At 33.8% G+C, this 144,179-nt stretch overlaps 12 protein-coding genes and 1 non-coding gene across 14 annotated transcripts in view; 8 read left to right on the top strand and 5 right to left on the bottom strand.

Annotated features, from left to right (window-relative positions):
- The window catches only part of LOC130815180 (calcium-binding protein KRP1-like), a 632-nt gene extending 131 nt beyond the window's left edge, over positions 1–501 (bottom strand). The window contains exon 1 of the mRNA XM_057681563.1: positions 1–501. This exon is cut by the window's left edge and continues 131 nt beyond it. Within this exon, the coding sequence (XP_057537546.1) occupies positions 73–438 (366 nt within the window). The 5' untranslated portion in view covers positions 439–501 and the 3' untranslated portion in view covers positions 1–72.
- A 10,566-nt stretch (positions 502–11,067) lies between these two features.
- LOC130815110 (zinc finger protein CONSTANS-like) lies at positions 11,068–11,979 on the top strand. The gene has a single exon (XM_057681467.1). It carries the CDS (start codon positions 11,260–11,262, stop codon positions 11,734–11,736), a length of 477 nt encoding a protein of 158 aa, XP_057537450.1. The 5' UTR covers positions 11,068–11,259; the 3' UTR covers positions 11,737–11,979.
- A 20,314-nt stretch (positions 11,980–32,293) lies between these two features.
- LOC130816752 (small nucleolar RNA R71) lies at positions 32,294–32,401 on the top strand. Its single transcript, XR_009043291.1, has one exon. It is a non-coding gene; the product is annotated as a small nucleolar RNA R71 (small nucleolar RNA).
- Positions 32,402–42,010: 9,609 nt separating this feature from the next.
- LOC130815426 (aldehyde oxidase GLOX-like) lies at positions 42,011–44,089 on the top strand. The gene has a single exon (XM_057681893.1). The coding sequence runs from the start codon at positions 42,188–42,190 to the stop codon at positions 43,940–43,942; it is 1,755 nt and encodes a 584-aa protein (XP_057537876.1). The 5' UTR covers positions 42,011–42,187; the 3' UTR covers positions 43,943–44,089.
- Positions 44,090–45,311: 1,222 nt separating this feature from the next.
- Positions 45,312–49,194, top strand: LOC130815315 (E3 ubiquitin-protein ligase CSU1-like). The gene is made up of 2 exons (XM_057681734.1): positions 45,312–45,756; positions 48,268–49,194. The coding sequence occupies exons 1-2, from the start codon at positions 45,518–45,520 to the stop codon at positions 48,941–48,943; spliced, it is 915 nt and encodes a 304-aa protein (XP_057537717.1). The 5' UTR covers positions 45,312–45,517; the 3' UTR covers positions 48,944–49,194.
- A 2,808-nt stretch (positions 49,195–52,002) lies between these two features.
- LOC130815061 (cell number regulator 1) lies at positions 52,003–57,520 on the top strand. The gene is made up of 5 exons (XM_057681398.1): positions 52,003–53,059; positions 53,583–53,646; positions 54,671–54,835; positions 56,244–56,309; positions 56,700–57,520. The coding sequence occupies exons 1-5, from the start codon at positions 52,782–52,784 to the stop codon at positions 56,892–56,894; spliced, it is 768 nt and encodes a 255-aa protein (XP_057537381.1). The 5' UTR covers positions 52,003–52,781; the 3' UTR covers positions 56,895–57,520.
- Positions 57,521–62,789: 5,269 nt separating this feature from the next.
- Positions 62,790–64,479, bottom strand: LOC130815465 (protein PAL OF QUIRKY-like). The gene has a single exon (XM_057681948.1). It carries the CDS (start codon positions 64,420–64,422, stop codon positions 63,100–63,102), a length of 1,323 nt encoding a protein of 440 aa, XP_057537931.1. The 5' UTR covers positions 64,423–64,479; the 3' UTR covers positions 62,790–63,099.
- Positions 64,480–87,993: 23,514 nt separating this feature from the next.
- Positions 87,994–91,400, top strand: LOC130814837 (equilibrative nucleotide transporter 3-like). Its single transcript, XM_057681066.1, has 9 exons — positions 87,994–88,235; positions 88,367–88,471; positions 89,367–89,522; positions 89,644–89,787; positions 89,894–89,999; positions 90,222–90,382; positions 90,480–90,640; positions 90,728–90,986; positions 91,076–91,400. The coding sequence occupies exons 1-9, from the start codon at positions 88,197–88,199 to the stop codon at positions 91,184–91,186; spliced, it is 1,242 nt and encodes a 413-aa protein (XP_057537049.1). The 5' UTR covers positions 87,994–88,196; the 3' UTR covers positions 91,187–91,400.
- A 135-nt stretch (positions 91,401–91,535) lies between these two features.
- LOC130814835 (UDP-glycosyltransferase 86A2-like) lies at positions 91,536–96,390 on the top strand. Its single transcript, XM_057681063.1, has 2 exons — positions 91,536–92,486; positions 95,270–96,390. Exons 1-2 carry the CDS (start codon positions 91,934–91,936, stop codon positions 96,190–96,192), a joined length of 1,476 nt encoding a protein of 491 aa, XP_057537046.1. The 5' UTR covers positions 91,536–91,933; the 3' UTR covers positions 96,193–96,390.
- Positions 96,391–98,234: 1,844 nt separating this feature from the next.
- Positions 98,235–101,636, bottom strand: LOC130814836 (uncharacterized). Its single transcript, XM_057681065.1, has 2 exons — positions 101,135–101,636; positions 98,235–99,474 (listed from the first exon to the last, which is right to left on the bottom strand). The coding sequence occupies exons 1-2, from the start codon at positions 101,525–101,527 to the stop codon at positions 98,554–98,556; spliced, it is 1,314 nt and encodes a 437-aa protein (XP_057537048.1). The 5' UTR covers positions 101,528–101,636; the 3' UTR covers positions 98,235–98,553.
- Positions 101,637–102,539: 903 nt separating this feature from the next.
- LOC130816157 (lysine-specific demethylase JMJ28-like) lies at positions 102,540–110,854 on the top strand. Of its 2 annotated transcripts, none has more exons than XM_057682814.1 (11): positions 102,540–104,271; positions 104,368–104,513; positions 106,565–106,676; positions 106,760–106,892; positions 106,981–107,044; positions 107,147–108,164; positions 108,505–109,032; positions 109,146–109,218; positions 109,306–109,391; positions 109,586–109,705; positions 109,791–110,846. In XM_057682814.1, exons 1-11 carry the CDS (start codon positions 102,751–102,753, stop codon positions 109,869–109,871), a joined length of 3,882 nt encoding a protein of 1,293 aa, XP_057538797.1. In that variant the 5' UTR covers positions 102,540–102,750; the 3' UTR covers positions 109,872–110,846. The 2 variants fall into 2 exon arrangements, with proteins under 2 accessions (XP_057538797.1, XP_057538798.1); XM_057682815.1 differs by having other exon boundaries at positions 102,551–104,271; positions 106,565–106,667; positions 109,791–110,854.
- A 582-nt stretch (positions 110,855–111,436) lies between these two features.
- Positions 111,437–118,172, bottom strand: LOC130816158 (uncharacterized). The gene is made up of 5 exons (XM_057682816.1): positions 117,833–118,172; positions 114,996–116,331; positions 114,376–114,639; positions 112,730–112,885; positions 111,437–111,938 (listed from the first exon to the last, which is right to left on the bottom strand). The coding sequence occupies exons 1-5, from the start codon at positions 117,838–117,840 to the stop codon at positions 111,819–111,821; spliced, it is 1,884 nt and encodes a 627-aa protein (XP_057538799.1). The 5' UTR covers positions 117,841–118,172; the 3' UTR covers positions 111,437–111,818.
- Positions 118,173–141,254: 23,082 nt separating this feature from the next.
- LOC130815479 (transcription factor MYB102-like) overlaps positions 141,255–144,179 on the bottom strand; it is a 2,999-nt gene continuing 74 nt past the window's right edge. The window contains exons 1-3 of the mRNA XM_057681963.1: positions 143,219–144,179; positions 142,617–142,746; positions 141,255–142,330 (exon numbers count right to left, since the gene is read on the bottom strand). The exon at positions 143,219–144,179 is cut by the window's right edge and continues 74 nt beyond it. Coding sequence (XP_057537946.1) covers positions 141,421–142,330; positions 142,617–142,746; positions 143,219–143,351 — 1,173 coding nt within the window. The 5' untranslated portion in view covers positions 143,352–144,179 and the 3' untranslated portion in view covers positions 141,255–141,420. The remainder of the gene's footprint in view (positions 142,331–142,616; positions 142,747–143,218) is intronic.

Raw genomic sequence — 144,179 nt, 5'->3', positions numbered from 1 at the left:
CTAGAATTTGATTCTTGCTAACATTCCGCTCTAAAAAAAACAAATAAATAAATACAATAAAATAAAATTTAATCAAATGACTCTATTAGCAAGAGCTTGTTGAAGCCACCTTCTAGAACTATCCATTAAACCAGGACTTAACCTAAACATTAAAACACAAAACTCCATTTGATTCAAACAACCATCTCTATCTAAATCTCCTTCTTTCAACATTTCTGCTACTTCTTCATCACTCATACCATTTAACCCTAATATTTCTAAATTTTTCTTCAAGCTCTCAAACGTGATCAACCCTTTTTGTTCATCCATTAATACTCGAAACCCATTACATAATTCCTTCATAAACCCTTCTTCGCCAAGCTTTTCCACCATTGTAGGTAAGAAATCCTCGAAAACGATGCCGTTTGTAATGTTTTTGTTGGTTCGATTTTCCGCCATGATCGAAGCTAAGAATTAATATATGAGCTAAGTTAGGTAAATTAGTTACAGGTAATTAATTGGTGTTGAATAATAATTTAATTTGTGGGTTTTGTGAGTATTTATAGGGTGTTAATAAAGAAGAAAAGGACGAAAAAGAATGGAAGTTGATTAAGTAAGATAAAGATATGTTGCTTTCCTCGAAGTTGCACTTTACTGTGTATGTTTTATAATTATATTTTTATAGGCTTTACTGCACTTTCCTTTTGAGATTTTCTTGGTGAATTTATGTTGTTTGGAAGGAATACAATGGATGAAAAACAAGGAAATTACAAAGTAAGTTACTTCCTAGCTTCGTAATCGTCTCTAAGAATTTATCATAGTTTTATCAAAATTGTTGTATAAGAGACGTGACTCATATTGACATAAATTATAGCTTATGTAGCTCATCTTATATATATTATAAGTATATGAACTACTTGTTTGATATCATCTCATCGAAAGACTGTCTCTCACAAGAATAAATTCAGATTTATATATATTGATGCATAAAAATTAACAAATTGCGAGAACATTTAAATTGTGTGAATAATATTAAATAAAGTTAAAATATGTAGAATGCGATAGCGAAAAAGAAAATTATGACAAAATAAAATAAAAAACTAAAAAATTGTAAGAATGACTTAGAAACATAAGGAATATTTCTTCGACATTTCTTTTAGTTTTACTTGTGGATTACAACCTAATGGTTATAAAATGAGAAGATTAAAATATATTTAAGTGAATTTGATTACGTTTATTTTGATTCATAATTTCATAATATATACTATTAATTTTTTATAATTTATTTACAGAACAAAAATGATTTTATTTCATGTTAAAAAAGGATCATGGATACAAAAAACCTATATATAGGAAAAGCTAAGCAAACTAGGTTGTTACAACAGCCTTGTAACCAACCCATGTAACTAATTATTAACATAAAGCATAACCACCTATATTACAATAATTTTGTATATAAATGAAGCTAGTAAATAAAACATAGTATCGCTTATACAAAAGTCTTGACCCAAGCTTGGTGTATCATCCATTTGGACAGTTGCAACACCCTTTGATGATTATCAACTTGTACTGTTTTGGCTTTACTTCTTGTATAACTATTATTGTCAATATCCTCCCTCAAACTAGGGGATGAAGGAACTTAGAGCCTTAGTTTGGACAAAAGCTTTCTAAAATGAGCAGAAGGAAGAATTTTAGTTAACACATCAACAAGCTGCTGATAAGAAGGTAAATAAGCCAATTTAAGAAGCCCTTCAAGGATTTTTTTTTTCCCTTGTATAATAGCAAGAAATCTCAATATGTTTGGTGCGATCATAAAACAACGGATTTTTAGCAATATGCATTGCAAACTAGTTGTCACAGAATAGTTACTAGTTTCAAATTTTGTAATCCTAGTTCATGAAGAAGTCTAGTTACCCAAACCACTTCAGACGCTGCATTGGACATGACTTTGTACTCAGCTTCTGCACTAGATTTAGAAATGGTGTTTTACTTCTTTGACTTCCAACTAATTGGTGATTGTCCAACCAAATGAACATATCCTGATACAGATCTCCTGGTATCAGGACAAGCTGCCCAATCAGAGTCAGTATAAGCATGAAGAGACAAATGATCAGCTTCTTTGATGACAATGCCTTAGCCATAAGTAGAGCAAACATCGTTTAGAGTTTGAGTTAAGGCTTGCTAGTGTGATGTTCTAGGTGATTGCATGAATTGACTTAGATTTTGGACATTGAAAGCTAAATCAGGCCTTCTATTTGTTAAGAAGTTTAACTTCCTAATGAGAAATCTATATGGCTTACGGTCTTCAAGTAGATTCCCTTTACTCATGGATAGTTAAAGTTCATAGGAAGTGGTCTCACAACCTTTTTGAAGGTGCTTATCCTAGATTCTTTTAACAGCTCTTTTGCAAATTTTGATTGTGTAAGGACTATACCTTCAGGGATGTAATTCACTTCTATCCCAAGGAAGTAATGTAAAATTCCTATATCCTTGATTGTAAAGATTGTATCAAGATGCTTCTTTAATCTTGTTACAAGAATATCATCTACATACACAGCTATAATAATAATGTGGTTTTGATTGCGTTTAATAAAAAGGAAATAATCATTTTTTGATTGATAAAAACCCAAAAATTTACGATTTTCTAGTAATTTTGAGTGCCATTGCATAGAGGCTTGTTTGAGTCCATACAGGAATTTTTTAAGCAAACAAACTTTGTTGTTAGGATTTGGTATCCCTTTGGGCATCAACATATACACTTCTCCAAATTTCCATATAGAAAAGCATTATTAATATCTAGTTGGTGTATATCCCATTTATTGTGGGCTGCAATGGCTAAAAGACATCTCATTGTAGTCATTTTGACTACTGGGGAAAAAGTTTCCTCATAGTCAATGCCATACTTTTGGCTGTACCCCTTAGCAACCGATCTTGCCTTGAATCTTTCTAAGGTCCCATCTGCTCTTAACTTGACTTTGTAAACCCATTTATTGCCATAGGTTTTTTTTCTTGAGGTAAATTAGTTACAATCCAAGTTTGATTATCTGATAAGGCTGTTAATTCTTTTTCCATAGCCTCAACCCATCTGGGGTCTTTGCTTGCTTCCTCATAAGAGGATGGTTCAACATATTGTGAAAGAGTTCCTGCTATTTGATTATATGCATGACTTTTTGTGATATCACACAAATGATTTTGAGCTGAATAACAGTGATAATCAATGAGATAAGATGGTGTTTTTGTTTTTTTAGTTGTCCGCTTAACCTCGTTGGAGCTATCTATACTATTAGAAGTGATGTTCGTTATTTCATTGTGCATATTATTGTTGAATGCACTATTTTAAATAGAAGGCAACAAACCTTTTTTATCCTGATCATTCTGAGTGTCATGTTCAATATGAATACTTTCTGTTGCATCTATATCATAGCATTCATCTAAGCTACTAGTTGGCAAAAAAAGTTGTTGTATCTTGCTTTGGGATCAGATTTACATTGTTATGGAAAAAAATTTTCTTGAAAAACCACATCTCTAGATATAAAACTTCCTTTGTTTTGAGATTATATAACTTGTAGCCCTGTTGCCTACTTGCATATCCTATGAAAACACAAGGATTAGCTCTACTATCAAACTTAGTTCTATTTATCTTCCTCATTGAAGCGGAGGATGAAAGAAAATCTAGGAGGGAGAAAGCACGTAAGGCAGCTCTCCATCAGACTGCGTAAATTCACCACCCATGAGGTTTATGTCATTAAATCTTTTCTTAAAGCTCTTGACTTTACAGGACTGCGAAATTAAAGCTAACGATTTTGTATGTTTTATTTTCGAAACTTCAAGTTCCATTTGAAAAACTTAGGAGGACTGCAAAATGGCTTACACGTGCTAAGTCTACAAAGAGACAAAATTTGCATCAAGAAAGCGACGAGATCTTAAATGAATTAATAAATTTGGGTGGAGAAAAAGATTGTTACAACATTCACCTTCTTATATTCGTTTGTTAATTACATGGGCATTTGAAGTTATTATGTTTTTCATGTCATTTTAGACATTTGGCTGTGTCTCATACGCGCTCTCTGGGAGAAAGTTAAGGAAATTGCGGCCAAAGGAGGACGATAAATTGTTGGTTGGGAATAGCAAGGTGTGCGCATTTGAAAATTAATTTTAAAAAATATAAATATCAATTTCAGGGAAAGAAGCAGCGATCTATGTTGTTGTTTTGACGATAAAGGTATGTTGTTTAGTGATGACAAGCATCATTATTATTCTGACCTTCGAATCGGTTCTACCAAATCATGCATTGATTAGTGAGCAGACTTGTTGCATCAGATTAGTGATCAACACACTTAGGTTCCAGGACGACAATATAAATAAGAGTGTTGGTGTCGCCTTATATGTACACAGATTAAGATAAAGCAACCTTGATGGCAGAAAACGAATGAGCCGCACCAGATTAAGATAAAGCATACAAAATGGTGGTTACCTTGACTCAATGAACAAACATCAATAGTGGAATAGAGGTTTCTTCTTGACTCAATTTAACATACTAAGCAACAAAATAGAAAATCATAAACATTCAAGCTTTATACAATATAACACCAATTTCAAAATTCATAAACTTAAAGAAAAAACTGAAACAACTTCTCCTCGCAAAAGAATCAAAGGAATAGAAAAAGAGGGGAAAGTCAAACTTACCATACAAATTCAATATTCTAACCCTAAATTCTCTAAATTCTTCAATTAACAGCAGTTTTGTGACATAATAAGAGTGAATATTTTGTCAATTCTCAAAAAGGCCCTAAATTCTCCAAAAGACCTAAACGAATTAAGCATAAATCGATCAAAGTTCATCATTAATAATCAAAAAATAAGATTACATTATGGATTCATTATTAACTAATATGATGATCTAGGCAAAAGGGTATTGAATAATTTAATTATTGTTTATCCACATGATCATTGGCGAATTCAGGGTTCAGGTTCCCATTGGACACTAACAAATGGATGAAATTTCAGAAAATTTTGTTTCATTTGTAAAATAAACAACTAAAATATTTTTCATTTATGCAAAATGATACTCCATCCTATTCATAGAGAATGAGACATTTCCTTATTGGGCCATTCACGGAAAATATCTCATTTTTATTTTTGTCATTTTAACCTTGTTAAAAAAACACAATAACACATAATTATCAATACCTTTATGGAAAAAGAGAATTTTCCACCCACTTTTAAGTGGTCCCCCACCCTTCCTTGATTCTGGTGCAAAACCCAAATGTCTCATTCTCTGTGAACTGTGAATACGAGGGAGTATATAGACGCGCAATAATCCACAGATTCATCCCCAATTGAATTTGAACAAAACAATATTAACTTTTTTAATAATTAGCAGTTATTATCTCCACTAACCTCCTCTTCAATAAATTCATCCCCGAAATGTAACTAATGTTAAAAATATAAATCCATAGAATCATCATCATAGAAAAGACTAAATGCAACAATCAAATTGAACAAAGTGAAAAGTTAAGGCTAGAAATAAAAACCAAAACCCAAACCCAGATAAAAAAAAAAAGCACAAAATCAAAAATCACTATCAACAATAATAAAGAAAAACAAGAAACCTGATGAAAAACTCAAAATCAGCAAACCCCACCGAAATAAATGAATCAAACCGAACCCAAACCGCCTTTGGACAGAATGAAAAAGAAACAAAACAACACATACAATAAATGAAAGAAAAACATGAGAATTATCACCCGTAACACTGAGAAGGCAAACTTCCATGAGATTGTCGCATTTGACAACAGACGAGGTCTTTTTCAAGTTAAGACTGGACGTGGTAATAGAGGATCCGCCAAGGGTGGTAAAATACAAAGTGTGGATATGAGAGAGAGGAAATGCACTTGTAACAAACCCTCCGTATATCACTTACCTTGTTCTCACGTTCTTGCCGTTTATATTAAAAGAAACTTATCGTATGAGCGTTTTGTGGACTTCTGCTACACTACCCAGAGCTATGTTAATACATATGAATCCATATTCATGACGTTGATTGATAAGAGGTCATGGCCTCAATACATCGGTGTTGAGGTGATACACGATCCAGATCACATTCGTGGACTAGGAAGACCTAAGTCAAGGAGGATCACCAATGAGATGGACGAAGAATCAAGGAGACGCAACGCTTGTCGACGGTGTGGTAGTGAAGGTCACAACACTAGAACTTGCACGTCAAGGTAAACAGTATCTGTATTTGAGTATATTAACATAAAGACTATGAAACAAATAAATAACATAAGTAAACAATTTGAGTATTTCTTAAGTCTTTTTACATATAATCATAACTACAACTTAGTTGTTGTTGAATTGCAGTAGAGATGGATCCAGCAGCTCCAGGCCCTCGAGACCCTAGTGTACTGACGATGCAGGGATCTTGTCAAGGGCGTGGAGAGCCTCTGTACCTTTGATATGCTTCGACATAGTCGAAGTGCATCTCCCTGAGCGCGCTGCGCCAATTTGGGATGGTACAGGGTATCCCGCCGCCTTGTGACACAGTGGCGGATCTCCATCATAGTTCACGCAAGGGTCTGGAGCCCAAGAACTGGTTGGAGATCAACTGGGGCCATATAGCTTGTTGGGATCACAGACTGGAGCTACTGAATCCTTCAACCAAGTAGAAAGGACAAGCAACAAAATCACGCCCAGGATCGAAGTCGCTCCAGTCTGTATTAATCTCAATTTCATAACCACAATCACAAAGCTCTTTAATAGAATGCTCCTGTGACATCTACGGAACACATGATATAATAACGTAAGTAAACATTCAACAATAATATTAACATTTATAAATTGAGAATAACACTAACATAATATCTTATGTTACCTTTAAAAATTGATTAACTAGAACAAGAATGATGGAGATTGGATACAATGAAGTAGGGAAATGATGGAGTTATTTATAGAACATAATAACAACGACTATTTTCAACTTCATAACGGTTATTTTTCAATTTATCAACGGCTAGTTTAATTCATACAAGAAAGTCAATAAAAAGTCAAACCAGTCAAGCTCCAAGTCGCTGTTAGTAACAGCGACTTAAGGCTTGACTCAAATTTTGACCATTTGCTTTAATTCGCTGTTAGTAAGAGCGAGTTTACACCAAGCCTAGCTTCAGAGACAAGGACGCTTATTTTGGAAATAAAGTTTTTCCGAAGCTTATTTTTTAAATTATGTTGTTAAATTATCTTATTTTTCAAAATTTCGTTGAATCAACATATATACTTAGCCTTATAAGTTAGCAATACACAATTCCGATATTTTCCCCAAATAAGTTAATCCAACTACAAACTTTGTCGGCCCATATAAACTGTACGAGTACACAAACTTGCTCAGAAAGCCCAATATCAAACGACTACTCCTTTTTTTTCATAAAAGATATTAAAAAACAAAAGCAAATCAGTAATTCTTAAATGAGACGGTCTCGTGGTGAAACTATTTTTATTGGGTTCGCCCAATACATATTTTTTGTCTTAAAGCGATCACATATAACATTAAAGTAATCACTTATAATTTTAAAATAATTATTTTTATAGTCTTAGGGTGATTACTTATAACCTTAAAACGATCATTTACGATCTTAAAGTAATCAATTAAAGAAATTGACTAATTATATAGGTCCGTCTCATGGTGAGATGGTCTCATACAAGACGAGCTGAAAACATATAGGTTTTGTTAAGTTCAAATGATAATTGAAGATTTTGTTCAAACAATTTTCACAAACTCTTGTATGAGAAAGTCTCTCTGTGAAATACTTATTACATATGGGCTAAATACCTGATTAATACGGTTATTAGCTTTTAATTCCTTATTTTTGAATAATATATTTAAAAGAAAAGGAAAGAAAAGAGAGAGGGAAGATGGTTGGTTTTTTTCTTTTTCAAATCTTTTTAATATTAAAATAATTTATTTCGTTTAAAATTTTAAATATGTATAAGTACTTCTTCATTACATTTCCTTTCTCTATTGGTATTCAAATTAATGAAATGTAATTTATTTATTTTCCTTCCTAATTTCTTTTTAATTCAATCTATTTCTTTTCTATATAAATATAGTGTTAATTTATTTGGGTTTTGCTTTAAAATAGATCACATTTTTAAATATGGTTTGCAAATTTGATTTTGGGTTTTGTGTTAATTCATGCAATATTTTTGTTTTAAACTTTCCATTTTATCTTCACTCAAAAAAAAAAACTTTTCAATTTATCTTATTTTTAGTTGCTTTTGATACCGGCCCCTTTCCCACCCCGTATCCACTTTATTCACCAACATTGAGATGAAAGGGGAGATTAGAAGAGAAGAGCAACACACAAATAAACAATTTCATGAATGATACAAATTAAAAAGGATACGAGACGATGAGGTACTAAGGGCAAAGTGGCCAAATACGAGATAGTTAAATCATCATAACAGGTTAAATCTTTTATATACAATAAAAGTTTAGTATGGACTTGGTCCACATTAATATATTAGTGTGAATCAACTACCAAGTCTTACACTCTACTTCACTCCATTCCACTCCACTTCACTCCCCTCCCCACTCTTTCACTTTATACTCTCACACTTCATCCATTTCACTCTTATACTAGAAAAAAAAATTAAAAAATTAAAACAATAAAAAAATTTTAAAATTAAAATTAAAATTTTAAAAATCAAAATTTTAAAAAAATTTAAAAATTTAAAAAAAACTAAAAACCATTAAAAATTAAAAAAAATTAAAATTTAAAATTTAAAAACAAACAAAAAAAATTAAGAGTTAAAATTAAAATTAAAATTTTAAAAATCAAAATTTTAAAAAAATTTAAAAATTTAAAAAAACTAAAAACCATTAAAAATTAAAAAAAATTAAAATTTAAAATTTAAAAAACAAACAAAAAAAATTAAGAATTAAAATTAAAATTAAAATTAAAATATTAAAAAAAATTTTAAAAAATTAAAATTATTTTTTCAAAAAGTTTTTTTTCCATAAGAAAACTACTCATTGACTCATTTTCTTATATAGTTTTCTTCCAAGTAATAGTATATACTTTTATATTTTTTTTTAGGAAATTTTTCAGAAAGTACTTAATAAAAGTCTATTACTTTTTGAATTTTCTTTAAAGTTTGTTTGTTGGTAATTAGCTATTACTTTTTTTAATTATGTGTTAAATAATGATTTTTTTTTGTTAATTTCAGTTTTTTTAATTTTATGGTGAAAGTCCCAGTGCATCTGGTGGTATCTCGTAACACACGTGCTTCAGGTGGCTTGGGCAAGTTTCGTATGCGGCGGGGTGGTGAATGTGGTAGTGGTAATAGATGATTTAGGTTGTTGTATAATTTAATAAAAACAATTTATATGTAAATTTTGTATTTTAAATCTTTTGTATTATATTTGTTACTATATGTAGTACTATATCAATATAATTAGTTTATTGTTTATATATTTTTTTATCGTATTTATTTTATTTGTTATTTTAGTTTTATGAATTTTTATGTATTTATTGTTACTTTAATTAAAATAAAACCTAAATTCTTCATCAAAAAAAACCTAAATTCTTCATCAAAAAAAACCTAAATTCTAAATTATAAACTCTAAATTCTTATTAATTAATATTAAAATACTAATAATAAATTAATTAATAATATTAAAATAATAATATAGAAAAGTAAAAGGGAGGTCAAGATATTTAAAATAATAATATAGAAAAGTAAAAGGGAGGTCAAGATATGATAGGGCAACGGTAGTAGGCATTTGACGCAAAAAATGGTGACTAATGGCTACGAAACTTCCTAATTGCGAGTTGCGACGCCATATATAGCTATGGGTTATTTCCGTTTCCATCTCATCGCCTAGAATACACGGACACTTCTCTAGACTGGCGTGTCCCGTGTCGGACACGTGTCGGACACGGACACGCGACGGACACGCGAAAATCCGTGTCCGACATGCCAAATGAAGTGTCCAATATTTTATAATATTTTTTCGGACACGCGGACACGGCATGGACACGGCAAGGGACACGACAAGCAGTCAAGGACACGCTTTTTTGAAAAAAAAAATAAAAATAAAAGTTGAAATGTTGTTCTTGATTTTTTGTATATCCTCTTTGAATATTTGTTAATTGCTATTTGTTAAGGTTAAATTGTTAATGTGTTATTTGTTAATCTTAAATTTTTAATCTTAGTGTTTATAATTTGAATTTTGAAAAGTTGAAGTGTTGTTTTTGATTTTTTTGTATATCCTCTTTGAATATTTGTTAATTGTTATTTGTTAATGTTAAATTGTTCATGTGTTTGTAATTTGAATTTTGAAAAGTTGAAATGTTGTTCATGATTTTTTTGTATATCCTCTTTGAATATTTGTTAATTGTTATTTGTTAATGTTAAATTGTTAATGTGTTATTTGTTAATCTTGATTTTTAAATCTTAAATTTACCTATTTATTTGGTTTTCTTTGATTTGGTTTGTATGACTATTTTTAAATACTCATGTTGTTTATTTGGTACTTATTTGCATTTTATGTGTGTTTTATGTTTTTAAAGTGTTTATTTACATATATCAAATGAAAGATTGTAAAATTATCTTTAATTTGATATATTTATTATATTACCATTTTCGTGTCCCCGTGTCCGCCCTTTTTAAGTTGGCGTTTTCCCGTACTCGTGTCGTGTCCGTGTCTGTTTTAGTGCAACCTAGCTCATCGCCACATGGGTGATCGTGACAGGTTGAAGATGGAATGGAGTCGTAGTCCTCTAGTGTATTTTTTTAGTGCAAATTAAGGAGAATATACATACCTATTTATTTTATTTTAGTATTCATCAAATTCATATTATGCCCACGAATATAATGCAAAACTCCTGAAATTTTATACACGTGTCATTCCGACCGAGTGAGAAAAATTGAGAACATTAAAGAAAGCCTTTTTAAGGCAAGTCACCCATTGAACCCACCTGAAGAATCATATCATATGGTTTATATAATTTACATTAAAAAAATATAAAGGAAATAATGACAAGAGCCACATCCTCTCACCTCTAATTGTCAATAGAAATATAGAATAACCAAAAAGAGAGAAAAATAAAAATATCTTCTTTCAAATCTCCAAAAACCCACCTCAAAACCAGCCTATTTTTTCACATTAACAATACTTCAACTTGCATATCTTTTTCCTTTCTTTCCACATTTTCCCCCCTATAAATTGGTTAAATTAACCAATGAAATAAACAAAATTATTCTCTTTTTTCATGATTAATAATGAGGGTTAAGAAAAAATGTGAGCTTTGTAGCAATCTTGCTACAATATATTGTGAATCAGATCAAGCAATTTTGTGTTATGAATGTGATTCAAAGGTTCATGGTGCTAATTTTCTTGTTGCTAAACATTCAAGGATTCTTCTTTGCCATGTTTGTCAATCTCCTACAATTTGGTCGGGTTCCGGGCCCAAGTTCGGGCCTACAGTCTCTGTTTGCCCTCCATGTCTTGTTTCTAAACCGGGTGTTGCAAGAAATCAGCTACATAGAGATGTAAATAATAATAGAACTACTACTACCCATCAAGAAGAAGAAGAAGAAGAAGAAGATGATGATGATGATGATGATGATGTTGATGATGATGATGGTGATGACGATGATGATGATGATGATGAAGATGGCAATAATGGTTTTCATGACGATGATGATGAAGAAAATCAAGTTGTTCCATGGTCATATTCAGCGTCACATCCACGGTGAAATGTATAGATCAGTTAGGTGAGAAAATATCAATTAGAGTGATTCTATGTATTGTTATGTATGTCTGTTTAAATTTGTTACATTTAAAGAAAAAAAAAACAAATATTGTTCTTGGTTATGTGTTCTACACTGTTAATTATAGGGTTAACGCAGTTGATTAATCTGCTTTGTGTTCTGTTTACTCTTGCTTAATTCTCTTGTTTTGAATGAGTTTTTATTTTTAATGTTAAATTTGATAAAATTATTTTATAAAACTTATTATGATGCTAATATATATGACTATATGAGTAACAATTACCAAATCAGTCTTAAACATTCATAATCAAATTTAATTATTAATTATTTTGTCCAAGACCAACAATGTCAACAATTCCTCCTATAGTTTATATAATAATGTTGATATAAAGGGATGTATGGTGGGCTCCTATGGGAAAATTATAAAGTATGAATCCTCATTATTTTATTCCATGGTAGGAGAGAATTTTGATTTGATTTTAAATGAAATGGATTATTAAGTACTTCTACTAATTGTTTTCAAAAAGAAAAAAAAAAGTACTTCTACTAATTAGCTTTGGATCTATAGTATGAACGTGTGATATTTTTGTTCAAATTTTTTTTAAGAAAAATTCATGACATTTTGGAGTCATTTGTTGCATGATTTTTGGAAGATAATAAGACTTAAAAAAACTATGTTAAAATTATGTTTGGATACATTCATAAACAAAAAATTCTCGATAAACTATAAATAACAAAATATAAATATAAGGATTCCAAGGTCTCTTAAACCTTAAAATCTAATAGTGCTCCAAACTGAACCTTAATCATATTATACTTTGAAACTCTACATTGTGAATATTTTATATAAATTTATTATTATTATTATTGTTGTTTTATGGGTCTATAAAAGTAAATTGATTTTAAAATAAACTTATAATCTTAAAACAAATCATTTGAAGACTCAATTATCCATTTCCCAAAATGATCTCAAAGTATGTGTTGCTGTTTGTATGTGTTCAAATATATTATTATTTCTTTGAGTTCGCTATAACTACTTAAATTATTGTCAAATAGTTTAATAATTATTGCAAATTTAAAAAGATGGGTGTAAAAAAAATCGATCTTATTGTCTTCGCCATCGAAAATATTAGATAAAAATCATTAATCAATTCATATTTATTGTAATTAGTTATACATTAAAATAAGCTTTAGTAAAAATCATTTAACTCTTGCATGAATGTATTTGATGAATTTTAGTTGGATATTGTAAAATAGCAATGATCTATTATCTGTAGTTAAATAACGTTTTGGGGGGTAAGATTGTAATTTTATCAAAAATAGAAGACTAATGAAGAAAATAGGGTTATTAGGGTTGAGAATTAAGAAATTAAAATTGTTATCAAATGTAAAACATAACCATATATAAACTGGTGATAAAGAAAAAATACAAAAATTAGTCCCCTCAATGTAAAATATCTCCACAATGAACAAATCAATGGCGGCCAAGGAAAAAAGTTCCAATGGATGAGCTCATTAGTAACTGGCATAGTACAAAAGTAAAAATCATTAACATTTTCTTGCTTGGAACTTTCCCATTTACGGTTCATTCTTATTTTGTATTTTATTTTTAAATTATATGTTTTGTTAAAATATAGTCAAGTGAGATTTTGATTGATGCGTCTCAATACAAGGATTATCAATATTAACTTTTTACAATTTTTAATTATGTACAATTAGAGATATTAAGAATTCAATAATTACTTTGACAAATATGTCCAAACTAAATAAGACAAAGTCACTAAAATAAATAGAGTATTTACATAACTATACTATATATATATATACATAAAAGTACTTTGGTTTGAAAATGAAACGTTATTTAAAGTTGTGTAGTGTTAAAGTAATCTATAATTACACAATTACACAATTACAATCATCTTAATCTAGTTGAGGTCGGTTGAGTTTGAGGAGCCTACTTGAGCTAATTTCAAAAAAGTATATTAATTTGTTTTCATATCTAGCAAAATACCCGCTTTTAATGCAATTTTTATTATTTTAAGTCGTTTAAATTTCAGTTTATTATTTATTTTAAATTTTGTGAAACTAAAATTTGAAGTAAATTTAAAATCGATACAATTTGTGACTAGATCAATTACAAATTTATTTATTCGACAATGAGATGACTTACAAAATACTTACTACTCATAAGCTAAAATTAGTTTTTTTCTTATTCGATTTTTTTCGATATGTAACAACCCCATTTTGCCTATAATACAAAGGAAAGAATAAGGTCATTATGTCAACCTCCTAATATTTGTTAGTTTCATCTTAATTTGGTGTTTTCCTTCGATGTTTTAAGGATATAATTTTATCCTTAATTGTGAAGTCATCGTATTGGTCCAAGCTTTGTTCGACTAGATTATAATAACAATTAAAACTTGATTAAGATCTCACTTGTACTTTTTTATTTAAAAATACGGCCTTGGTCCTTGGAAGATGGAAGATGTGTAAACGTTTCGATAAAATGTTTTAAAACTACGAAACGGTATGAAAGCACATGCAACATCACAATACCAACAATCGATGAAGGTATTATTTTAGCCTGCCTTTAGTGATTAGAAATCAAGCGGTCTAATATTCAAAACCTTAATTATAATAATTTTTAAATTGAAAAGAATTAAATAAAATTTAATTTAACTTTATTTAAATTTATAAATTAAAAATAAAATACAAATTAAGATTGATTGATAATCAGTGATTAAAAAGTAATTGTTGCAAAATATTAGAAACAAAGGGAGTATAAGCTCAATTGGATTTTTTTGGATACGAGGAAGACTGAGGGGAGAAGAGGGTAAGAGAAGGAAAGTGAGAATCAAACCCCCAAGTTCTTCATGACAAAAGTCGTCTTATGCCCTTTTTAGTAAACAATGCAACTCGCATAATGTTCATTTGAATTTGTTATTACGTATACTGAAATGAAAATTTTCAAATATAATATAGTAAATTTAAAGAGCTAGAAAAAAAAATGTATGTTGATGATAACTAATTTGAGATTGACAACTTGTTAAATAAACTAATTTTAACAACAATCAATAAACTTGAAGTCCAATTTTTAAAGGTATAAAACATAAATTATAGGTTGGCATAAAACTATTGAGTATGGGATTGTTTCTAGTTAGTAGCTCTATAACATGTTCACGTGCCGACCATATGTGATAGATAGTATGTAATTTTGGATTACCAAAGCGCAACTTCATTTTTGGTTGTTTTGCTTCTAATATGCTTATATCATCATGAACAAAAGCCCTTCCGGCTCAATAGATAGAGCATCTGCATGTTGAGTAGAAGGTTTGAAGTTCGATTTTTACTGAGCACAGGTATTAACTGGGGGATTTTTGACTGCACGCATCCTCTTTACTAGAAGAATAGGTATGACTTTTCTGCATCTTTCAGAAAAAAAATACCCCCACCCAAACCCTACCTTATGGGGATACTGAGAATACCCTTTACCTTTATCTTTATGCTTATATCATCATGGTCATTTATCTTTTATTAGTGGTTACTTACAAGTGCAAATATTTTTAATATGTTTAATCTAATTCAGCTTATGATAAAATTCCTTATATTAATTTATTCATCAAATCTTACTGTAATGTTTAAATAACGCTATGTTTAAATAATAATTTTAGAGTGAAATGGAAGAAGAGAAGAAGAGAAAGGAATGGAAAGGAAGAAAAATAGAAAGAAATCAACTCTTATTTATTTAGGAGGGAATGAAGAGATATGAGTGTTTTATCTCTAAACTTTTTCTATTTTGAAGAGATTCAGGCCTTAACAATTCATTCATCCAATCCCCTAAATTCCTTTTTTCCAAAACTCTTTCTTCCTATTTTATTATTCAAATAAAACATCTTTCATCCCTCTAAATCTCAATAATTTACATCAATTTACGTTTCCCTCAACTCTCATAAAGATCGGAGACCATATGAATTCACTTATGTAAGAGTCTGCCCAAGTTATGGCTTTGGTGATTTGGCCTGATCAGTTATTGATTAAAATTCTATTAATATTAAATTTTAAAACACATAAAACAGATTGATAAGTAGTTGATTCGGTACACATATAATGATGGCTAGATAGATATTTGATATACACAAATTCTTACTTGAGACCGTCTTTTGTAAAGGCGGCTCTCAAAAGCACAACCCAAATCTAATTATGTTAATTTAAAAAAAAAACTGACGCACACTTGTGAAGTGGAATGTGAAAAGTTGCATAATATATTTTGGTTTATGACAACATTTATTTTGGGTTATAACATAATACATTTGGTGTTATACCGGCATATATTTGGGGATTATATCATAATTTATTTGGGGTTATAACATTATATATATATATATATATATATATATATATATATATATATATATATATATATATATATATATATATATATATATACATATATATATATATATATATATATATATATATATATATATATATATATATATATATATATATATATATATATATATATATACATATATATATATATATATACATATATATATATATATATATATATACATATATATATATATATATATATATATATATATATATATATATATATATATATATATATATATATATATATATATATATATGGTTATAACAAAATATATATTTGAGGTTATAACATAATATATATGGGGTTATAAAAACATGTATTCGTGGTTATAACATAATATATTTAGAGTTGTAACAATATATATTTGAGGTTATAATATAATATATATGGATTTATAACAACGTATATTTAGAGTTATAAAATAATATATTTGGTATTATAAAAATACTATACCCTCAAACACATACTATTATATACCCAACTAAATATATTATGTTATAACCCCAAATATATTATATTATAACCACAAATATATGTTATTATAACCCCATACATATTATGATATAACCTCAAATATATATATGGTTATAACTTCAAATATATTATGTTATAAGCCCAAATAAATTATGTTGTAACCCCCAAACATATGTTGGTATAACACCAAATATATTATGTTATAATCCCAAATAAATGTTGTTATAACTCCAAATATATTATGTGACTTTTCATATTCCACTTTACACGAGCTCGTCAGTTTTTTTTAAAAATTAACATAAATTAGATTAGGGTTGTGCTTTTGAGAGTCGTCTTTAGAAAAGACAGTCTCTCAAGAAATAGCCTTTTTGATATATCTTATTATAATTATTTAAATTTGCCCCTTATGAATTATTAGAGATTTTAAAGTAAAGTCTTGATAAAAGACTTGTACTTGGGAAGGGAAGCAAAGTGAAAATTTGAATAAAATAAGATTATTTAACAACTTAATTTTAAAAATAAGTTCCGTGAAAACTTATTTCCCAAAATAAGCATCCGTACATCCAAGCCTAGCCTCGGTTTAAATCGCTATTACTAACAGCGAAAGTAAAAAAAAAAAATTAAAAGGCCAAAGTTGCTGTTACTAACAGCGGCTTAAGGAGTTGACCAGTGGTCAACTCCTTAAGTCGTTGTTAGTAACAACGACTTTAAGGTAAACTAGGAACTCCTTCACCTCGTCAGCTGGAATAAGAAAGTAACTAAGAACTGAAAACTTAAAACGCATTAAGTCGCTGTTACTAACAGCGACTTAAAAATTAAAAAAAAATTATTATTATTATTTTTTTTAAGTCGCTGTTAGTAACAACGACTTTGGGCTTTTAATTTTTATTTTTTTTTCTCTTTCGCTGTTACTAACAGCGACTCTTGCCAAGCCTAGGTTTGGATGTACAGACGCTTATTTTGGGAATTAAGTTTTCATGGAGCTTATTTTGAAAAATAAGTTGTTTAATTGTCTTATTTTTTAAATTTTCAAGCAAAGTTGGAAGGTGAGTGTTTAATTTTTAAGAGTTAATTACTTTATGACTCTCGTGGGCTTTAAGGCACTATTATCCACATCAATTTCAGTGGCCCATTACTAGCTTTGGAAGTGGCCTCAAATATCCCATGGAATGAATTTTAGAAGTGGCTACTTCATGGAAAATTATAAAAAATAAGCTTATTTTCAACAAAAAGATTGTGAAATAAACTTTAAAAATTTAAATTTTCAAATTAATTGTTTTTATTTTAAGATCATCATCATCCTACCCAATATATCCCACTCTTAGAAAGCTAAGGCCAGGGTCTGGAGAGGGAAGGACGGCGGCAATTCATACCCATAAAGGAGAGCGCGGCCAAAGGAGTCCCCCGACTCGAGGAAGATAAAGAGACACGAAAAACACAAGCAAGACAACTTAATGGTCTATAGACAGAAGGACCACTACAGAAGAATGAAGTTATGTATTTATTTGTTGTTACTATCATTGTATAAAAAAGTTGGTAAAAAAAGTCGAATCTCTTTATTCACTGATTCTAACAGCGAACAAAATAAAAAAAAAACTATGTCATATTATCACAAAGAAAAATATATATCAATGTTGGTTCATTGTTATGAACACCGAAGAACCTTAATTGTTCTTTTTGTCCTTTCAAAAACATTGAGATTGTTTTTTGTTTGTTCGCTGTTAGAAACATCGTATCAAGTCGTGGTAAATTTTTTTCTCTTGTTTGCTTTAAACAACAGCGAATAAACCCTAATTTTAGGCGGGACACAGAGGCGCTTATTTTGAGAACTAAAATTTTTCGAAGCTAATTTTATAAAATTTTTTAGTAAAAATCATTTTATTCAAATTTTCCAACTATATATGTATAAAGATAATATGAATTCTTTGTTCTAAAGTCATTTCTTAAGTAACTGTTTTTGTTTATGTTTTCATTCTTATTATCTTTGTTACTTGTTATACTTATTTGGGACGTTCTTTTGTTTATTTTCACAAATTTAATCTCTCCATACATCTCATATACTCATTCAAATATATCAAATGTTTTATCTTACTCTTCTCTAAGTCCAAACGCAACCATAACAAAAAAAAAAAAAGAAAGAAAAAAAAGATGCATTTAAATTTTCTATATATCTCATTACTAATCTTTTATGTTAATTTAAATATCTTTAGTTATTTATGTTTTCTTTTTAAATTTTAAATTCCAATTCAGAAATCAAAGCAAATATGTTTTCTAAAAGATCTTGAACAATATTTTAATATCTAAGTGAAAATTATAAGATCCAAGTCCATCCCCCATTAACCGATACCTTTGCCCCGGCTTCTCTCCAATACTAATTATGTTTCGTAAAGAAATGCAACTAACTTGTGTGCTCTCAACCATTTGAGCATTTATGGCACCTTCTTCCCCAATCACCTATACCCTTGAGATTTTGTTAGCCGTTTATTTAATGATCTATTAAAACAATAATATTTTTTATAATTAACATTAAGATTAGATAGATCTGACTTTTACAAAATCAGCCCAACTAGAATAAAAAGTTAAAAGAATTGAAGCTCAAGGATATATCATATATTTTAACACGTCTTTTCATAATAAAGCCTTTGAGTTAGAAATGTGGATCAACATAGACCGTCAGCATACCTGACGCAAAATATTTTACTTTAATGAGAAGTGATTGAAATTTGAATCTGTGATTTCTTATTACGCTAGTACCTATTGGAAAGCAGTTATCTTTTACAGTTACCTTAGTCATTACAGTTGATTTGTTCTTAGGTAGTTACATTAGAGGCACTTACCCATGTTCGTAACAGTTACTACCCATGTTTGTAGCAGTTACTACAATGCTCATGTATTTATACAATATGCTTCAATGAGAATAAAGAAATATCAGAATTTTTACACAAAAAAACACAATCAGATATTGTCAAATTATCATGGTATCAGAGCCCTAGGGTTCGAATCCGGACAGGCATCATCATCTACCTGTTCTTACCTCAAAATGGCTGATTCATCAGAAAACCAAACACACCAAACCTTAATGTCCATGGAACAAATGGAACAAATGTTCCAGATGTTCCAGAAAATTAACAATTAAACTCACCAAACAGAAACCCCAACATCAATCAAAATTTCAGAAAAACTCACATACCACAATTATACAAAATGGTGCAAATTGATGCACGTTGCCATTGGAGGCCGGGGGCGGCTCAATCACATCACTGCCAGACCCCCACCATTATCAGATCCCAATTATAACCAATGGGCACAAAAAGATGCAATGGTTATCGCATGGATAATCGAAAACATAGACGGAGATATCGTTAATCAATTTCTGGACTACACAACAGCACACAGCCTATGGCAAGGTATTGAAGGCCTCTTAGGATGTGGTAGGGATGAACTACAAATCTTTGATTTGAGTTCTAAGGCAGCAACCTTGAAACAAAACCATGATACTATTGAAGTTTACTATGGTAAGCTTAACATGTTGTGGAAAGAAATAGATCGAAGAATGCCAAATCCGATGAATTGTCCACAGGATATAACAGAGTTCAACAAATACATCCAAAGACAAAGGCTATACCAATTTCTCACCGGAATTAGTGACGATCTAGACAAAGAGAGAAGGGACATATTAAACAGTGAACCATTACCGGCGGTGGAAACGGCATATGCAACAATCAGACGAGAGGTCACACGCCGGCAAATCATGACCGGCGTCTCATCACCGGGAACGAATCCCTCAGAGATTGGCTCAGGTCTCTCCACGAGAAACAAACCCTTCCAAAGAATCCGAGAAGATGATGACCGGAGAAAACTCCGATGCACCCACTGTGGGGGTTCTAGGCATACCAAGGAGGGGTGCTTCAAACTTGTGGGATATCCTGAGTGGTGGGACGATCTACAGAGGAGGAGAGCCGCCACCAAGGCACCGGCTAACCGGACCGGCGGCAAGGCTAATCTCAGTGCCACAGATCAGCCAACATCATTTCAAAACTCAGATGACCAAGAAGAATGGCGCACAGAGGAAGGAGAAGCAAAGATAGTTTCAGAGAATAAGAATGGTGAGAAACAGGAAGAAGAGAGAGAAAGGAGAGCCGTCAGCCAAAGGGAAGGGAAAGGGAGAATCAAAAATCCCCAATCCTACCTCCCTTTTTATAGCCCCAGTCCATCCCCTTTTAAAACCCTACCCTCCTCCTCTTCCCAAACCGGCCCAGGCCCAAGTCAATTCCTCAAACCCGATTCCCATTCCAGCCCAAACACCATCACTCCTAAGTGCCTTCTTGGACATTCAAACAACTCTCAATGGATCTTTGATTGTGGGGCCACCGATACGATGACATTCGATCCCAATGATTTTATATACACCCATCCTATTAACCGAACCCACATCCAAACTGCTAATGGGGAACGTGTACCGGTTGCCAAGGCTGGAGCTGTCAACATCTCTTCCTCCCTTCATCTCAAAAATTGCCTGCTCATCCCAAATTTGTCTCATAAATTATTGTCGGTCAGTCAGTTGACGAAGGACTTAAATTGTACTGTGTTTTTAACCTCTGATCATTGTGTTGTACAGGATGCTCGGACAGGGAAGATCATTGGGCGTGGTACTGAACGAGGTGGCCTATACTATGTTGATGCGGTAATTCAAAAAGGTGGTGCAATGCTTGCTCATGGATCTCCTGCTCACCAATTGCGAACTTGGCATCGGCGTTTGGGTCACCCATCCTTAGGTTATCTACACCAACTCTTTCCTTCTCTGAAGAACATTGCATCTCTAGATTGTGAAACTTGTATCTTAGCAAAGAGTCATAAACAGTCCTATTTCCCTAGAAATACTCGTGCTCCCAAACCCTTTGATATAGTACATTCCGATGTATGGGGCCCAGCTCCACATACTGACAATCATGGTTTTTCCTATTTTGTGTTATTTATTGACGACTATTCTCGAATGTGTTGGGTTTATTTTCTAAAGCACAAATCTGAGGTTTTTAATGTATTTGTCAAATTCTATAACATGATTCTTACTCAGTTCCATGCAAAACTAAAAATTCTTCGCTCGGATAATGGGGGTGAATATATCTCATTGGCAATGAAACAATTCTTTCTAGACCATGGCCTTATCCACCAAACTTCCTGCCCCGACACCCCACAACAAAATGGGGTGGCTGAACGTAAGAACCGTACTCTCCTTGAGGTAGCACGGGGTCTAATGTTTGAGACTCATGTGCCGGTATATTTTTGGCCCGAGGCTATTGCTACTGCTACCTATCTTACCAACCGCCTCCCTACAAAAACCCTCCAATTCCAGACTCCTCTTGCTACACTTCATTCGTATACTCCTGTTCCCTCATCTCACTCCCTTCCTCCTAGAGTCTTTGGGTGTGTTGTGTATGTCCACCTTCCACCACGCACTAGAAATAAGTTTGAACCCCGGGCAGTACGATGTGTCTTTCTTGGGTATGGCACTACACAGAAGGGCTATCGATGTTATGATCCTATCCATCACAAGCTTTATACCACCATGGACTGTGATTTCCTTGAACACCACTGTTACTATCCCCAACCTCGATCTCAGGGGGAGAGTATGAGTGAGGATCTTAGTTGGTTGACTCATCCCTTGGCTGACAGTCGAGATCTCAAGGAGCAAGTCGGCACTACCATCGATACTGCTACTGACATTGCTACTGAATCACCTCCTCAGACTACTCCAGTCCCAGTCCCTGAGCATCCAGCCGAACAAGAGGTAACACCAAGTCCTACTGCTCCTTTCATTGATGTATCCACTGACTCTATTGTGCCAAATAGTATTGTTGTTCCAAGGGAATCTAGTTTGCCCCCTCGAAGTACAAGAGGAATACCCCCAAAGAGATATGATCCTGAATATGAATCCCGGAGATCCCGATATCCTACCAATAGACCAGGTGATGGACAACTATCACAAACAGCAGTTGCCTTCAATGCATCTCTCTACTCCAGTGTCATTCCGAAAAACATTGAAGAAGCCCTCCAAGAACCAAAGTGGAAGCAAGCTATGGATGAAGAGATCATGGCTCTCCAGAAAAACCGAACGTGGGAAAAGTGCAGATTACCAGGTGATAAGAAGACGGTTGACTGTAAATGGGTGTTTTCAGTCAAGTATCATGCTGATGGATCCATTAAGCGGTATAAAGCTAGGCTTGTTGCGAAAGGATATACACAAACTTATGGGGTAGACTACTCTGAAACATTCTCACCTGTAGCGAAAATTGATACCATTCGAGTTCTCTTCTCAGTAGCAGCAAACAAAGATTGGCCTTTGTTTCAATTTGATGTGAAGAACGCCTTTTTACATGGAGAAATTGAAGAAGAGGTATACATGAAGCCACCACCAGGGTATTCAAATAAGTATAGCCAAGGAGAAGGGTGTCGACTTAAGAGAGCTCTATACGGCTTAAAACAATCTCCTAGAGCATGGTTTGGGAGATTCACTGCAGCAATGAAGAAATTTGGCTACAAACAGAGCAACTCAGATCATACTCTATTTCTCAGGCGAAGTGGAAAACAGATTACATGCCTCGTGATTTATGTCGATGATATGGTTATTACCGGAAATGACTTCAAGGAAATTGATCGTCTTAGGAGGAAATTATTCCAAGAATTCGAGATGAAGGATTTAGGGCAACTAAAATACTTCCTAGGAATAGAAGTCCTGAGATCAAGGAAGGGATTATTCATCAATCAGAGGAAATACATTCTAGATCTCTTAGCAGAAGCAGGTATGTTAGATTGCAAGCCAGCAGATACTCCTATGGTAGCTAATCATGGTCTACGTATGATAGGTCGTTTTGCTACCAAAAATAATTCCTAATTCACCTAACTAGTATAGTTGGGTAAGTAGGGTCGAACCACTGTGGAAGGACAAGTAAAATCACAAGTTGAACCAAGTTCACTAACGCTAACAATCAAATGTTGGAAATTTTTGTTTATCTAATATAATGCAAAAACAAGAGATGAATGAAATTCAATAATTAAAAACCTAGGGCTAAGAAGGATTCACTATGCATCGATCATGATTCATGAACAATAATTGGGATAGGAATGAATATAGGCGAAGGAATGTGTTGCTCTCGCAAACAAATTCGACAATCAAACAATAAAAGAAGCTATCGCGATTAAAGCTTAACTGTTCAAAGAAGGAAATCTTTCACTCAAACTCGCAACTTTCGCTTATAGAATTGAGTGAATAAAACTTGCAAATTGGCCAAACATGCAATCAATACAAAACCTATCAATTGAATCACCTAGACAAACCAAGTTTAAATCCTAAAATCAAACAAAAATCATGATCTTTTGCATAGTTTCACCAAGCCCTAGCAATAAAACTACTCACTACGCATATTAAAACTAACAAGAGATTCAAGAATGAAATTCATGGGGGACATTAAATTCAAACTTAATGGAGAGATAATCATGCAAGGATAACGATGATAAACGAGAACAAGAAATTAGGATTGAAAGAAAATACCTTTAATATAATTAAAATTACAAATTCCGATTGTTGAATTACAATCTTCCAAAGCAAGAAATAATAGAAATCCCCATTGATACCAAACCCTCAGGAAAAGAAAAAAAAACAGAGAAAGTCAACCCCCCCTAAAATTCCCTTCCAATGCTATATATATCTCCTTCCAAAAAGATCGGAGGTTACCGGAAGTTATAAAAAAAAATAACCGCTGGACCCGACCGGGTATGAAGAAACCCGCCCGGGTACGAGGCAAAGCCAAATCTCAAAGACCAAAGATTTTCTAAGTTTTGGAACAGACCCGGCCGGGTATGAGGAAACCAGCCCGGGTTTGAGAGGTTCACCCGGCCGGGTCTGTGGATACCCGCCCGGGTCCGTGTGATAGCATTTCTGCCAAAAAAAACCTCTTCAAAAATCTTCTAAGTATTGGATGCTGACCCGGCCGGGTATGTGGAAACCCGCCCGGGTGCGTGTCTTTGTCAGCACAAAATTGATACTTCGAGTAGCTTACGACCTTTCAACTTGCAAATCTCGCTCCGAGGGTCGATTCCTGGCCTAATTAGAGCTTTATTCCTACAAAACAGATGGGAAACAAACACTCCAACCAAGTATAAAAACCAATGGAAAAATGAAGCATAATACGCGAGAAATGCTATGAAAATGCAATGGGGGAATGGTAAGAAATAGTATATAAAACATGCACATCAAACTCCCCCGAGCCGAACCTTTGCTTGTCCTCAAGCAAACAGGACAAGGTTCTAAGAATAAAAGTATGCTTCACCCTATAAAAGCAACATCGCAGAGCACTTGTGATCACATCCTCTCAATCAAAGCATCCAATTAATTCAATACCGATCCAAGAGTGAAATATCATATAAGCAAATTCAAGCCTTATCACTGAGGAATAACGAGGAATCAAGGGAAGAGTTCTCACGGTGGACACTCCTCTATTTGTGGCGAGTATAAAATGTACTCGATCGCTCTCCGCCCATAAATATGCAAAAGATGTGCATATGAATCATTTTTTTGTAGCCTAAAATGCTAATAAGGCACCCTCCCATCTCAACAACACTCATGTGTTTAAAGGGTAGATAATGTCACTCAGCCTATAAAGGTCGACTCGAAATGCATCACATACTCTCAGATCTTGGCAAGGTACTAAGTCGAGGAAGCACATATAACTGCACGATTATCAAGAAGGTCTTTATTGGGCTTGTAGTGAGGTTTTGGGTCAAAGGTAGGATCAAATTTGGAAATATTCGGGCTGGAAGTCTATTTTAGGGGAGCATAATCTAAAAAGTAACGTAGCCTAAAGATGAGGCTAAAACAACTCCAAACAACTTCGACTCATAACTACCGAACCAACCCAACTAATAGAAAGCACCGTCATATCATCATCAATCCGATAAGAGAATTACAACTTGCAAAGGCGAAAATGTACAATAAAATAAAAGATGTGAGACAAATTTTTCCCCTTTTTTTTTTTTATTTTTTTTTTTATTTTTTTTATTTTTTTATTTTATATATATATATATATTTTTTTTTTTTTTTTTTTATTATTTTTTTTATTTTTTATTTTTTGAAATTGAAACTATGAAGAGGATTACATGAATATGACCTATGAAAAGATGGTAACATATAACAATGAAGAATGGATGATATATGACAAACTAGATAAGCACACTCCAACAATGGGGAAATAATCAACCCAACTCAAGTACTCCGTGCGAGCAAATGTGAGCCGAATGATGGAACATATATCGCCCACTAACAAACCAACTGCTCCCCCAAGCTAGACTTGGGTTAATCAAATAGGGTCAAAAGGGTTTATAATGTGGTTAGTCATGAAAGAAAAGGTAGGCCTCAAAATAAAGGATCATATGGCAATTTATGTCTTCTGAAATAATGTGGCATGGCTTTTAACAAATGAACGCCTTCTATCATGCTCATCATGCGATTACACAGCTAACAAGACCAGTACCAAGCCAAGATGGAGATCAGCGACACACCAGAAACTAATCACTCAAGAAGAAAATAGGAAGATAGAAATCAAAGTCCAAGTCCTTACAAGGTAAACTCTCCCTTGTTCCAAACAACAGGTAATAAAGCTCAAAAATACAAGTTTCAATAATACCCAGGAATCGGAAAAGGAATCCAACAGTCTGCAATGACCGGTCTCAGTAATCACATGTGTTAAAAATTTTTCAACCATAGGGTACAGGGAAACATACTTTGTCAAGAATCCAAAGGGGTATCGAGGGAGAAAGAAATACATTACAACTAAGAAAACAATACAGTATTTTTGGTCACATGTAAACTCCCACTCCTAATGAGTGGTACAAACCATGCAACAATCCTAACAAAGCAGTAAAAACACTCAAGGATAAATTATGGAAAGAGTGGGGAAGATCTCACCACTAAACTTCCTAATGCAAGCTGAAGTACAGAAAATCATTACGTTATCCAAAGTGGGACTTGCAAAAGAACCTAATCGTTCGAGTGCTGAACGATCGATCCACTTAGATGACACAATGCGACCTTTGAGATGTTGAAATTTTTGTCGCTGATCTTTACTGCAGAAAATAACGTCGGGAAAATCCTCATCGCGCTCAATGGCTGGAACGATAGGTTGTGAGGTAGACCCCGAAGCGCGTGCCCGCTTGCTTGCCATTACACTCCCGGTTTTTTTTTTTTTTTTTTTTTTTTTTTTTTTTTTTTTTTAGAAATTGATGGGAGGATGGGGAGAATTAAGGAATGGGTAAGAAGAGAGTAGTAGGAATTTTGCTAATGGAGTTTGAGGGTGAAAAATAAAAATATAAAAAGAGAAATGTGAAAAGATGGAGATTTGAAGGAATGGAGGAATTGAAGAAGAAAAAAAATTAGTGAATGGAAAAGGCAATGAGAAGAGGAAGAGGATGGTGAAATTTTTAGGTATGTTTGATGAAGGAAAAATGGAGATTTGAAGAAAGAGATTTAGGAAAGTTGAGAGTAATGGAGGAAGAGAGAGAAATTGATGGAGGAAAAAGATGAAGTGGTGAGTGAATTGGAATGAGGGAGAGGAAAGAAAGAAAAAAAAAAATATATAAACGGTGAGGGAATGGACCGGACCCGGGCGGGTGAGTGAAGCCCCGGGCGGGTACGGGAGGAAAAACTGGTTGGTGAGAAGGAGAAACCCGGGCGGGTCCGTGTGTTGTAACTTTTTGCTTCTTTTTTTTTTTTTTTTTTTTTTTTTTTGAAATTGATGTGAACTAACAAATCGGGTTACCTCCCGACAAGTGCTGGTTTTTAAGGTCCCGCACGACCCTCTTGTTCAACCCCCTTAAGAGCAGGTAAAAGGATGAAGGTGGATAACCTCTATCATACCAACAACATGTCCTTCATAGTAAAGCTTTAAACGTTGTCCATTGACCTTGAAAGTATCACCTTTCTCATTTTGTAATTCCACGGAACCGAACTTATTCACCTTAGTAACTAAGAAAGGACCACACCATCTAGACTTGAGCTTGCCGGGGAAAAGCTTGAGTCGAGAATTGAACAATAACACCTTATCTCCCGCTGCAAACTCTCTTGGAAGGATCTTCTTATCATGCCATTTCTTAGTTTTCTCCTTGTAAATCCGAGCACTATCATAGGCGGACAACCGAAACTCATCCAGCTCATTAAGTTGAAGAAGCCTCTTCTCCCCTGCTAGCTTGTTATCCATGTTAAGCTCGCGAATTGCCCAATGAGCTTTGTACTCTAGCTCGACGGGAAGATGACAGGATTTTCCGTACACAAGCCGATATGGGGAAGTGCCAATAGGTGTTTTGAAAGCTGTTCTGTAGGCCCAAAGCGTGTCATCAAGCTTCATACTCCAATCTTTCCTAGACTTTGCAACCACCTTTTCTAGTATAGATTTGATCTCGCGGTTGGAAATCTCAACTTGACCGCTTGTTTGGGGATGGTATGCAAGTCCAGTACGATGATAAACTCCATACTTCTTGAGAAGAGAATCTAACTTTCGTTCATGAAAATGCGAACCACCATCACTAATGAGAGCTCTGGGGACCCCAAATCTCGGAAATATAACCTTGCTTAAAAGCCGGATGACCACCTTAGAATCATTGGTGGGAGATGCGATTGCTTCGACCCACTTAGAGACATAGTCGACGGCAACCAAAATGTAGCAATTTCCATTAGAAGATGGGAAAGGTCCCATATAATCGACACCCCAAACGTCAAAAATTTCGACCTCAAGAATACCGGTTTGGGGCATCTCATGCCGCCTCGAAATGTTGCCGGTCCTCTGGCAAGAATCACATGACATAACAAAAGACTGAGCATCCTTGAACATCGTGGGCCAAAAGAAACCAGACTCATTCAGCTTGCGAACGGTTTTATCTGGGCCATGATGTCCCCCATAGGGTGAGCTGTGGCAGCGCTGGAGGATCCCATGGACCTCCCACTCAGGAATGCACCTGCGATAAATTCCATCTGCACACTCACGGAAAAGAAAAGGATCATCCCAAAAATAATATCTAACATCATGCAAGAACCTTTTCTTTTGTTGGTAGGACAAATCAGGAGGCAAAATGCCGCCTACCAAATAGTTAGCATAATCCGCAAACCACGGACCCTGTGATGTGACTGCAAATAACTGATCATCAGGAAATGAATCGTCAATAGAGGAGGAGATCTTACCATCGTCATACCTGATTCTCGACAGGTGGTCTGCAACTACATTCTCTGCTCCTTTCTTATCACGAATCTCAATATCGAACTCTTGAAGTAAGAGAATCCACCTGATAAGCCTTGGTTTGGCTTCCTTCTTAGCAAGAAGGTACTTTAAAGCTGCATGGTCAGTATAAACAATAACCTTGGAACCAAGAAGATATGATCTAAATTTTTCTAAGGCATAAACAACAGCTAAGAGTTCCTTCTCTGTGGTGGCGTAGTTGACCTGAGCCTCATCCAAAGTCTTGCTAGCATAATAAATGGCATGCAAGACCTTGTCCTTCCTTTGACCGAGCACAGCTCCAACCGCAAAATCGCTAGCATCGCACATAATCTCGAACGGGAGTTCCCAGTCTGGAGGGCGAATGATGGGTGCGGTTATGAGAGCTTGCTTTATCCTGTTAAAAGACTCAACACACTCCTCAGTAAAGTCGAAAGGCGCATCTTTAAGAAGAAGTTGGGTTAGAGGTTTAGCAATTTTAGAGAAATCTTGAATAAAGCGGCGGTAAAACCCCGCATGACCAAGAAAACTCCTTACCCCTTTCACATTGACTGGTGGTGGTAATTGCTCAATCACCTGTACCTTGGCTCGATCTACCTGTATGCCCTTATCAGAAACAATGTGGCCAAGAACCACACCTTCAGTCACCATAAAGTGACACTTCTCCCAATTTAAAACCAAATTACATTCTTCACATCTTTTCAAAACTTTAGTGAGATTAGTCAAACAAGAGTCAAAAGAACTACCATACACACTAAAGTCATCCATAAAAACTTCCATGATAGACTCTATGAAATGAGAAAAAATGCTCATCATGCAACGCTGAAAAGTAGCTGGTGCATTACATAACCCAAATGGCATTCTACGATATGCAAAAGTACCATAAGGGCAAGTGAATGTTGTCTTCTCTTGGTCGTCAGGATGAATGGGAATTTGGAAGAATCCAGAATAACCATCCAAATAACAAAAATATTTATGACAAGCTAACCTTTCAAGCATTTGATCAATGAAGGGGAGAGGGAAATGATCTTTATGAGTAGCTAAATTCAGTCTCCTGTAATCAATGCACATGCGCCAACCAGTGACAGTTCTAGTGGGAATTAATTCATTTTTATCATTTTTAACAACAGTCATCCCACCCTTTTTTGGAACCACTTGCACAGGACTTACCCACTTAGATGCAGCTATAGGAAAAATAATGCCTGCGTCAAGCAGTTTCAAAACCTCACTTTTCACTACTTCTTGCATGTTGGGGTTTAAGCGCCTTTGTGGTTGAATACAAGGCTTATGACCTTCTTCTAAATGAATCCTATGCATGCAAAAGTCGGGACTAATACCTTTCAAATCATCAACACTATACCCAATGGCCTTCTTATGAGTTTTCAGAACATCCAAAAGTTGGGAAAGTTGGGCATCATTGAGTGTAGTGCTGACGATGACAGGATGGAGCTCTTTCTCATCAAGAAAAACATACCTAAGATGTGAAGGGAGAGGTTTTAGTTCAGGCTTCTTTACTTCAACTTGGCATATAGGCCGAACTAACCTCTGCACTCTCTTGCTCTCGCTGTGACTAAGCTCTTCATTACAAAGAGCTTGTTCAATAGCATCAACTTCAGTCTTCCAAATGCTAGCATCACCTGTAGAAGATTCAAGACAAAGAACGGCCTCCAAAGGATCTTTCATAAGAGTTAGGGGCAAGTTATCATAACAAATCACATCAACTACATCAATAGCATAGCATTTTTCCTCAAGCATGGGACTTTTCAAAGCATTGCTCAAATTGAAAGTTACATTGTCGTCCCCCACAGAAAGTGTAAGTCTACCATTTTTCACATCAATTACTGCTCCTGCCGTATGAAGGAAAGGTCTTCCTAAAATAATAGGAATTTGTCGATCTTCCTCCATGTCAAGAACAACAAAATCAACAGGGATATAAAACTTACCTACCCTGACAGGGACGTCCTCTAAAATACCCAAAGGATATTTAACAGAACGGTCGGCCATTTGTAAAGTAATGTTAGTAACTTTTAGATCACCCATTTTCAATTTAGAACAGACAGAAAAAGGCATCACACTGACACTAGCTCCTAAATCACATAAAGCTTTATCAATAAATAATGTTCCAATGTGACAGGAGATGGAAAAACTACCAGGATCTTTCAGTTTTGGAGGGGATTTATTTTGTAGCAAAGCACTGCATTGTTCAGTAAAAGCAACTGTTTCTACTTCACTAAAAGCTCTTTTCCTAGTCAAAATGTCTTTCATGAATTTAGCATAAGCAGGCACTTGTGTGATTAATTCAGTAAAAGGAACTGTTACCTGCAAATTCTTCACTACCTCCAAGAACTTACCGAACTGCTTGTCGAGTTTGTGCTTCACTTGGCGGTTGGGAAAAGGAAGTTTGATGGGAGGCACTTGCAATGCCTCATCTTTCGCTTTCTCCTTCTCTTGCACTGCCTCAGAAGATGCTTCATTAGTACTCGTTTCAGAAGTGCTCTCATCTTTCGAGTTTGACTCTCCCTCTTGAGGCATGGGTGGCTCATCATAACTCATCCCGCTTCTTGTAGTGATTGCATTGGCGGTCTCCTTTCCATGTGGTTGAGTGGGTTGGCCAGGTAATGCTCCAGCCTGTCTAGAGGAGCTAGATGCAGCTAATTGAGCGACTTGAGTTTCAAGCATCTTATTATGAGTACTGAGTTGCTCGAGCTGTTTGGCCATTTGAGCCATCATGGTTTTCAATTCCCCTAATTCGGATTGGGGTTGTTGGTTCTGAAATTGCTGCTGTTGATGGCCTTGAGGAGGCCTTTGGAAACCGGGTGGTCCTTGATTGGGCTGATATTGCTGATGTTGCCCATATTGTTGTTGTGGTGCTTGTGGTGGATAGTGTTGTTGTTGAGGATTTAACACATTATTGCTGCGATATGACAAGTTAGGATGATTTCGAACTCCAGGATAGTAGCTATTGTTGTTGAAAGGAGGACGAGCTTGAAAAGCATTGACTTGCTCTGGCACTCCCATAGCTCCATTGGGATTTACAGAACACTCCATTAGAGAATGACCATGTACACCGCAATAATCACAAGCAACTCCACCTTGGCTAGAGGTAGCCATAGCATTGACGGGCATAGATGTATTAGCATTCATGCGCATCCCATCGATCTTCTCATTCAAAGCTGAAATTTGTGATGATAGAAGGGAATAGGTTTCAACTTCATGTTTCCCCTTCCTTGGTGCTTGAGCTGCGCGCCTAGATGAGCTATTCCATTGATTTTCAGCAAGAGTATCCAAGAGTGAAATAGCCTCAGAAGTTTGTTTGTTCATGAAAGAGCCGCCAGCTGCACCATCTACCATCCTCTTAGTCTCATTATCAAGACCATTATAAAATGATTGCATAAGAAATTCCTTCTCAATACCGTGATGTGGGCACATATATTGGTAATCTTTGAATCTCTCCCACGCATCATGAAAAGTTTCCCCCGCATCTTGTGAGAAACTATAGAGCTTAACTCTGTAGTCGTGAGTCTTATAACCGGGATAATACTTCACTAAGAAAGCATCAGACAATTGCGCCCAAGTAGTAATGGTGTTGGGAAGAGAGTTATACCAACGTTGAGCCTTGCCCGCCAAAGAGAAACGAAAAAGGTATAAGTAGAGCTCGTCGTCAGTCATCCCAGTAATCTTTTGTAGAGAACATGCTTGAAGGAATTTCTGCAGATGATCAACGGGTTCTTCATTGTCAAGACCATAAAACTGATTTCCTGTGATCATATTCATAACATGGGATTTGATGTCAAAGTTTCCAGCATTAGTAGTCGGCATCCTAATCCCCGCGGTAACATTGCTAGCCTTGGGCTGTGTAGACTGCCTAAGAGTTCTCTCGGGAGCCTGAGCCGCCATGTCAAGAGATTGAGAGGCTTGTTTACGAGCCTCCGCTCTCCTTTTCTTTGCACTTGCGTGTGTTCTACGAGCAGTTGCCTCGACTTCAGGATCAAAAAGCAAAGGTTGCTTGTTGGTGCTCCTGGTCATGCACAAAAACACTAGAACAAACGTAAATACACTCGAAGAACAGTTGTTCCTCGAGTGGGTTAGCAAAAGCAAACGCTAAATTCAAAAAGTAAAATTGTTGCCCCTCCCCGGCAACGGCGCCAAATTTTTGATAGGTCGTTTTGCTACCAAAAATAATTCCTAATTCACCTAACTAGTATAGTTGGGTAAGTAGGGTCGAACCACTGTGGAAGGACAAGTAAAATCACAAGTTGAACCAAGTTCACTAACGCTAACAATCAAATGTTGGAAATTTTTGTTTATCTAATATAATGCAAAAACAAGAGATGAATGAAATTCAATAATTAAAAACCTAGGGCTAAGAAGGATTCACTATGCATCGATCATGATTCATGAACAATAATTGGGATAGGAATGAATATAGGCGAAGGAATGTGTTGCTCTCGCAAACAAATTCGACAATCAAACAATAAAAGAAGCTATCGCGATTAAAGCTTAACTGTTCAAAGAAGGAAATCTTTCACTCAAACTCGCAACTTTCGCTTATAGAATTGAGTGAATAAAACTTGCAAATTGGCCAAACATGCAATCAATACAAAACCTATCAATTGAATCACCTAGACAAACCAAGTTTAAATCCTAAAATCAAACAAAAATCATGATCTTTTGCATAGTTTCACCAAGCCCTAGCAATAAAACTACTCACTACGCATATTAAAACTAACAAAAGATTCAAGAATGAAATTCATGGGGGACATTAAATTCAAACTTAATGGAGAGATAATCATGCAAGGATAACGATGATAAACGAGAACAAGAAATTAGGATTGAAAGAAAATACCTTTAATATAATTAAAATTACAAATTCCGATTGTTGAATTACAATCTTCCAAAGCAAGAAATAATAGAAATCCCCATTGATACCAAACCCTCAGGAAAAGAAAAAAAAACAGAGAAAGTCAACCCCCCCTAAAATTCCCTTCCAATGCTATATATATCTCCTTCCAAAAAGATCGGAGGTTACCGGAAGTTATAAAAAAAAATAACCGCTGGACCCGACCGGGTATGAAGAAACCCGCCCGGGTACGAGGCAAAGCCAAATCTCAAAGACCAAAGATTTTCTAAGTTTTGGAACAGACCCGGCCGGGTATGAGGAAACCAGCCCGGGTTTGAGAGGTTCACCCGGCCGGGTCTGTGGATACCCGCCCGGGTCCGTGTGATAGCATTTCTGCCAAAAAAAACCTCTTCAAAAATCTTCTAAGTATTGGATGCTGACCCGGCCGGGTATGTGGAAACCCGCCCGGGTGCGTGTCTTTGTCAGCACAAAATTGATACTTCGAGTAGCTTACGACCTTTCAACTTGCAAATCTCGCTCCGAGGGTCGATTCCTGGCCTAATTAGAGCTTTATTCCTACAAAACAGATGGGAAACAAACACTCCAACCAAGTATAAAAACCAATGGAAAAATGAAGCATAATACGCGAGAAATGCTATGAAAATGCAATGGGGGAATGGTAAGAAATAGTATATAAAACATGCACATCAACGTATTGTTGAAGGTGCAGAAGCAACAGATCAAGATCGTTATAGACGGACAGTGGGAAAATTAATCTACCTATCCCACACAAGACCAGATATTGCGTACGCAGTAGGAATTGTAAGCAAGTTTATGCATCGACCTCAAGAAGAACACATGGCAGCAGTCCTGAGGATCCTGAGATACTTAAAGGGAACTAGCAACAAAGGAGTCTTCTAAGCGAAGAATGGCAACCTTGACCTTATTGGTTACACGGATGCTGATTGGGCTGGTGATCGGGATGACAGGAAGTCAACCTCGGGGTATTTTACTCTTGTAGGGGGCAATCTAGTCACCTGGAGAAGCAAGAAACAGAAGGTAGTTGCTTTGTCTAGTGCTGAAGCAGAATTCAGGGGAATAGCAAAAGGAATTACGGAGATTCTATGGATTAGAAAACTCCTAGGAGAGTTAGGCTTTGTTCAGGGACAGACAAGTCCTTTATATTGTGATAACAAGGCAGCAATAAGTATCTCCGAAAATCCAGTGCAGCATGACCGAACAAAACACGTGGAGATTGATCGACACTTTATCAAGGAGAAACTAGAAAGTAAAGTCATCAGCCTTCCATTTGTTAGATCCGCAGGCCAACTAGCCGATATTCTCACAAAAGCAGTCTCATCTCAGATCTTCAATAGCACATTAAGCAAGTTAGGCTTTGGTGATCCCACGACCTAACTTGAGGGGGAGTATTGGAAAGCAGTTATCTTTTACAGTTACCTTAGTCATTACAGTTGATTTGTTCTTAGGTAGTTACATTAGAGGCACTTACCCATGTTCGTAACAGTTACTACCCATGTTTGTAGCAGTTACTACAATGCTCATGTATTTATACAATATGCTTCAATGAGAATAAAGAAATATCAGAATTTTTACACAAAAAAACACAATCAGATATTGTCAAATTATCAGTACCATGTCAAGGAACCAACTAAAGTAATATTTAAGACCCTAAAATATATTATTATATACTCTAATATGCATGTGTGCATCTCGTATATTTCCATATCAAACATCGGTACACACATTCCCTCTTCTTCTCATTGGCACATACAACAATAAGTGTACATGGACCATCATGCATGTGCATGAAAATGTACATGAACACAGACAAGTAGTAACGGTGTACGTACTACGTAGTGTAGGTGCACATATTCATTGATAGCATTTAATTTGACGTCGGTTCAAACTTCAAAGTATGAATTTTACGGAGTAAATGTATGAATTTTACAAAATTAAACTATTAAATCACCACATAGTTTAACTATCATTATTATTAGTGTATTGTGCGTAAACACTCAATTTATTCCAGAATTATAAAATCCCTTAATCATTTAAGTAGGAAAATATTATATGAAATCATGACAATATCATCATGCATTCTACTAAAATATCATATCATCATACATTCTACTAAAACAATAAAAGAATATGACACATGTTACTTTTATACATCATGTTTTCCCTCCTAAATTTTAAGTAATTAAATATAGAAACTTTGAGTTTTAATTAAACTTTATTTCTTAATAAATAATAATAGTAAGAAGAAAGTCAATTATAAACTTTAATTTTTTAAAATACACTTTTTTAGGAAAAAAAATATTTTGGGTAACTTTGATTTTAGTAAATTAAATGACTAAACTATTAATTATACCTTATTTAAGATACAAAAATAATTAGAATATAAAATAGTTGTTAACTATAAATAACCTTATAATTAAAAACTCTTAAATTATATAACGTCAAAAAAATTTTCAACTTAATTATTCAGCTAACTTTAATATTTACAAAATAATAAATAAAATCTTAGTTAGAATGATTTTACAATGATAATTATGATAAAGAAAACTATAGAAGTATATATTTTGAGCAAGCCATCAATAAATTGCTTGTGTATGAGTATATCGTATTTTCATTTCATAGAAGGAAGTTTAATATAATGTTTGCACAATAATTTAGCCTAAGTTTAGTAAACCTTTAATTTAATATATACTCAGATTAATCGATCTATTTAGGAAAGAAAAATTATCATTAGTAAAAATTATATTTTTTTTAGTGTTTGTACATAAAATAGGCCTCCTATTTCATATGTTTTATTATTATGGCTCAGGCCTAAATATATTAGCCCACTAGGGTTAGGAAAGGCCTCCCTCATGCTCTCTCTATATATATACCCCTTGGGGTCATTTCTAGGTAAGTGATTTTTACCATATTGGCCAAAATAATAGACATACATTCTCTCCCTAAACCAAACACATTTATGCTATACTTTTATACTGACTTGGGCATTGGAGGCACCCCCTCGAGACCTTCCCGGGGGTGACGATGTTCCCTGTAGGATCTCGAAGACCACCAATGTACCACCACGGATGTGCTCACCGGAAACCCCTCACCGGCCTATATTGGAGAGCTTTAATTACAGAGACTTTGAAGACATGGACTAGATAGCAATTTCAAGCCCCACCAGCATTCCTACTACTCATGGTACCTTCTACCAAGGTACCCCTCATCATACTATTACATTGATTGTATTCGGTCAAGAATTAGAGACCCTTTAATTTTTTAATTTTTGACAGAAACAATTTGGCGCTCGAAGGAGGGCCAAAATTCTTTCTAGTTTGTCACCCTTAGAACCATAACAAACTCTACATTTCAGTTTTCAAGTATTTTCTCTCTCCTAATGAATAGAATACTCAGAAAAAATTATTCATTCTGTTTTGGTGAAAGTTATAACCATTTTCTAGAAGGCTAACAAATATGCACCCGCTGTAAAAAATTTCAGATCTGCATTCATGCTTATCATGTTAAATATCCAAAAAAAAAAAAAAAAAACCGTTCACCTTTCTCTCCTTACGAGAACAACAAAATATCACACTTAGATCAGTCTCACTATCCTCAAGAAGTTGATTGATAAACATATTAAAAAATTCTCAGATCAACTATTATTGGGTTAAAGAACTATTTATTATTTCATTGCCACCTTAAATGTCGGTAAGAAAAATTCATATATTTTTTCTTTTCTTAAAAAGACAAATAATCCATAAAATTATATATATATATATATATATATATATATATATATATATATATATATATATATATATATATATATATATATATTATTTCCAAAACTTTTAAATATAATAGAATGACGACTAGCATTTCACATACAGGCATACAACATATACGAATCACATAGTGGACCTATTAATGTCGGATAAACTTCACGTATCTAAAAGATACGCATATCAAACATCTTCATCTATCATCTGGAATCTATGTTCATTTTTCACGAGAACAAAGATTAAGAGTATGTTTTTTTAGTGTTAAATTGAAATAAACTACTAAATCATACTTCCATGTAATACTTTTTTGAAAAAATTGTTTCTAAAAATCTAACCTTTTGGTCATTTGTAAATAAAGGGTCAACATTTCAATTATTCAATAAACATATAACCTTTTGTTCATTTTTGCAAAAAAAGAGATATTTTAGTAGTAACCGATATCAAGATTTATTTCATATACCAACGAAGTCATAGTTGTCATTACTTTATTTCAAAAAATTAATGTTACCATCTTCTTCTTCAACTTCCACATTCTTTTAAAAACATGCTTTTAATTACCTTCTTTAATCCAAAATTTTCTGACTATCCTCATTCTTTAATGGCGGTTTAAGAAAAATTTTAGGGCAAATATCATTTCCAGAAAAACATTACAACACAAGTAAGTTTTAACTCTAAATTTTTGCAATTGATATTTCATTATTGATAATTGTTTGAATTTTGCTTAGATATTAGGTTTCACTCTTTATGGTGGAATTTGGTTAAACACATTAGAAATTAGGATTTTATTGTAATTGTGAACACAATGAATGAAAATGTGTCTATTGGAATTTGGTATGAGGGTAAATTTAAGGAAGCCAAAGGTTGTATTAGTTACGTTGGAGGTTTTGGTACGATAATGGAGGTAGATCAGATGATTTGTCCAACTCAAGCATCAACTCAACCAACTTAAGCACAACCTCAAATAACTCAAGCATTAGTTAGCTAATGTACTGGATATGCTGAGACAACTTACTTGTAATACAATGTACCGCCTGTGCTAGTTTTGCTTTAATGTAATGGCTATTTTGAATTGTTTTGTTTTGAAACAATTTACTGGCAGAAGGTCTATGTTTTGAATTGTTGTCAATGATTTTGTGTATAATTCATGTTTATTTTAGTGGAATGGTGCTTTAAAACTACATAGTGGTGGCAGAACAATTTGATGGGTTTTCAGCTGTTGTTTTGAATTTGTGGAGTCACATGTTCATTCAAGTGGAATTGTTGTTAATGAATTTATGGATTTACATGTTCAGCTGATATATAGTGTCCATGAGAAAAAAGAATCACACTCGCTCATTTGAGTCTTCAATGAACAGGGAGAGTGAAAAGATAGAGAGAAATAAGTAGAGAAAGAGATTGAATGAAAATTCAAAGGGAAGATTGACTTTTTAGAAATAATTTTTTCTACTTATTTTTGGTCTGATGTTGCCGGTACTTTAATGGGTTGACTTTGATATAGTAAATAAAACAAAGAAAGAGCAGTATGTATGTAGTAGCAAATTCAAATGACTAGTGAAGTAATTATTTTGCAATCATCAACAAAAATAATTTTAACTTTTAACTTTTTAACATTTGACTTTTACCTCCACTATAAACTAAAAAGTCATACATCTTGAATATAAAGGTGGTTTGGGGAATTAAAATTTAACCATTTAAGGGTAAAATTCTAAAATTAGAGCATCAATAGTAATGATCTAATTCAAGGTCATATGACCAAACTATAAGGAAAATAATAATAATGGTGATCTAATATTAGGTGGGTTGGAGAAAAGGTTGGGTAAAATGGTCTTCAAGTGACCCGTTTTGGTGAATGGTCACCCTATTTTTTTTCAAAATTTTTCGCCACGTGTCACGTTTCCATTGGCCGTTTAGAATTGATAGCCCTGCCAAAAATACCAGTTTTTTCCTTTAACGGGTATTTTCGTATTTAAATAATTTTTTTTAAAAAAAACTTATACCAATAGTCATATTTTTTCGAGATCTATAAAATGAGACCCATATTGATATTTTTTGACATAATTTTATATTTACATATTTTCTTCTTATTTTCCTACTTTTTTTTGTTAAAAAAAAAAACCAAATTAATCATTTCAAAAATCCCCAAAAAAATATGGATTCAAATAACCTAATTTATGGAAGAAATCCATGTAAAAAAAAAAACAAGGAAAGAATCTTCTAACAATCAAAGTGCTCAAATTCAGTATCTAAATCGTCCATTCAATCCTCTATTTTCTCAAAATACTCCAAATTCTTCTTACTATATTCCTCAAAATATCCCAAATTCATCTTATTATATTCCTCAAAATACCCAAAATTCTCAAACTATGTTTCACCACCATCATCAATCTCACAATGTCAACTCTAATATTGATCACTATTCAACTCCAATAAAAAATGAAAGTTTAGACGAAAATGAGATGGAGTATGATGATGATGATGAAAATGAAGGAAATAATCAAGACGATCAATATGGTGAAGATGGAGGAAATTCTGTTCATCATGTTGATGCTAGTCTCTACGCCCTATGCTGATGGTAGAGAGTTCATGGGAGATCGCCCAAAAGGTTAATCGGAAGGTACAAGTGGATTAAATGATGACTTTGAGTATTACACGGATAGAGTTTTTGATATCAACCGATACTTGGCAAATAAGGATGATTTTGAAGATCGACAAATACATTTATCCTTAAAAGATGACTTGGTTGAAAATATATGACAAAAGTTTGGAGGAACCGCATTTAATGTATCATTTAAAATTTTAATTTTTTAGTTTGTGTATTTATTTTATGTATGCGCATTGTAATCTTTATTTGAAGTTAACGAATTTTCCTTAATTATTATTAATGTCTACATTTATATTTATCAAAAAAAATTATTTTTATTTAATTTTTTTTTTAATTATAAAATAGTAGATCTATTTTAATCAAATAAAAAATTATATTAACTTTGTACATGAAAATATTATTATAAAAAAATAAAGATAAATGTTAGATAAATTAAGGGAGAGAAATTATGATGGAGAAGAAAAAAAAGTAAGAAAGAGAGGATGATGACCTTTTAAAAAAAGTCATTGTTAATAAAATTAAATTGAAAAATAAAATTTTTAAAAAGAGAAAAATTATGAAATAGTAAAATAATTTTTTTTGATCAGGAGTAACGATGCTCTTAGGTGGGAAATGGGAAGTTAATAATGTGAATGAAGACGACATTGCCTTAAAAAATCCACCAACCTCTACAATCTGTCAGTCTGTACTCTCCAATTCATTCACCTTCCTTCCATTACTACTCTTCTTCTTCAATGCACTCCATTATTACATCACCCACCGCTATTTCCAATCATCTATCAATATATCATATTTTTCTTTTTATTCTTCCCATTTATTTTTTCACAACCTCAATATTCCTAAATACACATAATTTAAAAAGTATACATTAAGACGAATTTTACGAGATCTCACGTAGATATATTTTATTCTCGAAATATGTGTAAAAATATTGTTTAAATTTCTCTCTCAAGTTGAAATATTTTAAATGAGAAGAACATTAGAGAACGGAAGGAGTATATGCAAGTGTAAAATTGTAGTAGTGTGTAATTGTTCATTTTTGAACAATGTTTTCCTTTTCTTTACCAATTTTCATTAATTACTTAGTAAGAATGCAATTAATTTACACCTAAACAACATTTAATTTTTATGAGTGTTCTTAATATTCATCTATAGTACATTTGTTATGAATCATTTCTATTCTTGATTATTAATAAAAAAATTCAAACTTTATATATTTTTTGCTGATAGCACTTCTTATCCTAATTTAATCGGCTGTTGTAGGTATCTATCAGGCTACCAACAAAAAAGATCATGGATAGACTTACGAAGAAACATAAGGAGGAAGAAAAAGTGAGTGTAACGGCTGACAGCATCTCTTATCCTAATTTAATCGACTGTTGTAGGTATCTATCAGGTTACCAACAAAAAAGATCATGGATAGACTTACGAAGAAACATAAGGAGAAAGAAAAAGTGAGTGTAACACAAGTAGATACCTATATAAGTCAGTCAAAATGTGACAAGAGGTGCTATCAACAAAAAACATTTAAATGTTGTATTATTTAAAAATAATCAATAGTAAGAGTTATTCACAGTAAAATGTAAAAATTATTCAAAATAATATCTCCATGTTTTATTAAAAGGTAGGCAAAAAATACAAAATACATGTAATATAATCGAATTCAAAATTATATCGTGAAAAAGTAAAACTTGCTTAACTTAGACAATAATTCCCGATGTTACATACACCCCTAAACATTATTATTGATCGTAATTATGCTATTTAAATATTTAATCAACGCCATTATATAATATTTATAATTATTATAATAATTAAAACATCCCAAAACAGAGTTTATGACCGTAAGTCTATATGAGACTGAGAGTGACTGAGACTAAGAAATTCACGGACAATCCGCCATTACTAAAAACTAACCCCTATTAAAACCCGTGTTTCCCACTAAATTTCTCTTTCAAATTATTAACATCACACCATTATTCACCACCTTTCTTCCTCATATAAACCCCATAATCATTCTTCTTTACCTCCACAAACAGAGACTAAAATACCAGAAATATGTATTCATCAATGGCTTCCAAGAATTACTCATTTTACACCATTTTTGTTTTCTTTATCTTTGTATTTACAAATTCTGAATTTTCTCCTTTAATTGATCCTCTTCCTAGTGTCTATTTTTCCTTTGAAGATTATTTTCCCGGCGTGGAAATTCCGTTGGGTAAATGGGAATTACTTCATAAAAGCGTCGGAATTTCTGCAATGCATATGCAACTTTTGAACAATGATCAAATCATTATCTTTGATCGGACTGATTTTGGCCCTTCTAATCTTTCTCTTCCTACCGGAAAATGTATTAGTTCTTCTACTACAGAAAACGACGGCGTTGATTGTACTGCTCATTCCTTACTATACGACGTCGTTTCCAACACATTCCGTCCACTCACTGTTCTTTCCGATACATGGTGTTCTTCCGGGTCAGTGGATCCTACCGGAAAGTTAATTCAAACAGGTGGGTACGCTCTTGGTGAGCGTGTAATTCGCACGTTCACTCCTTGTGCACGCGTGGATGCTGATTGCGACTGGGATGAGCTTCCAGTCGCTCTCTCTTCACGACGTTGGTATGCTTCAAATCTGCTTCTTCCTGACGGCCACGTTATCATCGTCGGCGGTCGTGGGGCCCATAACTACGAATTCTTTCCTAAATCACCGGGCCCACTTTACGGCGGTAGATTCCTCCTCCATTTTCTGGCTGACACGTGGGATGGGAAGAACACAGAAAATAATCTCTACCCATTCTTACACCTTCTTCCCAACGGTCATATCTTTATCTTTGCTAATAATAAATCCATGGAGTTTGATTACGTCACAGGAAAAATCATCAAGAATTTTCCGGTGTTGCCTACTAAAGAAAGACGAAACTACCCTTCAACTGGCTCCTCTGTTCTTCTCCCCATTAATGGAAATTCATCTTCACCAGAGCTTGAAATCTTGATATGCGGTGGCGCGTATCCTGAGTCATTTGATTTAGCAGATAAAGAAAATGTATACGTAGCAGCATCTAGAACATGCGGTCGTATGAAAATCACTGATCCTCACCCGCAGTGGAGTATTGAAACCATGCCCATGTCACGTGTCATGCCGGACATGATTGTATTACCCAATGGTGATGTTTTAATCATTAACGGAGCTGGAAATGGAACAGCCGGATGGGAAAATGCGGATAACCCGGTATTGAAGCCGATTCTGTACAGGACCTATGAATCGGATTCAACACGCAGATTTGTGGTTTTAAACCCGACAAAGATTCCTCGATTGTATCATTCTTCTGCAATCTTGGTCGCTGATGGACGGGTCATTGTTGGCGGGTCAAACCCACATGTAAGATACAATTTTACCCATGGGGTTAAATTTCCGACGGAATTGAGTTTGGAAGCGTTTTCACCGCCGTACCTTGATCAACAATACGCAGTTTTACGACCGTCAATCTTGGCCGTAGAAACAGAGAGTATGACGGTGACGTATGGTCAGAATGTGTCTGTGACGTATGCGTTGGGGATGTATAAGCAAGAGCTAGGAGTAAAAGTGACGATGTTGTTGCCGCCGTTTACGACGCATTCGTTTGGGATGAATCAACGGTTGGTGGTTTTGGGGGAGGAGAAAGTGAGTAAGTTATCGACGTATGGGTATAAAGTGACGGTAAAAGTGCCGGAAAATGTAAATGTGGCTCCACCTGGGTTTTATTTGTTGTTTGTTGTTCATGCTGGGGTTCCTAGTCATGGAGTGTGGGTCCAACTTAAACGTCCTAGCTCTTGAGATTTAGATTTGGTTTTTCTTTTTTTTCAAATGGTGTTTTGGAAAATACTTTTTTCATTTTGTTCATTTATTTGATAAGGAATTCTTTCTTTTGTAATTGTTCATGATTGTCAATTGTAAGGATTTAATGTGATTTGCATTTAAAAAGTTGGTTTGTGCTTATTTACTTTTATTTTGTTCATTCTTTTATCACATATAATCAACCATTGTCAAAGTTTTTATAGAAAAAATAGATAAAAAAACACTATAAATTATTTAAAATTTTAGCATTCAATTTTATCATTAAATAAATTGGCCAAATTGTTCTTAACTTTTAATTTTGATAAGAAAATTTTCTCTTTCACAAATTTAATTTTTTTATTAAGTAAATTACAATGATAAAAATATCACTATTAATAGCAAAAGAATATAGTAGTATAATTTTATTAAGTAATTTATAAGGAGCTTATCAACTGTGACTTCAAATGCTTGATTGAGGATTTCTCTTATTCAATTGAGGGGATTGACAATTGAGAAAATAGAGAAATTGAAAATTGTAAGATAAAAGTTTCACACAAAAAATTCCAATTATTAGGTATCCAACCCAAATTAGTATTATATTTACGGGTCACTCATTTTTTATAGTTTTATTTGTAAATTTTGAGGGTGTGTTTTGACTCGTTTGGTGCTTAAAAAAATGGTTGTTAGGGCACTAAGTTAGGAGTAGATTATAAAAACAAAATCGTCCTTCAAGAAAAAGTAAGTTACTGTATTATATTCAGCTTGTATTGTTTTCATTAACTGGTCTAATACAGATGCATACGTGGACTATCTTGGCTCATCTGAGTATGTTGTTAGGGTCTTTTAGGATTTCAATTAAATAAAAGTAGACAAAAATATTTCGGAGAGAAAGGGGGTTACGAATAGTTTTTAGTTTGTATTCTTGACCAAGGTTTGAGGGTGTATTACTTGTCTCATCTTTTTGCTGAAAAAAAGGATTGTTAAAGGCATCAAGTGAGAGTGCACGCAATAAATAATTTCGAGTCACAAATTTATTAATTATTGGTTGTTAATTAGCAAAGAAATTGATCATTAAATTAAAAGTCATTGAAAAAGCTTACCAATATATTATTTTATTTTAGATTAGTAATCAAGTTTTTTGACCAGCTAAAAAGTTAAAATTTATTAAATATTTTTTTGGCTTTTATTTATCAACAAATTAAGATTTTTTTTCTTGGCAAAAGGGTATAGCTCTCGATAAGCAAGAGTAAAACAGAGTATCTTAAAGACTTTAAATTTTAAAATAATAAATTAAAGAAATAAAGATAATCGGATATAAAACGAGTCAAATATTTTTAAAGTATTTATTTATAGTCTCAACTCACAACATTAATACATACCCAACTCTCACACTTCCAAATTTCCAATTACCTCTCGCCAAACACCCCCCAGACTCCACGCAAGAGCTTTTGGACATCACAAGCTATATAATAAGGCATCAATAAAAACGGATCCCCAATTTTCTAGGTTTACCGATTCGATTTTCCCCTAATCCGAACCTTAAATTAGGGTTTATTCATCAATCAGCGTAGAACAATGCCTCAAAGACATTCAAAGAACAATAACGATCTAGCATTCTTCACTTACGATGAAAAGCGGAAGCTAGGGTATGGAACTCAGAAGGAGAGATTAGGGAAAGACTCCATAAAACCTTTTGATGCTTGTTGCCTCTGCTTAAAGCCAGTAATTGATCCTCTCTGTTGCCCTAAAGGTCACGTCTTTTGCAAAGAATGCATCCTCGAGTGTTTACTTTCTCAAAAGAAGGATATTCAAAGGTTGTAATTATACTTTATTCTTGAATTTTCTTCATTTTCATTGATTATGCTTGTTTTATGTTTATTTTTTGTGTATCTTAGATTCGAAATAGTATTATAGAGTTTGATCTATTTCTATATCACTTAATTATAGAATATTGCAATTTGGCGTGAACTTTAAGTCCGAGCTGTTGTAGTCCGGAGTTAATTTAGAATGAGTGCCAATGGTAGAATTCATTATTACTATTTTTCATGGATGTATGAGTGTGGAACATTGTGCTTGATAGGATGAAGTGTGTTGTGCCATTACTTGAGAGGGTATCAATGTTGTTTGATGCCGGTAATCCTGAATTTGTATCTTGGATTATATGCAGGTTTTGTCTCTTGAATGTGATTGTTGTGATTAAGGATAATTGATATCAGTTTTACGATGTGTAAGATGATGAAGTGCCAGTGAGTTGATGTGAATGAAACTTCCAATTAGCAAAGAGGTGATACATTCAAATGCGGTATTTATAGTGTAAAAATTTGAGAATGACCACCAATTGAAAAAAGAGTTAATCCTGTAGCAATTTGTAAGAGATTTATGCATCAACCTTTAGAATACGTGAGCTCATTTGATGGGTCATGTCTTTTTAGCTTGTTCACATTTTGTCCTTCCTCAAGTACCTTATTACGGCAACTAGGGAGACTCACCTTCCTTCTTGTATCTGATTTTTTGATAGATGACTATTAATGAATTTGTGACATTAGTGTACATAATTGGTGGTGGACTGATGGTTTCTTTTGGTTACTGCTTTTGGTTTTTATGAGTTTCATGTTTGGTAAGAAATTTTTTTTAGTGATCTAAGCTTCTCTGTATTAGTTTTATAGAATGGCCTATGCTGCTATGTGTGAAGAAGGTTCCAAGAATTTATGTAGCTGAGTAAATGAACTAGCTGTTTTTCTTGTGACATTTGAGGACCAATGGAATTTTTTTCACTGTTATGTAGCAAGAAAAGGGGAGCATTTTTGTACAAAGAGACAAAGAGCTGTTATTCTCTGTTTTTTTTTATAAAAAAATTGCAATCGGCTAGTGAAGTATTACCCATATTCCATGGTGCATTTTTGTGATGACTCATAGGGTAAAGTAATTTACCAATGCTTAAAAAAGTATAATATGTATAAAGAGGTATTACTGTATTACTTTGTCATGGTGCATTGCGCAGATGAGTCAGAGTCCTTGATTTTGTTGGAAAAGATAATGATCTTGATGGAAGACTCTGATAAATGATAATGTTCATCAATGAATCCTGAAAGCTCAGGGAGTGATTTTGGTGGGGAAAATAATATTTTTCTTGAGCTATTGTTTGCCAACGACAACATCCTATTACCCCAATGCCACTAAGAGGTCTCTTGGATTGAGTATAAATATTTAAGGAGTAAAAAAAGTCAAACTAGTGAAATAAAGGTAAGTTGAGATGCAAATAAAGTAATTGAAATACTTGTGAAAGATGTAGAATGAAAGTAAACTAAAAAAATATGAATGAAAAAGGATGATAATTTCCTTTATTTGGAGGAAGGTATTCCCCCACCCTCCCCTAGGGTAAATTTATACCCCAATATGAGGGAAATAATTGTTGTTCTATCTATTTCCCTTACCTTCTAACCAATTCTTTTATCTCTCTAACAACCTAATTCCTAATCTTCTATCTAATTAACTTTGTTTTCCTACTTTGGCTTTTATTTACCCCTTAAATATTTACACTGAATCCAAACGAGCCCTAAGTGTCTTCCACCTAGGCGAGCATATAGGGGGTGTGATGTATGTAACCTTACCATTGCTAGTGATAGCAAAGAGTGTAGTCCAATTAACTCTTGGTAACAAATATCATCTGCAGCTTTACATAAATTCTCAATTACCTTGTTGATTAAATTCGATGCTTCTTTTGATTATTCATGTAAGGACGCTGCAAAACCAAACCTGGTATGTTCAATGTTAGCATATATCAGGGATATATTAATCATCAGTTCTCAAAAATGTAACTTTTCTTCCTATATCTCCTTAACAATCTTCCAGTTACAACCTACTTAAACTTCCATGTGCGTGATTGGTAACTTGCCTTGGCTCTGCTTTGTGGTGGCTTGAAGAAAGACGCTGTGGCTAATCCTGGATGTCTTAATCATCTCATTACTTGACACTGCTTTAAGATAGTCGTAAAGGACCTCTATGAATCACTGGTGAGACGAAGAATTGAGGGGGGGAGGTGTACTGAATTTGCTGATGATGTCAATTGGCTTATATCTGAAAACTTGAGATTGCTTATCCTTTTCTTTTTCCTTTTTTGGGAATGAATATAACTGGACATGCACACTTGTTTATACCGTTCATCAACTTGTAATTTTCCATCATTGGTATTTTTTTTGACTTGATATGCGGAGATTTCTGAGAGCAATAAGAGTGTTCATGGACCCTGTATGGTCTTGTACATTATTATAAAACTATAATCAGATACTTATATACACGTGCTATGCCTTTGATTGTGAATGTAGAAAATTAGCTGCACATGCTGCTCATAAGGTGCACGAGAAAGAAGAGGAAGAAGAGAAATTGAAGCTTCAAAAGGCTAGGGAACTTGAGGCGTTTGATCAGCAAAATCATGGTGCAGTGCCGTATCACAGTGACAAGAGTTATTCGCATGACAAAAATGGTTTCCAAGGTGCAAACAGTGTAAAGGCTACTTCTTTTGAAGAGGAAGCCTTGAGAACCATGAAAGCTTTCTGGCTTCCTTCTGCCACTCCAGAAGCACCTGTGAAAGTAGATGCTCCGTCTACAAGTACAACTTGTCCAGAGGGAAGGGAGAAGCTTAAATTGAAATCCCTATTCCCCATATCTTTTACTGAAGAAAATGGCGAGGGAAACAAATCCAAGATTTATGATAAAAAATACATTTGCCCTAGCTGCAAGGTTACACTGACCAATGCAATGTCACTTGTGGCTCTGAGCTCATGTAGTCATGTATTCTGCAAGAAATGCGCCGACAAGTTTATGGCTGTTGACAAGGTTTGCCTTGTTTGCGATAAGCCGTGTAAAGAGAAAAATCTAGTATGTTTGAAGAAGGGAGGTACCGGTTTTGCTGGTCATGATGAACATTTGGAAGCAACAGATTTCAAACATTTAGGAAGCGGTTCAGGATTAGGGCTAGTAAGGCCTGCTCAGAAGGTCTAAGTTAAGATTTTATATATCTGTAATATACCTATTACCCAGAAACTTGTACTACCTGCAGTTTCCGATGTTCATTGACATTTTTCTTGTTTTCAGTCAGTTATTTGCAAGCTTTCTCTGGCTTTTCGTATTTGCTTTCAAGTTACGACTGTGTACTGTATAAACTTTGTGAACAAAACAAGTGTGTAGTTCTTATTTCATAATTTATCATGATTATGCTCCATATACAAAAAAGACGAGCAAGATTTTGTGTATGTATGAGTATGACACAACTTTTTGAAGTCCTGCTCCTACGGAGACCGGTGTTACTATAAACCGCCGTGGCTTAAATCTGAATTTAGTCCAACCAATGTTTCATCAAACTAATTAATTAACCAAATGTGTTATTAACATATCAAATTCTGAGCTAAAGCTTACAAGAATTAGTCAAAATAGGGTGGCATTCTATGATTAACTAGTACTACTTACTCAATCTGGAGGTAGTCTACGTAAATAATGGTAATTTATAATATTGACAAACTATTCATATAGAAGAATTTATTAGGGTGGGGCTTTTAGGATTTCAATATTTTTATTTTGTTATTATTTTATCTTATTCTTTTATTGTGATTAAAAATCTCAATGATTGATTAAGAATTTCTGCTAAATTTGTCTTTAAAATACTAAGCACATTAGGGTCTAAAGTTTCAAACTTTATCCCTAAAAACACCCAAGACCAATAGTAGAGTTGTTTTATGCAATGAAACAAACAATCCAATAAACTAGCAATGAAAAATAATAAGAAATAATGCAATAAACAAAAAACATAAGATTTACGAGGTTTGTTTGCTTGTATTATGTGAAGAATCAATGGAGTTCACAAGAACTCATACAATGGAGTATTACACTTGGAGAAAAAGAAATAGAGAAAGAGAAGGGTTTGTGTTTGGCTTAGGGTTAGAATCCACATGGGAATGAGTGTAAGGAGTTCTATATATGGGAGTAAATGAGGAAAAGGTCCAACCCTAATGATTAGCCGCAACAATTATCGTGAATGAAACAGTGATCTGGCAGCCTCTTGCTCAACCGATCGAGCGGAATAGGGGGTGGTCGAGCGAGCTTGATCCTTGGTCGAGCAAGGGTCTAGGAGGCTACTGACTTGGTCGAGCTACTTGATTCGATCAAGTAGCAGCTTGTTTTGGTCGAGCAGCTCATCAAACACCTCCCTCATCATCATATACACACATACACACATCCACACACCATCAAACTTATCAAACTCTATTTGTGCACTCAAGTCACACCAAAACTCCAATAGTCTTTCTAATTTTGACTTTAATTTCAACAATCATAATGTACTTTAGTTGTTTTTTTTTTGGAAGAATTATTCAATAGGTATTTGCAAACTTAAAGAGTCAAAATGTAGTATCTTGCATTTTCATTTGGAGTGCATATCTAATTTATATTTGGACTTGCATTACAGAATATAGAAATTTTTGCAATCGTCTTTTCCTTTATTTTGCTACTTTGATAGTGTAGCGTTATTTTAAATCTTTTCATTTTTTCCGAGATAAATATATCTTTTGATGTTTTTACCTGTTATCAATAATTTATTTATTACCTTTATTTTTTTTTTATTTTTTTAAATTATTTTTTACTCCTATTTGATATTACAAAGTACTTTTTGTATTTTTTTCTCTTAAGTAGAATATTTGAATTTTGTCAAACTTTGATTTGGAATTATTATCAATCTATGAAAAAACATTCGTAAAAATTTTTGATAGATTCGCCTCAATATATTTTTCTTTAATATCAACTTTTATACACAACAACAATGTTAAAGCCTTAAACCCAATATATTGAGGTTGATTTTTGATTCTTAATCATAGAATGTGATTAAGTTTTACTGAGTTAGTTGTAACTAACATACCGCTCATCCTCTTCTTTTATTCGGGCTTGAGACTGACAATAATCCACATGCAATCACGAAGTTTATATATCAACTTTTTATATGTTTAGAAATCCACGATTGAAGTTAATTAAACTCAATTCATTCAAAATATTCTTTATGAAATATCTAAAATGTCCAACACAAGTAATTTTTCATGATTCAATGCCCATATGTGGAGGCATACAAGTAGAGTAAAACTGAAAAATGACTTAAAATATTTCTTCATACCCTAATGGTTCATTTGATTAGTGGTCCTAAATGGTGATAATGAAAATGATTTATAGTGTAAAATTTCATCAAAAGTTCTATATCATTCCCATGGTAATGAAATTTTGATCACAAAAAAGTTTTTTGTTTATAAATTTCCATTACCAGCTAATACTATCTCTCCCAATAATAATGCATAGGAATGAATTTTATGAAAAAAAATGAGTGATTGGAGTTGGACTAGCATGACTATCAAGGTAGCCAAAGAATTTTCAACTAAAATTACACTAGTTTTTCATTTTCATTACCATTGTTTATTACTACCTACCAAACGGACCGTAAATATATTGTACTGATACAATAGATATAATTTTCATTAGAAAAACTCTAATCCAACTCTAAATAGCATTTAAAACATTAATAATTGCATTAATGGTTTATTACTTTTATCTATAATAGGACTATTAATTCTACAATAATTTGACTCGAAGAAAATCCCTTTGGATATCTTTAAATATCATTAGTATTATATTATACTCACTCAAATTTACTATTAAGGTCTCATTTACTTTAAACACTTTATCTAATGCACTTATTTGATCCTTAATATTTTTAATTGTGCATTATTAAAAAATATGAAATATTGATATAAATAATCCTTGCATTGAGACGAATCAAATAAGATCCCACTTGACTATGTTTTAACTTACTGATTAATAAAAAAATACAAATTAAAAGTAAGAAATAAATAATATCCAAAAAGCAAATAGGATATTAGTAGTGAATTGGAGGAAATATTATACTAATAATTGGTTGAAGTTAGGTCACCAAGTTGCCACCCCATCTTATGCTTATCTACAAAATTCCCACTCAAAAAGCCAGGAACTAAACCTAATTAGTCATCCAACGCTAACTAAGATGAAGATTATCTTATAGAAGTATAAACATGCCAAGCCGCAGCCACCAAACTAGTTGACCCCACAATTATTTGCCCCATAATTAGGCTCTCAAGCCACAATAATACCCAATTGATACGTCAAAAAAAAACCCAACAAAATTGTTTTGACAGCAAGAAAACAACTTGTATGTTATCAATTTGTCATCATACTTTGGTTATCCTATTCATTTATCCACACATAATTAATTTATCAACTTGTATATATATTCATATCCTGATTCTGGGTGCAAAAAAATTGCAATTTGCTTTGATTTTTGTTCAAAAGTTGCCAATTTGTGTGGCTAAGATTGAGAGAATTCTTTACCGTGAACCCTAAAAAAGGGGGATTTTGGTTGGGTTTTTGGGTATAACCCTTTTCTTTCTGGTTAGTGGAAAAAAGTTTGCAACTTGCATTTAAATCTGTTGAAAGGTGCATTTAGGTGTTTCTTAAGAATTTCTTTCGATTGAAGGAGAATGGTTCATTTCGGCTGCTGAAGTAGCTGGGTTTTTGGAAAAAAGTTTGGAACTTGTATTTTTCTGGGTACCTTGAAAAGTTTCCGACTTGCATCAGAATTTCTTGAAAATTATTAATATTTTGAGTCCTTAAACAATTCTCTCGCCTGAAGAACGAAGAGGGTGATTTTTTCTGCTGAAATTAGTTGGGTCTTTGAAATAATTTTTTGAAATTTTTCTGGGTTTCAGACAACTTTGCAACTTGCATAAGTATTTGTTGAAAGCTGCAAATTTTGGTCTTTTTCTGTTGCTAAATGGGGGATTTGATGAAGGAAGAGAAAGTAGGAGATGTATATGAGAAGGAAGAAGAAGAGAGATTAATTGAAAGGGTTTCAGTATTGGACTTTGACATGTTATGTTCTACAGTTGCTATGCAAAGCCAAGGAAAATGGAGATTATTTAATAATGAAGAAGAAAAAGAAGAAGGTGCGGAAGGTGGAGAAGGTGAGTATGGTGGTGGGGTTTTCAGGATGTGGGAAGGTGGAATTCTTGATTGTCTTGATGATCATTGTATTTCCATTGAATCTGTTTGGTTAGTCTTCTTCTTCCCCTCCTTTAACTTTGTATTCCTATTTAGTTTTTTTTGTGAATTTTGATTAGTTGGAGGGTTATTTTTTGTATGCTTCTATTTGGGAATTTGTGTTTTTTAGCTGACTTAAAACCTTCAATCGTTTTCACAAATTCGAGATGATTTCACCATGAGACATGCCTTATACTAGAGTTAAATAGCCTCACCGCGAGACGGTCTTATGCAGGACAGGCTGGTTTTCACAAATCTTTGGGTTCAAGAGAAGTCATGTTTGATGAATTTCCTTATTTGCTATCAAGTTTCTATCTAAACGTCTTTGTTACCAGTAACAATGGTCAAGTTGTACATCTGACCCCTAAACCCGCTTAGATGGAGCCACTTTTTGGTGTTAGGGTAATGTTGTTGATGATGATGATGTCAAAATTGATGCCAATTTAATTGGGATACTTCCTTTCTGTTTTGACTTTTGATTGTTGCTAATCCTATTCAACTTATTCTTGATCTTGACTATGTATTTGTGGTGTAGTTGTCCTTGCTACAGATTTGGAAAGAATATGAGACGTGCTGGGTTAGGCCCTTGTTTTCTTCAGGTGATTGTTCTCACTATTCCATAAAGTTTGATTCTATTTGTTTGAATTTATTTTGGTTACTATATTATGAAATCTTTTAATACATGCTTCAGTTTGAAGTTTTCCTTTCTAGATTGTACCTGTATTGGATAAAAAACTTTTACTGAGACTAGACATTAGTTAGGCTCATTATTACTTATTGTTATGCACTACTTGATTGGTAAGTCACTTTTTTCTGTAGGATTTGTAATAACACAGGTTTAGAATTTCCCTTATAGTTGTAAACCTCTTTAGACATATTGGTTCACATTAGAAAATCCATCAGGAACTGTGTAAATGGGTTAGGACTTAGGACATTGAGGAGACAGCAAAAAGAGGCAGAAGAAAGAACAGTATCGAATATTGATATGCCAAAAGATTTCCCTTTGAACCTGTGTTTGCAAACTTGATCCTCATCTACAAGAGCGAATCCAGATAAAATATATTACCTGGGCCAATATCATATGACTTCTCATTGGCATGGTATAATTAGCTGGAAACGCCTTTGTCAAAGCGCATAGAAATTTGTCGGTTCGAACACTGAACATTAGTTTAACATAATACTTTATTTTTCATGACCCGGACCATAGCCTATGTCAGCCCAGGTCTAGAAACGCCCCTGCTTATCTGAACATAAAGTTTAGTGCTTTGAGTCTTTAGTATGTGATCTTATTGTCTTCTGTTAACTGTTATTGGAGAATTATTATGAGTGCTTATAGATGAGGTCGTTCTGTGCATATTTGGTGCCTTATTGTTTGTCTGTTTGATACTGATTGTTGTTATAGAACATTGTCCATTTTTTGTGGTTTTACAGTTTACCCGTGTTCTATCAGAAATCTTTATCTCATAGTGTAGTGTTTTTCCGGATTGACACGAAGGGGATCAATTATAGATTCAAAGTTTAAATGGCTTCAGTATCGCTGCAGTGACTGCTTTGATCTTCCTCCTAGTTTTTACCTCTTCTGTGAGTTATATTCTAAACTACGGAATTGCTTTCTTACTGCAGGGAGCTGTATATTTTCTTCTTGCCGTCTCGGCTTTTCTCAACGGTGTTCTCTTCATAGTGATCAGAAGACGCTGTTTTCTTTACTTGACTATCGCATTTACTATGTCAGTGGGAACTTACTTGGGTTTCTACCGCACACGGATAAGAAAGAAGTTTAATATTAGGGTAAGCATTACTTTATTCATGCGGTCTGTTATGCTGGTTGGCTTGGTCTTACAGTTTCCCATTGATGTTGTCCCTTTTTTCTTTATAATATCTTTTTTTTTCTTTATAATATCTTTTTATGTTTTAATTTTCATGGGAAAGCTTATGCAAGATTTTCCTTTTTCCTGCATAATCTTGACAGATGTTGCCATAAAGTATATTTATTCACATTTGATTTTGAATGGGTTTTCTGGTCAATGATTCATAAGTGGAATTTCATTGGTTGCGCGTTCTATTTAATTCACGTAGTTGCATATTTGACGGGAGACATTGAGGTGTTATGAGTCTGGCACATCAACGATACTTGTTTGATACTATATCGCGAGAATGGTGGAGCATTATGTGGAATTTTCATGATAGTGAACAATGGAAGAACTCAAAATAATAGCTATAGAGTAGGAAAAACAGAACAACGATATATATTAAATGGAATGTTGATGTAGTGTATTGATCTAATCCAAAGCATTACAAAGAAAGATAGGAATACAAGCATTCGAGAGGCTTTTAACCCTCCCAGAACGAGTTTAGAACTCTACGTAATGTATATTTGATTTTTTCATATCTTTCTCTATTCTCTACTTTCTTATTTTTACTACTTTTCCCCTTCTCTTAGTTTAACTTCTTCTAGGATATACTATCTTACTCATACTAAAATACTCAAGCTACCCCGATATACAATATATGACAGATTAATTGTAGAAATTAGAATCCTCATCTACTCTGCTGAAATCAAAACTAGCAGGTAAAAATCTGGGTGCTTATGATTATGGAATGTTACGTACTAAAAATATCTTCTTTTTTTTTTTTTTTTTTTTTTTTTTGCGTTTTTCAATTGCTTATAGCTGGAAACACCACCTGTAGTAGCCTAATAGTCTTACAAGATAGACAACTATGCTGTGTATGAAGCATATATGGACATGTAATGTCTGTAGGATCTTGTGTGGATGGGGCTCTATATGAGGCATATATAAAAACATTTCGTTACACCAGTGCCATTAAATGGCTTTGAGGGGGTCGGATGTATGCAAACTTACCTTTATTACTACTAACAAAAAGTGTTTTCGATTGACTCTTCGTAGAAAAGATCATATGCAACCTCAATTCAGTCAATATATTCTATTCGATGCATGAACATAACCAAGTGCTTAGGATAAAAAAAGACGTCATTCTGATCTCATTTGGAAGCCTTGTAGATTTTCAAAGTAACTTTAGAACTTTGCTGTGTCTCAACGTCCATTTTGTTTGTCTTTGGGGTTCCATGTGAAGAATGTTAGTTATGGTGCTCGTCGGATAAGGTCTATTTTGTTAGTCTTTGTCTATTATTTTCGATATAATTTTACTAATTTTCTGGAAAAAATCAAATGTGTAGGGTAGTGACAATTCGGTGGACGACTGTGTTTATCATCTTGTTTGTCCTTGCTGCACCTTATCTCAGGTATGTCTTCCCCACAATTGTTTGCCTGTTACAAACTTAACTTTAGAAGACGAGCCGTTTCTGCATCTTGAACCATTAATAACATCATGGTTCGAAAGGGCTTGTGCGAATTTACTCGTTCTGTACTAACTTTTTGGCTTTTGGGTAAGATTATTGTGTTTTATCTAAAAAAAAGTGTTCAAGCCCTCATAAATTAAGCTTTTTTGTGAATAAATTTAGACCTGTTTTATCTTTTTTTTTTTTTTTTTTGAAAAGAACCCGTTTTATCTTGTCTTAGGAACGATATGATATAAAAAAAAAACTTTTGAGCCCCTTAAATGAAGCTTTTTTGTAAATAAATTTGGACCCGTTTTTCTTATTGGGTTTGACATTGTATTGAATTCAATGTAGGAGTCTAGAACACTGGAAATGAATAACGTTCAGGGAGGCACGTGGCATGGCCGAGGTGATACAATATGTGTAGGAACCTTTGGTGAAGGCGGCAAAGCCTTCGTTGAGCTACATCCACCACTTCCGGTTTCAGTACATTCTCATAAGACCAACGCATCTCCGAATGGTGAAGGTGATCGTATTGACGAATGTTAAGGTGAAAATTTGGCATAAACTTTTTGACCTCAAGTTCTATATATTATGGTGAGGACCGATTGATAGTTGGGACTCACATTTGCAATAAGGCAAAAACCCGCTGTGAAAATTGAAAACTCCTAGAGTTCGACGAGCAGCATGCATGGGATAAGATTTCAGCAAAGTGCCTTATCGCTTATCCGAGGAGTGACAATGTGCGTGCAGATCGAGAACAATAGATCTGTTTTAAGAAACCTCAGTCTAGGCTCGCGAGGGCCTCGGTTTGTTTGTTTCAAGCCCCATGTAATTAACAAAACCTTGATCCTTTAGGCTTGCAGGCGAAAGTTGCAGATTGTATGCTAATTTGGTTGCATTTGTGATTCATTCCGTCTGGTTGAGTTTGTGTTGTGGTTGATATATACGTTTTTTTAGAATCATTTTACAATACTTTTTGCAGCTTTATGGCTGTAGCTTGTAGGATTTATGCTGTGTGCTTGCGAAACTGACGGATCGACTGCATGAAATTACTGTTCTCTTTGTCCCAATTCTCAAATTAAGTGCCAACAAAAACCACATTGAATCAATTCTTATTAAATGTTTAATTATTTTTTAATATAATAATATATTAATTAAAATTTAGTTGTTAATTAATTTTTAATATAATAATTGTTAATAAAATTTATTTTAGTTGTTGATTAAATTTTAGTTGTTTAATTATTTATTAATATAATAATTGTTTATTTGTTTATACGTGTGAATTATTTTAGTTGTTAATAATTTATATGATTGTAAGTGTTTATTAAATTTACTTAAATGTTTATTAAATTAATATTGTAAGTGTAATTAAAATGAATATAACTTAATGTATTTTTTTATGCTTTAAATTTTTTATTAATAGTTTATTAAAATATGAAAATTGTGGTAAATGGCTGGAAATCAGGGAAAAGGAAAAAGCCTTTTTAGAGGATTATTGAGCGGCAATAGTTCTAGGCCCAGTTTACTGATAGGGGATCTCTATGAGAGGGGGGTTACGGGTTCTGCAAGGCGAGCCAGGCAGGAACAGGCGGCCAGACATAGTCAGGCCCAACGTTCGAATACCCTAGACCTTGTGCGTAGTCGTTTTGAGCGCCAGACTAGCCTGCGTAATAATACGATCGGCTCAGGTGATGATGATACTGATTACGACGAGTCTGTCAGTCGGGAAGAGTCTATCGGTCAGGATGAGTCTGTCGGTCATTCTGTTGATTGGACGCTCGTCAGACGGCATGCCGGTCAATTTAAGATTAGAGGGCATGGCACGACTGGCACTTCTGATCACGCAGGAATCAGCCAAGCTGAGGATGCGGCTCCATGGGGGAGGAGGCGCTCACAGTCTGCGGACATGGACTGGTTGATTACATCACCCCAGCCCGGGGGGCCCTGTTGACACCGGTTTAATACCCAGCTACGGTGGGCACGTAGCGAAGGTTATATTTGAGGGATCGAAGTGCACACCTCCGATTTCGAATTGTCGCCCTAGAGGACGTTCGAGGCGATCATCAGACTGCAGGACATGTCTGATGAGCTGTACGGGGTGTTACCTACCACTCCTCTAGGTCGTCTGCCGTACATAATGCACCATCACATTGATAATGCTCTTATTACGGCCTTTGTGGAGAGGTGCAGCCTGATACCAACACCTTCCACATGCCATGGGGGAGATGACCATAATGTTGCACGACGTGCAACGCATTTTAGGAGTTGGCATTGACGGTTCACTTCCCGCTGAACCTGCTGATGGTGACTGGAAGCTTGGCCTGGCCGGTCTGTTTGGGGAGCCAATTTCGGAGCTGCGTAAGAATGGGGTACTTCACCAACGAGAGCATTAACGTTGGTGAAATGTTGCAGCTATGCCACCGTTCTTAGTCTCTGGAGACTCAAACTACTGCGTATTTGATGCAATTATGAATAGCTCGCAATTTAACAAACAAAAAGAGCATAATTACATCATGACATTGAAGAAAACCATCGAACCTCCAAGCACTAAGTCCACTAAACTTGCTGGCCGTTATTTGTATGAGGGAGATCATCTCCAAATAGGACTGAGCATCATCATGAAAGCATGGCCAGGTTATGAGAAGGCAAGAGAAGACCTGCCAGCAAGCTACAAGCAAAACAGAAACCCATACAAAAGCGCACAAACAGCAGAACAGCAAATACATCAAACCGCCTGCCAGCTCACCTTGCAAGCGATGGCGAGACTAACCTGGTGCACGTTGGAGCATGAGAACCAAAGGGATGGCATCTTTAGATATGAGAGAAGAAGCCAAGACTCAAAGCTAGCACAAGGAGTCCTCACAGAGCCCACAAGATCAGCTCCAAGGTCGCATGTTTGACAGCGGCTGACTTCAGAATACATAGCTATTTCATGTTTCTGTTTTAAGTTTCTTATTTTGCACGTGTTTGTAATAATAGGCACGGGGTAGTTTAGTTTGTTAAAACCCCCAACTAGCCGTTGATAGCTCTCTATATAAGGGCATCCCCATTGTAACAAAAACTCAGTTGTTGATTAATGAAAAAGTCCATTCAGTAATTGTGAGCAATTACATCTTGAGTATTACCTTTGTGAGTGAAGCAAGGGAGGTATTCAATCAATTCCACGAGGATTAGGAGAGTGAATCTTAATCTTAGTGTGAGGAAGAGGCCAATTGGTTGAGTGAAGACCAATTTGTTTCTATCCACGACATAGAACCATCCCCACGGATTGTTCTTGTCACCCTTCTGTTTTCACACAAAACAGAAGGCTTGTTGTTCTTTGTGTACATTCATAGTGTTCATGGCCATATTCTTGAAGGCATTACGGGGGTTCTTGGATCATTCCACCCCGTACATGCATCAACTTGGTATCAGAGCCGCGTTTCGAGGAGGGACACGAGCAAGAGAAGTCGATAAGATCAGGTAAAAGAGGGCAATATACACGCCTGGTAAGAAGTAATCTGGAAAACAGGTATTGTGCAATTTTTTTCAACTTTCAAAAATTCAGGTACGAATTCAATCTCATAATCTCATAATTTCAATTTTCTTTGTTAATCATTCATTTGTAATCAAGGATTATAGAAAATATCGGATCATAATACGAATTTGATGGTGGAATGAAAAAATTTTGAAATCTGATTATCGCATGATTGAATGTGCATCAATTGATTTCTGAAAAATTTGTTTTGAGTCATTATACCTATCTAATTTGGTCGACTAAATCAATTGAATTCAATTCTTAAATGTCCTGAATGCATACTCATCGAAATTTGAATGCAATTGCGATTTAACTGTTCGAACGTTGAATCTTCGCTGAGAATACTGACATATGCGATTTGATTCTTGTAATTTGAGTCCTTGAATGCTGTGAAGGTAATTTCTGAAAGGAATTGGATAGAAATTGTTGAGAATCATTGAGTATTACGTTTTCTTTCAAAGATTGATAATAACAATTTGATTCACGAAATTTGTTCTGAAAATTAGGGTTTGTTATTTTGTGTCTGAAAATTTTATTCTTTGTTCTGCTACATCTAATTCTGTGTAGTTGATTGAACGCATTAGATTGTTTAATCATTGTTTAAATCTTAATTTTACATTGCCTAACATCATATTACGTTCTTGAATCATCATCACATAAAGTAGTTCAGAAAGCAAAGGATTTTGGTGTAAAAATCTGTCATTCATCCTCATTTAATCAGAAGTCTTTGTACAATTGATTCATTTGTAATAAATTTGTTCTACTTTCTGTATGTTTGGCTAACATTGATTCTAATCAAGAGATTTTGGTGTAAAAATTTCAAAGAATCTAAACTCTAAGTTTCTGGGTACTTTTCCTCTTGCTACTGACAGTATACATTGAAATCATTTGTGCTGTATCATTGTGCATTCATCCTTGTTTCTGAAAATTTTGTTGCTTCAAAGATTTCTTGCATTGTGGTATTGATAACATCATGGATATGGATGAAAGGATTGCTGAGATGACCCTTGCCATTCAACAACTTACACACACTATGAATAGTATTGAGATGAATCAACAAAAGAGGGTAATGCCCATACACAGCCATGAAAGAAACACAGAGGGTACACCCTGTAGACTAGATATTTCTGATTTTTAGGGGAACAAAACACAACCCCGAGGATTACTTGAAATGGGAGGCTAGGTTGGAGAGTTTCTTTGAGTTCAAAGAGATCCCTGAAGAACAGCAATACAAACTAGCCAAAAGCAAGCTAACCAAGCTAGCTGATATATGGCTTGAGGGAGTGCAAAGGCAAAGAAGGAGGGAGAACATGGAGAAGATTAACACCCATAAGCCTTACTTTTAGAACCAGGTCAGGCAGCATTGTCTAAGTTATGCAAATCACCCCTTATATTACCATAGCGGTGACATCTTAAGTACAAACTCACTCTAGAACGTCCTTCCTTTTGTTTATATAATGCACATGTAAATTGAAAACCAATTCTTAGTGCTATCTCATCAGCCCAAGCATGTAAATCATCTACAAAATCAAATTCACTGTCGATAACAAATCTATCAGAGTAATCTACATTATCTCTTAAGTTTTCAAAGTCCTGCAAAATATAAAAGTATGAAAATAAAAAATTTTACTAAATTAAATACATATATAAAATAAAATAAATTAAAATAACATAAATAAATAATATAAGTAAACACAAAAATATATATAAATATATAATAAAATAAAATAATTTACTATAATATGTAATAAATAATAATAACTTAAAAAATAATTATAATAAATAAAAAGAATTAATTTTTCAAAAAATAAAAATAAAAAAAAAATTTTCAGAATCCCTCAGTCGCACATAAAACGCAACTGGACCTAGGCTGAGTTGCACAAAAAGTGCGACTGGACCTAGGTCGAGTCGCACTTTTTATGCGACTCAGCCTAAGTCCAGTCGCACTTTTTGTGCTACTCTCCCTAGGTATGGTCGCACATTTTGTGCGACAGGAGGGGGTTCTGGAAATTTTTTTTTTTTTTGAAAAATTTAGAAACAATTAATTACTTACCGAATCGTTATCATGCTTGTTTTGGTTCGCCATTGTTATTCGATGTACACTTTTAGCTTGTTTAAATTAACATAGTGTTTTTAGAGAGTTTTAGAGTGATGTTACAGTTTTTGAGTTCGAAAATTGTGCAGGGGCAATCTTGGAAATTCATTATAGATAGGGTGACGATAAAATGAAAAATGTGGCGATATTTAGTTATACCCTAAGAAAATCGTGAAGAATGTCGAGAAAAGATTGCTCAACAGATTACCCACAAGTCGTGTACTTGTGTGTCATGACCGATGGGCAATGACTCGTCGGTGCTATCGCCACCGAACTTCCGTGTAATAGGATGTTGACTCGTAATCACACCGTCGATTCACAGTTTCACAAAAGTGCTAGGAGGAGTGGCACAAAAAGTGCGACTGTTCCTAGGTTCAGTCGTAACAGTCATACTTTTTGTGCGACTCCACCTAGGTTCAGTCACACTTTTGTGCTTCTCGTTCTAGGTTCAGTCGCACTTTTCGTGTAACTCGTAATTTTTTCTTTATTTTTATTTTTATTTTTTTAATTTTTAATTACATTAAAATAGAAATTACCTCGAGTTTTTGTTAACGACTCCTCCTAGGTTCAATCGCACTTTAGCTCCGATTAATTTTATGTGTAAATTTTGTGTTTTTTGAAGTGATAAAAGTGTTATTGAGTGAGTTTGAAGTGTTTTATAAAAGTTTTAAAATTTTTAAGTCCAAGAACATTTTCGTCATTTTATTAAATTAATTTAAAATAAAGGTGTGAATAAAATAAAAAGGATGGTGAAAAATAAGAATCGGTTATTATGAAATCTGTTCAAGAATGGTCTCAATCAAGCCCCAACAATTGTAACTGCAATCACTTTTCTGACTCAACTTTATTTGCTAAAATTGAGCAACAAAACAAAAAATTTAGAAAATCATTATTCGTTCTCTACCATGAAACCTTCAACAATTTCATTCTTACTTACATTTTTTCTTTTTTTTTTTTTCTTTTTTTTTTTCTTTTTCAAATCGTAGAATACACATTTCCAATGACAAACTAAGAGAAAACAAGATGCTGCACACTTTGTAACTCATTGAAACAAAAAATTAAATACCAGTAAAATGACTCGTAATTTTATATACTTAAATTTTGAGTGATTTTTTTTATCAATACCTAGGTACATATATTTAGCCTTGAAAATTCCGACCCTTTGAACCATCTTCCTCGCCCGACAATGGCATACCCATACCCGTACTTGTACCCGTATAAGCAGCAACCATTCCACCAGTTGTAACCCCATAGTACAGTCCCTGCTGATTCATCCCACCTACTATACCTTGGCCTTGGACCATATTCCCGGCCTGCATGGGCACCTCATACATTGGACCCGTACCCGTACCTTGAAACCCAACTGGAACTTGAACCGGACCCGGACCATATTGTGGAACATAATGCGCACCCGGCACTGAAACCGGAACTGGAACAGGAACTATATTCCTATGTGCAATTAAACCCGGCCCAGACCCAGCAGCCGGTACATAATAAACTGGAACAGGTTGAACCGCATGAGCCGGATACGGAGAACCTGGGTTCACATTCCAAACTTGACGAATCGCCGGTTGAACACCATCTTCAATCGGGTTAACAATTTTCTCCAATTTAGTCTTAACGGGAGGAAGATTCGGCATAGCAGGCACAGAAGAAGTCGAACCAAAAGCAGGTGAACCAGGAGCCGAACTAGGATCTGGTTCACTTAAAGCAGACCGGTTTCTAAATTTAGTAGGAAGAACAGGCGGTTCATCCGAATTAGTATCCAGCCCAAACAAATAATCCGGAACTTCCGACACAATCGAAGAAGCTTCCGACCTTCCTCTCTCCAACGACGTCGTATTAGCACCACCATTTAGAGCGTCAAGAAACCAATTCTCTCTCTTTTTAGAGCCATCTAAAAGCGAAGCAATACTAGACGTTCTAGAATCTTGTTCTTCAAACGGAAACAGAAATAGGCGTAACCTTGGAATTTTATTAGAGTTAGGAATCGACAAACGGTCGAATTCTTCCATCATATTCTCAACATCTTCATCCGTCGAAACAGTAATTAAAGCGTCAAGTTCTTCGTTAGGAAGCTGATATTTGACTGTGAAGTCAACGGAGGGAGAAAGAAGCTTCGAAAGCTTGGAATTGAGGTGAGAGAAATTTGCTGAACGATTAACGGCAATGATACGAGTATCGCCACCAACGTAGCGAAGTTGATTGTCGTGAGGACGGGGAAGGATTTTGCCGCCGAAACTAACCATGAGACGCACTACTGATTTATCGTCCGAGTTATGAAGTGCACGCGGAGTTGAACTCACTGAGTCAGCCCCTGAGTCTAACTCCATTGAAGATGTTTTAGTTAGTAATTTGGTAGAAATGTGGAATTGGAGGGAAGAGGGAAGAATGTTTGTGGGACGTTTACACAATAAAGCATCAGAATAATGTATTTTAGTGGAAGGATCATCTAATAACATTTGTTTTTTAATGGGAACGCCAAGTGAAAAAATAATTGTCTTCAATATTCCCAAATATTGTCCATCCACTATCAATAATTAATATTTTTTATGTTCTATTCATTAGTCTTATTTATTTTTTTTGGCACTATTTAATTATGATTTTAAATTTATATTTAATCTTAATTTATAAGTTAAAACATAGTCATCTGTGAGCTTGTTTAATTCACTTCAATACAAGGATTATTAAATTAATTTTTATAATTTTTAATTGATTAAAATTAGTGATATTAAAGATTAAAGTATTGTCTCGACAAGTATGAAAAATAAATGGATTAATAAATTGAATAGGAGGTAGAATTATTAATTATTATAACTCAATATTTGTATATTTTTTTTGTTTGCATCAGTTGCTACATGTTAACCAGTTGCCGTAAGTATCTACCATAAAAGAGGAGTGGAGGTAGACCAATGAAAAAGTATAAAGAGGAAGAAGAAGTGAATGTAACTGCTAGTAGGTACTCACAATAGCTGGTTAAATATATGACACGAGGTACTGTCAGCAAAAAACATATAAAAATTTAATTTTTTAAAAATACTCAATAATAAGAATTATTTACAAGAAATGGACAATAAGTAAAATTATTGAGGAAATTTTTCTGCCAAATGATTGGTTTTTTTTTTAAAAAATACTTTTTTAATTTAATGAGGTCAAGATATTAATTTATATTTTAAAACATGTGGTAAAGGTAGTAATTTGAGTAGTATCTACTATCTATGGGTGTAAAAACGTTTAAAATTCATTAGTACTTTTTAATTACATCTTTCTACATATTTCCCAAAAAAATATATTTATATAGCTATTATAATAATCGTTACTTTTATTTAATAGTACTCCACTACGACTACCTAAACAACTAGATATTTAACGACGATAGCAATACTACAACTACTACTTAGTCTATCTTATATGTATATCTAATGGGCCTTTATACAATCTCTGGTTCAAATTAATTTTTACGTTTGCATTTTACTGTCCCTGGTTTGAATTAGTTGCATCACTTTTTCAGTTACAATAAGTTATCAATTGATATTTTTTTTACATTTTATTATAATTTTTATACAAATAAATCGTTGGATGATCAAACCATCTGATACTACTTTTTGGTAAATTAGTTGGTTATAACAACTAGACTGATTGGGTAAAATTTAAAAAGTTGTTATTAACAATGTGTTCAAAATCAGATGGTCAAATTATTAGTCACTCTAATAATCTATTAATCTTCAACTATTAACTATTTGTTAAACACCCGATAATTAAAAATATATTCTCTACAAATGGTAAGATCTAATTTTTTTATTATCTAATAGACAATACTAAAACGTATGAAATGAAATGGTTGTTGAGGTCCACTATTGATGGTGGTGATGATACCTTCTCTTAAAAAAGGTTGTATTATTTGAGTTGTGACGGAACTAAAAGTCATCTAATTTTGATGCCATTTAAACCACATATACATATACATATATGATATATATAAAAAGGTAAGATATGATTATGACAAAATGTTTGTTGATAAGGAAAATAATGAGCGTATATAGTCACGGCTGATGAGAAACTTATTATATTTTTACTTTGATTTGTTCATAAGCCGCAGTCTATGAAATTTTCTATGGGGTGGACGGTGAATATGAATTAAACTAATAAGGGAGTATTCCAGAGGTGCAATTTGATAATATTCCATTATTTTTTTTTATCATAATATAATATAATAGTTTTATATTATAGAATAATTTTGTAAAAGTCTTAATCTCAAAAGATTACGAAATGATAAATGAATCAATAGATTAATATCAATTGTTGTTTATTGCAGAAAAATTGATTACATCAATGGGTATTTATAGTGTTGAGTTTGGTTACAAGTTTACTAAAATATCTTAGATATTTTTATTTTTTAATTACTTTTTCTAGGATCTTCCATTATATTATCTTAGATATTTTTATTTTTTAATTCTTTAGTTTAGATATTTTTATATTTAATTAAAATCCTAGATTTTTCTTGATTATTTTAACACTTCCCCTGATCTGAAAAATCTTGAACTCTGAGTTGTCTTCTGAACTCGATAAATCTATCAGTTGATATGAGTTTTGTGAAAATGTCTGCGAGCTGCTCCCCCGTCTTGCAGAATTGTAGTTTGATCTCTTTCTTGTCTACTAACTCACGAATGTACTGATGTTGTATCTCGATGTATTTTGATCTGATATGAAACACATGATTCTTCGTCATTGCTATTGTTGACATGTTGTCGCAAAACATTGTAGTTGGTGTCTCTTGCTTATGTTGTAGATTGATTAATATCCTTCTGAGCCAGACTGCTTCACGTGCTGCACTTGCTACTGCAATGTACTCTACTTCTGCTGATGATAAAGCTACTGTCGCCTGTTTTTTTGATGACCATGAGACCACCTTGCTTCCAAGCTGAAATACGTACCCGCTTGTACTTTTTCTATCATCCATGCTTCCAGCCCAGTCGCTATCGGTGTATCTTGTGAGCTTGAAATCTTTTTCAGTTTCGTACATGATCCCATAGCTTTTTGTTCCCTTAATGTATCTGAGAATCCTCTTGCTGCTGTTAGATGATCCTTGCTTGGTTCACTCATGAACCTGGATACGATGCTGACAGCGTTGACTATATCTGGTCTTGTATGTGTGACATAGATAAGAGAGTCGACCAAGCTTCGATACATTGCTCCGTCGACTTTTGGTTTGCCATCGTACTTTGATAACTTCTCATTGATTGCCATTGGTGTAGCCAGCGGTTTACATTCACGCACCCATGTTAAATTTCTTGAGAAGGTCTTCTGCATATTTCTCTTGTGTTAGAAATATTCTTTCTGGTCTTTGTTTGATTTGTATGCCAAGGAAGTATTTCATTGTACCAAGGTCTGTCATCTCGTACTCCTTCATCATAGCCTTTTTTAAATTCTTCGATCATCGTTGGGTGTGTGCCTGTATAGATTAGATCATCCACGTACAGGCATAAAATGAGAAAGTTGTTAACTTGTGTCTTGATGTATAGTGAAGGTTCACTCGGACTCTTGATGAAACCATGCTGGAAAAGATAATTGTCGATGTTGCTGTTCCACGCTCGGGGTGCTTGTTTGAGTCCGTACAGAGCTTTTCGAAGGCGGTATACTTTGTCTTCTTGGCCTTTGATGACGTATCCCTGCGGTTGCTCGACGTACACTTCTTCTTCGAGTTCTCCATTTAGAAATACTGATTTGACATCTAGCTGAAAGACTGGTAGCTGATGTTGTGCTGCTAATGCCAGGACTGTTCTAGTTGTCTCCATGCGGACAACTGGTGCATATGTTTCGTTGAAGTCAATTCCTGGTTGTTGCGCATATCCCTTTGCTACGAGCCTTGCTTTGTACTTGTTGATGGAGCCATCATCATTATGTTTCACCTTGTAGACCCACTTGAGTCCGATGACTTCCTTGTCTTGTGGTTTGTCTACGAGTTTCCATGTGTGATTCTTCTTGATCATTTTGATTTCTTCGTTCATAGCCTCAATCCATGTTTCTTCTTGTGCTGCTTCTTGAAATGTTTGTGGCTCACTAGAGAAGAGAGCCATCATTGCTTGGTCACAATGGTAATCTTGTAGCCATGATGGCGGTTGCCGATCTCGTGTTGATCTTCGGGCTTCTTGATGTTAAGGAGTTGAACATGATGTTTGGCTTCTTGAGCTTGGGGATGATCTTGTACTTTCAGGTGTACTTGGACTCGGAGATGATGGGTTTGTTGGTTGGTCTGCTCCGTCTTCTTCACTTGGATCTCTTAGGAGAGTATCTCCTTCGCGAGCTTTAATTTCTTTTTCTTTCCATGTCCATTCGGTTGCTTCGTCGAAAATTACGTCTCTAGAGATGATTAATTGTTTAGATTCAGGCTTGTAAAGGCAATATCCTTTTTGTTTCGTGACTGTATCCAATGAATATGCATTTTTCTCCTTCTCATCGAGCTTTTCCCGATTCTCCTTCGGGATGTGGGCATAAGCTACGCATCCGAACACTTTGAGGTGTTCTACTCTTGGCTCTCTCTTGTGCCAAGCTTCATATGGTGTTAAATCCTTAACTGCTTTTGTGGGAGATCTATTGAGCATATATACTGCCCTATGAACAGCTTCGGTCCAGTATCTTTTGGGTAAATGTTTACCCTGCATCATGCTACGGGCCATCTCTGCTATAGTGCGGTTTTTCCTTTCTGCGACACCAGTTTGTTGAGGTGTACGCCTTGCTGTAAGTTCTCTTTTAATTCCATGCTTCTTACAGAAACTGTTGAATTCATTGCTTGTAAATTCTCCGCCACGATCCGTTCTAAGAATCTTAAGAGAATGCCCACTTTGATTTTCTGTGAGGGCTTTGAATTGCATGAAGTGGGAAAAAGCTTCTATTTTTTCTCCAGGAAATATACCCACATCATATGGGAGTAGTCATCTACGAACAAAAGAAAATATCTTTTTCCGCCAAGAGACAGATTCTTGGTAGGACCCCAAATATCTGCATGAACAAGCTCTAGAGGAGCCTTGGCCCTCCAAGGTGTGGTGGGAAATGGCAATTTGTGCATCTTGCTATGTATACAGCCTTCGCAAATTTTTCTTTCATTTTTTATTGATGGTAGTCCAATTACCATTTCTTTTTGTTTTAATAGTTTTAAACTGTTAAAATTTAGATGTCCGAATCTCAAATGTCGTAAGGTGGATTCATCATTTATTGAGCTTAAAGCCAATTTTTCTTCAAATGGCAATTTTAATGGAATATTTTGTTAGGAGCCATTTCAACAGTTGTTATTATCTGACCTTTATTTTTATCATAGATTTGACATTTGTTATTCTCAAATTTAACCATATATCCTTTTTTAATTAATTGGCCTACACTTAATAATTTTTGTGCAAGTCCGGGAACATAAAAACCTTCATGAATTAATTTTGATGAGTCATTTTTTGTTTTAACGGTGATTGTTCCTTTTCCAGCGACATCTTCTTTTTTACCGTCGCCAAGTGTGATGTGTGTTTTAACATTTTCGTCAAGAGTGACAAAATAATTTTTATTGCAGTCATGTGATTTGAACGACCACTGTCAATATACCATAGGTAACTTACTTTTTCTTGTGCATTTAACCCAGTGTAAAATATTTGCTCTCCGAAATTATTGTTTTCGGAATAGTTTGCTTCTTCTTTTTGTCGATACCAACAATCTTTTTCGAGGTAAGTGTGTTTTTTACACCTCTTACATTTATACTGATATTCTTTAGTATTGTGGCTAGTTTTCTTACATAATTTACAATAAAGGTCAGTTTGATTATTTAATCGACTCTTTTGATTTTTAAAATTTCCTCTCCCCTTGCTACGATTAGTTGATGTTTGTCTTTTTTCATAATTTTTACAATGACCATTTTTATTTTCTCCATTAGAAAATTTTAATTTAGCTTGAAAAGCTTATTCTAGTGTTCTTCGTTAAATCTTTTTAATCTATCTTCATGTGCAAGTAGTGATCCCATTAGTTCGGGTATACTTAATTGAGATAAAATTTTCTTGTTAACTTCTTCTATTGTCTTGGCAATAATGTTATATTTTTGTGATAGACTCCTTAATATTTTTCGAATCACATTTTCATCTTCTATTTTACCACCATTTGATCTTATTTGATAAACTATATTAGTGACTCGGTCAAAAAATGAATGTATTGTTTCATTTTCTGTCATTAATAAATTATCAAATTCTCTCCACAGTGATTGGAGTTTAAAAAGAATTACCTCTTCGGAACCTCTGTATTTTGTCTCCAGGATCCTCCAAACCTCTGTAGCTGTTTTTGCAGGCATGATCGTTGTAAATATTGCCTCGTCGACTCCACGATATAATTGGGATAGGGCATAATTATCCTTTATCCTATTTTGTTTATATTGATTTATTTTTGTTTCATCCCAAGATGACTCTTTAGTGTCATCTTTGGGTGGTTGCTCATAACCTTCTTGTACTAATTCCCATAAATCTTGGGAGATAAATATTGACCTCATTTTCATAGCCCATTGTTCATATTTTTGTCCTATAAATGTGGGAACCCAATTAACTTTGGGGTAATTAATGATTGAGTTTATTTTTTTTATTGTGGAGTATATTGGTTAATGTGTTTAGGTTGTTTGGAGGTCTTAGTTTTAATTAGCTCTGATACCAAATGTAGGATAATTTAGATGGTAAAATAGTATATGAATTTATTTGGAGAGGAAGATGAGTGAATATGTAGAATGGAGATTGTTCTTCATTGCCAAAAAATTGATTAAATCAATGAGTATTTATAGTGTTGAGTTTGATTACAAGTTTACTAAAATATCTTAGATATTTTTATTTTTTAAATACTTTTTTTAGGATCTTCCATTATATTATCTTAGATATTTTTATTTTTTAATTCTTTAGTTTAGATATTTTTATATTAATTAAAATCCTAGATTTTTCTAAATTATTTTAACACCGAATTACTCATTTAGAGCATTTTCCACACCAGTTTTTCATGTCTTCGTTGATCTTTCTTAGGTTACCCTCTTTTCAAGTTCATACAACTTTCTAATTTCCTCACTGCTATAACTATTTATTTTATTGAGTAGAAATAAGATAAAGAAAAGAGACACTGAGAATTAAACTTATATTCTTACCTAAAAAATGTGGTATATGCTTCAATTAAGACATGAATTAATTCTCGTTGTAAGAAAGAATTCTAAATTTAATTTAATCTTATTACGGATAATCTCTATAGTCATTGTTCATTCCTATAGCTATAGTCATATCAGTATAATCATCATCATGATCATATTCAATTTATCTGGCTCATAGAACAATATTAAATAAAACTCTATTAATTGTGTTTATTAAGCTTTTATCAAGTTTAATTATGAGTTTTGTCCAATCTCCCTTCTACTACATTGTTTCTTATTAGAATTGACGATAGACTCATGTTAAATTTATCTATTTAAAAAAATTATTTAGAATAATTAAATCTTTTTTTGATTTTCTATAATAATTCAACTTTTGATCATTTGTTGAAAACTTGTAGGGATCAAGAAATGAAGGAAAAAGCCTTCCATTGAGTCCGTGTTCACTCTGCCGAAACCGTTCGTTTCAAATCTATTTTTGAATCCATTGCAACGGCCATGAGAGATCCTTATGGATAACATATTCTAGAAGTAAAGGTGATGTCTCTCAATGTTCAGATAAATTGGATAACGATCGAAAAAGAATAAGAGCATTACTGGAGTTTCTCAAGAATGTTACCTCTGCCGATGATAGCTTAATTACATATAAAAGATTAGTTTAATTTTTTAATATGTAATCTAATCATAGTTTTATATCAATAATACAATTTTTGATAATAAAAAATAAAAAAAAGAATACCATATTGTTGAACAATTTACATTTAATTTCGATGTATTTTGCATTATGGGCTTTATTTTAACTTTGGCCCAATTATTTTTGTTTGATCATGTATATATATACTCTTGATGGTTTTATGAAAGAACAAGGGGGAAAATATCCAAAACTTAACATGGTATCAGATTTGCTTTCTCTGCCTGACGACATATCTCATTTTCTTTCTCTTACTTTCTCCTCTGTTTTTCCCTGCGTTTCTTCTCCTTTCAATTGATTTTCAACGATTGCGTTTTCTTCCTTCTGGTTTCTTCGATTGATCTCTTCGATTGATTTTCTGGTTTTTGTTTTTCGATTGGTTTCTGCGTTTTCGATTGGTTTCTTCGATTGATTTGGACTCAGCGATTGATTTGGTTTCTTCTTTTGATTTTCTTCTGGTTTCATCTTTGATTTGCGTTTGATTCTGGTCTCAGCGATTGATTTGCGTTTCTAGGTTTCTGGTTTGATTCTGGTTTCTGGTTTGATTTGCGATTGATTGGTTTCTTTTGGTTTGTTGCTGGTTTCTTCTTCTATTGATTTGTTGCGTTTCTTCTATTGCTGGTTTGTTGCGTTTCTGGTTTCTTTTGATTTGTGATTGATCCACGCTTGCTTTTACGTCATGACGGGTGAACCGAAGTCCACTGATTTACAAGTGATTGATATTACTTCTCCATTCTATCTTGGCTCCGGCGATCAATCGGGTAATTTCATCTCTCATATCATTCTCAAAGGTGATAATTATCTTTCTTGGTCTCGTGCTATTACTTTATCTTTAAAATCCCGTCGTAAATTTGGTTTTGTTGATGGTTCCATTGTTAAACCGACTGCTGCTCATGATATTCTTGATTGGGAAACTGTTAATTCCATGATTGTATCTTGGATTAATCGTACTCTTGACCCTAAAATTGTTTCTTCAATACCCTTTCATGATACGGCTCGGGCTTTATGGTTGTATCTTGAAAAACGTTACTGTGTTGCTAATGGCCCGCGTATTCAACAACTTCGAGCGCAAATTACGGATTGTCGTCAATTGAAATCTATGACAATTGAGGACTATTATACTAAACTTATGGGGCTCTATGATGAACTTGATCGTTTGAAACCTATTCCTCATTGTAGTTGTGGTCTGTGTACTTGTGGTGTTGTGAATAAATTTCGCCAAGATCGGGATGAAGAAATATTACATCAGTTTTATATTGGAATTGATGATGACATTTATGGTACGGTTCGCACTAATCTCTTGTCTCAGATGCCTTCCCCGGACATTGATCGTGCTTATCAAACCTTCCTTCAAGAGGAACGTTCCCGCTCCATTGCTCGCACAAAGTCTACTGACATCGACACCCATGTGTTTGCTCTCTCGAATGTTCATTCTCGGTCTCGTTCAAGACCTCCTGTGCTTGATAAATCTGCTCTTCTTTGTTCTTATTGTAAGAAGCGTGGTCATGAGCGTGGTACTTGTTTCGAATTACATGGTAAGCCTTCTTGGTGGCATGAGCGCTATGGTAATGCTAAGTCTGCTGCTGCTTTGGTGCCTCGGACTCGGGGAGCTCAACCTACTGCTGTCTCTTCTCTTGGAGGTGGGCTACTGTCCCTGCCTCACTCTTCTCCATCGAAAGAGCCTGATGTTTCTGCTCTTGGTACTGCTCAGGTGCACTCTATTTTACATGCTCCTACTCCTAAGCACTCGGATGATCGTATGATTGGTAAGCATTCTTGCCTTGACTGGATTATTGATAGTGGGGCTTCCCACCATGTCACCGGAATCTACTCTTGTTTAGATAATGTCGAACGCATTCCCGAATGGTCAGTTAGACTACCTGATGGTAGGCGTGTGTCTGCTACTCTTAGTGGCAGTGTTAGGCTTTCATCGTCTATTACTCTCTCTAATGTACTCTATGTTTCGGGTCTACATTGTAACTTGCTGTCTGTTTCCTGCCTTCTTCATGATTGTGCATGTATTGTTCGTTTCACTAAAACAGTATGTGCTATACAGGACCCATGCTCGGGGACGCTGATTGGAGCAGGTGAGCAACGTGATGGCCTTTATTTCTTCCGTGATGTTCCTGCGGTGTGTGTGGTTACTGTTGCGGGGGTTTGCGAATTTGAACTCTGGCATCGTCGTATGGGTCATCCGTCTGATAAGATTCTTCAGTTAATTCCTGCTATTAGTTCCAGTTCTCATAAAAAAACTTTGAATAAAGCATGTGTTGTTTGTCCACAAGCGAAACAAACTCGTGAACCTTTTCCTGTTAGTCTTTTTCATGCTACTAGAGCTTTTGAATTGATTCATTGTGATCTTTGGGGCCCTTACTCTACCCCTTCTTCGTGTAATGCAGTTTATTTTTTGACTATTGTTGATGATTACTCTCGTGGCGTTTGGGTTTATTTGTTACAAAATAAAACTGAAGTTTTTTCTTCATTTCATTTTTTTTTTGCTATGGTCACTTGTCAATTTGAAGTGCATGTGAAATATGTTCGAAGTGATAACGGAACAGAATTTAATTGTATGGTGCCTTATTTTGATTCTCATGGCATTATTTTTCAAACTTCGTGTGTTAGCACCCCACAACAAAATGGTCGAGTTGAGAGAAAACACCAACATATTCTTAATGTGGGTAGGGCTTTGCGGTTTCAGGCTAATTTACCAATTTCATTTTGGGGGGAGTGTATATTGGCTGCCGTTTATATTATTAATCGAACTCCTACGCCTTTGTTGGGTAATAAGACTCCTTTTGAAATGTTGTATAACACACCTCCTAATTTCAATACACTACGAGTTTTTGGTTGTCTTTGCTTTGCTCATAATAAAAAGACACGAGGTGATAAATTTGCTTCTCGTAGTCGTAAGTGTATTTTTGTGGGGTATCCGGCTACTAAGAAGGGTTGGAAGGTCTATGACATGGAAACTGGTGAAATTTTTGTTTCGCGAGATGTAAAATTTTATGAAAATGAATTTCCCTTTACCACTAATGTTGATACCTCCTTATGTAATGAGCTTCAAGAACATAATAACAATGCTCTAATTCTTGATGATATTGGTCCACTGTCTACTAATCCTATTCCTCCAATACAACATGCGACTCTTACCAATATCGGCCCGCTCACTAACCAATCATCTCCTGCTACCCCGCCGTACAGTCCACAAACATCTAGGCCCAGCAGTTCATCCAGCACCCATGAATCTGATGATGTTGCCTCCTTTGATAATGAGAATTTGGGTCGTGGCTTTCGTGACAAGCGCCCATCTGTTCTTCTACGTGATTTTGTTGTTAATAATATTACCACACACACCTCTACGGATAAAGGCTCTTCTTCTGTTGCTTCCTGTTCTACTAGTCTCTCCGGTACTCCCTATCCTATAGCGCATTATGTTAATTGTGATAACTTTTCTATGCCACATCGTTCGTTTCTTGCAGCACTTCTCTCTGGCTCTGAGCCTCGCTCTTTTCGCGAGGCTATGCAGGATAATGGATGGAAAGAAGCGATGAAAACGGAAATTACTGCTTTAGAGGATAATAACACATGGGAACTAACTGCTCTGCCTCCAGGTAAGAAGGCTCTTGGCAGTCGTTGGGTGTACAAAGTCAAATATAATGCTGATGGTTCGATTGAGCGTCTAAAGGCTCGCTTAGTTGTCTTTGGTAACCATCAGGTTGAAGGGATTGATTATCATGAGACTTTTGCTCCTGTTGCGAAAATGGTGACCGTGCGTGCTTTTCTAGCTGTTGCAGCCGCTAAAAACTGGGAGTTGCATCAGATGGATGTTCATAATGCTTTTCTACATGGTGATTTGACAGAGGAGGTGTACATGAAACCCCCTCCTGGCTTTTCATCACACGGTAAGGTGTGCCGCTTATTAAAATCTTTGTATGGACTGAAACAGGCTCCGAGATGTTGGTATGCTAAACTGTTTGCTTCTTTAAAACACTATGGCTTCTGCCAATCGTACTCTGATTATTCCTTGTTTACTTACCGGAGCAGTTCTATTCAACTTAATGTTCTCATTTATGTCGATGATTTGATCATCTCTGGCAATGATTCCTCTGCTCTTTCTGCATCAAACAATATTTGTGTACGTGCTTTCACATGAAAGATCTTGGGCGGTTGAAGTATTTTCTTGGGGTTGAGGTGGCTCGTAATGATGAGGGTATTTTCTTATGTCAACGTAAATATACTCTTGATATCATTTCTGAGGCCGGTTTGTTGGGTGCAAAGCCGTCTCCTTTCCCAATTGAACAAAATCACTCTTTGGCTCTTGCATGTGGTAATTTGTTAGAGGTTCCAGAACGCTATAGTCGACTAGTTGGTCGTCTTATATATCTTTCTTTCACTCGGCCTGATTTGGCCTACGCAGTTCATATTCTTGCTCAATTTATGCAGGCGCCTCGTGTGGAGCATTGGGATGCGGCATTACGTGTTGTCCGCTATCTCAAAGGTTCTCCTGGTCAAGGTATACTTCTTCCCTCTAGCTGTGACTTACATCTTGTTGGATGGTGCGACTCTGACTGGGCTAGTTGCCCTCTTACTCGTCGCTCATTGACTGGATGGATTGTGTTTCTTGGTGGTTCTCCAATTTCTTGGAAAACCAAGAAACAACATACGGTTTCTCGTTCATCGGCTGAGGCTGAATATCGTTCAATGGCTTCTATCACTTGTGAACTCAAATGGCTAAAGGGTCTGCTTTCTAGTTTGGGTGTTGATCATTCTGCTCCTATGATGTTGTACTGTGATAGTAAGTCTGCTTTGCATATCGCCCAGAATCCTGTTTTTCATGAGCGGACGAAACATATCGAGGTTGATTGCCATTACATACGGGATGCGATTCAAGAGGGTCTTCTTTCTACTTCTCATGTTTCCACGCATGAGCAGTTGAGTGATATCTTTACTAAAGCTTTGGGTCAACGATAGTTTACATTCCTCCTACGCAAGTTGGGCATTTGTGATCCGTCTGCTCCAACTTGGGGGTGTTGAACAATTTACATTTAATTTCGATGTATTTTGCATTATGGGCTTTATTTTAACTTTGGCCCAATTATTTTTGTTTGATCATGTATATATATACTCTTGATGGTTTTATGAAAGAACAAGGGGGAAAATACCCAAAACTTAACACATATAATCAAAATAAATGATCAATTAATACAGTTAAAGATAAAGATTAGTAATAGAATTGAGAAAAAAAACTTTTCTTGGTCTTTAATATATAGTATGATCATGTTAAGAAATATTTGCCTACTAAAAACATGAAAAAAATAGAAACTTTTCATCGTAAAGTTGACATATGTTGTAATTATTTTTTCATTAGTATATTGTATAGATAGATAGATAAAAAATTGATAAATTGATAAATTACCTAAAAAAATGCTGGAAAGTAGTAGGAATCAAAATGTCAAGCAACAGGCATTCCCTTGCCTCTATGTTCATTCTGCCGAAATCGCAGCGGCCATTAAGGACCCTTATGAACAAACATGTTCTGGAACCAAAGATGATATTACCCATTTTCAATTGGAATATACTTAAGCACAATATTTACGTTGCAAAATGAATGTCCCTTAAAGTCCAGATAAATTAGATACCCAACGATGAAAAATGAGAATATTATTGGAGCTTGACGAGGGTGTTACTTCGTCGATAACGATGAAACAGAAGTATTTAATAGTATTAATACTTTCTTTTTTAAAGCGGATCGCCGGATGGAAGAAAAGTTAGGAGGGAGGGAGTACCTCTTTATCAGATTGCTTTAATTCGCGACAATTCGGTTTATATCATTAAATTTTTTCTTAAAGCTCTAAAAAAAATATATGAATGAGATTAATTTGATATTAATATGAATTTTATTCATATATATTTTTATTAATTAAAATTTGTACAATGTTAAGTAAGTGTCGCAAAGATTGATTTAGTTTGATGTCAAATTTTAAAGCGAAGTGAAAAATGCTTAAAAAAAAGTAATAAAATTGCTTTGGTGAGTATTCGAAATTAGGAACATGCCCAACGTAATAAGGTGCATGTACTTAGGACAAACAGTTTACAATTTCTTGTGTGAAACGGTCTCTCCAAGACGTTCATTAAGAAAACTATAAATGCTAAAATAAGAGCAAAAGATAAATGTTGTCTCATCTCTCAAGTGATTATAGAGAAAGAAATAATATTATTCGTTATATTTATCGATTATGTTAAATTCAAAAAAAATTTAAAATTTTAATATTTTAAATGAATTCATTTTCATTGATAATTTAACCTTATCTTCAAACAAAAAGTTATTATTTACATTTTTTTCGTCCCTTCCTCTCCTTCATTTTCAATCACATTAAAAATCAATCTCATGAAAAACCTAATAAACGTAACATAGTCACATAGAGAATACAGAGCGTGTGAAAGTGTAAAGTTGTGAGGTGAGACCGTGGCGGAGTGGCAAAATGGAACACAATGCTATTCGACGGGCGGCATCAGGTAGGCCTACGTGTCTTCATCTGCCTCTTTTTCTTGCTACCACTTGTGGGCCTTCTAGTCCAAAGTGAAAATCCAACATGGGCCGATCATTTATGGTAATAGTGGGACCCAATCTCCAGCTTTATGTAGTTAACCGCTTTAACTCATTTCAATCTATGTCATGCTCGCACAATACACCGAAAGTTGCTATTTGCTAGGGACCAACTAAGCAACCACCGTTTCTTTGGACTATCAGATCAATTTTAGCTCACATATTTTCAGATTGAGTTAATTGGATTTTGTATTATCATTGATTTTTAATCATTTTTAAAGTTAAATTAGAGTTAAAATCGGTTACATTTTTTTCATAAAGATCGATAAGAAATCAAATACTAAAATTCGTAAATTTTATTTGAAAAGATCATATGAAAATCGAGAAACTATATTGAATAAATGTCAAATCAAATCTGTTTTGAATACTTGTAACACCAACTTGTATAGTTCGCTAATCCTTGTGGGCTGTGGCCCATCCAGCGTTAGCCCATTGAATTTTTATATCTACTTTTCTAAATCATTGCTTATTCTGTTCCCAATTTCAATTGTATAATATGGCTTGATTTATGTAATCGCGATGACAATGACATTGAAAAAGAGAGAAGACGATGTACGTTATAATTATAAAAGTGATGAAATCTTAACCAAAAACATAAATGTTGCAAATGCAAAATGTACAGAGCAAAATAGAAAAGAAAAAAATTTATCCCTTTAAATTTACAATATTGCATATTACATCAGAATTTAGCATACAATATTGCAAATTAAAGGGATGAAGAGAATTTATCATATAATATTTCAAATTAAAAAGGACATGAAAAATATCCGATAACAGCAACAATTATGCAGTGTACATAATTGACAATACAATTTTTTTTTTGAATTTTCTTAAATTAAATAATATTATTCCTATTGTTATTTGAATTTAATATAGTAAAGTCACAAGAAAATGCTTGCTATTCATTATTCATTGTTGTTCACTCAATAAGGTTCCACAACACAATCGGTTAACAAATATATATTACTCAAATAAGCCCAATATGCCATTCATACTGATAGTGGGCTATGGACGTGGGCCGTAGTATGTTATATAGAATATAGTTCACCGCGAATTGCAATTCGAAAACCACCCGAAGTTTGATAAAGTCTTGTTGAACTTGACAGTGAACAATCAAGAAAAGCTTTTGATTCAATCTTGAAACACACATTTTTGTATTACTGAAATTATTCGAAGTACATCAAGAAGGAAGAGTATATATACACAAGAGGGAAAAACATAGCTAACAACATTCTGTTAAAATGCGATTAATTAGTTACAAGTAGTCTAATTAACTTTGTGCTTCTTATTGGTGTGCATGGATTGCTTGCACACGGATTGCTGACATGGAATGTTGATTTGCTTATGACTTCCAACACTGCCCACCCCTAGTTTGGAATACGTGGTATAGGAGAGACACCTAGTTTGGAATGTAATTCTTGAAACTCGGGTGAAGGAAGAGCTTAAGTGAGAATGTCTGCCAGTTGCTAATGAGTGGGGAGATAGGACAACTGAATTAGACCTTCAAGAACGTTGTCCCTAGTAAAATGGCAGTCGATCTTTATATGTTTCGTTCGTTCATGAAAACCGGGGTTCTTGGCAATGTGGATTGCTGACAGATTATCATAGAACAATGTCACAGGTTGAAGATTGGTTAGACCAAAGTCATGAAGGAGCCTGATGAGCAATGTAACTTCAGCAGAGGCAGAGGCCATAGCCCTGTATTCAACATCTGAACTAGAACGGAAAATGGTAGACTGCTTCTTAGACTTCCAGCTTATGGGAGAATTACCCAACTTAATAAGATAGCTAGTGATGTACTTCCTGGTGTCCTCATAAGAAGCCAAATCTGAGTCAGAAAATGCCAGAAGATTCAGTTTATCAGAACCCTGTAAGATAAGGCCTTGGCCAACAGTAGTAGACACCTAACTTGTGTCTTTTAGGTGTAACCTTTGGCTACAAGTCTAGCCTTGTGTCTTTTTAAGGTGCCATCAGCTCTCAACTTGGTTTTAAAAACCCATTTACATCTGATAGATTTTTTGTTTTTAGGGAGGTCAACAAGGATCCAAGTATTATTGGATTCAAGGGCCTGGAGTTCTTGGTGCATAGCTACAATCCAGTGAGGAGAGGAAGCAGCTTCAGCATAAGACTTTGGGTCAACATATTGTTGATGTTGGTGGGAAACATGTTTGTGGGAAGTAGAAAGATCATGAAAAGAGACAATGTTACACCAATGAGTGGAAGTAACATGATTACAATGATAGGCTTAAAGGTGGGATGGTTGTTTAATGGTTCTTTGGGATCTTCGAAGGGAAGAAACAACAGAGGGGGAAGAGGGAGAAAGGGGAGAAAGGGGAGAAGGGGAAACAGGCTGTGCAGGAGAGGATAGAGGAGGAGATACTGCTTGGACTGGAGGAGGGGGAGTACGAGTAAAAGAAGTAGAAAAGGAAAGATTGGGTTCAAGGAAGTCCATGATGCAAGGATCAGAAGTAGAATTAGGTAGAAAAAATTGTTGTGGAGGGGTAGAGGAAGAAGAAGGAGCAAGATAGTGATAAGGAAAATATCTTTCAAAAAACACAACATCCCTAGAGATCGAGACAGTCTTAGTTTCAAGATTAAGGACTTTGTAACCCTTTCATATTGGAGAATAGCCTATGAAGACGTGAGAGGTAGTTATTGGGGCAAATTTCTGGCGCCCTTGTTTGAGTTTGGAAACATAAGCTAAGCAACCATAGGTTCTAAGGATAGATTAGTCAGGGGCTTTGTGATAAAAGAGTTCATAGGGTGTACAACCATTGAGAGTAGGGGTAGGATTCTGATTGATAAGGAAGGTGGCACATTGTAAACAGTCTCCCCAAAAGGATTTAGGAAGTTTAGATTGGAATGACAAAGCTCTGGCTATTTCAAGGAGGTGACGATGTTTCCTTTCCACAACCCCATTTTGTTGGGGAGTATCTTTGCAACTAGTTTAAAGGAAAATCCCATGTTGTTTGTGGAAACAGAGAGCATTACCCTTAATGATTTCTTTGGCATTATCACTTCTAATGGTCTTAACTTTGCTATCAAATGGATTTTCAACAAGGAGAACAATTTGTTTAAGAAGAGAGGGGAATGCACTCTTATGTTTGATGAGTAAGCTCCAAGTAAACCTAGTGTGATCATCAACCATAGTTATAAAGCCAGTATGAGACTATCCTGGTCCCCCAAATGTCAGTATGTATGAGTTCAAGGGGTTGACAACTATGAGTGATGCTATGGGAGAAAGGTAATCTGGTTTGTTTATCCATGGGGCAAATAGTACAGAAATAAGTAAAATCAAGTAACAAAGATGGAAACAATATTTTTATTTGATGCATAGGCATATGCCATGAGCGAAGATGCCACAATTTTGAAATACAATCTTTCTTAGCATGATGTACAATGTTACAACTATCAATCTTGTGAGAAGAATTACAATCTTTTGGAACAAGAACATGCTCAATCTTTTTACATGGGAATTATTCCACTCTTGGATAAGTGTGATAAAGACCATGAGGTGCTCCTACCAAGAAGCCATGAAGTCTTGGTCAAGTTCTGAATGAAACAACCAGCAAGAGTAAATAAAATGTGACAGAAATCAAATTGAAGTGAAATTCAGGAACATATAGCACTTCCCTTAATTTAACACCATTATTGAGGTACACTGTGCCAATGCATTGAACATTAACCTTTCTCCCATCTGGTATAGTAATAACATGATCTTGAGCACTAATAGGTGTATAGATGTAACACCCCTGAATTTCCGACCCTCTAAACAAAACCAAAACCACAAGGGAATGGAGGAAATTCGGGTGTTACATAAAAAAAATAAAATATAGAAAATAAAACAAAGAAAAGGAAAAGAAATGAGTCAAGTTTGATTGATTTAATTAAAGGGATTATAGAAAAACTTTCAAACAAAATCATGCAGAAATTCCGGCAACATCGGCCTTTAAATTAGACACACCAAAAGAAATAACAAGCAATATAACATAATAAAGAAGAGGCATCAACAGCCTTGTAACAAAACTCACAGCAGAATGTTCATTGCTAAATCCTCTGTCGACATGCTAAACATGGATCGTGGTTCTAAAGTAAACGCTTGAGTTTGAAGAAGAAAAAGAACGATAACTATTTAAAATCATACAAACCAAAAAAAACAATGCAACAGAGATTGCTTATACAAAAAGGAGACATGTGCCTCAAGCCAAAAACATAAACAATTTAAATGCAAAGAAAATACATGTAGCGTCAAAAACAAATATAACATTACAATAGGAATGAAAAGGGGTAAGATCATAGGTGATGTGGTCTGAGGCACCACTATCAAGAATCCGAGAAGATGTGTGGTGAGCAACAAAATAAGATGTACCTGCAAATAAGGCATTAGGAGCAGAAGGATTAGGAGAGCAAGAAGCCTTTTTTTGAATTAGAGTCAAAAGATGTTTATATGGCTGGTGGTGAGTGTGGTAGTAACAAGAGCATCATATTCAGGATCTGAGCCCCCATGTGCAAGATGAGCTGAGCGAATAGGCCTTCTCCAGGTGTTAGGTTTGAAGTTGGGTGGGTAACCATGAATCTTCCTGCAACGTTCAACACTATGCCCATAGGTCTTGCAATGGTCACATAAATAAGAGCCAGAACGCTTGTTACTAGACATCTTAGGTTTGTCTAATCTGGTACTAAGACAGAAGGTTTGGGTTTCTCAAAATATGGTTTTGTATCAGCATTGAATGCAAGAGACTCATAATGGGAATCATTGAGTTTACTGAGATGTTGGTGTCTTTGTTCTTGATCAAGAATTTGGTAGGCTTGAGCAATAGTGAGTAGTTCAGGCATCATCAAAATAGTACTACGCATTTGGGTGTATTTGGAATCAAGTTTCATCAAGAATTGAGTTAAACGTTGGTTTTGTTGAAGTTTGTAGAACTTCTGTGTGAGATTGCAAGAACATTCATCATTAGAGCAAGAAGGTAAGGGATTGAGATGATCAAGTTCGTTCATCCCAAATAGTTTTGAATTTAGTATAAAAATCAACAATAGACATATCATGATCATAGGTTAGTTGGCCAAGTTCTTCTTGCAAAGAATACAATTGGGCATTTGAGGAACATCCATACCTGTCATGGAGTTCATACCAAATTTCTTTGGCAGTCTTATGCCATTTAACACTCTTGGCTATGCTTGGTTCAAGAGAAGACAAATGCCAACCTATGACAACATCATTAACACGTCTCTATGCGGTCAAATTAGGAGAATCTTTGGCGGGTTTGGGAGTCCTGCCATCAACAAATGTGAGTTTATTCTCCAATCACTGTAACCAGAACCATTAAAAACACATGTGATGATCTTGTGGCCGACATCTGAAGGGTGAAGGTAATAGATGCTGGCTGGGTTTTTAGTGGGTTCAAGGATGGGAGATGGTGTTTAGTGGGAGATGGTGTTGAAGAAGATTGTGCCATTAAAAAAAGATTGTGTCATTGAAGAAGAGCAGCGGAGAAAGGAAACAAGAAGGATTGAAAAAATCAACTGTCTGATATAATGTTGAACTTGACAGTGAACAATCAAGAAACAAACACTTTTGTATTACTGAAATTATTCAAAGTACATCAAGAAGGAAGAGTATATATATACAATAGGGAAAAGCAGAACTAATAACATTCTGTTATGATGAGATTCGTTAGTTATTACAAGTAGTCTAACTAACTTTTTGTTTCTTATTGGTGTGCATGGATTGCTTACACACGGATTGTTGACATGACATGGAATGTTGATTTGCTTATGACTTCCAACAATTCTCAAATGTACGAATTTATTGGATTGGCTTTTAATCATCACTTACAGTTTGAAATGATCACTTATAATTTTAAAATAATTAATTTTAACGTGATTTAAAATGATTACTTATAATCGTAAAGAGATCATTTACAATCTTAAATTAACCAATTAGAAAAATAGACTAATTATATAAATTCGTTTGATAAAAGATTTATTACCAAAGTTTATGTTTTATTTACGGTTAAACCAGCTGGAATTGTCAAAGAAAAGATAAAATAATTAATGGGCATATGATCTCCCAATATACAAAAATGCCTTACACATTAGAGAACCACAAACACAACAAAATCATAAGAGCTGGTATACGATTGTAATACCATCATAACCAATTCTAACGATCCAATGACTAATTTTACTCTGGAACGATACTTTTTATAATCGGGGTGGTGATTCTAATAACATTGCCTAGAGCTATAAATAATACTTTGTTGCTTTTTTTTTTATCCATTTTACTTTTTCTACGTATTTTAAAGTAAATTTTGAGTTTCGATATCTCTTAGTTAGCATCATAAAAAATTATAAAAATTATATTTTAAAATTATTTGCATCAAGACAAATCTAACAAGATTTTACATGAATTTATTTTATCTTCAATATATACGTCAAAAATTAAATTTAATATTTTCTCTCCTAAGGTGAAAAAACTTAAAATGGACAAATAAAAGGAACTGAGGGAATATATTTTTTGTGCTACCATTACAATTATTACATAACAGAAACTTTAATATTGTAATGATAGAAATTATATGATACCTAAAGATAAAATTATGGAAATCATATAACGGTTAATGTGGTAATTTTCAATTAGTAATTAATACCCTTGAAAATACTATACTACTCCTATTGAGATTGCTAGATAAATAACGGTGAATCACTCTTACGTGGATGAATTTAATAGGTTAGGACTTTTAGAATTTTAATTTATTTTATTTATTTTATTAATAGTTATTTTGTCTTTTTATGATGATTTATTAGTAATTTTTATAGTTGCAATATCCTGAGTCAATTAATGCTTTTTAGTTTCCCAATATACAATTTCTCAAGTTTGCAATTATTTGTTTGTATTGTGTATATTGTTGTAAAAGTCAAAACTTAACAATTATCAACAATTTGTATTTTTCTTTCAATATATAGTTGTTATTACTTGTTAGAACCATTATTCATAGAGAAAGGGAATATAGATGTGAATGCAATTTATCATACATAGATGTGATAATGTGAATACAATTTCTTAAATAGTAAGAGAAATCGTGAATATATGCGTAATAATGTACGTTCCTAATTCCTATGGGCAAGTGTACGTAATATTTAAATGTCAATTATTTCAACTTATATATTTCTCTACAAACAAACAAATAATAAAATAAATATTGATTTAATATAGATGTTGCATCTAATAATTCTAATACGTACCTCATTTTAGCGTGTTTTATTATTACTCCCAATGTTTATTAGTCACATAGAAGTATTATTTTTGATAATTCTCAATTATCAATAATATTGTAAAATTAAAAACTAAATAAGATTTTAAAATAAAAGTTTTATAAATAAATAATGTGGTTTAATGGGTGATAATTTTATTAATTTGCATTCCATAAATTATTTTATTTTATTTTTTATGCATTTATTTATCTTTATTTAATATTAAACGATTACGTTTGAGTGATAAGATACAGGCTTGTGGAGTTAGCGTCTGCGTCACTTAGTCTTATTCTTTGCGGGAACTACTCATGATCGTTCTTGAGTTGAGAGACTTATTGGCCACGCTCTCCTTTATAGGTATGAGTTGTCACTGTCCTTCCCTCTTCAGACTCTACTCATAGTTTTATGGGCAAAGTTCGCGTAAGATGATGATGATGCATTCCACACACTGCCCAAAATACTCACCTAATGTCTTTCTAAAAAAAATCCTCACCTAATGCATAACTAATTGTGAACCTATATGTACTTATTTGTACTTTTTAATTCACACGTAATTTCTATAATAGCTATAATTACTTTCTAAAACTCTCATTAATATTGTTTTTTTTTCTAAAGAAATGAAACTTTGTAAGCATTTGAACTACATAAGTAAAAGGAAAATACCATATTAATTACTCATTAATATTTATTAAATGATAAATTTATAATAATTTGGTTTATCGGTTAGCTCAATGCATTTGTAGGGTGTGTGACGAGGTATGATAAGATGGTGGTCCTACTTAAATTACTAACTTTGTTATTTTGTATCTATTTCTCTGTTTAAAATATTAATTCTTATACCTCTATATTATTGGAGTAATTATCAAAACTAGAGACATCATGATTTTTTAACAAGGGAAATATATTAAAATAAATAAATGTGAAAGCATTAAATAATACTCCTAGTTGAATTACTCTTCCTCCCCCTATTCTGGGATCTTTATTTGTCGTCACTCGTGGAAGTCCAATACAAACTAAACTAGTCTTTTTCCTCTAAGTCAACTAAGCCATTTTTAAAGACATTCTAACTTTTATATTCTTCAACATATACGTCTAACTTGGAGACTTCCATAATTTGGTGCATTTGCTATGTATAGCTTATTGGGATAGTTAGATTAAAAAAATATATAAAAAAAATATGTAAATGAAGATTAAAAAATTATAGTTATTTATATAAAAGAAAAGTAGTAAAATCTTAAAGGTTTTTTATGTAGAAAATATGAGTCTATTCGGTATAATTAGGCTTGACGATTATTGTGAAAATAATAAAATATTATTGTGTAATCTTATTGGCATTCAAGGTTAATCTCCTTTCATGTAACAATATTTCTCCCACTTGTCCAGGGAATGTAATTTGAAGCCTACTCCAAGATGCAATGAACGGATTATACACAATTTCTACACTTAATGATCAGTTATAAATAAAAGAAGAAAGACAATTTTCTCAAAGAAATTTGCAGGGTTTTCACAGAAAAGTGAAAAGTTTACAAAGAGAAATAGGTTAAAGAGTTGTACTAAGTTTTGAGATGAAAATTCTCTATGTCTCTCAAAATCCTAAACTAACTGTTTTATATATCATGTCCGTACGGTCAAAAACCCTAATTTTTACTAATTTCAAAAAAAAACATGTTGAGCGCAAGAAGCGCGAAAAACATAATTTGTTGACACATCAAACTACAGTGGGTAAGTCATCGACCCTTCGACATTTGTTTTTTTTAGAAAAACAAATTTTCTTTTCGTAGCCTCAATGACCCAACGATGGTAGATTGAAATGGTCCAAAAGAGTATTTGATTTTATTGAAATTATTGTGTGATAAACACAATAAATTTGAATTATGTCAACAATAATATAATATTAAAGGAAAAGAATAAATACCCATAAATAAATGTCTGAAAATTTTTTTGTTAAAATTGTAGTAAAATAATTAATTAAACATTTTCAAATTGAAAATATGGCAAATTAGTAGGATAAAGGAGCTACGAGATTAAAAATTAAATGTAAATTAAAAGCAAACTTTGAATAATGTCAAAAAATCAAATGTGACAAAGTTACTAAAATATATCTATTTAAAAAAATAAATTACAAAGTTAAAAGTCAATGAAACAAGTGAAAAACTACTTAAATTTTAGTTTTATTTTTTACTTTGCTTAAAAGTCGGCTGACACTATTTAAAATTAGTCTTTATTGGGATTTAACCTATTAACAAGCCCAAAGTTAAAAAAAAACCTAATAAAAAAGCCATTTGACCCACCAAAGATATCTTATATATATATCTTCTAACGCTCAACCTTTGTTCTTTATTTTTTATTTCACTTGAGTAGGGTGGGTTAACTTTAAACCTTTGAATTTTCTGAATCATCAATCAATTATAATAAAGTGAAATCTCAAAAATTTTATCCTTTTCCTTTGTTGGGGGATTTATTTTAAAAATATTTTATACTCTATTTGTTTTATTACAGTAAAGGGTAATTGCAAATTGTCATTGGTGAATTAGCCATGGGTGTTGCCGAAGTTGTCACTCCTGATAGATTGCCGGTAAGACGTTCGAACTAATGCTCCAATGAATTCTGCATTTTTTATAATTTTAGGAAAATTATAAAGTTTTAGGGTTTACTATAAAATGTAAAGACGAAATTTTTATGAATTTTTCAATGTTGAATGATCAGGGAAAGAGGATTGCTGTATTAGTATGTTGGTTTCTTGGTATGGGTTCTCTCCTTTCATGGAACACTATGCTCACTGTTGGAGATTACTATTACAAAGTTTTTCCGGTATGAAATTTCTCCTTTTTTCTTGATTTGGCAAATTAAAATCATGATATGCTGCTCAAATTATATATTTTCTTTCTAGTTAAAGCTTGATTTGAGAAAAGCAATTCATATATTCATTGAATATTGTAAATATTGGGTACATCAAAAAATCTCATTCATTTATACCTTATATGAATATTAGATCTCCAAGGTAGAGTCTGAAAAAAAATGAAATTGTCAAGTGATGTCCCTTTAGAAAAGGGCTAAATAATCAGCTTGAAATCAGGGCGAATGAGAATCAAACCCCATGGGCCAGGATTTGTAATACTCCTTTGTCCCCATTGAGTTTACAACAAATACTCCTATCATTTATCCCCCTTGCTTGTAACCTAACCCAGAATCAAAAAAATGTTGTTTACTTTTTGGTAGAATAAGACAAAGGTTTTTTTAAGCTGTTTAGCAATGTAGCATTAGCTTTTTGCCGGTTGTTGATTCAGATGTTTAAGCCGTTTGTTTAATACAACTGTCATGGAGATATTTGGTAATTACTTGTTGGCAATTTAATTAAAAAAAAAGTGACTCAAAAGCCGAAGCAAATGAAAAAACTATTAATAGTATTTTTTTCCTGTCATTTATTAAATACTTTTTTTGTTTATTGATTGGTTAAAAAGTTAAAAGTCGGCTAAAAAGATAACAAAAATTCATTTGTCAAACACAACCAAAATATATTTGAAATGAAAAGGGAGATTAACTGTATGGACGAGAATAGATGATATGTGGGGATCATTAATAAAAATTGTAGCAAATTCAAATGAAGTACTATAATCTTATCATAAAATTGAAATTTCTGAGCTGCATTTTAAAGTTTGTTTTTATTTTCCTCCATTAATTTTTTTTCATTCTTTTTCTTATGAAGAAATACCATCCATCAAGGGTACTTACACTTGTTTATCAACCATTTGCTGTTGGAACACTGGCATATCTTGCTTATAATGAATCGCGGATTGACACTAGATGGAGAAACATAGCTGGATATATTCTTTTCTTCGTTAGTACATTCGGTTGCTTATTGGTATATCTTCATCAATGTCAACTTTGTTTACCTGATCAGCTATCAGTTTAACTTGAAGTCGTATATTCAGAATCCGAATTCGAAACTGTAAATAATCTAGCTTATATTTGAATCATGATAGTTGGATTTAGCAACATCTGGACATGGAGGGGTTGGACCTTATGTAGGTATATGCATTTTGGTGGCTGCTTTTGGAGTTGCAGATGCCCATGTACAAGGTGGAATGTGTGGAGACTTAGCTTTTATGTTGCCAGAGTTTATTCAAGTATGTTGTCAGGATTGTCCTAATTTCATACACAACAACAATGTCAGAGTCATAATCATGCAATTTGTATCACTAACCATGTCATATTATCATTTCCTATCTACAGTCATTCTTTGTTGGTTTGGCTGCTTCGGGTGCTTTAACTTCCTGTCTGAGGCTAGTAACAAAAGCAGTTTTTGACAAATCTCATGATGGGCTTCGCAAGGGTGCATGTAAGTTCTTAAGTTGTTGATTTAGCTTATAATTCACATTTATGCTAAGCTTTAGGAGTACAAATTCGAAGTGTCATATGCAACCTCTAAATATTACCCTGTATTAGACCCCTGCTTCTTCAAATCTCCCTCGGGTGAACTCCCTAAATACCCTGTGATATGTCGATTCTCCGGTAATCTTGTCTTCAATTTGTAGTAATGATATAACCCTTGTTTTTGTAGTGCTCTTTTTGGCAATCTCCACAGCACTGGAGCTTGCATGTGTTTTCTTGTATGCATTCTACTTTCCCAAATTGCCGATTGTTAAGTACTTTCGAACAAAGGCGGCTAAGGAAGGATCTAAAACTGTTACATCAGACCTTGCCGCAGCTGGCATCAAACAGGCAAGCAATACTCTAGTTTTGTGGCTTATATTGTATCAACATATTCAGTTATACGCTTAAGCTACTTTATATGACCCTACTGCTTGAAACTTTGCAGATCGAGGAAAACGCAAAAGTAGAAGATCGTTTTACATTAAAACAACTGTTATATCAGAATTGGGATTATTTTCTCGATTTATACCTAATCTATGCATTGACATTGTCAATTTTCCCGGGTTTTCTGTTTGAAAATACAGGAGAACACAAGTTAGGTGATTGGTACGTCTCTAAATCTTCGAATCTATTCTATTTGTTGGAACCCAACCTAAAAAAAATTCCAATTAAGTTACTAATTTGCTTTGGCAGGTATGCTGTTGTGTTGATTGCCATGTACAATGTTTTGGATTTAATTGGAAGATACACCCCACTTATTAAATGCGTAAAATTGGACTCCCGAAAGGGCTTAATGATCGCTATCCTAGCCCGTTTCCTGTTTGTCCCGGCATTTTATTTCACTGCGAAGTATGGAGACCAAGGATGGATGATTATGCTCACATCCTTATTGGGTTTTACCAATGGCCATCTAACTGTCTGTGTGATGACTGTCGCGCCAAAGGGTTACAAGGTCGGTACTCTGATTACATTGTATCGTACCTTGTTCTGCATCTTTCTTTCTAGCTAGACATAACCAAAATTTTTGTGTTTACTCTGTAGGGACCGGAGCAAAACGCAATGGGAAATTTGCTGGTTTTGTTCCTTCTCGGTGGCATATTTTCCGGAGTTTGCCTTGATTGGTTGTGGCTCATAGGAAACGCTAGCTTTTGATCAAGAACACACTGTGAAAAGCAACGATGTTGAAATAGATGCCATTCTCATAAAGGTTTAGGGAAATCATAGTTTTAAGTTTTCTTTATAATAGAATACACATTGTTTCTTCTTTCTTTAAATTTGGTATGAGTTATTTTAGGAGCGATTTTAATGAACTGTATTAGAAGAAGCTTTACTGTTAGTTGCAAAGGTTTAGGGGAATTGTGCATAATTTAAGTTCCTTGCTGATTATTTTGCGTTCATAATTCTTTTCTTGATGTTTTACTATTGAAGGTCAATCGAAAATAACTTTTTATAATAATTAATCACGCTAATGTTTATACCTTTGATTCTCCTAAACCTTATAAATAAGTCATTAAATAAAATTAGGATAATGAAATGTTATTGAAGAAGAGAGAGCTCTCCTATAATTTATTAGACAAGTAAAAAAAATACCCTATCTCATTGCATTATTTTTCATTTCAATGCATACAAAGTTCAAAGCACTCCCTATCTTTGAGTTAGGGCAAGAATATAATATAGCGGCTACCTTCCTTCTTTAAACCCCAACTTATTTGAAATATTGATTTGATATCTTTTACTCTAATATATTTTGAAGTGTAGATGTTTAAGGTTGACTTACATTGACCAATAGAACTTTTTTTATACCAAAACCCAATATACATAGTTACATACCACCATAATCCTTTACAAATTACTAGTGTACAACCAATCACACCTGATTTTTACCTTACAAAAAGAACAATGGAAAACTCGAACTCAAACCCAAATCAGATCAAGAACAGATCAAAACCTCATGCAATATTAGTAGCACATCCTCTACAAGGCCATTTAATCCCATCCGTACAACTAGCAATCAAATTAGCATCAAATAATTTCTCCATAACTTTCATCAACGCAGAAAACATCCACCATCAAATCACTCTTTCCAACACAACTAATCATAGTCATGATGATATCTTTGCTGAAGCACGAAGAAACTCACCGAGCTTAGATATTGATTACATGACAGTTTCTGATGGGCTGCCCGTCGGGTTCGATCGGTCGTTAAACCATGATCAGTGGGTTGGGGCGACTATTCACTGTTTTCCTGCGCATGTAGAGGTTGCTGTGGCTAAGATTGTTAGATCTAAGCCGGCAGTTTGTTGCTTGATTGCGGATAGTTACTCAGTTTGGGCGTCAAAATTGGCTAAGAAATATGGATTGTTTTATGTGTCGTTCTGGACTGAATCTGCTATGGTTCTTGACTTTTACTTTCATCTTCACTTGCTTAAGGAATTTGGTCACATTGGTCCAGGTACATACTTTTTTTTGTTATCCTCTGTATTGTGGAGTATTCTTACGAATTAACTTTTAGCCATTTTTTTGTACAGCTAAGCTTGTCTCTTAAAGAGTTCATAGAGATATATTTTAGGCCTAATCTATTAAAGATTAATACCTATTTATCGTATTTTTAACACCTACTTATATTATTCTTAATGCTTACTTATCAAAGCTTTAATGTCTATTTTTAATATCTTAAATATTTACTTATATTATTCTTAATGCCCACTTATAATATTTTAAAAAATATATAATGGATTGGGCCAATTAATCTCCCACAAAAATTGTTTTTGTATTATATGTTTTTATTTGTCGTTTGATTATAATATCAAAATAAGATCTTAAAAGATTAAATTCACTAAATTATAAATTTATTGATCAGTTACAGTGATCAATAAAATTTTATTCAATTAAATGTTTTAAGTTATTTTTGGTAAATGATATTTAAGCACAAATAAAAAGATGATTATATAGCTTTTTGACTTTCTTTTTACTTTTTAAGTTTTTAAATCTTGATTTAATTGTACCTTAGAAAAAATAAAAAAGCAGTCACACTAAAGTTCCTAGATCTATAATATGCAAGTTTATATATTTTCCCTATTCAAACTTTTGTGTATATTATATTCGTTCTGATTCACCCTATTTATTTTATTTGGTTTTTAAGTTCTATGTAATGTACAAATTTAATTATAAATTATGAGTAATCGATAAATAGTGTAATAAAATCAAATACTACAATTGCTCTGGATTGAAGGGAGTAATATATTTTTCTTCACTAGTAATTATGAGTTTTCCTAAAAGTGTTTGGTTCTTAGCTTTTTTGTTGGCTTTTTAGTTTACCTTTGACTTTTGGTTGTTGGTTGGTCAAACAACTAAAAAAGTGTTTGGTAAATGGTTTTTAAAACAGCAGAAAATTTGGCTTTTAAGCCAAAATGAAAAAGTTGCTCCAGCTAGTTTTTTTTGGTTGGCTTTTGGTTTGTTAGCTCACTTTTTCTCTAATAACGCCCAATAGTCAATACTCAAATTTACCAAATATCTACACAAATAGCTAGTTTTTTCACCTAAATTAAAAATCAACAAAAACAATCAATATTTTCAACTAGTCAAATAAATCAATTAAAAAGCCAACAATCAATTACCAAACACCCCAAAATTTTATATGAATTTAGTGCACAATAAAATTACTGTATTACAATGATAGTAGATTAGTGAGTAGAGTGTAGGGTGAGCAAGTTAATAAAATAGAGAGTTAGCAGTGGGCCCTAAAATAGAGAGTTCTCATTGATTTGAATAACACAAATTTTTTTGAAAGACGGTTTCTTGAGAGATTTTTTTAATTTGACCGATCTATTTTATATTTCTTAAAATATTGTAAGTAGGCATTAAGAATGATGTAAGTAGACATTTACAATATTGAAAGTAGGCATTAAAGATACGATAGTAAGCATTAACGATAATGTAAGTATGCACTAAGAATACGAGAAATATATATTAATTTTTAATGGGTTGGGCTTGAAATACGTCTCTCAAAAAACTAGCTGTTTGAATAATCACCAAAACTTGGCTGAGACCGTCTCAAATTGAGATCAAGAGTGGGCTGGCCCAATTCGCGCGTGTAACAACATCACACGTTTTCCCTTATTTTTTCTATTTTCTGGGCATTTATCATTTTTGACCTTAAAAATATCAATTTCAACATAAAGTAATACTTAAACATATCAATTCAAGTAAAAAATTTCAATTTGAACCTATAAGTGATCAATTTTGACGTTAAACTGATCAATTTCTACCTAAATATAGTTCTATTCACAATTTTAGAACGAAGTTATATAAAATGGTATACTCTATCATTCTATGGATGAATTTCAAACAACAAATAAATTATCAATAAAACTATCAATAATAGTGTTAAAACTATTAACATATTAAATTTGAACTAAATGTTATACAATATATCTATACAATTTGAATACTTATTTTTAAAACGATAATTGAAGATTAGAAGTTCAAAATTGAGTTAGATCATAAAATATCAATTTTCAATTTATGTGTCATAATTTAACTATTAATATATTCAATTTGAACTATTTACAAATATATATATATATATATATATATATATATATATATATATATATATATATATAACCGTATTGAGGAAAGAGTAATATCACTATTATTGATCGATAATTAAACAGTACAAGTACTCTTATGTTCCATTAGAACCATCATGTTGCATTGAATAAAAGTACTTGTATTGTATAATGTTTTAACACTATTATTGATAGTGATATTGACCATTCATTTGTTGTTTAAAATTCATCCATAAAATAATAAAATAATACCATTTTATTAACTTCGTTCTCAAATTGTGAAACAGAACCATATTTAGGTAGAAATTGATCAGTTTAATGTCAAAATTGATCACAAATAGGTCAAAATGAAATTTTTTATGTTAATTGATCTGTTTAAAGTTTACTTTAAGTTGAAATTAATATACTTTAAGTTGAAATTAATATACTTTAAGGTCAAAATTGATATCTTTAAGATTAAAATTGATAAACGCCCAAAATATGAAAAAAAAAACGAGAAAAAACATATGAGATTGATACACGTGCAAATTGGGTCGGCCTACTCTCAGTCTTAATTTGAGACGGTCTCGGCCAAGACCAGCCAATAATAATACCCTGTCAAATAGTTCTTTTCAAATTAAGCAAAAATCAATCACTAATTTTTGTCAATTCTTAATTAATTAAGGATCAAGTGGGTGCAAAGATGCTATTATAGACTACATTCCAGGAATAAGCTCAATTAAACGGACAGATTTGACATCATATTTACAAGAAGAGGATTTGACAACTATGGCACATCAAAGCATTTTTCCATCAATAGAAGATGCAAAACGGGCTGAGTTCATACTTGCTAACACAGTCCATGAGCTTGAGGCCCAGCCCATTTCAGCCATTCAGACCCAAACTCCATTTTATGCTATTGGGCCGTTGTTTCCTATTGAATTTAGTACAAGCCCAGTAGCCACAAGTCTATGGGCTGAATCAGACTGCATTACATGGTTAGACTCAAAACCACCAGGCTCAGTTTTGTATGTTTCCTTTGGTAGCTATGCACATATTAGTAAAGAGGAGTTAGAAGAGATAGCTAATGGAATCAAGCTTAGTGGGGTCAACTTCCTTTGGGTGGTTCGACCCGATATGGTTAGTTCGGATGATTCGGATCCATTGCCTATTGGGTTTAGGGATGAGGTTAATGGTCGAGGTATGATCGTGACATGGACTAATCAAAAAGCGGTGTTATCTCATCGTGCTACAGGAGGGTTTTTAACGCATTGTGGATGGAACTCGACTTTGGAAAGTATATGGTATGAAGTTCCGTTTTTATGTTTTCCTTTGTTGACGGATCAATTTACTAACCGCAAGTTAATAGTGGATGATTGGAAAATTGGGTGTAACCTTTGTGAGGAGAAGCCTTTGAAAAGGATGGAAGTATTGCAAAAAATAAAAGATTTAATGATAGGTGGAAAATTAGGGTTTGAGCTCAAAGATAATATCAAGAGGATCAAACAACTTCTAGAAAATGCAACAAAAGGGTCTTCAGAGAAAAATGTGCATAGCTTCTTTGAGGAATTGAATGTAGCTATTGAGAAGAAATCATTAGCTTGTTAGAATAGGACCATTCAAATTATTGCGTGAGACATTTTCAATTTATGGTTAAATAATCGAACTAATATAATTATTAGTATATAAGCTTCTTGTTTTAAGTCATTTCATCGAGAGATAGACTAGCTCTTAATATTGTAGTCTATTTTTAAAATATGTTTTTATGCTCCAAGGCATGTTTGAATTGGCAAAAATAAATATTATTTTCTAATCAAAGTGAAAATATTTATTTGTTATTTAAACTCTGTAAAACTAGTAGAAAAATTGAAGCTAGTTACAACAAACTAGTTAAAAACAAAAAATTCCCTTATTAAAGGCACATTATAGGCTATTAAATTTAGAAATATATTGGCAAATGGATTTCTTGCTTACCCTCTAAATAGAACTACAATATACTTCCGAAACAATAATTTGAGAGCGGCTTAATTTAAACTAGATCAAGTTAAATCCGAGCATGACACAACGAGATTAAAACAACTTTGAATATCCTTTAGCTGAACAATAAAACCTAATTCAAACAACTTGAGGTCTCGTGCTTATACTTGAGAACGGGTGGAACAATGTATGACTTGAGGGAGACGCACAAGCATTGGTATATATCATTACTAAGAAACGCACTATGAAATCTTTGGATGCTCAGAAGTATGTTTAGTCATATAATTATTATCATGTCAGCGTTAAATAACTACGTCATAACTCATATTTATAAGGAAGGTAATCGAGCTGCTCATGAATTTGCTCAAATCGGGCATCACCTAGATAAGCCTTGTATTTGGGCACATTCTCCACCGAATGAGGTTGTGCCCGTTATGAACGACGATGCTAAGGGCAAAATTGTTTTTAGGAGAAGATGAAAGATGAATTTAACTAAATAGAGATAAATGTATATAACTTACAACTAGCAGATTCATGCATGTACACAAATTGCAATTACAATTGCAATGTAAATAATTTAAAACTAGCAAGCTCGGATATTCTAATCGGATTGCGTACATTCGTCTCACAAAACCCGTTTATTTGTGAGTAAATTAATGACATTGATAATGAAATATTAGTCGTAGAAGCCTAAGAAACAAATTCAAAGAGGCTGTAAAGCTATTAGTTTTAACTCTGACATACTCAATGGCCAATAGCAATAAACATAATATTTAACCTGCACGACTGTGTAAGTATCACATGGTTATATTTTTGTTTAAGGCACACAGGTATCGACTCAGAAATGAAGATCACATGGCTACAGAAAATATTACATCAAAGAATGCTGTGATCTAAACTGGATCCTCTAGCAGGCAATAAAAGTAAAATAAAAATTCTTAAACGAGACGGTCTCGTGGTAAAACTATCTTCATCGGACTGGCCCATGTACATTCAGTCTATTAAGTGATCACTTATACTCTAATTCTTAAGTGATCAAGTAGAGAAATGAGTTAATTATATAAATATGTTTCGTGGTGAGAAGGTCTCATACAATACGAGCTGAAAGTAAAATATCAGTGCTGTAACTATGATGCACCATACAGATCTTAAGATCAGGCTTAAAGGGGGGGAAAAGCAATGTTTCTCTGAACGTAAGACCCCCTATAGACTTTTAAAATCTCCAATGTTAAGTCTGTACCATGGTTAATCATATTATATAAAGAAATATCGATAGATATAAAGAACTACAATATTTACGGAAGCATATGATAAAAGATAAAAATAACTGAATGAGAAGAATATATGTTGGTGATCATTGGGATTAGGGCTGTGCAATGGGCCGGATACGGGTCAGATCATGCTCAGCATACATGGACCGGGTTAGACCGGGCCTACAATATAGATAGGGGCTTTATACGGGCCGGGTTCATCAAAATAGATAAAGATTGATATAAAGGGCTGTGCAATGAGAAGAATATATGCACAGGCCTAATTGGGATCAAGGTTTTGACACTATTATGTTGTTATTATCTTAAACTGAACTCATTAGTCTCGACTCTCGAGTTATGAATATGGAAGTCAATGACGAAAAGAGCGTGCATAATGCATACTACCATGGATACTAGATGATATTTTACCGATAAATTGATTTGATGCATTTTCATCATTGATCATAGCTCAAAACCATGTGCATATGAATTCACATTGATCAGTTTTCTACAGCAGGGGTACATAAGTATCACAGCAGAAAACTAAATTTCATGATGAGAGATAGAATTAAAATGTGCAAACAAATGAAGAAAAATAAATTGTTTCAAATTACATGCACCTTGGGAGTTTCTGGAGCAATTTGCTTTCTAGTTAGCAGAACGGAACCAAGCTGCATACAACCCACAAGTCGTCTGACCAAAAAGTGGACAAAGCTAGCGGCCATATAACAGGAATAACCATTTAGGTAGCGTCATCTTCCTGGGGCTTGGTTCGATACTGACGACCCTGTTTTTTAAACATGATGCCCGTGTCAACCTCTGCATTTGTTTCAGGTTCATCAACTTCCATGTCGCCAACTTCACTCTCCTGCTCGTTACTTGCGACGTCAAGAAAGGTGGACTGAATTGAGGTACGCTTCGCATCACTTCCTTTCAATTGACTATCTTCATTATCTACAGCTTTAGAAAAATCTGACTTTTTCTTTGGAACAAAGGTTACTGATTTTGGGAGATCAGTGTGAACATCAGAATTGGATCCTGGCCCACCACTTCTTTCGTTCACCATCTCCACATAGTCCACATTAGCATTAGTATTTGATTTATTGCTCATTTCATTAGAGGAATCAAGACTATAGCGCGTGTAACTGGACGGATTCCTCATATAATCTGGGACCTTAGAAACTTTCTCATCCGACACAGGTTGGTTAATAATTTGTGTAGAGGTATCCTTACCAGTAATTTCTCCAGTTCCATCACCATTGCCGACAAATGCAGGGTCAAACCTCACACGTTTTGATGGTTTTGACGTCGATTCAAGCTCCTTCCTTTTCAGTATAGGTTTCAACTTGTCAAGGCCTTCTGTTGAAAATGGTTTCAGCTTCTCAAGGCCTTGTGCATACATAGAGTTTCCGTTAGATGTTGTAGGGGGCTGCCCAGGTTTTATTTTTTCTGTCTGTGCAGCAGCTTCTGCATCATCTTCTTTCAATCTAATGATAGCAGCCCACCGATTAGCACGAGGATCCTTCCCCCTACTCCCAACCGCACCAGGGAAGTCATCTGTGATGAAATGTGAATCATTGCCAGCAGTCACATTGCTCATATACAATCGATCACCTGCATTCTCCCTTCCTATGGCAACTTTGTCAAAAGTATCTTCTTCTTCCTGCAAAATCCATAACCAAAAACATGAATTTTACAGTTATGATTTGTACTCTCTAAACAGCAGTCAAAATGTAGGCATCAATAGGAAAAGCCCCAAGAACAATCAAGAAAATAGAAGTGCGTGACTTTCAAATGCTACATTACCTTATACCACTCCCTCTCAGCCCAAAATCCCCAAATACTTGAACAGACAATAGCATTCCCGATGTCATAAAGTAGCTTCCACCTAAGCTCCTACCAAGGTAAGGTTTGGAGCCCAAGTGTATGCAACTCTACCTTTGTAATAATAAAGAAGTCATTTTTTTCACCCTAAATAGCAAGGGTCATCTACAACATTAAATATAATAAGTGCACATGACTTGCGATGACAAAGAAGTGGTGAGCAATTCACCCTTGACTTCCAATAACAAAATTATGGATGTGTTGTTGTTACCCAATTCTATGGTCTATCTGGTTGGAAGAAATTAGTGGAACTTTAACGATTGATATTTGTCCATAAAAAAATTGTTAACCTTGTTATGGGCCAAGACCTTTTTGTTTAACATTGTTTAACAAGCTATGTAGAGGAGAATGATTACTAGTGTAATTAGATAGCTGAACTTTTTAGGGAAATCTCATCACTGTAAAATATTGCTGAAGATTCTTCATTAATAAAAATTTTCAATGTCAGAGTAAACTCCACCCTTGATAGCAAGGGTCATCAGCAATTGAGAAGTTCACAATTCACATATCTAAGAAGTGCACATTATTTTCCAAAAGCAAACAACTACAAAATAACCTTTTTATTATTAATATATTATAGTACATAGCATATCTTGGGCGGCTGGGACTCAACTATCAGCTTAATCTAGTTGGTTCCTTACATGGTCTCAGAAGCCATGTGATAGAAGAGTCACGGGTTCAAATCTCATCAATTCCTCATTTCAAATAGTGTTTAGCACCATGTATGTGAGGATCATGAGGGCGTGTTTGCATCACACTTCTAGCCTAAAAAGTTCTCTTATGAGGAAACGTAATAGAGCATATAACATATCATGGAGTTTCAACCATGAACTAATGCTTTTGGTTGAGACTCTCATAATATACCACTTCAATAACCTATCCTCTTTTTTTGTTGCCAGAAGAAACAGCACAGCTACACATAAAAGTATCCTGGCATTATGCTAATATGCTTTACCTACTACCTAGTGCATCAAGAATAAGATTGCACAAATGCACCAAAATTGCTATATTCTCCACGGACAAACCCCTTCCCCCTCCCCTTCCTCAACATCTCTCAGTGTTAACTAAGACAAAAAGCTCCCTCTAACAGAACTCCATAGTCTACTCAAAATAGAATATCTTCATCTTCTAGCTTTATTATCCAAACATCAAAATTTTTGATTTCATCCAATCTAACAAAAAGATTAAAACTTTAAAATCTCTTCTATCACAAGATTCACAACATAGGCATAGCATATGTTATGAAAAACAATTGACATAGCATAAACCAATCATAACAAGTATGCAACTTCTCAATAAAAACTACACTAATTCATTAACATTAAGCAAAAATTCACTCAAAAATTAACAAAACCATCAATAACCGAAAAATTTGCATTCCAAAACCTAACTGAACAACCCAAAAAACCTAAATATAGAAACTTAAAAAGTAGTATTACCTCGTTATCAAGTGTAGAATCTAACCCAATTGACGATTTAACATCCCAATCAATGATATCATCTTTCTCATCATCGCCACCCTCATCTTCATCATCATCAATGTCTTGGAGGTCATCGTGAAGCCCTTCACGACATTTTTTGATAGTTTTACGGGAGTTGTGGCGAGATTGAGATAGAAATTCATTGAAAGAAGAAGAACAAGGGTTTGAATCTCTATCAGAAGTGTCTTTATCACGCCGCCATTCTTTCTTCTCAACTTGGGCATTTGTAAGAGACCAGAGTGGCTTTGTTGAAGATGCAGGTGAAGGTTCTAGGGATGCAAATAGAGATCCAAAAGTCTTCTTCACTCTATCTGAGAATGCTTTATCATCCATTGATTTTGATGTCGCCATTGTTGTTTAAGGAGTAGAATTTTTGGATGAATTTTCGGGGGGTTTGATTTTATATACCCGTTAGGGCTCACCGACTTTGGATGTGTGTAATATGCTGGGTAATGAGATTATCCTAAATATACAAACATGTTTTCACAGAGAAATTGATTTTTTATTAGTAGTTTAATCAAGTTGATTTTATTATTAGTTTAATCTAGTAAAAATCTAATTTTTATAAAAAACTTAGTTTGTGATGAGTGGTAGGAGTGGTACACAATATTTCTAAAAGTTGTGATGTTATTTTTCAAATATATACTATTTTACAAACAATATAATTTATAATAAAGAATTAAGATGGATGAATGAAAACTTCAGTTTTATATCCCACAATACTATTTATTTAGATTTAAATTTTTTTTCTTGTGAAATCAAAATCAGTATTTTTAACAATTTTACCCCAATAAAAATAAAGCTAAACCCAATTTGACTTGAATAATAATATGTTTGAATTAAAATTTACATCTACCCATTTTTAAGAATTTTAAACATTTTTCACTATTGATTTAAAAACTTCAATATAAAAGTGAAAATATATTCTCAACATTCACTCAAAATGCTACATTTAACTTTAAAAACTACTTACTGTGCACCAATTAATCTTGTTTGATATGTATTTCTCTACGTATAATGTAAAACATATTCAAGTGAGATCTTATTTAATTTGTCTTGATGCATATTTTCATAATATTAACTTTTTCAAAATTTTAACCATATAAAATTAAAGATATTAAAAATTAAAATCGTACATGCGTAAAAAAACAAAAATATAACAACTATAATGTTGTTTTTCGCGACAAGAAAGTCTTAGCAAATAACGGTTATTTGTGAGATTAATAAATCACTTTTATGTCGTAAGATGTGATATGGTGAGAATTTTGTCGTTTTAATTTATTTTTTTTAATTTTGTATATTTTAATATTATTCTTTTTGTATTTTTATGGTGATTTAAGTAGTAATTTTTGTGTCGTGACGGGAGGGAAGAGAAATGACTAATGAGTTACTGGCATCCTGCACATCTTCTGAATCGTAATAGAGTAGAGAGAAGAGAGTAGAGTGACACAGTCTCTGTTTCCTAAACAGAACCGTTTTTCTTTTTCCCTAAACCAATCAATCTTTACCTCTTTTTTCATCTCTTCTCACACAAATATTTTTTTTTCTTTATCCTTATTCTGTATTCTTCATCAATGGAGGAGCCATTACCACCGGACGATCTTAGATGCAAGAGAACCGACGGTCGTCATTGGCGTTGTAAACGCAAAATTGTCGATGGTAAATCCTTCTGCCTTTCTCATCTACACCGTTCCCAAAAAAAACGCCCTACTCCTATCCCTAACCCTAATCCTCTACCCGACCTCGACCCCATACCTAAACCCAGAGTTCGGATCCGACTTATAGTTAAACCCGAACCACAACCTGAACCCAAGCTCAACCCACCACAACCAGAACCTGAACCCATTGATGAATTCGAGTTCAACCCACCACCAGAACCGGTTCCTATTCTTCTGGGTACAGTTCCGGATGATTTAAGGTGTAGTAAGAATGATGGAAAAAGTTGGCGGTGCAAGAATCAGGCATTGGATGGGCAGACGCTTTGTGAGATTCATTTGATTAGGCCCAAAGCCCTAAGCCAAAGACGACCCAGACCCAGACCCAGACCCGGGACCATTGTAACTCCGGTACCGGAGAATTTGCGGTGTACGAGGAATAATGGGAAGGATTGGAGGTGTAAGAATAAAGTAGTGGAAGGGTTTTCCCATTGTGCAACTCACATGAAAAGGAATAATAACAGTAAGAGAAAGAAGAAAGAGAAACAAAATGTGTGCGCAATTGAAGAAGATTCTAGAAAAGAAGTAGAAGAAGAATCTCCGGTGCCGGTGGCAGTGCCAGTGCCGAATAATCCAAACCATGGTAATGAGTGTAGGTCTAAGGAGAGAATTTTACATGAGCAGAATTTTCGTGAGGATGATTTTGGGAGTATGAAAATTAAGGATTTAGCTGATAAAGAGAAAGGTAGTAAGAAGAGAAAGAAGAGTTTGAATAATAAGAGTACCCAGGTGGTCTTTAAGGTAGAAAATGAGTTAGAGGCGGTGGCGATGGAGGGAGAGAAGATAAGTCAAATTTCCCAAGTGACGGTAGCGGTGGAGGGAGAGAAGGAGAAGATGAGTCGAGTTTCAGAAGTTGCGATGACGGTGGAGGAAGAATTGAGGTGTAAGAGAACTGATGGAAGAGGTTGGAGGTGCAAGAGGAGAGTTTTAGAAGGAAAGACACTATGTGAGATACATTATGAACAAGGGAGATTAAGGCAACAGAGGATAACTGTTCCTGATGAATTGAAGATTTTGAGAGGTGAAGGAAGTGAGAAAGTAGAGAAGAGATTGAAGAGGAAAAAGGAAATTGAGACATTGGAGAATAATTCTAATAAAGGGATGAAGAGAATGAAGGCAGAATTGATTAGGGGTTTCTTAAGGAGGGAAATAATTGAGAGTACAAAAAAGAGTGAAAAACAAATTGGGGTTGATTCAGGGGAAGTTACTAGGGATTTGCCTTATGGGTCTATGGCTATCCCTCCTGTACCTCCTAATCAAGCTCTTGATGGTGCTGTTGGGTCTTTAGGGATTAAAATCGGAGGGCGTTGTTCGAGTTCTTTGGTTATGAGGCGTTTTCGTTCTAAGAATATTGAGCCTCCTCCTATTGGCGCTGTTAAGGTAGTTTTTTTACCTTGGTTTGTTGGTGGTTATTGATGTTCTTTTATAATTTTGTGTGTATTGAGTGCTGTTTGTTGTGTGTTTATGTGAATTTAGATTTTGCCTTTCCCTAAGAAGGTTGATAAAGTGAAGAGTAGGGGAAGAAAGAAATGCCATTGGTGTAGGAAGTTTGATAACTTGTGTTTGATCAAGTGTATGAGTTGCAAGAAGCAGTATTTCTGCTCTAATTGCATTAAAGAGAGGTACATTCTATTGATCTTATCCCCCCTGTTGGAACACTACCTGTAATTTTATTATGTATCTCTATTAAGTTGATATTGTTGAAACCTTATGAAGGGCAAGTAATATTGTAGTATTGTATCAGTATTTCTAACTATAGAAGCATCGAAGTATTGGTATAGCCGTATTGGAGTTTTTACTATGTGGATTTAAGGGAGTTTTGTGGATTGATCATATGGGAAAGTATGGAACATTGTACTAATCTTTCTAATTCCCATTTTCATCATGCAATGATTTTATCAATACCATGATTGTACATATTTGTACTATTGCTACATATGATCTCTAGGAGTTTATAGCTTATTTTGACCTAAAATGAAAATTTTCTGTTACCTACTTATCTTTTGTGTGCGTTAAAACAATATTGAAAACCACAATGTGAATTATGTGAGTCTAGGCTTATTCTATCTTCAAAAATCTAAGAAGTGATTCATTTAGAAATATTGCTTTGATGAACTCAAGCGAGACTGGTATTGAAAAGGTAATTTAGATGGAAAAATAAGATATTTATTCCGAGCGTTGTGCTTCCCAATTAGGAAGTTGCATTTGAAATTGACTTAACCATACTATTGTCGTTCATATTATTTTAGTTTTAATATTTCAGAAAAGGATGGTTGAATCCTGGTGTCTACTCAAAAGGGATAGATGTAGTAAGGGAAAGGACTGGATTGGTTTTTTGTATTTCAACTATTGAATTGTGGACAATAGTTATTTTGATTCGACTTTACATTTTCATGGCAGCCGTGGATGACAATGATAAAACTTGAGAACTTATCTGTATAATCTATTTTAGGATAAATATGTTCAGATTGCGGCTTTGATAAGGTGAAATGGTGAATGTCTCTTATATATTTCACTTATATTTTTAAAAAACAAGTTCAGATAAATTCTTATAAGTTAAATAAGTTTAGATAAACCATATAGATTAGAGCAAGTTGGCATAATGCGAGTTTATGGTTTGTGATTTAATCCCATATCTGAACTCTAGATTCGTACAATTGCCACTTGCAGATCTTTAAATGTTTTTAATTTGTGCTTTGAACTGAAATGCAATACCTCTTCAGTATACATGCCATTTTGTGTACGAAACATTATTGGAAGTTTAAGTATGATGTATGTGAGTCTAGGGTTATGCTACCTTTCCAAATTTACAAATAGATGTATTTGGTTTAAATTACAATGATAATATACTAATACAAGAAGGCTACAATTAAAAAAGTAACCATAGGTCGAAATATATTCCTAGTAATTGCTTCCAACTTAGGAAGAATTCATTTCAGAGATAGGCTAGCAAATACTCAATTCTATCTTAATTGGGTTGTTAATGTAATGTTCACAGTTTATGATTTTAGAAAGGAGATTGAATTCAAGATTCTACTTAAATGTAAGAGAAAACCAGAAAAGACTGGATGATGGTGTTATGGTGGCGGACAGCAGCTCAATTAAGCAGAAAAGAAACGGAAAGAGATTAGACAGAATAGTAAGAACAGAAAAGAAAGAAAGAAAATAGTAGAGAAGGTGGAATGCTTGTATTTATGTAATAGAGAACGTTGTGTTCCCTCGAGCTCTTCGAGTGGCTCGATAACTCCGACCCAGTTGATACTACAAGCATAATCAAATCTATTCCCCCTTCCCCTATATATAGCAAGTACTACATTCTAGAATACTTCCCATTACAGCTCAGCAAAAAGGTGTGACAAACTAACGAACAGAATCTTTTTTGTGAAACAACTTAGAGAATGCATAACAGAATTTTGTTAGTCCTGGCTCCTTCTTTTCCTTGAGTATGTGTATTTGATGATGGGCTTGGGCCGTTCTCTTTCCATGACAGATGGGTCTGGTATTTTGATGCATTACAATTGTTCTCGTGGCATAACTTTTAATATTTCAATTTTTTACATAGCAGTTGGCAATGAGACCACATAATTTGGTGATCAAGGCCTTTGTTCACTTCTCGTGTCATGATGCGTCTATTCACATCTATATCATCTTTGATTTTAATTTTATGCTTCAGATCTGCTGATCTCGAGGAAGTTAAATTGAGATGCCCAATTTGTCGCAAATGTTGTCATTGCAAAATCTGTTGCACTGCTCGGTCAAAAGATGTGGGTTCCAAGGTTAACAATGTATGCTTTTTTTCATACCAACTTTTCCGAATCTTGAGCTCGCTGGTCAGTAGTTTGATTAACTAACTGACAAACTGTTATAGGAGGTTTTGACGGAAAATTTTTTGGGAGGCAAGTTTCAGCATTTGCAGTACTTGATTAATTTCCTTCTTCCCATTCTCGTTCAAATCAACCAGGAGCAGGGTGTTGAGGTAGAGTTAGAGGCAAAATTTAGAGGTATGGTCTGGAATATTATTTATCATTTTCAAAAAAAATTAGTTCCTTTATCTGAGTGCATCTTTTTGAAGAAATAAATGTGTGACAGGGCAGAATCCCTCTGATGTTGAGATTCGACAAGCTGATGTTGGCTGCAGGGATCAATGCTGCTGGTATGTTATTTATTGATCATAGCTAGCTAGAAATTTATTGTAACAAGACTTTTGTAGTAATTTTTTTTTGATTTCTGCTTTATTGTCTTACCTTTGGGTTAGCAATAATTGCAAAAGCCCAATATTGGATTTTCACAGAAGCTGCCCAAATTGTTCATATAACCTTTGCTTAAGTTGCTGTCGAGTATATGCTCAAGGTGGGTCTCTTGGGGGTGCTTACCCTAATGGAGCGAAAATGCTTTTTCCATGTCAAAAGTCCTCTAAAACGAATCTGGATGTTGCCTCTTCTGCACCTTTACAAGACTCAACAGCTTCTGTTCGTGTATCATGTCCACCAATGGAGCTTGGTGGTTGTGATAATAGCCTCCTCGACTTGAGATGTATTTTCCCTCTAAATTGGACCAAGGAACTAGAAATTAGTGCGGCAGAAACAGTTTCTGAATATGACTTCCTACAAAATACAGATAATTCTGTTCATTGTTCTATGTGCACCAGCATCAGTAAGGCGGGTAATAAAAGTAGTGAATTGCAGCAAGTTTCTAGACGGAAAGAGTCCAATGACAACCTCCTGTACTGCCCTTGTGCTTCTGATAATCCTAGTTGCATGCTTGCTCATTTTCAGAAACATTGGCGAAAGGGACATCCTGTGAAGGTTCGTAATGTGCTTCACTGTGCATTTGCCTTGAGTTGGGACCCACTCACTATGTTTTGCAGTTATCTAGAAAAGGCCTTTGGTAATTGTAAAAGCGCAGAAGAATCTATTGAAGCTACAAGTTGTTCTGGATCATACGATGTTGAAGTTGGTATCAAGGAGGTATTCACTGGATCTATACAGGAGGGATATATGAATGTACATTGCGAAACACTAAAACTGAAGGCAAAAATCTCAACGGATTTTTCCCAGAAGCTCTTGGAAGGATGTTACAGCAAGATTCTTCATGCCTTACCTCTTCAAGAATACACAAATCCTAGAGTGGGCCTTCTGAATATTGCTGGGAAACTGCCAGAGTATTATTTGGATTCTATACTTGGTCCACATGTGTGTATCTCATGTGGTAGCAGGGATGAAGTTGCACGCGGTGAATTGGTGACAAAATTGTGTTGTAACTCTTTCGATGAGGTAAGTCTTGATCTATTTCCTTCTGTTTCAATGCTGCTTATTGATTGATACTTTGATGATATAATAATTTTTCCTGTTTAATATGGCTGCATTGGTGTTACTGTTTAATCTCCATGACATTCTTTTGGGTTGGGTTTGTGTGCGGGCTGTTAAAAGAGAGATTATATTAAGTTTTGTATATTCTGTTTCTATTGCTCAAGTACTTTTAAAGGTTTGGGTGAGCATCGAAATGAGTGGTACTGGATCAGCTAAATCCTTTTGATATTGAGAATATGCTTTCACATAAGGCCCACATGATCGTTGGTAACCATATTGAGCTTGGCGTAATGTTAATTTCCAGGTTAATATCTTAGTACATGTGGGTGATGCAACATGTTCCTCCGAGCAGCTTAATAAGATGAAGAAGTTAATAAAACGGAATATCAATTTGAAGGACCTAGGAGGTCAGACTTCCAATAAGAATCTTGAAGATGATGATACGAGACTGCACAGTGAGGTTTCAGTTGAAGCAGGAGAGAGGCATGGGATAGTGGGTGCTTCTTGTTGCTCTGCAGCCGCTAATGATGCTTCTGTTATCAACATTCGTACGGATGATAAATCTCCACCTGCTAAGTTAGTTAACGGTTCTGATACTGATTCTGATGCTTCAGTGATTTGTTCCAGGGCTAGTCATAGTCCTGACAAAGATGTTGATCAAATTCCTCACCAGGACCTTTCGGGGAGTCTTGATGCTAATGACAAACAATCTCTTTCAGAACATTGCGGGGCTCAGTGGGATGTCTTCCGCCGACAAGACGTCTCAAAGCTCTTGGAGTACCTTTCAAAGCACGAAAATGAAATACGTTTAGGAAGTGGCCTTTCAAATAATGTGGGTAAAATTATGGACGTTTTTTTTCTTCATTGAAACGCTATCATTGAAATGCTCCCACTCCTTTTGCCAGAGAATGCTCTTTGATTCTGAAGTTTGCATATTTGTTTCAGGTTGTTCATCCAATTCTTGATGGAAGTTTGTATCTCGACACAGTTCACAAAATGCAACTCAAACAGGAATTTGGTAATCTTATGTTCTATACCCATTTGTTTTTGTTGGCATTGTTTGGGCAATTGTTGACTTGGTAGTATTTTGAATTTTATTTTACAGAGATTGAACCGTGGACGTTCAATCAATGCCTTGGAGAAGCTGTGTTCATTCCTGCAGGATGCCCTTACCAAATAAAGCATATCAAGGTATAGCTTCATGGTGCTCGAGTTTGTGATTGTGTTATTTAAGAATATCCGTGATGGGCTTAAAATTACCTTAGAAGCTCTATACAAGCAGCGAGGGACCAAAACTTCAATATCACATTCATATTTCACGTCTTTCTTAGAGTTTTCATTGGTTTTTCCTTTTTATTGATCATCTATGTGTTTGTGCTTTGAAGTCCTGTGTCAACGTTACGGTGGGATTTATCTCCCCTGAAAACGCATCAGAGTGCATCAAGTTGATCAATGAAATCCGTGTTCTCCCCAATAATCACAAGGCCAAACGAGTGAAGTTAGAGGTAAACTTTTAAAGTGTGAAGATTACGCCGATTCTTTTTCAAAGAGCATATTTTTAATCATTATGAGTGATGAGTATTGGATCAGGTGGAGAAGATGGCGATATGCAGCGTAGATGAAGCAATCAAGGAAATATACAGACTTAAGAGTGAAGAAGGAATCCGCTGATGCCATCAGTAACTAAAGATTGAGCTGCCTTGGAAATTAAGAGAAAGGCGATTTCTTTGAGACCTATTGTGATATTGTTTTGTCTGCCTTTATGTAGGAGTAGTGGATTAGGATTTCGTATATATCAGGCTATTGATCCGATGATAAAACCAGCTGTAACCTTATAGTTTGAGGCACTATGCTGGGTAGCAACGCACATTTTGGTGCCTGCCTTAAGAGGTTCAAATGAATTAGTAAAATAGGCTGTATCATTCTTCATTTCTTCCTGTAGTGTGATGTTTCTAGCTGTTCATATGGCTTCAAGTTATAGCTATTTCAATCTTGTGCACAGAGATCAGCCACATTTGATGGGTCTTTTATCTTGCACCGGATCTACCAGCTTCTTGGTAATTTGGTAATCTGGTATAAGCGAATGGCTGAAAACCCAGAATGTGCACGAACTTGGGTGATGTTTACACATTTGTGCATTTGTATTTGCTATATAATGTAAATTGAAGTGAGTTTTGAGTTTAAATCTCACCAGGTAGGGATAGCAATGGGTCGTATTTAGACTGGGTCTAGAGGATTCCGGATCCAGATTTATTTTCTTAGAATAGACCCATATTAGGATTCAGATTTTTGGATCTAGATCTTCAAGACCCAGATTTGGATCCATTGATATTACAGATCTAGAAAATTGTTTTTTCCACGTGTTTGATTGACTTTTACATCGTATTGAGATTGCAATAGTTATTTTGACTAAGAAATCAAACTCCTCACCAGAAAGCAATTGACAGAAACACTCAGACACATTACTTGCTAGGCAACAAACAATCTACTTAACAAATAATAGAATAATTTAATGTTGATAATTTTGTGAAATGATATTTCAATGAAACTGAGTATTTAATATTAATTGCTAATCAATATAAACCAAAATCATCATTCGATTTTTTTAATGTTCTGACATCTTCTATGGTTTACGTTAAAAAAAGTAGCAGAGGAACAGCACTATTTAGAGTATTAGACAATAGACAGTACCTTAATGATAGCAGCATGATGTTGGCGAATGGGGAGGGTGCACCGCATGTAAGGTAATTTTTTTAATAAAAATGGATCCTAAGGATCTATGGGTCCGGCTCCGTGTACTTTTTAAAACTTGGATCCAATTCCAGATCCATCAACTACAAATAGATCCAGACCGATTCGCTTCTGAAAGGTTTTCAAAACTTTAGGATCCTGACCCATGAAAATGGATCCGGGTCCAAGATCTATTAACCATCTCTACTCACCACTAATAAAAGGATCAATTCCCCATTCCTTACTCGAGGAAATTTTTCTTACACAAGAAAAAACGGTGAGGTAATGCTACACCAAAAATCAGCAGTAAAACAGTAAGAGGTAAAAGACAATTAGTTCAAAGGAACTCATTGTTGTATTGCATGGCAGTGAACTACATATATTGTTTGAGTTTGCTGCAAAAATCAGTCTCTATAGCAAAACTCAAAGGAACAGAGGAGTAGAGGGCATAGTATATGTTACCGTTGTATCATTAGAGTGCACAAAATATCACATTGTATAAATAATTGAAAACTTTTTGAATAGTCCCATTAAAAGAATCCAAGAATTGAAAGCTTTGATTGCCAAACACCAGCTGAAAACTCAGATTCAGAGCAGGGTTTATCTGATTATATACACTCAGACAAAATGGAAGTTAAACTATAGACCCTTTTCCCAGGCCACTATTACAAGTACTACTCTCTATCACTCATGCACACCAAAATTCAGAGTGGAACAAACTAAATTGATACTATATGGGATAAAAAATCAAAACGGAACTGATGAAAGACGATCAAATGAAACCTAAGCTATGTAAAATTATTTCAGAATGAAGCTATGTATAGTATCTGAGGCTGAGCCATCTAAATTTTGTTTTACCAGCACTTAGATGTAGCAAAAACAAAGTTTTTAAGGGGCCATAAGCCCCTCAATAGTGTATGAAAGAGATTGTGCCCAGTCAGCTTTGAATAACAACGTCTGAAGCGTGCGCATCACATCATAATCTGGATCGAGCTTCCGCTGCCAACCCTACAATGAAGAATGAAGTTCAGTTACGGTTAAACTATTGACGTATTCAAGAGTTCTGAGTTATTTTTAACACAGCAGTCATGTAGATGCAATCCAAAAGGATTTGAATTCGGGAAAGGCGTTGACATAGCACCTTCAACAGGTATGACTAGATGACTTGTGATCTATAAATGTTCTGTCTACTAGTACTAGTATAATCAAATCCCTCCAAGACTACGAGTTAAAATGACAGAAATATCAAATTCATTCTTCTAGGATGCATAGAAGTGTAAAAGACTTATATGTCACTGCATGTCCAATTTATAACCTAATACAAGCGCTCCGTTCTTCAGTCACAAAGCAACGTAACACTTTCTAAACAGATTCCACAAATGATCTGCTTCTCTACACGTTACAAATCGTAACTTACAAACTTCCATTTGTTAATGATCGTAAGGAACCAATGTTGCAAATATTTTTCTCAGTTATATGTTTCAAACAGTTTTTTGACCGTCGCTTCTCTATTGTGGAACATACAAGAATTTCTCAAATCTCTACCTTACTAAAGAGAAAATTCTCCCATAAAATCTAAGATACAACATTCTGATGAAAAGAATCTGGACTTAAAGAGCAAGGATGGGTCAAGAACCAAATTTTAATATAAAAAATGGCATATTGGCCAGTTCTAATTAGCAGGTTTAATAAAATCCAAACAAATAAATGGTAGGGAAACAAATTTCTAATCCCGCAACAAAAATGCAAATGAGATGTGAACTTATAGACTACAATGATGGCATGAATGGACTGCTTACCTCAAGAACCAAAGTCGTTACTATTACAGTGCACACGTTGCCATCAATGTTGACTTTGTGACGCCTAACTTGCTCAAGTAACTGTTGCATGGCATCTGCAGGATGAACCAAGTCTCCTTCTGGAGTAGCCCAAAAATCAAAAGACTCTTTCACCTCCTGCGATTATGCAAACCAGAATTTCAATACACCATGTTCACAGTTTAAGTTATTCGTAGGCAAGATGAGGATATCTCCCACCCATCCTCTTTGGTCATGAGGAGGAGTGAGAGATTTTCAGAAAAGATACTGGAAGAAAATAAGAAAACAAGCAAATAATCACCAAATGATCAAAAATCAACTTTTGATCGTAACATAATTCAGAAGATGCTACTACTCATGTAGGATCCACGAGACTTGGCATGGATATAGGCTCTTCGATACTTTATTTAGGCCAAATTCAAAGACTTTAATTTAAAAACCCAAAACAGACACAAATTGTGATATCCGGGTTGAGCTTTAAAAAATAAAAAGGATTGATTGATTCACATATCAACAAGGTGCATCTTCTTTTCAAGGGAGCCAATTTTCTAAGAACTCTACAATTAAGCATGCTTGGTAGAAAGCAATCTTAGGATGTGTGACCTTTTGGGAAGTTTTCTCGGGTGCGCACAAGTGAGACAAAAGTACGCTGAAAAGACTTGTGTTGATTTGTGGGGTCAGTCAATAGCCTCCATGGATAGGTGTTACAGGTGGTATTAGAGCAACTCTATGATCGTAGCTGATAGTGTATTCAATGCACTTAGCATGGGAACAATCCTACACTAAGGTGAATTTTTATGTGGGAGTGAGTGTGATACCATGGGTTGAACTTTAAAAAGGATTGATTAACTACCCATGTCAACAAGGTGCATATTCTTTTCAAGGAAGCTCACTTGCTAAGAACTCCACATTTAAGCATGTTTGGTGGGAAGCAATTTTATGATGAGTAACCTCTTGTGAAGTTTTTCCATGTGCGCACGAGTGAGGCCAAAGTGTGTTGCAAACACTTATATTAGTTTGTGGGGTGCGATAGTCGATCGACAATCTGGGGTGTTACAAGTCCAACATGGGTATACAACTCTTAAAAGAACATCTACACACCAAGTGGAAAAATAAAATTCGAGTAGACAAAAACCCATGATCAAAAATCTCATCATAACACACGCCCCAAAAGACGGTGAATAATGCTTGCCACAAGAAAGAAAGATTAAGAACATGTTTCTCGTAGTCCAATGTTACGATTCCAATAATTAATGTCTGAAGAAATTTTATTTTATCATTCACTGATCAAAACTTGTACTCATTCTGTTCCAAATGATATGTTCCACCTTTTTATTTATATTTACAACTTACAATTTCTATTAAGATTCCTTCAAAAGCAGCCTTCACCAAACATGAGCATTAGGGGATCAAAAAAGTTAAAATCAAGGTCAAAGTCAACAACAAAGTCAATGTCGAATGAACAAAAACTTTGCAATTAGTAATTAGTACCACTTATTTTGTCAAAAAGCGAGGGGAAGGATTTGGAAAGAAAGGGTTTAGAGGGAAAATACGGACAAATTTTGTTAATTTTCCTTCTAATAGCATTTTACTGAAGTAAGAGCTAAAGCTAACTTCTTAATTCTTACCTGAATGAATGCTTCAGGATTTGGACAGCTCTGCTGCTTTGATAATTGGAGAGTGCGCTCTGCTACAGTGCGTCCATCCCTACAAGCAACAGCCTTGAAGAACTCCAGCAGAGTCACACGGTCATTTTTCGAGAGTTCAGCTGTCATGCCAACATCAATGAAGACAACATGAGGCTTTGATTTTGCCTCACGCTTACGCTTGCCATGTTTCAATCGGACAAGAATATTTCCAGGATGCATGTCTGCATGAATGAAGTTATCCACCTGCAACAACCAATATTTACAGTTAAAGATTATTTCTAAATAGCTGAAAGCAACAAGCTAGAAGTGACCCAACAGACACAGGGAGAGAAGAGGAAAATTTAACATTATAAAGAATCAATGTCAAGGTTCTTACGCCCCCTCAAAAAAAGAAAGATAGCTTAAGCAGTCATAAATGTTTCAACCCAGGATGTAGTAAAACAAAATGCAACTGCAATCCCAGCATATGAATATTAATCACAGATGAACAGATTCCAACAATAACTGACACACTATAAAGTAAACAAATTAAAGACAACATGGTATCAGTGAAAAGGTGACAGCATTATAAAGTCAAATAAAATTTATTGTGCTGTTACCAGTAGCATTTTCAGAAGAGCATGGGTTCCAAGGTGAGCCAGTGCAGTTTTAAAGCGTTCATGTCCATCAAACCCATCATCAACATAGCGTGCAACACTTTCCCCATGTTCAAAAGTTTCAACTAAAACAGCAGGATGTACGAGTGGATATAGAGGTTTTGGAAAAGACACATCCTTCCATCTCCTGAAGTTATATATAAACCGATTTAGATTAGCAGCTTCCCTGGAAAGATCAACTTGTGACATCATGAAAACTGCAAATTGCTGAACACTTTCATCTAGTCTCAACCACTTTAGAGTAGGGATGAGTGTGGATACTTTTGCCACTGCATTAATAATAACAAAGTCCCTCCTGATCGAATCCCCAACTCCAGGATGCCTCACTTTCACTGCAACCTCAATGAGCTTGGACTTTTGACCAGGGTGTCGGAAGCGCAAAACAGCTCGATGCACCTGGGCAATACTTCCAGATGCAACAGGTTTCTCTTCAAAACTCTCAAAAATTTCAGAAATCCTACGACCGAAGGCTTTTTCCACAGTTCTTTTTGTATAAGCAAAGTTGTGTTCTGGAGCTTTAGAATGCAGCTTTGCAAGCTCAGTACATAAATCTCTTGGGAATAAATCTGGTCGTGTAGCTGCCCATTGTCCCCATTTGATAAATGCAGGGCCAGCTCTCTCAAGGGTACGATGCACAAGCTGAAGCCAAAACGTTCTGAAATGAGGTCCAAAACTATCTGCAAATGGAGCCATGGCTATGCTGGGTGAGAATAATAATGCCAGACAAACAGCTCTTAGCAGCAAAATTAGAACCTCTAGAATGTCCAAAAGCAAACTGCTCATGTAGGCTTGGCTATCTTGTGCACGCATAAAAACAGCATTTTTCGAGGGGAGATACTCTGACTCAGCAAATGATTTTTGAGTTAGTGCTAGCTCCCCAAACACTAAGGCAAAAATACCGGGTAAAAAAGGGTGAGACCTGGTTGAGGCTATGGCGAATGCTTTAGCAGCCCTGGTTATAGCAGGAATGGTTGAACCATGGGAAGAATGCAACTTTGAAATCGTCTTCCAAGCATTTTGAGCCCTGGTTATAGCAGGAATGGTTGAACCATGGGAGGAATGCAGCTTTGAAATCGTTTTCCAAGCATTTTGAGCATGATGTGCCATAGTGTTACTTGCATAATTGACAGAATAATTCCTTGGAAAGCCACTCTTATGTTGTGGTACACGTGGCTGAAAGAGAGGATATGTGACATCCCTTTTAAATCCAATATTGCTGCAACCACGGGTTTTTAATATGGCATTTGTGGCCCTCCTAATATTTCTAAACATCAAAAGTCTGCAAGAGAAGTTGGACCTAGGTAAGTTCTTGGGATGGAGGGAGTAACTAGCAAACAAACGCAATCTATTTGTGAAGGAATGGGGTTGATCATACATAATATGTGTAAGAATATATCAGCTACCAACAAAAAGGAAACTTTTTGCAGAAAATGACTAACTAAATAATAAGGGTCTTGATTCCAATCTGTTGGGAGTGACCCAACTTTATGATTCAAGCTCACTTGAATTTCATCCTAAATTCAAGATTGTTGTATCATTGTACTTCTTTAGCATAATTCTAGAACTAGCCAAATTTATTATGGATCCTAGAGAAATCATGGGCAGTTATCACAAAAATTTCTACTCTCATCATGATTTCTCATGAGAAGCTACTAAAGGCCACTAAAGACTTTCTAGATTATTCTCCTTCTTTGTTGAACCAACCAACTACTCCAATATATTTGTGTAGTTAGGTCCATTTCCAATAGGGGACACCACCATAGTTTAAAAACAAGGTTGCTACGTATCGTATGAGTCGCATTGTAAAGGTTTTTAAATCTACCGAATTGAGATCAACGCATCGGAAAGATGTTAAAAAACCACATTTTACGCTGATTCAAGGGATATCTAATGGCTTCCCAGTTCCCACCAATATTTGGCAGTATGACTTGCACATCGCCCTCACTACAGCATTTGCGAGCGTTACCGTATTTGTACACTTTGGACGCAACATATACATTATACAAACAAACCATACTCATAATCCTTCCACTATACTAGTTTACTACTATCCTCCTACACACAAATTATCTAATTGTACTCCACAATTTCCAAAATTAGTTCTTGGTAATACTCTCATAATTTTACATAGTGGATTTTATATTGTGTGTGTTCCTTTTTATTTCTTATCTTGCATTCATCCATTTTTGGATTAAGGCTTTGGCATTGTTGTTGTTACATATATTATCTTTCACAAATGATCTAGGCTTCCACATATGCTCCATCTTCTAACACAAGAGATGAAACCCATTTAACTAAAGATCAGGTATTAAATTGCTTCAAGCAGACCAATCTAGCACCACACACAGCAAGGTGCAATACATAGTAAACAAGACCACAACAATGACCAATCTAACATATAAATTGATAAACAATATAGGAAACGACAAAGGCCAATCTCACAACATGCTAAACAATACTTTATACCCAACCTGTTTCTTTGACCGCTGAATTGCATTTCTCAAAATTTATGCTTTTTCCTAATCAGATGCAATACAAATGAACTTGAATTCAAGCTAATAGTTTACAAATGGCATATTCAAAAGAAATCTAAACATTCTTATACATATGAAACATAATACCCACAAATATCAATAAATACCCAGAAAACAAAAACCCACAAAAATATCACATTTTCAAACACAACCCAATTCAGCGAAACCAAAATCAAATCAAAATACACAAAAATCTACAAAATAAAAACATGGAAAACAAAAAGTAAGGAGGTGATATGAAGAAACCTTGACATTGAGAGAGCAAATTAAGGAAGATTGGTGAGAAGACTAAGAGGAGAAATAAATGGTGGGAAGTAGTAGGAAAGAGCATTTTCTCATATCGATTAGCTTGTTGAAGGGGATGTTTCAGGCTTCACCGCAATCTGCAATCCCCAATCCTCAATCTGGGATTTTGTTAATGGTTAAGCTTAAGCAGCTCGACGGCGAAAGCGAGAGACAAAGGAAATGAGAAAGGGATCGGTACGTGCGTTAAACTCAAAGGCCAAAGCTCTTGTTGCAGCGTGGCCTTGTAATTGTATGTATGGTAATGGTTTTTTGATGAGAAGCGTGGGCCTTCAGTTTTGACAAGTCACTACTTCCTAGACTTCTATGCTTGTGAGTTATATGTTTGCTCTTTTTTATGTGTTTTGATTTTTGTTATATTTTTTTATTTTATTTTATGAATTTTATTATTTTTTTTCATGGTTTATATTTTATTTTCAAATATGTAATTAACATTTCATTTTATTTAGATGTTATTTCTACTTTAACATAAAACATCAATCTTCTACCTTGTCTTGAGTTGCTCACAAATCGCACTTATAGCAAAATGAGTGTTCTTTTGCATGAAACTGTTTCACAACATACAATTGCACAAATATTAAGAAAAGCACAATTAGTGTATGAGACATACAAGTTATAAGTCCATATAAACAAGAAGATTAAATTCAATAACACAAGTTTCTCTGAGAGACGCATTAGATATGTGGGTTAAATAGCCCAATTAACACAAATTATAGAGAAAATAAGAATGTGGGCTTCTTGTTTTGAAGTTGTCTCTTTGAGAGACGGTCTCTCACTAAAGTAGTTGATTCAATAAAATAAGTATTTTATTATCCAATTAATTTTATCATCTTATATTATCTAAGTTAAATAACGTGTTAAACGTTAAGTGAGTATTTATAATAAATTCACATATATGATGTTAGACAGGATTTGCATAACTGCAATTACGATATTGGGTTAATTATCATTGGGGTTTGAATTCAACAAATATCTGAGCAATAAAAGGATTTGTGAAAATTTGAAATGATTAAGACAAATTAACAAAAAAATAAACGAAATAAGATAAGTTTTAACTTATTTTCGGAAGTAAGCGTGCAATTCTCAAATCTGTAGTTTGGGGCTGTTCGCAGTTAGTAATTGCGAATAGGTCAAAAAAACAAACTAGTTGTTCCCAGTAACTAACTGCGAATAGCTTTGACTGTTTTTTGACCTGTTTAAATCACTTTTTTTTTTGACCTGTGCGTATTTGTGGAGCATGTTGTTCCCAGTTACTAACTGGGAACAACTAGTTTGTTCTTTTTGACCTGTTCGCGGTTAGTAACTATGAACAGCTCCAAATCACAGCTTTTAAGAATTGCACGCTTACTTTTGAAAATAACTTGAAACTTATCTTATTTCGTTCATTTTATTGTTAATTTGTCTTAATCATTTCAAATTTTGAGGATTTGTGAAAGATTGAAAAAAATAAGATAAATAAACAATTTAATTCCGAATATAAGATTCGGGAAAACTTATGTCCCAAAATAAGCTTCCGTACATCCAAGCCTAGCCTCGGATAAGTCGCTGTTAGCCTTCAAACAATTATCTAATAGCAGATGAACTAACTATATAAACTTGTTATTGTTTCATTAATCTTCCGATGTGGGACTGTGGGTTTTTCCACCATTGAAGAAGACCACTATTTGTTCTCCCTCACGCTTAATCTACTCTCCCTCAACAAAATCAGGACTGGCGTCGTCCTGTAATTCTTCTAGTTGAATAAACTGTTCATCGAGATATCCCTGCAGCATTGACATTATGTAAAACAAACTATGAATCATTCAAATGGAACCAACTAACACAATATTGATGCAACTTGAAAGAAATGAAGTTAAACATATGCAGCAAATTGACAACTCTACTAATTTTGAATGGTAAAGTATCAAGTCTGAGGTTTCCACACGCAAGCTATATATGCATGGTCACTTTAACATCCTACTGATAATCACATTGTATCTCTAGTTTTTTGCTAACTTCTACTTTCAGAATTACACGGCATGACCGCGTGATGATGCTTCATTTAAGGTAAACTCAAATGTTTCAATATAAGTTGTCTCCATAATAAGTATACAGAGCCAATTTTTCTGAGCAGTAAATGTTTCATTTAAGGAGTATCCATTCTTGATCTAAACAGTTGAACATAAGTATAGAGGGCAAAGGAGGGTAGGGAATTGAAAGGAAAAACCCACAGTCCCACATCGGAAGATTAATGAAACAATAACAAGTTTATATAGTTAGTTCATCTGCTATTAGATAATTGTTTGAAGGCTAAAAAACGAGCTGCTCCAAAAACAAAAAACTACAGCGACTTCAAGTTCAGTACACTGTTAAAATTTTTAAAAAAAAAAAATTTTTTTTTTTTTTTTTAAGTCGCTGTTACTAACAGCGACTTAGGGCCTTTTAATTTTTTTTTCTCCTCATTCGCTGTTACTAACAGCGACTTACCCGAGGCTAGGCTTGGATGTACGGAAGCTTATTTTGGGACATAAATTTTCCCGAATCTTATATTCGGAATTAAATTGTTTATTTATCTTATTTTTTTCAATCTTTCAGGATTTGTTAGGCTAATAGAGTTCTATGCTGCAAGCCATGGATATAATCTCATTTGATCTGGCCCATTCCGTCCATTTTTGTCATTTGGGCCGCTAGTGCTGTTCCCAAGTGACATTTTCAATTGTTAAATTTTTCATGGCTTAAAATTTTAAACAGAACTATCAATGTTGAAGACAAACCCAAATAAGAATTTAAAGAATAGAATATATTTTAATTCTCAAATGAGACAGTGTTACGGTCAAACTATTTTTGTTGAGCTATTGATGTACACTTATTGTCTTATAATTATCACTTACATATTAAATTTGATTATTTTTATAGTTTCAAAGTGAAAACTTATTACATTTTAAAAATGATTAATTAGAGAAATAGACTCGTCTCATGGTGAGACAGTCTTATACAAGACTTGCGGTACATTTTTTAATTATTAAAAGTGTAAATTGTATTATATAAAAGCAAGCTCTTTCTAACTTTTAATCAACTACTTTTTTATGATATTAAAAGTCAATGTAAAAAGTCAATGTAAAGTTAGCTTAATAATTCAATCTCAACCACATCTCTATTCAAATAGAATATTTAGTGTCAGATATAAATTGAAATTACGCTTATTACATTTAAGGTGATGGAAATCTTTAATTTTAGGGTTCAAAAGGAAGTTTCATTTAACAAAGAAAAAGTAACAAAAATCAGTCGATATGAGTTACTTCATTAAATATAAATTAGACAATAAAATTATGATTAACCAATTCCTATAATTCTTTTCACATTAGCTTAGTTTGTTTATTCTTTTCACTCATGTTAACGATACTATATCGGTTTTTTCAAGAAAAGTTCCACAAAAAAATACTAGTAGTAGTACACTCCAATACCAGTATATGAGATGAATTACTGATATTGTAAAGAGTTATTTTTATAAGAAACTATTTTTTGATGAGACGATTTAAAATAAGCATCTTATATGTTTATAATTTGTATTAGTTGGATTAGTTAATCTATATATAAAACATTTTTCATTATCTCATAGTAAGATTATCTCATATTAAAATTTATAAATTTTTTATAGTAGTTTTGGATTAATCGTTTAACTCAAGGAAAAGGATACCTAGCCTTTACAACTTACAAATTCCGTAACCATTTAGAACATTTTGTAAATCCATAATTTGTATAGTAGCTAGACGACTTCAAAACTTTTTTTGATGAGTAAATAGTAATGATGACTAATGAAAAATGACTTTGTATTTTTACTTTAGTGGTCCAAGATAAAATAGTTTTTTTTTTTCTATATTTTTATCAAAAAATTCTTATAATTTTATTCAAAATATAACCATCAAACTAAAACGAAAAGTGTACTATTACCTAAAATGATAGAAGATAAATTATGTCTTATACACAAATTTCAAAATATGTATAAACATAAGTCATATCCAACATTTTCAGATCAAAAAATGAAAAATGGCTAAGAAATCATATTCGAATTGGCAAATTCACGTCAAAAATATGGTCAAAATGTACCACTACAAATATACAAAAGGGAGATACAGACCGTACATCCTTGATTGCCCCACATCTTGTTGCAATGGTGGTGCATTTTAAGCCAAGTAATTTTGTCTAGCTAGATTAGATAAAGATGCAAGCCAAAAAGAGTACAAACTAAGTAATAAAAATTTTATTTTTTAAGCATGAGAGAAATATGTAAGATTAAAAAATATTCTTTCTGTCTCATTAGATTTCCTCTATAGATATTTGGTGGGAAAACCAATAAAAAAATAACGATAAATTAAATATATTGTTATTAAGAATTATAAAAAAAAAAGAATGTGTGTCATATTTAAAACTAAAAATGAAACAATTTTAATGTGATAGACTAAAAAGAAAAATAAGATAAATTTTATGAAACAGAGCGATAAGATGACAATGATTAACAACGACATTAATAGCCTTTTGAGGCACATTTCAAAATTGGGCGGTTTAAAGAGAAATATTGTGGATATTGAAGATAGGGACAATATAAGCATCATACAAATAGCAAGTATGAATTCAATTAACCAATAATTGTTAGTCAAAACTCAAATGAATGTGCTTCTTTTCATGATTTTAGTTTGCATTCTATTGTGAATGCATGGCAATTTGTTTATTTTGTGGTGACCTAAATTCAATAACTTCGATTTGTAAAGGTGTTTTTTGATTTATTAAATGATGATATGTTGATAATCAATAGTATGGTTGAATATAAAGGAAGAAAAAAGTGTCTTTGCCTTCTAATATTACTCACATACTTTATTGATTTCTTTTCATTTTGTTACCACCTTAAATATTAAATTTTGAGCATACTTTTTAAAATTTTTCAATTCATTTATTTTCAGAAAATAAATTTCTTTTAGCTAGCAAAAAAATTTGTATTGATTGGAACAGTGAATTACTTTTTTTTTTCTTATAATAATGTATGCGTGATCAAATTAAAAACTCCATAAACAAATGTAAATTAATATAATTATGTTTAACGTAAACTAAATGAGTAACTCTTGTATAAATTTAGTTTACACTAAAATAGCGTGTATCAATATTAATATTCGTTTATTTTGTATTTAAATCAGCGGATTCTACTCTATTGGAAAAATTAAGAATATATTCATGTTTGACAAAATTCCATATAAGACCTTTACACATTAAATAAACACCTTTCAAAGAAAGTAGTAAAGATGTAGATAAGTACTTAACGTTGTTATTATTACATAGATTGTGTTCACAATAATGTACCCAAAAAACTCATCAAAAATGGCAACATATTCTCTTACGGGACCTTGGAAAGTGGCTAATAATCTTAAAAGTACCCGAAGAGGTAGCAATTTTTGTTTTGGCGATCCTAAACAAAGCTTAGTAACACCAAAAACAAACCTTTACAAATGATACTCCTCCTACCCCACAAAATTTATCAAATTTCATTTATAATCTTATAAAATTTATCGCATTTTTATTTTTAATCATTATCCACATTATTTTTTTATTTTCTTTCATACATTTAATTTAATTTTTGATTTTATCTACACAATTTTTTTTTCTTTTCCTTAAGTACCAATTTACCCGATTTTTTAAACTTTTCTTCCACATACGTATACGGCAAATTTAATAGAATTGTTTACTCTATGTATGAACACAGGGTTAACTATTTTATTTGCACGATGGTAATTCATCAATGAGAAAATGTTGTATTGGATTCATGGTCGATTAATAGTCAAAATCTGAAAAGTATTTATTTTTACGCAGCGAAAGTGTTTGAATTCGTGATGGACAGACAAACAAGCACTCTGTATATCCATTACAATTGTAACCATATAATTTTAGATCGAATAAGACTTATGATTGAAATAAGATTTGATTTGATTTTAAATTTATTATATTAAATTTGGTATGTTTGTCATATCAATTAATTAATGAAATTATAGTATCGTTTTAACCAATCTCATTATCTCATTCGTCTATTTTAAATGGTTTATTACTTAGAGGTGGATATTAAACAAAATAAATTGACGTCGAATCAATTTTAATCATAGGTTAATTGTTTTAAATATTTTTTTTTAAAAAAAATATCCACACAAAGTATTCAAATTAGTATTGTCACAAAGAAAAATTCTTAATTAACGTAATCAGCACACATATTAGTTATGCATATGATTTAATATAGAAGTAAAACTTAAATACTTGAAGTTAATACCATTGTTGGGCCTCGTATTCGCACATGCTATTTATTTTAAACCCAACACATAAACTAAAAAGTTTAAAACTCATTTTAGATAAGAACGTTTCATCATAAGATGAATTCATATTATTTGTTTATTTCTCTAACTAATCATTTTAAAATTGTAATTAATCAATTTAAAATTATTAGTGATTACTTTAACATTATAAGTGATAACATTAAGACGATAAATATATATTGTGTTAATCAATAGAAATAGTCAAACTGTCTTAGAATTTGTGAAAAGTTTAATAATACAATTGTAATAAATTATAGGGTACAAAAGTACTATGCATTTTTTTCTTCATAATCTCACTAGTGAGTAGAATATGGATTAATCAAATGTTCTCATACTATACGTCAACGACTCAACGACACAAAGAGATTGAGTAGGTGTTTGGGACTCTAAATATGTATTATAAAAAATTATAAAAAATATACATTAAAATGAATTTAATGAGATTTCACATGAATATATTTTATCATCTATATAAGTCTTAAAAATTTTAATCGAATTTCTCTCTTCAAAATAGAGTATTTTAAATGGAAAGAACATTAAAAACGAAGGGAAAACTACATAAAATATAACTTTTTTATGAGACAAAAGAGTACTTCCTATGTTCTTATTTACTCGCACTATTTGATTTTTCAAACTCCATAATGTACGAATTCAATTGTTAATATCTCTAATTATAAATATCAAAAAATTATGTAGAGCAATTTTAAATAAACTTTGAATGGAAACAGTTAAAACAAAATCTAAATTATGTTTTAACTTATAAATTACAAACAATATATATAAAAGTTAATTTAATTGATGAATAATACGAAGTCAAATATGGTGTTAGTAAATAATAACGAGCAAGTATTATAGAATGTGATTGATTAAAATCATGTTGTACTAAAACTTTATTAGAAGTAATAAACAATAATATTACACAATGACATACTTTTGACTTTTTAGTTTTATCCACACTTATTCAAGGTGTAGTAAATAAGTTCTCTTTGTTGTTCAATGTTCAACTTATTTTGACGTGAGTTTGGCGTATGGCTTACGTATATAAAATTGAACAACTATAAGTGTATAGTTAGAGAATAAAAAAATACAACTGAATGTAAGAACGAAATAATTGATTGAGATGAAGAAAAATAATACAAATAATTGATTGAGATGAGGAAAAAAAAATACAAATTGTGTTTATTTTTGCTCAACACGAATTAATAGTTGCTCATTTTGTCACTTTATTACTTTAATTTAATAGTTGCAGATTTTTTTTTTAAAATTCATTCTTATTTTTCACCATCTATAAAGAATATTATTTTCACTTTACCGTAGAATTGAAAATAAGAACGCAAATTTTTCACCTAACTATGAGTCCAAATTCAAATTTCTAACTATTGTTCCATCACCTGTAAATTATTCATAAAAATATGATATTAATCTACAAAAATTTATTTTTAGTCCTTTATTAATAAGCCTTCGTAATAATTTGAAGTTAAATTATTTATATACTTATTTTAAATTGAACTTAAAAGGTATAATTGCTAAAGCATTCCGACACGCAAAGAGGTCGATTGTATTTCATGGTGGGCCCGATGGGCCCGAGGAACATTGAATGATTCACGAATGGCTGATCATTAGTACGTTAATGATAGGGCAAATTTTAATAATTGCAAGCGCATGGTTGACGTACAGTTGCGGGTCGAACACAAAGAGGCGAGTTAATCAAATTGTTTGTTTTATGACTACAAGACACGGATCAAGAAAATCATATGGTTGGGGAAACTAATACTACGATGCAAGAACTAAAAGAAAAACAATAACTAATATGAAGATAACAATGATGCAACAAACTCTAGAGTGTTGGGCATCACCTAATTCTAACATGGGAGTCGATCACTCTCATGATTGTATGAAACTGAGTCATTAGCATAATTAAATGTCATCTAATTAACCTCAGATTCATTAAGCATAGATTCAATTATAGACTCAAATTCACACAATCAATCAATAAAATATCATCCCATGCTTCGAATTAGGATTTATACCCTAACCCTAGTGAGGAACTGCTCTCCAGACATAACGATGAAGAACATGTAGTAAATGATAAATAAATCCTCAAGTAGAACTACAAACATTAAGATCATAGATAAATTCAGTGCACAAAAGCAAATAATAAAGCTATTAACAAAGAGAACTTACTAATGGGAATAACATAAATGAAAATTACCAAGAGATCAAATGTAACAATGGAGATTTTTTACCCCACAAAGGGCTAATGGAAGAACTTGAAAGCAATATGAAAATTCAGAAAACTACTCCGGAAAACTTCACTTCTCAAAAATAACTAACTCTATTTATAATATCTACAAAAAAAACGTAACTGCCGTCACGGCAGGGAAAACGCCGAGGACCTCAGTAGAAAGCCGAGTCGGCTTTTAATGAAGCAAAACAATAATTTTTTCCAGAACCTACCACCGAGCCGGCGGTCACTTTTCTTCCACAAAGCCGAGTTGGCTTTTGTCACTACCAGCATCGTCAATTTTCCAGAACATTAAGCCAACTCGGCGGTGGCTTGGTCTTCTTAGGAAGTCGAGTCGGCTTTACTCTCTGCCCATAATCCTTGTATCCAAATGCTAAAGACGACTAGGCTTTACTTTGAAGGCTTCTCAAAGCCGAGTATGCTTTCCTTTGGGGCTTGGGACTTCATATGGAGGATCGCTTTGCGACCTCTTTCATTCATTCTTTGACCCGTGAGCATCGATCTCCTTCTCAAAATACCCTGCAATTGTAAGAGCCACAATTGTTGCACAAAACAAAACCCAATATCATCAAAATCGACCCGATTACTCCCAAAGGATCAAAATATTACAAACTAAAGTAAATGGACTAAAAACAATTCTAAACCACCACTAAACTTCATCAAAGAAGTATAAAAATAGATAGAATACGTGCAAATAATTGCAATTATCAGTTAATATTAAGACTTGCAAGAAATTTGATGTTAAATGCTGGCCCACAAACATTACTATACAATAATCATTGATCATTAAGTCATCCCAATCATAAACTTCACCAATGCTTTCTTGATTATGGAACATATAACAACAACAATAAGAAGGGATATAAATAAAATTCTCTGAACCATAATTTTTGTTACGACTATCTCAACTAAATATTTAAATTAATGATTGTAATTCATAATATGTTTAATGTTATAACTTATAACTCTATCGCACATCATATAGATCTTGAGTTAGAATAACGGAGTATATTGTCAATGCACCAACTCAATCAAAAGTTTTAATTGCTGGTTAAGATGTAAAGATATATTATATACTCTAACACACCTCCTTACACGAGAGCCCATCGGATTAGAAGTGTGGATGCACATAGTCATTGAATATTCCACTTTAAATGACAGGTAGTTGAAATTTGAATCTGTGACTTCTTGTCACGTTAACTTCTGATATCATGTCAAGGAACCAACTCAACCAAAAGCTTAAGCTGATGGTTGTGCCCCAATGATATATTATATATTCTAACATAGAAGTATATGTTAACACAAAGTTGTCAAAATGAGATTCCACTTAAATTGTTTAGAGAAATAGAATCAAATGGTATGAATACAAATATATATGCTAAAATATTAAATACCTTAGTGATAATTTCCATGGCTAAAGGTTATAAGAATGAAACGAAAATTTTAATAATTAGTTTAAAACTCAATATCAATAAATATTTGTTTTTTTAAAATATGATTATTTATTTGAAATATATGTATATATGTGAAAAAAATAGTGATAAAATTCATTATAAGCAGATAATTTAGAATTCTGATTAGGGTTTTTCTGTGTTTTTCATATCATTAATCAATGAATAGGTCTCCTATATATACATGTTTAATCACTAAGCTAATTATGGAAGAACAGTAAATATGGCTAACAATCAGCCTAGAATAATCTGTTGCCTAGAATAAGAGATTTCCTAAATATTTACATATTCAGTTTCCTACACTCCCCCTCAAGTTAGGTCATAGGGTCTCCAATGCCTAACTTGCATAGAGTTTGTTCAAATGCTTCAACTGTAACAGCTTTTGTGAGGATATCTGCAAGTTGATCTTTAGATCGAACCAGAGGGAGGCTGATGATCTGATTTTCAAGTTTCTCTTTGATAAAGTGTCGATCGACCTCAACATGTTTGGTTCGATCATGTTGTACTGGAGTATTGGAAATGCTGACAGATGCCTGGTTATCACAAATCAATCTGCATGCTCCTTTAGGTGGGAAGCCTAGTTCGCATAGGAGTTTTCTGAGCCACAGGATTTCCGTTACCCCTTTAGCTATCCCTCTAAACTCTGCTTCAGCACTTGATAGAGCCACTACATTTTGTTTTTTGCTTCTTCATGTAACCACGTTTCCTCCTACCAGAGTGAAGTAACCAGATGTAGACTTTCTGCTATCTTTGTCTCCTGCCCAGTCTGCATCAGTATAAGCCATGAGATCCAGGTTACCATTATTCCCAAACAATACTCCTCGATTACTTGTTCCCTTCAGATATCGGAGAATTCTCATTACAGCTTCCATGTGTTGGACTTGTGGACAATGCATGAATCTACTTACGACGCCTACCGCATATGAGATGTCAGGGCGAGTGTGAGCGAGATATATGAGTTTTCCCACAAGTTTCTGATATTGTTCTTTTTCTGCCTTTTCTCCTCCCAGTTCAGTTTGTAACCCATGATTGACTGTTATTGGAGTTTCTGCTGGCTTGCAGTCAATCATTCCAGTTTCTGCCAAAAGATCAAGAATTTTTTTTTTTGGTTAATGAAGATCCCTTTCTTTGATCTTAGGACTTCAATTCCCAAAAAATATTTTAGGTTTTCCAGATCCTTCATTTCAAATTCCAAGAACAACCTCCCTTTTAGATTTTTAATCTCCTGTTCATCGTTCCCTGTGATAACCATATCATCTACATATATTATGAGACAAGTGATCTGATTTCCTCTTCTTTTGAGGAACAAGGTGTGATCTGAATTACTCTGCTTGTACCCGAACTTTTTCATTGCAGCCGTGAACCTCCCAAACCAAGCTCTAGGTGACTGTTTTAGACCATATAAAGCTTTCCTAAGTTTGCACCCCTCATTTTCTCCAAAATCATCTGTAAACCCTGGAGGAGCCCTCATATAAACTTCTTCCTCGATCTCCCCATGAAGAAAAGCATTCTTTACATCAAACTGGTACAAAGGCCATTCTATGTTAGCAGCTATAGACAACAAGACCCTGATAGTGTCAATCTTCGCAACCGGAGAGAAGGTTTCAGAGTAGTCTATCCCATATGTTTGAGTATATCCTTTCGCAACAAGACGAGCTTTGTATCTTTCAATTTTCCCATCAGCATGATACTTAATGGAGAACACCCATTTACAGCCCACAGTGTTCTTCCCTCTAGGCAAAACACATTTTTCCCAAGTATTATTTCTATTAAGTGCTGTGATTTCATCCTCCATGGCTTTTCGCCACTTTGGATCTTGGAGAGCTTCATCAACGTTTCGGGGAATTGTATTGTAGTAGAGGGAAGCTTTAAAGGCAACGGCAGATTCTGACAAAATTCCAGCTTCACTTTGACTTACTGGATATCGGGAGCGGTGTGCCTCATACTCAGGATCATATCTTTTGGGAGGAACTCCCCTGGTTCTCCTGGGAGGAAGTTCATATCTGCAATTCTCACTGGAGGAAGGCACACTAGAGGAAGGTATATTGTCATTAGTAACAATAGGACTATCACAGATTGGTGGATCAGAATTTACCTCTATCTCGGGAGAATCTCGGGACGGCTCAGACAGGACAGGAATGATAGGAGGAGAAGGTGGTATTAATGTGTCAGTGGAGACATCGGTGGGATTACCTACTTCCTCTTTGTAGTCTATAGCAAAAGGACGTATTAACCAGCTTAGGTCTTCACCCTTAGTCTCCCCCTGAAGACTAAACTGGGAATAGTAATAGGAGTCTTCAAAGAAGTCACAATCAAGGGTAGTATACATTTTGTTATGGATGGGGTCAAAACATCGATATCCCTTTTGTGTAGCCCCGTACCCAAGGAAAACACATTTGATTGCTCGTGGTTCGAGTTTATGTCGAGTATGAGTAGGTAAGTGCACATACACAACACATCCAAAAATGCGAGGAGGAAGGGAATGAGAAGGGGGAATGGTAGTATGGGATCGAAGTGTTTCAAGGGGAGTTTTGAACTGGAGGGTTTTGATAGGGAGACGATTGGTGATGTAAGCGGCAGTGGAGATAGCTTCGGGCCAAACATGTGCAGGGGTTTTGGCCTCGAACATTAAGGCTCGGGAAATTTCAAGAAGGGTACGGTTCTTTCGTTCCGCAACTCCGTTTTGTTGTGGAGTGTACGGGCAGGAAGATTGGTGGATAAGCCCATGTGTGGAAAAAAAATCCTGAAATTTTTGGTTCATGTACTCCCTCCCATTATCTGATCGAAGAATCTTTGGCTGTGTTTGGAATTGAGTTTGAAGCATATTATAAAATTTGACAAAGGTATCAAAAACTTCAGTTTTATGTTTAAGAAAATAAACCCAACACATACGAGTGCAATCATCCACAAACGTAATAAAATAAGACAAACCATGAGTATGAAAAGTAGGAGCTGGGCCCCAAACATCAGAATGGATCAAATCAAAAGGTTTACTACTACGAGACATACTGGGAAAATATGACTGTTTGTGACTTTTAGCTAGCACACAGGCTTCACAGTTCAAAGTTTGATTAGAATTATTAAACAATGGAAAAAGACGTTTTAAGTACCCTAGTGAGGGATGACCTAGACGCCTATGCCACATCCACATTTGCTGTTCATTCGACCCATGAGTAAGCAAAGTATGACCCTTGTGAGTCTCCTCGCTCAGTACCACGCCCAAGGATCTTCCCTGTCCGAGTGTCCTGCACAATACAAGCAGTAGATGTCATAAGAACAGTACAATTAAGTTCTTTTGTTAATTGACTAATCGATAATAATTTATGAGATAAACTCGGGATTAGGAGACAATTCTTTAAATGTAAGGACGATGAAACATGAACCGGGCCAGCATGGTGGACTTCTACTCTCTCCCCATTAGCAGTTTGTATATGAGTTCGGGTTTTGTCCCCAATAGATACAAGATCGTGAGGATCAAATGTCATTGTGTTTGTTGCCCCGCAATCGAATATCCATTGTGATGACGGGGGGGTTACAAAGGAGCCCAAAACCAGTTGGGCTTGGGATATTGGGTTGAGTTTTTTCGTGGGTGGGTATTTTTAGGGTTTGGTGAGTATAAATACTCACGTTTGGCAAGTATTGAAACCCTCCCTCCCCTGTTTCTCTCTCTTCCGTCCCGGTTACTGTTTCTCTTTCTTCCGTTTTTCTTCCTGTTTTCTCCATTGTTGTTTCACTGTGTTACCTTCCATGGGCTTTTCTCCCTTAGGGTAGTGGGTAGTGTCAGGCGCCGTGGTGGTGGAGACGCCAGTAGTTGCGTGTGCCTTGCCGCCGGTTCGTGGCTGGGCCTTGGTGGCGGCCTTCCTCTGCTTATGTTCGTCCCACCACTCCGGAAAGCCTATAAGTTTAAAGCAACCCTCTTTTGTGTGTCTTGTTCCACCACAGTGACTGCATCTGAGGTGAGATTTGTCTTCTTCCTGCCGGTATAACGGTCTACCGGACCGGTTTCTTGCCACTAGCCCACTACCTATTTCTGAGGGACCCGGTCCCAGTGATGAAGCGTGGGTCATGATCCCACGTCTGTTGATTTTTCTCCGGATGGCGGCGTAGGCTGCTTCCACGCTTGGTAGTGGATCTTGGTTGAGTAAATCTCTCCTTTCTTTGTCGAATGTATCGTTAATTCCGGCCAGGAATTGAAATAACCTTTGTTTTTGTATGAAGGTATTGAATATGGTTATGTCTTCAGCACATTTCATAGGGTTCGGCATACGACGGTTGATTTCTTTCCACAAAGTGTCTAGACAGCCATAATATTCTTCTATGGACCCTTGATTTTGTTTAACTGAACTAGCTTTCGAACTTAGATCGAAGATCTGAAGTTCGTCATGACCACTAGCCAAAAGGATTGTAATCCCATTCCATAAGTCATACGCTGTTGTGTAATCAAAAAATTGGTTTATGAGTTCTGATTCAATGTTTGATATGATCCAGGACAAAACCATTGAGTCCTGTTGCTTCCATTTCAGGTAATCTGCATCAGTTGATGAAGGAGGGGTGTCGATGATGTGTTTGAGACGCCCTCTTCCTTCAAGTGCAATTTTCATTAAACGGCACCATTTAGAGTAATTCTGGTAATTCAATTTTTCAGTGACCCTCAGATCTGAGGTTGATTGTTCATTGGCTGTATTGAGTTTTTGCATTTTTTGAAACAGTTGGAACATTTGTTCCAATTGTTCCATGTTCATCAATTGCTGGTTTGCGTCTGACTTCGATTCTGATTCAGACATATTTGGGGATTGTGTTTCGTAGGTAAATGATGATAGCCAACAGTGTCGTCGGTCCCCGGAAAACACCTTATGGCTCTGATACCATGATAAAATTCATTATAAGCAGATAATTTAGAATTCTGATTAAGGTTTTTCTGTGTTTTTCATATCATTAATCAATGAATAGGTCTCCTATATATACATGTTTAATCACTAAGCTAATTATAGAAGAACAGTAAATATGGCTAACAATCAGCCTAGAATAATCTGTTGCCTAGAATAAGAGATTTCCTAAATATTTACATATTCAGTTTCCTACAAATAGTAATAAATGATACATATAAAAAATTAATAATAATATAACATGAGATCTTAAAATCATAGCTCGTACAAATTTTTATTCCAATTACAATTAGAAAAGTAGGACAAATTTTTGAGACATGGGTAAAAAAGAACTAATAAAAGAAAGGTGGAAGATGGCAATTGGCAGGCTTCTTCCGTACAATGAAAGTCAGAAGTCTAAAGCAGGTGCAGTAAATGAAACCAGTAATGTTATCCAGTTTCAATTCAACAAACCAAGAAGATACGATCAATATTATTCAAAGAGCAGCCAAGCCAGCTTCTTTTATGGACTCTATCCTGTCCTATATTATTATTATTATTATTATTATAAAATCCAATAATAATGCAACCCCAGTTTATTCCGAGGAGAAGTGGTTGAAAGTATGACACAAGTTTTTTTTTTCACGTAATTTGATATAAAATATATATTTATTTTAACCAAATAAAAAAAATTAGATTTTAAGATGAATAAAACAAGATTTCATATCAGTGTATTAAATCTTATGTATGAGTCGGAATTACTAAAATAAAATTAATGAATAGTGTTTTTATTAAAATGTAGCGAGCACAGGCGAAGCCACACTGGGGTCGGCGAAAGCTCTGCTTCCTTAGCGAAAATGCGATCCTTTGTAATTTTGGCTTTGATCCCCCTAACTAATCTATTATATAATTTAAAGAGCGCATAATTGTACGAAAAAAGTTACTATAAATCAATGGTTGGGATAACATATTTGTAATCTAAACTTAATGGATCAAACTCAAATTTGAACTATTATTTTATAGTAGACTAATAAATTTATTTAATATTATAATGTCATTATTATTTATCTTCATAATTTTACATTCATCCTTTTTTTAGTATGTGTGCTTATATTTTTGCTAATCTTAATTTAAATAGTGCTTTTTTTTGGAGACTTAGAAAGTAAATATATGGAGTCAAAAATACTTATTTTTTTGTAAAACAAGTAATTATAGGAAATTTTCAACTCTATTTGTTAAATATAATTTTTGCTATGATTCAAGTTAATTTCAGTCTATATAATTCTAAAATTTTCATAGTTTAACTAATTTTTATATAATAAATAATTTATTAGTATATTAACAATTTGGTCCCCCTATCTCAAAATTCTGACTTCACCCCTCATAAGGAGGATTATAAAACGAAGGAAGTAATTACGACACGTAATAGAAGCCTAAAATATTGAAAAAAGATCATGTTATTCCATATAAACAAATGAAGCTTTATTAATTTTAAAAACAAATTAAGGCAAACATATATTTAAAGAACGTAACCAAAAATACAAGTAGAAATCAATCTTTATAACCATGAGCCCATGATTCCTCAGCATCCAAATTGCTTAATTTATGCTCCTTTTATTCTTTTTAAATGTTCTTTATATGAGGAAGTAACTAAAAAATGGCATCTGAAATTGTTAAAGGCAGGAGTAATAATAAATTAATAATATAAAATATTTTTGAGAAATTTTATATGGTAATCTTGAGATTTTGGGTTTCTATATGGTAATCAAAACTTTTAAAAAATTCACGCGATAATTCTGAGATTTACCAACTTCTTCCACCGTGACTTTTTTACAGAGAAAACGTAAGTAAACGTTACTTTCTAAGCTTAAAGGTTGTTGTACACCTATTTATGCGACTCACAATTTCAAATTTCATCAGTTTCAATCTTTTTCCCCAAAACATAAACCCTAATTCTACCATCTTTCATCCAAATCACATAACCCTAATTTGGGGGAAAATGTGTTTTAAATGAAAGAGGGTAGAGTTAAGGTTTATGTTTTCCGGAAAAAGGTTGAAATTGATGGAATTTGAAATGGTGAGTCGCGTAAGTAGGTTTACAACAACATTTTAGCTTCGAAATTAACGTTTGCTAACATTTTCTGCAAAAAAGGTCACGGTGGAAGAAGTTGGTAAACCTCAGAATTATCACGTGGATTTTTTTAAAGTTTTAGTTATTATGTGGAAAACCCAAAACCTCAGGGTTACCACGAAGAATTTCCTATTATATTTCATCTGATATAATGGTATATAAATCTTAAATTAACGTACGTTATTTTAAAATATAATTAATGTTTATAAATTCTAAAATACTCTTGCTATATATTTACATCGAAGGGTTTTACTTGCCACACCTTCTTATCTCTTTCGACAAGGACATGGTTTGCCGTCTTCCAACATATTTAAATTTTGATTATAGTTTTTATAAATAAGATTTACTAAGTATTATGATGATGATAATTCTAAAATTATAATATTTTTTATTTATTATAAAATTAATTTATATGCTCATGAACAAATGCAACACAATATGATCGTCAATTAGCAAGAGCAAAGCAGAAGGCGCTTAAATTATTTACGATTTGTAAGTTGTACTTTCATGTACAAGGTTGATATTAATTTGAAATAAACTTGAATATAACTTTTTGCTAAGTAATACTCCTTAAATTTTACGGTTCATAAATTTTATTTTTATGGCCGTCAATTAGCAATGACAGCAGACTAAGTTATTAATAATATTTTTTTATTAAATTGGTAGAGATAAAAAGAATATAGTATTATTATTTAATACGCCTTAAAATTGGTAGAGATATTTTTATTTTTTGCTACAATCCATTAATAAACAAGACGGCCCTGCTCCACAACGCATTTGTTAAATACATTTTAATAAGAAACTCAAATGGTCCCTTTATATATGTGAAACACAATTAAAAAGAGACAAAATGGCCACGAAATGAAGCACAAGACACTCGAGAAAGCTTTAAATTCTCATTAAAGTCAAAGTCCCGTTTTTTCTTTAACCTTTATTACTTATAAATAATAAATAATGAATAAACACAAAAAAAAAAAGGGAAAATGGTCCCTCTTTATATATATTTGTCATATTCTTATAATAGGACATGTAGGTGTAGTGAAGCATTAGTCAAATGATCAATTTTTTTCAAAGACAAAAATATAGAAGTGCATTCAATTATCTTTTAGAAATTGGAGTAGTAAATTATTTCACCAAGCAATTGCTTTGACCTTTAAGCGAAATAAAAATATAAAACCGTTAAAATTACTTGTGAATTTTATTAGTAATCATAAACGAAATTTAATTTACACAATTCACTAATATACACATCAATTGAATTAATTAAAAAAATAGAAAAATTAATGTATTTTATCTTATTATTTTTAAACAATATAAATTATAATTATTGTACTCTAAAAATATATGGGTAAGTATCTAACATGCAAGGTTCAAGTTTAATACTACAACCATAAAACTACTTTATTTATCTCATTTTAAAATAAATTTATTAAAAATAAATTTAACTATGAATATCATTTATTTAAAATAATTTCCAGTATTAATTAACTTAAAATATTTCATTTTGTACTATAGGAATATACTTATCAAAATTTTCTGAATTTTTGTTTCAACTTCTCATCATTATCATCATATAAATATTCTAAATAATTATTTCATTTTCTCGAATAACTCTTAATTTTTAAGTAGAAACATACTTCAATTTATGGAAGGTTACTTCAATAATTTAAATTACTTTATATTAAATAATAATTGAGACATTAGGCATGTTTATAAATTTATTTTTGTAGATTACTATTATATTTTTTTAATATAAAATTATGTATATCAATCTACATGAGAAGACAGTAATCTCAAAAGTGGTCGACACGTGGCCAAATCACATGCTTCATAAGCTGTTTCCGGCAGAGTTACCGGACTTTTCTGTCGGTTTCCGTGAAACTAGCTTGTCATACGTTATTGCAACCTCTTTAGATGTGGATTGGGACTTCATTTATATCATTAGGGATGGTAATTCAGTCCTAATCCGATTCTAGTCCGACTTGATTCGAGGAAAATAATCCGATTCGAGTCCAAGGAAAAAATTATTCGACTCCGACTTTACGTCCGAGTTAGAGACGGATCGGAGTTGGACCTTATTAAAAATCCGACACTCTGACCCTGATGGAAATCCGACTTTGAGTTTGACTTTTACCCCAATATTTTGTTTAGGGATGGCAATGGGTCGGACTCGGTTCAGATTATACATACTCCGACATTGCTCCAGATAATAGTCGGACTTTGTTTTTCAGTCCACCTCCACTCGAAGTCGGATTATGCATACTCCAAGTTTGCCCTGACTCGGACTCACGGACCTTCAACGGAATCGGTTGTAGAGTCGGATTATTATTAAACTTTATCGTTGTGATATTGTAGTAATGATTTTAAAGCATACAAAATTAACAAAAAATATTTTTCAAATACAATTTAAACAAAAAATATGTACTTTGCATTCAAGTTTAACATGAGAAATAGTCCTACTACTACAATTTAACAAAATTTTCTCGCATTTTGATTTAGCGTATTTTATTTCTCTTGATCTGATTTGTCGTATTTTGATTGATTAATCTAATAAAAATACCAAGTAGTTTTTCAAAATTGAAAATTACAACTAGTATAAGAGAGAGCTTGGATTAGTCACGTTTAGAGTTTTAAAGGAAACAAAATATTGGGGTAAAAGTCAAATTCAAGTCGGATTTCCTTCAGGGTCGGAGTCGGGTTGGATTGTCGGATTTCTAATAAGGTCCAACTCCGGTCCGTCTCTAACTCGGACTCGGATTCGGACTGAATTGCCATCCCTAATTTTGTTTCCTTTAAAACTCTAGACGTGACTAATTCAAGCTCTCTTTCACAGTAATTGTAATTTTCGATTTTGAAAAACTACTTGGTATTTTTATTTAGATTAATCAATCAAAATACGACAAATCAAATCAAGAAAAATAAAATACGCCAAATCAAAATGAAGAAAATTTTGTTAAATTGTGGTAATAGGACTATTTCTCTTGTTATACGTGAATTCAACGTACATATTTTTTTTTGTTAAATTGTATTTGAAAAATATATTTTGTTTATTTTGTATGCTTTAAAATCATTACTACAATATCACAACGATAAAGTTTGATAATAATTCGACACGACATTCGACTCCGTTCGAGGTCCGAGAGTTCGAATTGGGGCAAACTTAGAATATACATGATCCGATTCCGAGTGGAGGTGGACTGAAAAAAAAAGTCCGACTATTATCCGGAGCAAAGTCGAAGTATGTATAATCCGAGTCGACTCCGACCCATTGCCATCCCTATATACCATCTTTGAATTTCAATTTTCTAATAAAAGAGCAAACATGAATTTTTTACTTATTTTTTATTTACTCTGCCTGTTGAATTTGCAGCAAAAATAAATGAGTTATTTTTTCAATTAAATTATGGATGAAGAGATAAAATAACTGTGTGAATAAAATTAAAAGAAATTCAAAACATGTAAATGAGATTAAAAAAATTAATAAGTTGTTGTCCAAAATTGTATATAATGCAACATGAGTATAACAAATTATAATAACAAAAGATGTTAAATGAAGGAGACGTAGTGGCGGTTTTTTTATTTGAAGAAGACTTGCATGGATAGAGTATGTCATGGTACTGTTTATTCAATTAATTTATTTATTTAATAATTAGCATCATATTACTAAAATACCCTTTGACCTTTTCAGTTGACCTTGACTTTTGGTCAACGAGCTTTTTTTGGAAGTCCCATCTTCCTTGAATGGCCCATGGGCCAGTTACCTCTAAAAAACCCTAACTCCCCACTCTCCCACAATGCATGGCTCTCCTTGTTTCAAGATGAATAACTGCCCACTCTTCCCATGATCAGTCCACCTCCCATTACTCCCACTACTCCCATGATAGTCCATTTCTTCTCAGAAACAACTTCCCTTCCTCACCATTATAAATAGGGGCTACCATCAAGAAGGGAGGATGATCTGAAATAGCTTTCCTAGAATTCTTGCTTACATTACTTCCTTAGCCTTCCCAAACACTAGCACTAGCACTAGCAATCCCAATCCCGACCTTATTACATTCATTCTACAATTTGTCATTCATTAATTTCCGATCTACGTTCTAACTTGAGCGTCGGAGGGGTTTTCCGGGAGATCACCCCCGGACAAGGCTAACGTGTTGTGTTGCAGGAATTCAGGTCACTTCCTCTCACGAGTCGCTTCTCTTGATCACACTTCTACTTATCTCCAGGTATTTTGAGTGTCTTTTGCACTTCCTCGTTTCATCACCGAAACAGAGTACTCACAAATACAAATTGAATCGTGACCGAATTTGTCTCAAAATTGATCTTTGAATTCCAGCACAAATAAACTACTCACTGTATTTCACAATGTTTACTTATTTCATTTTGAGTGTTTGCTTGAAATCTTATTTTTTATTTTATGAAAAGTTTTTCTAATTGGTTAAAAAAATAAATTAATTAATTTTATTACTTCATAAATTTAATGGCGGGTTATAAGAACGATTAAAAATTCTTTAATTATTACTTACTTAAATACTTAAATCAGATTTTAATAAATCTCATACCAAAATTAATATCTTATTTCTGTTTTTAGTTATAGAACATGCATGGAGTATAGCATCCCATAAGTACTTTTATTAATTATATTGTGGTTGATATCAAACGTAATCAACATTGTAAAACTTGTAAAACGAAAAGAGTATCTAATTCACCAAGCATAAATATCATTAAATTTATTACTTCTCACTTAAACTAATTGATTTTTGTCCGAATTTGAATTCAAAAGCAAATAGCTAATTAACTCTATGAATTTTTGGTCGAATTTTTGATTAAGTGGTTGGATTCCTGTGATTTAACTTGAATGTTGTAGATATTGATATTTTAATGGCTGTAAATTGTAAAAAAAAAAAATTGAGGTTGTAAAGGCCTAAACTTTAAGGCCATAATTTGCAAATTATTCTTATTATAACGATATTTAACTTTATATGATTAATTAAAAAAAAAGTAAATGAAAAAAATTACTTTTTTGTGTTAGAAAGTAAATATTACTTTTAGAATACGGTATATTCGATACTTATAAAACTCTTCATTTTGTCATCCTACCTAATAATATAAAACAGTGAAAGAAGAAAAAAAAAATATTATCCACAAAATAAATTTAAAAAAAGACCTTCCTAATTATGGTAGCTGTGTTGCCAATAATTAAACATAATACACCTTTGTAGGAAAGTCATAATAATTAAAAATGTGCATCTTGGATATGTTCTTGCTTTTTATAGGTTGTTTACACTTAAAGAATTCCATATTAGGTTAGCTAGCTGGAGATTAGGCGACATGATTTATGGATTCACTATTTAATAATTATTTGCGTGCACAGTTGTGTACACATAATGCATCATAGTAGGTCAAACAATTATTATTTTTTTCATCATAATTTATAAGACTACCTCCCTACTCGCCCATTCTTTTTGTTCTCCCTATTTATTTTTTCATAGTTTTTAAAGTAACTTTTGAATCTTAATATCTCTAAATAGACATTATAAAAAATTATAAAAAATATATGATTAAAAAGTATACATTAAGTCAAATCTAACGAGATCTCACATGAATATATTTTATAATCTATATATGTCTTAAAAATCTTATTCAAATTATTTTTTCTAAAATAGAATATTCTAAACAGGAAGAACATTAGAAAATGGAGGAAGTAATTGTTATAATTACTATAGCAACTGTTGTTCATAAAACTTATTATGTTTTGCATAAACTTGAATTGTTTATGTATAATGTAAAAATGTTCAAGTGAAAGCTTATTAAATTTGTCTAAATATATATTTTCGTAATATTAACTTTTAATAATTTTAAGTTGATATTAAAAATTAAATTGTGCATTAGATAGCTTAAAAAAAAAACTAACAACAATTAAAAAATCAAAGGAAATCCTTTTACACTTGAATACAATGGAGTAAAAAAACAAATGATGTATAAAACGATTATCAATTAAATAATTCATTTTACAAAGTTAATTTAAGCATTCACATTTTATAATTATGATTTACGAATAAAAAGTAGAATATTTAATAGTGTGATTTTTTTTATTTGATGCAGAAAATTACATATTTTTGAAATGAAAGCTTTTATAATGTATTAGATGGTGGACACATCACTATATTTGTAGCTACATATTCAACATCAACTGCGTTTGTTGATTATCTAATTTCAAGAAAATATATCATACTTTAGGTGTAGAAAAATATTAACCAGTAAGTAAACTAAGAGAAGAAACCATCAATATCAAAAGCTATCCAATCATAGGAAACTTCCAAAGAAGGAAAAATAAAGTGAGATTTGATGATGAAAGTCCATAATCCTTATGAAAGATACACTTAAATTTTCATATAATTATACATATGTTTACAAAAAAATTATTAAACATGTTAATTAATGCATAAGGAAAAAAACTATAATCTAAAAAAAACGATTTGAGTAAATAATCAATCACTTAATGATTAATTAGTTTACTTGAGCTAACAAAAACTGATTAGCATCAAGAAAACCTGGGATTTCAAACTTAATAAAATCACTGCAATAGCTTTCTCTTTCATCTTCTGTTCCACTGTTGCTTTTAATATATGTTGTTGAATTCGAACTCGAATTCAAAGGTGTAGGGCTTGAAGATGGAGTTGACATTACTGATTGTGTATAACTCAACATGCTTTGATTATGTCCACTAATATTTGATTGAAATGTTGAATCATTTGATAGTGAAGGACCCATTAAAGTCTGATGTGAGTCATAGTAGCCATAACTTGAAGGCTGCATATTAACCAAATTTTCTGGCATGGATAAATCATTATGGTCTTGCCATTGATCCAAGGTTTGAGAATCAAATTGAGGAATATTTGTAGGATATTGTTCGAAATTTGGGTGTATCAATTGAGGTTCATCGTAAAATGGTACTGAAAAACGAGCAATATCAGTAGCAGTAGTAGTAGCAGTAGTAGAAGTTGTCATTGTAGTACAGGTAGGGAGAGGATGTGGAATTGGGGTTTGAAGTTGAGTAGTTTGTAAAACAGGGTTATAATCATTTCCTTGAAAATCATGGATTAGGGCATTAGAATTAGAGTTTTGTGGTTGATTTGATATAAGTGAGGTTGCTATTTTTAGAAGCTCAGGGTTAAGGTAAGGTTGTAATCCAAGTATCCTAGACATGTTCATTTGGGAAGGTTGTGATGAGGATATTGGGTTATTATAAAAAGATGAGTTACCCAAAATGGAAGAGAGATCTAATAAGTCAAGGCGAGGGCTGTGAGTCACAGGATCGATTCCCATCCGGAGTAATCTTTTTCTAATGTGAGTGTTCCAATAATTCTTAATTTCATTATCTGTTCGTCCCGGTAAACGAGCAGCAATAGCCGACCATCTGTTTGACAGTCAAAGAAAGAAGCAAAATTAGACCAAAGAAAATCAACAGTATCATTGTATTGATGGTTACACTAAATGGATTTTTCTGTGCATGATTAATTATATCCACCTCTTCATCAACATCATCATCATTTTAATGTCTTGAGTAGCTTTGTTTAGGTGAAGTTAATGACATCCTTGTAATAGCAAATTACAATGACATCCCACCAGAAATCTTAGAAAACAAATTTGACAAAAATCCAAACTACAGTGTTATTTTTAGTTCAAAAGAAGAAAAAACTTACTTGTTCCCCAAAATGCTGTGAAGTTGAATTATAGTCTCTTCTTCTTCAAAGGAAAATCTTCCTCTCTTTATGTCTGGTCGGAGATAGTTCGTCCACCGTAGTCGGCAGCTCTTCCCACATCTTTGAAGTCCTACATACAACATCATAAGGAAGCCCAGTTTAGTTCATATGCATCGACCAATAATATAATATCTTGGTGGAAGTGTTTCATACTCAAAATACATCGACAAATCCCACATATTTATTACTTTTGGAAATTGACTCTATTTTTAGAAACTAAATCAACTAAAAACTTGAAATAACAATGCTATCTGATATATGTTACATACTCAATCAACAAATACAGCCAATTCAATTTTATAAATTTCAACCATAGTTTATTGAATAAGAGCTCGAAAAATGCCAAATACCAAAGTTTTAAGTCGTACGTAGTATGTCTCTGAGTTTGCCTCTCTACTTCTATATGATAGTGCAAACTTATTCTTATTGCAGTCTCAAAGGAAAAGGAAGATTAACTGGACCATATCCACAAAATACTTTGAAATCTAAAGGAGAAAAAGGAAAATAAATGCTACGGAAAACTTATAAAATGAACAACTTACCAGCATTCTTAGGAAGAGTTCTCCAATTACCATAACCATGCTTTTGGATATAATCAACAAGCTTTTGGTCTTCTTCAGGAGTCCAAGGACCTTTTTTCAAACCATTTTTATCACAACAAGGAGCTCTTCCCATGATTATTGTAATGATGATAATTGATAATTGTATGTCCTTAAAAGTTACTAATTGTGTGTCAAAAGTTATTAAGTGTATGTCTTACAAATAACAGCTTTTTCAGAGAGAAAAGAGTAAAGAAAGAGAGGATTGAGGCTTAAAGAGAAAATAAATAAAATGTGGAGGATCAAAAATGTTGTAGGGTCCGTATAAGGGGTACAAGAGAAGCGGTATATAAAGGAATTGAAGCTGACAGACAACAAGAGGAAGTCAACAAGATTCGGTGCCGTCCTCAGTTTATAACATAGGCAACGTGTCCCTTCTCTTGGGAGAAATTTTAGGCTCTATAATCATTCAATTAATCTTTCTCATAATTATATACTTAAGTTTACTAAATTAATCATTCAAGCAGCAAATTGTATTTTTCCACATAATAATTGGAACATTCACAAACGTGACATAGATAATATGTAGTAGATTTATCAATATCTCTTTATCCATACCCGTAAGTATGGGATTGATAGCAAATTATTAATAAGAAATAGTTAAAAATTTTAACTTATTTTCTTGTCTTAGATGTCCTATTTACTTTTGAGACACTATTCATCCATCACTTTTAAATTGTATTTTATTATTAATCTATGAGTTAATATATAGTCATGTGAGATCTTGTTTGATACGCTTTAATGTAAATTTTATTAATATGAATTTTTTAAAATTTTTAATTATGCATAATTAAATATACTAAGGATTGAATAAGTGCATTGGAGAGAGTGCATAAAATAAATAAAACACTTAAGATGAATAAGAAAGAGTATCACTTTTATCGCTTTACTTTTGTATAGATAA

This window comes from Amaranthus tricolor, chromosome 6, assembly GCF_026212465.1.
Source record: "Amaranthus tricolor cultivar Red isolate AtriRed21 chromosome 6, ASM2621246v1, whole genome shotgun sequence".
NCBI lineage: Eukaryota > Viridiplantae > Streptophyta > Magnoliopsida > Caryophyllales > Amaranthaceae > Amaranthus > Amaranthus tricolor.
The sequence above is the reverse complement of the archived record's forward strand: the minus strand, read 5'-3'. Positions and strand labels throughout refer to the sequence as shown.

What these genes read in the sequence shown, in the direction of transcription:
- LOC130815110 (XM_057681467.1), top strand. Translation starts at nt 11,260, where the DNA reads ATGAGGGTTAAGAAAAAATGTGAGCTTTGTAGCAATCTTGCTACAATA.
- LOC130815426 (XM_057681893.1), top strand. Translation starts at nt 42,188, where the DNA reads ATGTATTCATCAATGGCTTCCAAGAATTACTCATTTTACACCATTTTT.
- LOC130815315 (XM_057681734.1), top strand. Translation starts at nt 45,518, where the DNA reads ATGCCTCAAAGACATTCAAAGAACAATAACGATCTAGCATTCTTCACT. An exon ending in CAAAAGAAGGATATTCAAAG is followed by an intron (nt 45,757 to 48,267) that starts GTTGTAATTATA and finishes TTGTGAATGTAG; the next exon opens with AAAATTAGCTGCACATGCTG.
- LOC130815061 (XM_057681398.1), top strand. Translation starts at nt 52,782, where the DNA reads ATGGGGGATTTGATGAAGGAAGAGAAAGTAGGAGATGTATATGAGAAG. An exon ending in GAAAGAAGTTTAATATTAGG is followed by an intron (nt 54,836 to 56,243) that starts GTAAGCATTACT and finishes TCAAATGTGTAG; the next exon opens with GGTAGTGACAATTCGGTGGA. An exon ending in CTTGCTGCACCTTATCTCAG is followed by an intron (nt 56,310 to 56,699) that starts GTATGTCTTCCC and finishes AATTCAATGTAG; the next exon opens with GAGTCTAGAACACTGGAAAT.
- LOC130815465 (XM_057681948.1), bottom strand. Translation starts at nt 64,422, where the DNA reads ATGTTATTAGATGATCCTTCCACTAAAATACATTATTCTGATGCTTTA.
- LOC130814837 (XM_057681066.1), top strand. Translation starts at nt 88,197, where the DNA reads ATGGGTGTTGCCGAAGTTGTCACTCCTGATAGATTGCCG. An exon ending in TCACTCCTGATAGATTGCCG is followed by an intron (nt 88,236 to 88,366) that starts GTAAGACGTTCG and finishes TTGAATGATCAG; the next exon opens with GGAAAGAGGATTGCTGTATT. An exon ending in TGTTGCCAGAGTTTATTCAA is followed by an intron (nt 89,788 to 89,893) that starts GTATGTTGTCAG and finishes TCCTATCTACAG; the next exon opens with TCATTCTTTGTTGGTTTGGC.
- LOC130814835 (XM_057681063.1), top strand. Translation starts at nt 91,934, where the DNA reads ATGGAAAACTCGAACTCAAACCCAAATCAGATCAAGAACAGATCAAAA. An exon ending in ATTTGGTCACATTGGTCCAG is followed by an intron (nt 92,487 to 95,269) that starts GTACATACTTTT and finishes TAATTAATTAAG; the next exon opens with GATCAAGTGGGTGCAAAGAT.
- LOC130814836 (XM_057681065.1), bottom strand. Translation starts at nt 101,527, where the DNA reads ATGGCGACATCAAAATCAATGGATGATAAAGCATTCTCAGATAGAGTG. An exon ending in ATTCTACACTTGATAACGAG is followed by an intron (nt 99,475 to 101,134) that starts GTAATACTACTT and finishes TGGATTTTGCAG; the next exon opens with GAAGAAGAAGATACTTTTGA.
- LOC130816157 (XM_057682814.1), top strand. Translation starts at nt 102,751, where the DNA reads ATGGAGGAGCCATTACCACCGGACGATCTTAGATGCAAGAGAACCGAC. An exon ending in TCTAATTGCATTAAAGAGAG is followed by an intron (nt 104,514 to 106,564) that starts GTACATTCTATT and finishes TTTATGCTTCAG; the next exon opens with ATCTGCTGATCTCGAGGAAG. An exon ending in TGCAGGGATCAATGCTGCTG is followed by an intron (nt 107,045 to 107,146) that starts GTATGTTATTTA and finishes CCTTTGGGTTAG; the next exon opens with CAATAATTGCAAAAGCCCAA.
- LOC130816158 (XM_057682816.1), bottom strand. An exon ending in CTCTTCTGAAAATGCTACTG is followed by an intron (nt 114,640 to 114,995) that starts GTAACAGCACAA and finishes TGGTTGTTGCAG; the next exon opens with GTGGATAACTTCATTCATGC. An exon ending in ATCCTGAAGCATTCATTCAG is followed by an intron (nt 112,886 to 114,375) that starts GTAAGAATTAAG and finishes GCATAATCGCAG; the next exon opens with GAGGTGAAAGAGTCTTTTGA.